The sequence below is a fragment of a genome, unplaced genomic scaffold (genome assembly GCF_019419815.1).
Source record: "Pyrus x bretschneideri cultivar Hongxiangsu unplaced genomic scaffold, Pyrus_bretschneideri_v1 Contig22, whole genome shotgun sequence".
In the NCBI taxonomy this organism is placed as follows: domain Eukaryota; kingdom Viridiplantae; phylum Streptophyta; class Magnoliopsida; order Rosales; family Rosaceae; genus Pyrus; species Pyrus x bretschneideri.
Window position 1 is genome coordinate 4046586 of NW_025999524.1, and position 139112 is coordinate 4185697.

Consider the following 139112-nt stretch of genomic DNA (forward strand, 5'->3'; position numbering starts at 1 on the left):
AGAATGAAGGACCTTCTAAGTAGTTGAGCTATTCCCTTATTACCAAATAGTATTATACTGTAACCTCAACTTTTCCAATGATATCAGAGCATTGCCCCAGCCAAACAACAACACTGCTTCACGTCATCCCTTGCAAGGCTTATAAGTAGTTAGACTACTTTTCATGTTGGCAATTAGTTTTACGAACCCTCAACTTTCTCCCAATTACATGATTAAGTTGTCATCGTTCATGATAATTCAAACCCAATATATAAGTCATGCCCTTCCTTTCCGATTTACGGTGGGATGCATTATATTATACAATACAGTGAGTCATCGTTGAATATTCAGCACCTTGATATCGACTTCGAATATGCAAGATTGGATTTGATTCCAGACACGTATTACCAAAATACAAAAAGAGCACTCCACCTCTTTCTATTATTTGCTGTACAGCTGCTACTTAAACGACGAACCAAACATAAAAAAATGGAAGAACAAACGACATACCACCTCCCCCCGCGCGTTTTCTGTGTTTGCTTCATTGACAGATCGAAGAACAAAAAGAAGTAGGTCAAACATCTTTTTAGAGAGAAAGTAGCCAAGTAGGCAACTCCTAGTCTTAGAAAGATCATATATAATGTGTATATAATTAACTCGCATGCTAAGCAGGATTGACTGGGAATGCGCCTGAAAAATCTTATATATCTACAAGTAGCAAAATTTGAAAAAGGATGTTCATCTGTAAAGCGCTTAATTATACAAAAACACGAGATTTTGAATTTTGATCTAACTAGTTGATTTCACGATTAGTTCAAACTCCTACCAAAGTTTATCTCCTTCGCAAGAGGAGTAAAACCTACCGACTTTTTTACATTGAGAAGGAGCAGAACTTGAGTGACGGTCCTTCGCATCATTCCTAAAACACCTCTCACAAAAATATAAACTCCATTATTTGCTCTCACTGTGTGTGTAAATTTTATTCTCGGTTTTCTTCGACTGTATGGTAAATCCTTGTGAAGGTAAAGGCTATCTAGGCACTGCCGACCATCACATTTTCTCGTCGATTATTATTACTACTATTTTTTTATTGTTTTTGTGTGGCTTTGTGGTCTTCGCTTATCTTTGTATTCATTATGGCTAATTTGGAAGATATTGCGACGGCGCACTGCAAATAAGATTCAAAACCATGCGTTCACACTGAATACTGCGACGGCGACCGTAAATTACTTGTCCTTCATCCATTATTTGTGTGCCATAGAATGTGTGGCCTTCCAGATGTTTTGTGACGATATTGGACCAAGACGGACCTCGACCGAAATTTATCTTGTTTTTCTTTCAGGATCAACGCCATAGATGCCATGTCACGGTCCATTTTTAATCGGCTATTTAGCAACCATTTTTACGGGGAGAAATACGTTGAACGGTAAAAAAATAAAATTAAAAGTAAAAACGCCTTACCATGTGACTAGTCAAGCCACTCTGACAACGTTTGATCCCACAAAACTACAATTCAAAATACCGGATCCCACTCTTTGTGAGCAAGGACGAATCCACCTTGGGAAATACCACGCCCCCCCCCCCCCCCCAAGCTCAGAAGTTCTTTATGGAAGAGATGGGTGTTACCAATTGAAAATTTGAGATGCTCATTGCCCTTAAAATCTACCCTCCAACTGCTCGACGAATTGCTATGAGCATGTGTCAAAAAGCTCACTCAATATATGTTTGACATCTGTCAACGTGCTCACTCGAAAGCTGTTGGCATTTGTCGACAAGTGAGCAATAAGACTTGACAAATGACTCAGGCCTATCAAGGCTCGATGAAATGCCATTTGCATGCTATTACGTCCAAAAACATTTGTGCTCTGGGCGCTTTATTCTTACTGACCCTCCCCATAATATTTCATGTATCCGCCACTGCTTGTGAGAGTGCCTAACCAATCACATGATCAGACTATCCTACTAAAAAATTTCTTGTCTTGCATAGATGGGAAAAAAGAAGAAACGAAGAGAGCAGATTTGCGAAGAAGTTATATTCTTGTGCATTACAGACAGACAACCCACATGATCCAAACTCCAAACTACGAAGGGTTAAATGTGAAGGGGAAAAAAAAGCAATAGATCTAGAAATGGAGGCCAGATGAGGGGTTCTTCAAATCTTTTTCATTTTTCAGATGACGGGTTGGACCGGACCGGTGATCTTCCATAGATTTTAGTCCTCAAATTCATGCATGTGGTCTAAGAGGTAGTTGGCGGCCAATTCTTCGTTCTTGTTGCAGGCAAAGAACACCTGCAATACAATTGCTCGAGCGAACCCCATTGCTTCAAGCTGGGCGAGAAAAGTAATTGTCAATGAGAACGAAAATTGTCTTCTTCTCAAAGAAGAGTAGGAAACAAATCATAAATTGTTAAACGAATATGACAACTCTTAAAACCGGAGAAATCATGAGTTCCTAACATCATTCAAAAGAGTGGATACAGTAGCCACAAGAAGAAAATTAAAACTTTTGAAACCATCAAGCCGATCAGGTAATGAATGTAGAAATGTTTCCAACAAAGCGCCACATGTTTCTAGGAAGATAGAACAAGACTGAAACACTTTCAAACCCTTGAGGTTAACGATTGGACATTCATCAAGTTCTGTAAGATCCCTACTTTCCTCGGAACGTGTATTTGCTTAAATGAAAATCAGCAACACACTTTACAATTGACGAATTTCAGTTAAGTTTGTTCAAATAGAGGTGACTACAAGGCTGTATGTTCTGTTTTCATCTTAGATATGTTCTATTGAAACACGTTCCAACTTGTTATTCAACATAATTATAGCTACATTCCTATGCACTGCATCTATTTAATTAACAGAGTAACAAAGAAAAGAAAGAACTTACACGTTCTATAGCTTCACGCTCCTCACGAGTGATAGTTATTGCCTGTGGCACTGCTGCATCCCCCAGTACATTCCTGAAACAAATTGAACAATGTGCACCACAAACGTGCGTAAATGTTAACAGACATGTAACAAACAAGACGCCTCTAAAGACTAAAATACTACATAGAAGGTAAGATAAGCTCCTTACCCTTCTCCACCTTCAGCAGGTTCGTTAATCAGGCGAAGGAAGTCAGCCTGATGCGCGCCAATTAGCCTCACTAGATTAGGGTTTTGTTTCCCCAACTCTTGAAGCATAGGCTGTGACCAGAATAATATAATGAGTGCCAAAAGAAGATGGTAAATACATCACATTTGGGTGGGAAAGAACCTGCAATATTTGTGGATTAGCCTGCACCATAGATCGCAAGGCTTGGAACTGAAACAAAAAACACCAAGTACGAAGTTATAAAACAGGTTTTTTAATAAAAAAATTTTAGAAAGGAAACCACAATGTTTAAGCATAGCTGCGTGCACAGATGTGCACACACACTCAAGCAACATATAGATATAGAGAGAGAGAAATGACCTGTTGGTTGTCACGAAGAAAATCAAGATTGCCTGCACCACCAGCACCCATGTTTGGAAGGCCCTGCTTCAACAAAATTCAAGTTACCTAAAGAAGATTCCCTACCATAATTTGTTAAGAGTTCTGCATAATAAGTACCTGCGGAAACAGGTTTAAAGGATCGGCATTAGGTCTGCTTGGAGGAGCGGATGCTGGTTGTGCTGACTGTGGAGGTTGTGCTGGAGGGTTTGCGACTTGCTCACTCACAGGAATAGGGACTGCAGGTGGAGCTTCAGGTTGCTCAGGGATACCCTTCAAGAAATACGAAATTGACATCAAAAGGAAAAGACATCAATAATCCAAGAGCAGGGATAGCTGCTGTTCTTTGGTTCTGAAAATCACTACTATCAACGTTTTTTATCAATAATACTACTCAACCTTCTTACCCTTGTTGAAAGCTTAGGACATAATTTGGAAGGTATATAACTAAAAGAGGTAGATCAACTTGTAAATTTGTCATTACAACATCTTCACTTACAGAATAAAGATAGTCAATAGCTCTTGCTGGGTTGTTGAATGCAGCACGGAGAGCACGTACAACAGTATCCCTGTCCCACGTCCCTCCACCCATATCTAGAATTTGCTGAATTGTTCCCTCCAAGTTAGTTCCAGCTACCAGATCAGATGCTGCTTGGCCATAAGAATCAGCTTGTGAACTGCTTCAACAATTACACTGAATTACTTTTAGACAAGAAAAGAATATGCAAAGCCAATGAGGAAGGGGTGGGGGAGAAGCAAACAGAGGTAAAACTAAATACATGAATATGAAACACATGAGGCTCCAAATTTCGAACAGAAAGCATCACCAGAAGGAATAATAATACTCACTTCGTGGTAGGCGAAGCGACAGGAGCAGGTGTGGTAACAGATGCAGGCCTGAGAAATTAAGATGATAACAAACAGAACATGTATAAAGAAAGATGAACAACATGCTGTTGCTACACCTAAAACTTATAAAAAATAACGGCATGAAAGATCTCTGACTCACAGTGCTGAGGCTGCTGCAGGGGCCGGAGTTGCCGTTAATGTCGCAGTTGGAGCACCAGTATGTGCACTTGGCTGTGGTGCCTGCACAGATTTTAAAACAAGCATCAGGTATATCTTCTCCCGAAGAGTAGAACGAGGGAGAGAAAATTTACAAAAGAGCATAGTTTCACACATAAAATTTGAGGCTTTCAACTTTTTAATATCAAATACCAGCATCCAAGTTAACCATGTCTTATCTATAAACATTACAACAATTGCATGTAAGCACTCAACACGAAAAGTACCCTAATTTGTCAGCCACTATAACATCTTCTAAAGAAAATCCTTATAAATTTTGTCACACTAGCAGGAGATTCCTATCTCAAGAAACAAATTTAAGCATCAGAATTTAAAAATTTAGCCTGCGAGCATTCGGAAACAATTATATGTTGCCGCACCATTCTCAGCCAGTCTGGGACTCTGGGTTACTGAACCAAGGTAAACAATGACAAGAGGATGAAACTCTTACCTCAGTTGTAGCCGCTGTTGATGCACCTGAACCTTCACCGCCAGTTGGGCTCTTACTCTAGCATTTTTAAGTAATATAAAGTCAACAACCATTAAACGTTGAGCATAATAACAACTTGTGTCCGTTCAACATTTTGGCTTTTTTTTTTTTTTTGGTCAGAAGCTTGTCACATTCTAAACAGACAAAGAAAAAAAGATCAAGCAACATTATAGAGACTAAGGTCTGAGCTGGTGGGAGAAGGAATTTCAACTAGACAAGTAGTTAGCATAAGAACCAGGGAATTCCGATGACATCACCAACTTCAAGGAACCAAATTTTACATTAAATTATTACTAGAGTTGCGCATAAATTATACGTGAAAGAAACACGGCAATCAAAAGACAAGAATACGACATCATCTCAAAACAGAAATTTCAAAACTAATTAGTGCCATAAAACATAATACCTCTCCATGAATGCTTCTTTACCAAGACATCAGCTATACTACAAGGATACGTACTGTCATTGCGTTATTTATTTTTACTTTCCAAGCTCACTGTCACTACTAACAGAATAATTCAAGTGAATACGGTCTCAACTGGCCAGTTTGAATTCCTATTTGTAACACCCATATGCTTGGTTTGATTCCTATTTCCTGAAGCTAAAACTTGTTATGACACAATCCAAAAGTACACATTATATATAGTTCACACTGTCGCAAACCCGCATGCTGCCTACACGTTTCAGGAAAATTTTATTTGAAGGAAATGTAGCACTTTAAATTACGGGTAATGCTAGGGAGACTAAATTTGGAGACAGTTTTGAAAACAAAAAGGACATGAAAGTTGATGATTTGTTGATTACTTAAACGTTGATAAACGTGCTTATTCCTATTGGTGACACATCATTTAGTTTGCAAATTTAATCTCCCAATTTAGTCTCCCGAGCATTACTCTTAAATTACTGAATAGAAAATGAAACCATTACCTTAGTCAACATTATCACAACAAAGCTATTTTCCGCAACTTTATTTCCGTCCAACGTTGTGTCATCTTTAAGCACTTTTCCTTGATGAATTAGCATCTGTTGTGAAGCAGGGTAAACATCTGAACCCTTACAAGGCTTCTATATGTTTCTTCACATCAGCAACCTAGAGAGAATATCAGTTAGTCATGATTATCGTATCTTCGATCAAGTAGTCAGCGATTACCGCGTAGCAGAAAGCAAAGTAAAATTATAATTTACAACACCAACAAACTACATTTCCTACAACTAGAAATCTCAATGCTAATCCAAAATCTCCCATACCGCAAAATTCATAAATTTCAAGAAAAACAACGATAAGAAATTGGTAAACAAAAAACAAAGATTAAATTAATAATGGAAACGTAAATTCACAGATTCCAATTCCACGATAAACTAATCAAAAACCTAAGTCCAATTAATCTCTTAATCAGAAAAATAATCTCTTAATGCTTACACGCTAATCCCTTACCAATTAACGAAACAAATGGATATTCGAAACAAAAAATCTAGAAAGCACTCCGATTACGATCACAATTGCGCATTATTTCATGCAAATTATGAAATTAACACGAAATTAAAAATTGAGAAACAAAATTTAATCAGAAGGATTGAGGCTAACCGTGTCCTCGGGCTTCACTTCGAGGTCGAAGTGCGTTCCCTTGAGAGTCTTGACGAAGATCTTCATCTTCTTCTCGACAGAATCGCCGCCGCCCGTACAGCCTCGGTGGCTGTGATCCGTAATGGGTTTCAGAGAAAGAAGCCGAATGCGCAAGTAAAGTGAAGTAGGAGCAGAAAATAGTCGACAAAAATCCCAAATTTTCTGGTTTATATACGGCGGACACTGGTGCTAATGCATACGCACTAAAGGCAGACTGTGAAACGCGTGCAGTTTAATGTACGTTGGATTTCAGGTGAGAAGGTGGCGATGGGCGCGTAGATTTAGAAATTATATAGAGGCGCGTTGCCTATTTTGGGTGACTGGTGAATATGGGCAGCTAGATTTTTGTGTCTGATATCACCGTTTGATCCTCGCAGGGTATTTTTGTCATTTGCAAACTAGCGCCTTAATCGCGTTTCTCCTTGAATAAATCTGGTAATCACATGTTTTAGCATTGCTAGATGTTAATAGCAAGTGTTAAAAGGCCTCACGACGAGTCCACTATTGTGTTTACCTTGAGTTGACTATGCACCTTTTTCTCATGATTGGTTCTATTTATTGCGGCGATTTTATATTACTTAAAATTTACGATAGCTGATAAAATCATGTCATGTAAAGAAAAAAAATTAAGAAAAAAAAGGATGAGCGGGATAGGAGGAGAGCGTGTCGCATGTGTAGCCGTGATTCTAGTGCAGTCATTGCCATGTATGGCCAAATATAATGAGTCTCAACAAGTTTCCTCACGTATGATGAATTTTTCAAACCTAACACGAGCACGTAGGACAACCTGCTTTAATACTGGAAAAAAAATTGAGGTTTCACCATAAGACTAATAGGCAATATTGAGAGTAACTCTAACTTATACACTCTTGTAAGGTCCCTCCTCTCTCTCATGTGAGATTCACTCTAATAATTGTTATAATATTGTTTAATGAAAATAAAAATTCATATTTGGAACATATTTTAACATTAGTGAGAGAACCGCAACATCAAAATTAAACGATTTATAATAGAAAATTTTAACGAAACACTATTGGTATTTTTCACTTTAACGAAAAATGATATTTTTACTCTAAAAAGTAGTTATTCTTTTTCTTAAAACACAATGTAAATGTTTTATTTGCCAAAAAAAAAAATATAAGTAAATTAAAGATTACTCAAACTTTTTTTTTTAAGTATTTTTTGGCAGAAAGATTAATTAATCACTCATATCAAATATCGATTCAACAGAAAACTTTTAATTGTTATTTAAACTGTCGATTGTTGGAGTTTTAATGGATAGTATACAATTTTTAGTACTTTTTTTTATCATAATAATAGTTAACCTTTAGAAAATATCGATTCGGAATATGCCACGTGTATAGGAAAAATTCAATACAATTCATGCACCAACTTTCATGACATTGTATAATGTATTTGGGCCTGTTTAAGTTGGGCCACTTAATTGACCAAAAATGAAGTTGAGCCCACTGCTGGAATCATGCTACATCATCCCATTGAATCCTCCATACAAGGCCGCCTTAGAAATCCCATCGTTTCATCGATAAACATCAACAAATTAAACATATAAACAATTTATTATCCTCCAAATCTATTCAAAGTGAGGTTTGTTGTGGCATATGTTCTACTACACATTGTGATTGTGTAAATCTTAAGTAAAAATAGATTAGGAATCCTTTAGAATCTAAGGGCCTGTTTGGTATTCTATTTGAAATTTTTTATCATTTCTTGAAAACAATTTTCTGTAAGATTCAAAAACTTGATTGGTTTGCAATTTTAAATGTTATGACTTAAATTAGACAAAGAGATTTAAAAAGAGGGGATCGTAGGAGAGGGAGAAAGAGGAGAGGAGGAAATAAAGTAAGAGATGATTAAAGGAAAAAGAAAGAAGAGAGAGGATCGGATGAGATAGAGAAGAAGATGAGCGAGAGAACGAAAAGAACGGATTGGAAGAGAGACGAAAAAGGTTAAACAAAAAAAAAAAAAAGGAGAGAAAGAAGAAAATAGAGAGAGAGAGAGAGAGAGAGATTTGGAGTGAGAGGGGATGAGGGAGAAAATAAATGAGTGAGTTTAAGTTTAAAAACTCTAAAAACTCACTTTTTATGTTTTTAGAGAATAAACAATATTTTTGAGTTAGTCTTGAGTTCAATTTTTTAAAATAGTCCTATCAAACAAGTAGAGTACCAAATAGGTCCTAAAAGACTCTTCCTAATAGATTTTGTATTACTTGAAGAGCAAGTTTATTTTCTCTTTATTACTATAAATAAAGACACAATGACTGAGGAATTAACACACAATTCCTTAAGTTCATTATCCACTCTCTTTCTCTCCATGTCGTACCCCTTAGTTAAATATAAGCCACAACAAGGTTTATATTATTATTTTTATATAATAATTCAATTGTTTCGAACTTATCATTTACAAAATTAGAATTTAAAATTTCTCACTTATAATTAAAATAAATATAGTTAAACCATATACTAAATAGTTCAAAATAAATAATTGTAACATCCCAAACAAATTATCATGCGGATGATTTAGGAATAATAAAAAAGTTAAACGTGTTAACCAGGTTTGAGGTTTGAACCCCTCACCAGGTCTCAAGTTTGAACCCCTTGTATTGTTGTCTTACGTAAAATTTAAAAACAAATAATGCTAGATCAAATTTCTGAATCAAATTTTACAAATCAAATGATATAAATATTAATAATTAAACTATTACTTTAAGTATTAGTATTTAACGACAAAAATTTTAGTTGTAAAAATTAAAAACTCATGTCCACATTTCCAGTTACGTAAAAGATCAAATTTGGTCGAGATAAATCTAGGAATTGGTGAAGCATCTGAATGAGATAATGGTAATTTCACATATATTCCCAATAATCTTGATTTAATTAAAATTAACCAAATTAATTTTGCTTAATCCTTTAACAAGAACATATTCCCAACCATTTCCATTTTCATTTTTTTCTTTTGGCGCCAACGAATTTCTTTGTGACTCTGTCATCTTCCATATCAGCCTAAACTCCCACTGTAACTGTCCTACATATTTCTTTTCACGATTCCCTTTTAAAAAAATTTAAAACCAACAAAAAAAAATTTACAGATCGGTCCGGCGTTATATTCCGACCAAGCGGCACCGTTTCGTTTCGAGCTACTGCGCCGGCAGTGTTTCGAAACGCCACGAAAACTCGCCGTAATCAGCCGAGTCAAAATACACGTCGTTGTTTCCGAACAGCCCGTCAAACGCATCGTATTCAGATCCGCTATCGTGAAAGTTTATTTTATCTTGACTTCCTAAAAACAACGAGTCGTAACTCGGAACGGGATCGTCGAACCGCCAAAGATCGTCGGCACCGGACAAGTCGGACGAAACTCGCACCAACTCGTTTTCTCCGCCCTTCGCCGCCTCGTCGCTGAAGTTCTCCGACGGAGGCAAGCCCAGCTCGTCGTCCGAAGCTTCTAGCAGGTATCCAAGGTCGGGATTTGACTCGCCGGACTCTGACGTCAGGTCAACCACCGGCACCGGAGCCTGGATCGGTCTCCGATGCTTGCTCCGTATCCGATGCCGGACGCGGCGACGACTGACAAGAATTTGTTGCGGCAGCTATCTCTTCCTCGAAGCTCTTCATGACGGAGTCGAGGTCCTGAATCGTGGGATCGGCGTCCGAGTCGTCGAGAAAACCCAGAAGGTCTTCCCTGAGCCGCTTCACCTCGGCCGAGTCGTCCGAGTTGTCTCGGACCCGCTTCTTGTTATTTGAGGTGTAGTCCTCCATGTGTGAAATAATACCAATCGCAAGAGAGAGGAGAGTTTTTCAGATGAAGCGTGGGGATGTGGTGGTGGTGGCAAAGCGAGGAGAGAAGGATTATATAGGGGGACAATGTAGAGAGAGAAAGTAGAGAGAGATAGGGAGAGTGTGTCTGGTGATGTGACGCAGGGCGCGTGGGATGGAATACCTAGTCCATCACGGACGCCTTGCCTTTCTTTTTCACATTTTCCTCCCTTTTTTATTTATTTGCTTTTTTATATGGTGGTTCCCCTGTTTCCAGATTTGTTTTCTATTAACTCGATTGAATTCCGGGTTGGAGTCCGGTCAGTTATGGGTCCTACCTGTACTGGTCAATCCCGGCGTCATTAGGTTCATATTTTCCGTCTGTTTGGCTCCGCTCAGCATAGGATTGTGGTTTTATTGGTTCCGGTGCGTTTGTTTTAAGATAGTGCTATTCATTAATTTTTGTAATTTTTAAACAATTTAATCTAACGATAAAAAATTTAAAAAATAAGAAGAAAAGTAAAAATGGATGTGTGTATAACAACGCTCTTATTTTATTGTTCTATGCTAATGTTATAACAGTAGTGTAAACTGTGCAAGGACAAAACGTCATAACCGTAGTGTAAGAAATGTTATAACAGTAGTGTAAGGACAAAACGTTATAACAGTAGTGTAAGACCAATATAACAATAGTGTCATACGAGTTGTTTTGGTTTGTTTGACAATAGGTGAGTGAAAGAGAAAGGAAAACTAATGAAAATAATTTGAAAATTTTGAGTTTTAATAAAAAAGACAAAAATGCGTTGTAAGTGAAAAGTATCAGAAGTGACTTTTTAGAGTAAAAATGTCATTTTCGTTAAAAGTGAACAGTAATATAAGTGTTTTGTTAAAATTCCCTGAAAGAGAACGAAAATATGGGCAAGTGCGAGGGTGCTTTGGGAAAAGTGGGTTGGGCGTTTTAGAATGGAATCGATGGGATTGGATTGGGGGTTAGATTAAGGTGGATTTAGATTTGGAATTGACCCGGGCCGGCGGGTGGGAAGAGACTTGACTTTATGGAAAAAGGGAACGGGGTGGTGTGGAGGAGAAAGTTGTAGGTAATTGATTGGGAATTCCAGTAAGAGCTTTATTGGGTGGTTGATTGCGTGGGTGATGATGTTGATGGGCACCAAAACCAAATGAATTAGCGGAAGTGCCGTGGTGTAGTACAGTAGTAGTACACCAAGGAACACTACCATATTGCCTTTTTTATCAAAAATTATTATTCGTATTTTAAAATTCTCTTTATACGCACTTTACATTTGTATTTTTTTAATTATAAAAAGTTCAAATCGAATGCTTAACATGTAAAATTCTTGATTCAGCCACCAAAATCGCACGTAATTCCTTTCCGCATGGATCAAGTTTTACCAAATTTTTCTATAATTCAACAATTGTAATTCATTTATGAAAAAATTAAGATAATAAACGGATTATAATTCACTCCGGAACTCACTTTCGGAGTTTAAGGATCAAGCAATCTGGACAACTCAAATTGAATTCAACTGTTCTTATTAACTCTATTCGCTGGTTCACTTGACACAAATCAAATGGTCTGATTTCTCTTTTACACAAACCAAATTCTTAAATTTCCAGGTTCTCAAGCTCCGAACCTAAGATCTAGAGCAGATCCGAATTCATAATAAACAATGAATGTGACCAAGTTATGTCCCGCACTAAGAAAAACAACAAAGTCAACATATCTTAAGGCGTCCGGAAAGATTTGAGAATCCACTGATCCTAATGGTCATATGGATCATGCGGGGGGAAAAAAATATTGTTTCATATAAAATTCAATATTTGAAAATTTATTTCCGTAGAATCCATCTTCTCGACGGAAGAGTCAACATATGTACCGAATAATTAACACCACTCATTATTTAATGTAGCATGATTCAATTGGCCTATTAGGGACATCTAAGGACAAAGTCCCAAGTTGCAATTTCTGGAATCAAACAACCGCGTCAACGAAGACATTCTTCATCCTTCGGGTTGTTTGGTATGAAAATTCAAAAAGTAGCCGCCGGGTGGGAGGACAACCTCATCCATATTTTCCTTTCCCTACTCTTTCAAATCGTCTGTCGGAGTTCAGACAAGGATTTTCTTTGTTCTTTTTTTCCTTCCTCCTTTTTACTATCTGGTTTGAACGATCACGATTTCATTTTTGTAAAGAGAAAAAGAAGAGGGAAATAATAATAATAACTGTGAAAGGAGGGGAGGGAAAAAAAAGAAGAAAAGAAAATCCACATTAATCTCTTTCTCGATCTCATGCTTCTTGCCTTGGGCCCCTTATAGTTTCCACGTGATATTATGTTATCGTTTGTTACATATTTCTAACACTGTCACATTAATGGTAGCAATTTCAAACACGACTCAACAATTGCACGATATTAAAGCTTATATATCTCTATTAATTAATAAAATACTCATTGTCAACCAAAATCCTATGAAATTATCAATTTAACCCTCTAATTAAAGCAAAACATGAATAAGAAATATGTGGCAGAAATGTAATTTCACACAACCAAATTTTGTTTTTTTCAAAACCTCACCTACATATAATCCTAACATATATCTAATTTAAAAAAAAAACAAAACTTATCACCCCCACATTCTCTATCACTCTCTTCCTCTCTCATTCTATTTCAAAAACAAAAAAAAAAAAAAAAATTTCTTACACACTTTGTGTGTACTCCTATGCTAATACCTAATTATAACGTTAATTATACCAACACTATTCAACAAGTATTACTTTGATAAAGTATACTTCTTGTTTACAAGACGAATACTATGAGTTGCGTATTGACTACTATTACATGGCACCATAAGTTAATAAGACCAGCATACGAATATAAATAGATAAATTGAGTTACATTTGGCATAAATATAAATAGATAAATTCAGTTACATTTGGCATAAATATAAATAGATAAATTCAGTTACATTTGGCATATACAACGCAAGTCAAGGCTGAAACAGCATTCCAACTCCATTTTAAAAGAGTTTTGCCGGTATTTAAGCGATACTCCACTTCTCATATTAGAAGGAAAATGTATAATTTTCTGTATCTTTACTTATTCGATTACACATGAAGTGGCCTTCAACATCGGACACATGGAAAATTTTCAATTTGCATAATAAAAACAAGGGTAACGTTGAGAAGATTAAATTTGTAGATTAAATTTTACAAACTAAATAACATGTAAGTTGAAAATTGTATTATAAGCGTTAATAAATGTGTTCATAATTATTTGTGACAAATAATTTAATTTGAAATTTTATTTATAAATTTAATCTTCGTAGCATTACTCAAAAAACGATAGTGAATGCAGTGTGAAGGTGGCTGCGTGACACGTCCGAGTCTAAACGTACGTACGTATGACAGCCGCTCCATTAATACATTACTGTTTCTTTGTTTTTTTGTTTGTCAACTTGCTGCTGTGACATCTGCCTCCACGTTTCCACGTGGCCCTAATTTCCATTATTTTATTTAATGATCTTTTGTCAACAATAGTAGAAGATGGGGAGATGGAGAAGGAGTGAAGCGTCGGGCAAACGGGGACCCGCGTGTTGCGATGGTGGGTTTTCAAAGCAATCACATGATGCGGGGCCAGAAGGTCTAATCTGACCCCAAACTCCGTTTATTTAGGTCGCGTTTTTCACGTGTTTTTCACGATTCACGGGATGACAAGTTTTGCCGTTTGGAGTTGGGTGCGTGTGTGGATCGTGCTGACGAGGACTCATAAGATACGGCAATTCCTAGTGCGCAAGCCCAAGTTTGTTTCCCCCAGTTCTACGCCGGTCATGATAAATGGTTACACTTTTAATTACACCGATGTTTTTGAGTTAAAACAAGAGAAATTATTATAAATATTTATTTAGGTATTTAACAAGTGTTTAATAATTTATTATAAAGATAAAATGAAATAAAAAATCATATATTTCTTGTTTGAATAGAGCCGCAATCTTGGTGGATTCAAACACTCGTCTAACCGGTGGCATCAAGCGGAAATTTTTGGAACAATGCTTTCAATCCACGAAGAGAAACATGTGAAGGGTGTGGAGATGGCTTTGCGGTTTGTGGCCATGCCACGGCTTTTGGTTGAGGACTTGGCTTCTCTGCCCTCCCACTTCCCATACATTTACATCATCTCCTATTTGTGCGGTCATAGTTAAGTCACGTCAACATTGTATATTACTATTGCTTTTTGCCTTATTATCTCTATAAAAAATCAATATAAAATGTTGATGTAATTTAACCATAACCGGACAAAATAAGAATGGATGAAAGTGTATAAGAAGTTGAAGGGCAGAGAAACTGGTCTTTGGTTGATACCTTCTCGTCAGGTGGCAGCACGCCCTCGCAGTATCAGATCTTGTCATCTCCCTTACTTTCTTTATGTATTTTATTAAAACTGGGTCAATACAATTAACTCAATTATTTTATTTGTTCAAATTAATTAATCTTAATGATCAATTTTAGTCGTGGCTTGCAACATTGGAGAGCCTACTTTTCCTCCTTTCTCTTTGTTTGAATGTTTTCGGGGCTTCCAGCATCTTCTTTCTTATAAAATTCCATTTGCACAAGTCTAATGTAATATTAAAATTATTTTAATCAAATTAGTTGAAGAATATTCAATTGGTTTTTTGAAAAATAGTTGTTCAACATTATCTTAAATAACTACACGTGTAAAGACAGTGATCAATCATCAAAATACATGGCCTGCCGCCTGTCTAATTATGTCATGCATGATAAAAATATTGAGGCATCGTCCCATGCATTGCGCAACAAGTAACAACTTATATGTATAAAAACTAAGTAAACAACAAAATGTGAGAGATTAGAGCATCTTAAAAAAAGATGTCAAATTTCAAATATAAAATTTAGATTTAATATGTGACGTTGTGATATTTTTTAAAATTTTACTTTTCACTTGATTTGTCAAATTAAACTATTATTTTATTACTTAAAACTATTATAATTAATGTTTAAAAAACAATAATAAAATTAATCAAATGCATTTAATAATCAGTTAAATTTTTTTTGAAGCTGCCGTCAACTTTGGCAGCAAGAGTGAAGGCTGCGAATCAATGTCATGCCACATCAGATTTGAATTTTCGATTAAAAAGTATTGTTACTGTTTATATTTTATTTTTATTATTATTGTAATGTTGATTTGGATATTTCGATATATTCTTTAAAAATGCTTTTAAACAGCTAACAATAAGTCAATATAGACCAATAGGCAATAGTAGAAAGAAAATGGAAAGGCCGGCGTGTGTATTTAGAATAATTTTTTCGTGTATCTATAACAAAATCACACTGCGTTATTGTTTTTGTTCATATTATAATATCTACGCTGTCATTTATTCTTATTATGACACGTGAAATAATATAACAAATACATAGCGTTTTTGATACCTATAACATTTTTTTCATGTATTGGAGTACTTTGCTTTCGCAAACGACATCAGATTCGGCTGACCGACCATACTGCTTGCGTTGGCCCATTAAATCCGTTCTTAAACCGCTATATTCTGCCCATTAGTATTTGGGAATACAGGATGATAAAAGCAAAAGAACAAAACGATGCTGTTTGCTGGCCTGTCGTTTTTAAACACTGTATGCTTTGGTAGTTTTGCAAAAACCAATACGCTAGATTTAGAGATTTACAAGGAACAAGTGGCTGCCTAAAACCAAGCTATACCAGAAGAGGTATTGTCAGTTTCTCTCCTTTCTTTGAAACTTGTAAGAACTTGTTAACTTCTATATTGCACTTTAATTTTAGTCGTTTACTTCCTAAACGTTTATAATGAGTTAAATTTTTTTCCTTAATTCTAATTTCAGCCTATTACTCTATGAATTTTTATGGTTGGCAAATTTTCCTCCTAAACTTTAATTCCCCCCACACCTAAACCATAAAATTCAATCAAAAAATGTGCAGAGTGATCTAGCGGAAGAGAAGAAGAAGAAAAAAAACAATATGTTATCCACATAAGGTATAAAATTACTTTTTTGCAATTGTCTCTACTAATCTCTACTAATTAATAAAGCACTCATTGTCAACCAAAATCATATGAAATCATCAGTTTAACCTTCTAATTAAAATAGAACATGAATAAGAAATATGAGGCAGAAATGTAATTTCACACAACCAAATTTTGTTTTTTTTTTTTTTCAAAACCTCATCTACATGTAATCCTAACATATCTCTAATTAAATAAATAATAATAATAATAATAATAATAATAATAATAAATAAATAATAACTATCTATACATAAGTTTTTATCGGGAGGCAGTTATTTAGACACATAAAATCAACACACTCGCTAATACATGTAAATTTCATGCACAAATGTGAATTACATGGAAGTATGTCAGTTAACTAGCGTGTTAATTTCTCGTGCACAGAATTGTTGTTCGTTTAATTGGGGGGACAATCTTTGTGGGTTTCTTGCTTTTTCCAACCTGCATAATGCTATCAGGGTGTTAGTCACATTTTCTGCATGATTAATTACTTTGGCTTTCAAGAAATTTGGAATCCTATCTAACACAAAAATGTAACGTGGTGGCCCATTCCTTACGTCTATAATGTTCTTCCCCTCTACAGAATTTATGAATCACGAAAATTCCTTGAAAGCAATTCATATCAGCATAATCTCCTTTTTCTTTCTTTATTTTATTTTATTTTATTATTTTCTGAGAAGTGGGCAAGGTACAAATTCCTACTTATCTTTCCAACTTTATTTCCATATTAATAGTTTAGTTTGCTTGACTCTAATCTTCCTAATTTTCTTCCTAGAGAAATGCTAACAGAACTCTCCTAAGTGAGATTATTCATGAATTCTTTGTCACCTCACAGTTTAACGCTTGTTCATGTGCCAACACAATAAAAGATTGTAAACAAAATATGAGGTGGCAAAGAATAGAGGCGGCAAATCAACCTATTGGGTTGTTAATGGTTTCCCATTTAGACCTACTTACCATCATCACCACTACCAATCTCATCTCTATATTATGATAATATCAAATTAAACGAGTCTTAACGAGTACGCATTAACCACTCAATAAGTTAATATACCACCTCTAGCACAAAGTTCATAAAACATTTCAATTTAAAAAAATTTCTTTAGCATTTCTCTTCTTCTTTTCTTTTGCTAAGAAACTTAATCTAAGCTTCCTACTTGCTAGTCCTAGAAGAAACGATTGCCTGAGGTCCCTACCTAACATGTTCTTTCTGTTCACCAAGCCAACACCCAAAAATTATGTTACAACTACTTTTATTACGACCTTTTTTTCTCGATGCAATTAGGCCCTACCATTGTGCTTTGCATAAAACTTAGTTTTCCTTCTCCTTTTGGCAATTCGAACTTCATTGAATAGATGACATGTAATAATTCTAAACTAGGTTTTTCACAACAAGAATGTCCTTATTTAAGAAAAAACAAGGACATTTTATGAGTTATTTTTTATGGAACAAAGCTTAGCTGCTTAAAAATAAGCAGAAGTTTTTTCTTTCACCCAATAACAACTTGACAAGTGTACAAGTTGTTGGTTCAAGTTTTAATTTTTCAATTTTTTTTTACACCTGTCAAGTTGTTGTTGGATGAGAGAAGGACCTCCTGCTTGTTTTTAAGCAGCTAAATTTTGTTCTTTTTTATGTGAGACTCAATGATCGACAACTAATTTATTTTATTATTTATTTCAAAGGGTTATACATACCAGAATCCATTAAACTACTAAATGTTCGGGGTTTTGTTATCCGTATTTCGTTTTAACTTTACGTAACGGACCTCTTTTTCATCACAGTTTTTAGATTATTGAACTGTTATGCATATGGATGTTATTTTTCAATTATGAATCACGAATGAGTAGCTAAAATATGTATGGTTTCAATCTTTGAAGTGCATTACAAGGTAATCCTAGAAATAAAAAGTGCATCGTAATAAGAATTTGAGTGTAAGGGTAAACACATTACTTTGACCAATTGACTAAACTAATATTTACGACAATTTAGACTCAGGTTGTTTCTCATATATACGTGTGTGTATATATTAAACAACTTTGATTCAAGAGTCTTTTCTCTCATGTCCACACCACCATTTACCCCCCTTTACATGCTAGTCACGGTTGACTTCTCATGTCAATTTTGACATTGTAGCAAAACTTAGCAGCCATCTCCAAGTTTTCAAAGCTGTCGGAAAGTCGAAAAAAAATTCTTAATTTGCATCGTCGTTCTCATCACTTTGTTCAACAACCCTCATAAACGTCACCAAAAAAAAAAAAAAAAAAAAAAAAAAGAGGAGATGGAAAGGGAGATAAAGTAAGAGGGGGAAAAATCTTCCTCCCCCTATCTCCCCCCTCCTCACTACCCCACCTACTCTTGGTTCGTGAAAACGTGTAGAAAATTAGAAATATTGGTTGAGGTCTGCATCAAGCTCTCAGAATCCCACTAGGAAAATAAATGGGAAACCTAAAAAAGCAGATCGCCCAACCCATTTAATCGATAATATAATGCAAACACGAACCACTCTCTACAAAGAAAAGATAGAAATTAGCTCGTGTAAGATAAGCATGCCTTGGGCATAAGGTCCCTACCCACGTGACATGCTGATGGACGGGCACAACAAAGTTAAGACTTGCACTGCTTAAGGCATTGTCGTTGTCAGGTACCTAAATCCGCAAGTTTAGCTGTACTTGTAGGGTGTGTGCACGTAATATTCTAATTATCTCATTGCTTAATTATTTAGATCACTTCCTAATCGTGCTTTTGTTTTAGGCTTTTTGGATTTGGCTTAAGCTATACCAACAAAGGGATATTGCTTATTTAGATCACTTCCTAATCGTGCTTTTGTTTTAGGCTTTTTGGATTTGGCTTAAGCTATACCAACAAAGGGATATTGCTTAAGGTTATATTAATTTGGTAGGTTAAGAGAAGCCGTATCTTACATGCTACATAGTTTTAGTAATAATTCTAATTGATGGAGTCGTCGTCATCGTCGTCCTTTAAGTGGGTATATGCTTAGCTGACATTACATTTCATTGACATGACAATACATAAACAAAGTGTTTCCAATACATGGTTTAATTTTGTCCATGATGCTTTACATGGTCCAAAATCTTGTTCCATTAATTTTGTATAAAACGTGCACGAATTGGAGAACGTATTCAACATGATTGTCCAACTACGACATGATATCATATTACTCGTATATGACGCACATACCTCTTTATTAATATTAGGCATTTTAACCAAAATAATTCATAAGTTTGTCCAAAATCAATCATTTTGGTAATTTCATGAAATATCTTTGATAAATAAAGATCAAAACAATAAAAATGCCCTTAATTTAATATTATATTTTTTAAAATTAAAAGAAAAGGTATACCTACCATGCAACTGTGTCAAACTGGCAAATGGACGGATCAATATTTTAAAAGATTTGTAGGTGTCTGAGAGAACAATGGATGCACGATCCAACTTTTACGTTAGATGTGGAGATTTTGTGGACATCCTAATTGCTAATTTACTAAAGTTTGTTTTTGTGGTAGCGTCTAAAGAAGCTTTTGTTGTAGTTGACTGGCGCCCTAATCTTTTTGCCTAGAAATAAACTGTGCGAGTCGGAGAATATATTTTGGCTTTGGACTACTTGACGTGGGGAATGAGAACGGCAGGCTAGATCCTTTCCTTCATTTGTGTCTAATTATATTTATACTCCCTAATTGTATTTGTTTGTTGGGAAAAGTTTTAGGGTCCCTTTAGTAATACTTCGCCAAAATGCACTTTTGCTTTGTAGTGCAGCGCTTTGAGTAGAAGCATATCGATATTTTCGAGGAAAATGTCGGTGATTATTATTAGTTTGGACTTGATGTGTTTTTTTTTTCAAATTTATTTTTACTGCGTTGTAAAAAATAAGCAGCTATAAAAACGAGCATTTTAGATTGTCAATATGCAAATTTTATTAATGGGTATTGTTTACCTGTCTCCAATGAAAAAAAAAGATTTTTTTGAGAAGCATGTGTAAAGCTGTTTCTGTTTTCTAATGTTCTACCGTTTTAGACCCAAATTGAAAAAATAAAAAAAAAACAGAAAACCAAACAACCAATTTTATTGCATTTACCAAACACAATTAAGGCTTCAACTTTTTTAAGAAGCTGCTTTTATAAAAACCTTAAGCAACCTCATATCAGCCTTAAAGAGTGTCAAAAACGTTTTTAGTATTCCTAAAGTGTTTTTAATTTACTAATTAGTGAGTAAAAGGATTGATCAGTGTGTCGTGTGTTCCAATGTGGATTGGTCTTTGATTGAATAAAGACGTGTGAGTAGGAAAGTTGGCCAATGCCACTGGCGAGCCGGTTTTATAGTCCGCCCGGTGTTTGGAAACTGGTGGTTGTGTGTGCTGGATTGAACTACCATAGCCCGAGGATATCTAGAAATTTTTAATTGTTACGGGAATATGGATGATACATTATGTGTTTTTATGTAAGTGATGAAAAATTTTAATTTTTAAGCTTTTAACCTTTTTACACACATATCCATTATTTATATAGAGACGTGTAGTGTACCGTCTCGTGTGACGGTCACATTTCTCAAGGATATGGTGTATGGTAGTGCCCATTGTGGGCCAGCTGGCAAAATGCAAAAGAACGGAAATACCTATTGCGTCAAGGAATTAACTTCCCCGCTGAACATTTCAACAGGAATTCCTACTTACACCCAATTCCGGATGGACACGTGTCCAAGTTTTGATTGTCCACCCGAAATTGGGTGTAAGTAGGACTTCCTGCTGAAATTTCAACAGCGAAGTCTTGTTCTTGCGTTCATGTTAGCCCACACAATAAATAATTATTATTTCTATTTATAAACTGCTGTTAGGTCACGCAATTTATGCCTGGTTCTATGCAAATGCTATTCAATTAGGGTTTTTGGCAAAAATATTCACACCCAAAAATTCTCAAATGAGCGAGGACCATTATACCCAGAAACTTCCGAATGGGTGAGGATCATTACACCTAGAAACTCCTAACCGTACTTTCTCCATTAAATTTATTGATAATAAATGAAAGTGAACAAAAAACATACAACAAGGACCACTCCAAGGCTTGCAAAGAAAAAATGATCAACGAAAACGATGATAATGACAAAACAAAAGGGACATTCTATTATCAAAACACTCGTAATATCAACAAGTCTTCCCCTTTCTCAGTCCTAAGACTCCATTCCCAGTTTTAATTTTTCAAAAACTCTCTCTCTCTCTCTCTCTCTCGCCTCCATCACTATTGCTTTATGAAAAATGTGTTAGAAATGCATCGACAATTTTCCTGAATCTAAAACCGTGTTCAAATATCTACAACATGTGCAGCATCAACGATCTTCATCCATATATTTTATATAAAATCGAACGATGGCCAAGTTGTTCTTATATTTGAACGCTAGTTGGCAAAGTTGGTTCGAAGTTCTTTTCATTTAATTTTCTTTTGATGGGCCCCAGATTTATTGGGTTGATATAAAGCCCAGTAGATTGGTTCTAGCGAAAACATTAGTCTGTCCGATACATAGATAGAAACAGGTCACCCTAGCGTTTTTAACACGATACCTCATATGCAAGTGCAACTAGTTTAATAGGAACAGGTAACCATAATTTAATAATTATAAATGCCACTTAATATTACAGTCTCGTAGTATTTTTCTTTACTAATAGATCTTAAGTTCGACTCTCACCAACAATAATTTAAACCACATTATTTTTAATCTATTGTGAGATTTTGTCTTCTCTTCCCGCCCTAGGTGTAGCTTTTTGTTTTATTATGTAATTGAATTGCAAGTAGTTCACATGCCATTACAGTCTTTGTCATAAATTCCACTGAAACAAAATTATTCTATTGATTGCGTCAAAAGCCACTAGCAGTGGTCGAATCTTTGCCCTTAAGTAGTTAAGTTACAAGAACCTCAGGATCAACAAGGGAAATTTATAAAAGGAAAACTAATAAAAATAATTTGAAAATTTTGAGTTTTAATAAAAAATATAAAAATGTGTTGTAAGTGAATAGTACTAGAAGTGACTTTTTAAAATAAAAACATCATTAACGTTAAAAGTGAACAACACTATAAGTGTTTCGTTAAAACTTCCATTTATAAAACTATATTATGAAGACTTACCCAATTACTCACATTTCTTTATAATATTATATGTAAGTTTAGTCATCAAAATTCAAAAGTGAGAAACTGACAGTCTCATTTGATGGGTTGGATGATAAGGGGTTTTAGGGATACAATTGGATTGGTCGAGATTAGTTAGGATTTGTAATACAAGAATTATAACTGTTAGATAACCTCACTTTATTGTAAATTCATAACTTATTCTATTAAGTCCTGTCTATCTCTTATTTTGACACAATAAACTGAACTCAAAACTATTTTAATTGGTTGCAATCTGGTACCGTTTGGTACGTGGGATGGGACGGAACAGAGTGGGACAAGGCGTTCCGTCCCATGTTTGGTGCGCCTAAAATGGGTGGAACGAGCTGATCCACGGGACAAGTTTTGAGTGAATTTTCGTTCCACCTCACCCCCTGGAACGACTCGTTCCACATCCGTGGAACACAAAATTATAACCTCTCTGTCTCCTTCTTCTTCCTCCTTGTTTCCATCCGAGGGCATCTTTGCTCCCGCTCCGTTCCGTTCCGTCCTGTCCCGTCCCATTCCGTTCCGTTTCGTCCCGTCGCGTCTGCATACCAAACGATACCTCTAGTACGACCGGCCCACCAAGGATTCTAGTCAAACCTGCAGTCTCCCGTTAGTTAGAAAATAAAATTACTACAAAATAATAACATATGAAATGAGGGACTTGGAAGGCTTTTCACTAAGGTTTGCATGGTAACTCAACTTTAGATTTAAGTTGAGGATTTTTATGATATAATAGATGCGAACGGAGAGATTCAAACTCGGGATCTCGAGTTTAAAGATCACTCTTCTTTTGGGTAAGGAATTAGGTTTGTGGTTTTATCTTATTCCATTAAGAATGTTTTGATCCAATTAAGCTACAAACATTTTACAGTATCAAAATTGAGATTAAAACTTAAAAATATGGCCTATCATATCAAATTTAAAGGTAATCTATGTTTACTCTGAACTCACATACACAGAACATATCAACAAAACGAAGTATTATTCGTTCCAATATTTCTTCGACTTAGATATAAAATGTTCTGGTAATAAACATCCCAACAAAATATAAAATGGAAAGCAAAAAAATTGAGACAATTCCTTTAGTTTCAGCCTTGTTTGGTGGATCATACGGGATGTGAGTTAAGATCCAAACCCGAATCCACCTTCGCTTCCGCCTCCGTTTGTTTCTCCTCCTTTTTTTGGTCTTTTATCATAAGGGACTCGTTATCTTCCTTAAAATCTTCAACTTGGAATGAGGGCCTCCATTCCATGGACGCCGCTCTGCCCAAGTGCTTGGCTGCCACATGTATCCGCCTGAGTATCGCAAAGAACTCCTCCACCTCCTCCTCCGTTACCATCTCGTGGCCTCCGTTACGTTCCCCCCCGTCCGCTCTCGCTCTATTCCCCTCTAATTCGCCTCTGTCATCGCGCTTCCGCTTATCCGCATTCATTGCCTGATAATCTAACAAGACGTTGCCGACAACATATACAGATCGAGATCTAGAGCGACGAGGTTGCTTGTGTATTATTGTTGTTGCTGTCTATATTTATAGAGCCTGATAGCTTTGACGTTTGATTAGTCTGTTCTTTTGGTGCTGAGTGATGCGAGTATCGTGAGAGACTTTGCGTCATCGGAGTGACGTGTTAAGTTTGAAACGTGAAACCGCAAGTCGGTGGAAGTCCATACGCAAAGGGCTTTTCTTTTGCCTTTTTTTTTTAAAGTTCCAAGTAAATTTGGGCACGCCGCACATGGCACATTATAAATTGAAGGAACGGGGACTTGGCTATTGAAGAACCAACAACTTAGACATGTATTTAGTCGTGATTGGTGATCAACAGGAGGTGCTGCTGATTCTTTTAGCAGCCAAGTTCTATCCTAATTGAACGGCTTTGGATTATATTGGTTTAACATAGGGGATTGGATTGCGATACTATTAAATTACTATTTGAAGTTAGATAAGTTTTTGTAAGAGAAACTTAAAAAATTTGATAACTACGAACCAATTAAAACATAACAACCGAATAATTTGAGGTGTTTGTATTTTCAAATGAACTCTTGAATGTGTATTTTACAACATTTTTAGTTGTTGAGTTTTTTTTTTTTTTTTTTGATTCTTCTAATACACTATTCTTTCACGAATTGTTGCAATACATAAACACTTGCAGTGGTGGATATGTTCAGAAAATATACATGTGAAGATCTTCTAAGGGCCTTTTGAATGTTTGATATATGTCTTTTTGTTAGTAGTATTTGATGTAATGTTTGCAAAGCATATTTCAGTAACACTCAGCAAGTTGCGTCAAGAGTACACGACAAATTCTCTCGATAATACTCATTATATTGCTTCGGCCTATGTCGACATCTATCGATATATATGTGCAACATTATTCGGCTAACGACAACAAAGCCACCAAATGTTCAACGAAATGCCTCAATGAGAAACTGAAATATTTAGCGCGTTTCACACTATGTTTTTATAAAAATCTTAAACCTTTAACACAAAGATCCCCAACATCCAAATCCTAGATCTGTTACTGCACATTTAGGCACAAATGTGAAGTTGATTACATCAACTTTGACCCTTTGACAAGGGAGATATTCCTTCTTAACTGCCATCACTAACACACACAAATCTTTATATATAAAGCTAGGAGGCCCTTTTGGGGTTGCCGGCTTCACAAAAAATGTTAGGACAAAAATGCCTCCCCCCAAAACAAAAAAGTTCAAAAATAATTCACAATAATGTGCCAAATAATGCAGGGGTATTTCGTCATATAAACAAAGTTTTTTAATAATTAATTGTTTTTGTACAGTTTTTTTTTTTTTTTTTTTAAATTAGTATCTCATAATAGGCTAGTAATAATATGATTCAATCAATTATTTATTAAATAATATTTTCTCTATTTTTAAACACGTTCAAAATATCTTAAGAGACATGTAGTGCCGGTTATAAAAAAAAAAAGTTTTTCTTACGTGCATAATAATACATTTAAAACGTGTAAGTCATGCGTAGCACGTTGTGATTCAAAAAATGCCTTCTGCATGTGCTCACCGATTATAAAAAAGGTCTTTCGCACGCGCACAATAATACATTTAAAACGTATAAGTCGTGCATAGCATACCGTGATTCAAAAAATACCTTCTACACGCGCGTTAGTGCATGGACGAATGCTAGTACTTCATTAAAGCAACAAAACGTAAAGTTTTTCCAGACGTCAAATTGTGATTTCTGAACAAAAGGGGAGTCTGCTCAAGTAAGGCGTCAAATAATTTCCAAACAAAATTTCATATTTGTAGGCAACTAAATGCACCAAATTAAGCATTAGTTTTGCAAATTACAATTTACAAAACAAAACGGGGCGCCTAATCATATATCCACAGTTGCACAAAGCCCATCAAGTTGGCCATCTAACTTGGATCACATTCCGGTTTCGGATCCTCATTCAAATCCAAGCCCAAATTCTCCTCCACCGTACAATTTTCCCTCTTGGGCCCCACTTGGACGCCGCTTGCTTCCTCCAACTCTCGAGCGTTGCCCTCAATCGGGATCCTCCGCCCGTTTCTTTACGGACGCCGCCGCCGTTAGCACTCTCGAAGTGCCTGACCGCCCCGCGTATCCGCCCGAGGATAGCGAAGAACTCCTCAACCTCTTCCTCCTTCACGGCCGTGACGTCTTCGTTACCATCCCGAGCCTTTTTATGTTTTTGCCTCCCTGAGACGTTGCCGTCGCCATCCGCCTGCTTTCTCTTCTCTGCCTCAGTTTCTTTTCCGTTAAGCATCGCCGCCACCTGGTTGCTTAAGAAACTAGAAAAGACGAGGCATATATCCGCGGTTTGTTAATTGGTCGGAACGTTACGTTGGTATAATGAACTGGAGAAATGTTGGGCAGGTTGGCCTGTTAAATTTTTGACCTAAAAATAAAAATCCTCTACTTGCGTGGCGACGCGTTGGGTGCACCTATCCACGTGTTGCAGCTGCTCCAGATTTTTTTTTTATTTTTTTATTTTTTCTGAAATACCTTTGTTCACTATGTTTATGTAATTATAATGCTCAGCATTTTATTTATTATTATTTTAAGAATTCTGTCTATTTATTACATAGATTTTGATATTGAATAATGAATATTACTATCACTTAAAAATGGTGAGTAAAAATAATCTTGAAAGAGTATGACGTCGACAAAAACAAGTATATGAGGTACGACGATGTTGAACCATAAAAAGGCCCAATGAAACAAGAAGACCAAAATGCAAAGCCGCCAGACTAACTGATTGGATTATTAGTCAACAAAATCCAACCAGCTTCGAAATTAGGGCATTAATCGGTTTGAACGGTTTGATTTCGATTATTGATCCATTCGTATTTAGCTCGCTCAATTCATAAGTGAACTGAGCTAAGATTGTGAATCGTATGATTTCATTATTTATATCAATGGTTTATTCTTACGTTTATTTTTATTAACGTTTATTGACACAAGCTAAAATGTTCAAATTTGATATACACAAGAGCCTCGTCGAGCCAAGCTTAAGCTTGAAAGAATCATTTGAAATAAGTTTGAGCATACGTTTACATGCTTTTTCCAAACTAGAGCAGAAATAACATAAATGAACCAAGTTTGAAACATTTTGGTACTCATCAAAACCCAACTGATTTGAACACTAAATCTCGAGTGATGATTAAATACTTCTAGCAATTTGAGCTACAAATTCCTTTCTATTTGCATTTGATTGAGCTGATAACTTTCGGTCATCGTTTTCGTGGCCAGGTTAACACAAGGTGTAGGGTTTTTTAATGGTATATTGGTAATGTAGGTATGGGACCATCGCGGTGTTTCATCAATATACGTACCTCTTTGTTGACATGCAATTTAGTTCAAATTGGAGGACATCGATCGGCAGTCGGCAGACTCGGCACCACTTGGAGTGCATGCGCAAGGACCAGGGGTGCTTTTCGGTGGGGGATAAGATTTCCATGACGTTAAGATGTTGGTTTGTTACATTTACAGGCACACCAATCTGCCTCAGCCTGAATCTTCTAAAAATATATGGGCTTGATATGACTAACATATGGTCCATTCCCCAACACAAAGCTCTAGCAATGTACTTGTTATCGGGGGATCCATTAATCACAATCGTTAATTGTACATCGTGCGATCAGAAATTATTTAAAATTTAAAATTAAATATAAATAGTATCTAATGAAAAATGACCGCACGATATACGATGAACGGTCTTGATTGATGGATCCCCACAAAGAGGATCCTTTTTATGATTTTGGTCTTCACGGGCCTACCATTCATGCCCCAATGTACTAGCATATTCTCACATACGAAGTTTTTGTGTGAACACTTTCTATTATTGTTTTTAAAGACGGAAATAAAGTGAAAGAGAACTCGAGTGGGGTTTTTTTTTTTTTTTTTTTTTTTATCCTTAAATTAGAGATGTTAAGGGTGATGTTTTAAAAAAAATAACAAAATTTGTGTTCTTGTAATTACTAATTTAAATGCGGGTGGTGTTTAAAATTACATGGGGGTGACTTTTGAAATTTGAATTGATGACAATTTGATAATAAAACCAAATTAAAGTCATGGCATTATTCGATTGGCAGAAACAAAATTTGTGATAGCCATAAGCAAGCAAGATTCCAAGTTCCTGCCGGCTTCGGGGAAAGAGTGATCCAAAAGCAAGCATCCAAAGTTTAGAACCTGCCTCCTTTCGTTTTCTTTTGGTAAATTTGGCTCACACTTTAAAGTCTCACCGTCAAAAATACATACGTTATTTATTTATTTTATGTTGTAATAATATCTATTATTGTAACTTGTTATTAGATGGTCGACCAATTCCTAAAAAAAAGAATTCCAACAAAAAATATCTTATACAACCACAAAACGTATGGTTTTACATGTAACGTCTAATTGAATTGTAAGTAAAATGGATTTTATTAGATTAAACATTAGATTAGTCACTGACAGGGTTTGAACCCATGCTGCCATGTAAGGGCTCGACACCTTTCCACCAATGTAATAAAAGACCACTTACGACGGACGAACAGAAGTTGGAAACACGTCAGGATTTTTTATTTTACATGAAATCAGACAAAATCTTACATGTTTTCCCACGAATTACATACTTGAGCTAAATCATCTGCGTCTGCATTTGTGCATATCTATCAGCAGCTGGGCGTGACCTATTACAAGACACTTGCTTGGTGTGTTTCTTGTAATTGGCGCACATTAATTTCACGACATTTGCTTTGTTTTGGTTAAATCATTATCTTCGGTTGGTTTTACCTACTTCTCCGTCGGTGTGGTTTTCTTTGCACCAACGCTTTTTAGCGGGAGATTTTTACGTGGTACCCAATCACATAAATGAAACAAAGTAGTCAAAATAAGTGTGAATCTGGCCATCATGTTCCGCTTTTTCACTCATTTATTTTTTAAAACTTTTTTATTTATATACCTTTGTTGTTTTTTTTTTTCCAGTACGTATATTAAATAAGATTAAGTGACATAGGCAAAAATCATTTAGCACTACAGTTTAGTGATATTTCTCTTTACTTATAAGTGAGAAGTCATATGTTCGATTATTGTCAAAGCAGAATTAGAACCACACTGTCATAGCTTCGATTTTCGAGCAAAGTAAAATTTGAACCATATTATTATTAGTCTAATGTTAAACAAAACTAATATATTCTTTTTAATATAGATAATATCGTTTGTTTAAAAAAAATAAAAAAAAATAAAAAAAGTTGATATAGGCAAAGAAATGAGAGGCAACAATCAAATGGAGCGAGTGAAAATCACTAGAGGGTAGAGTCTGTCGAGAGATTTCACAAGTTCACAACCGCACACGTGGGAGGAAAGATATGGGAGGGAAACCGCGCGAATCACGACTCCTGTCACTTTGCTGGCACAGATCAAATGCAACTTCATTTTGACCAGAAATTTTTCTATGTAATCGGCATCCAAAGTAGTACATCAAGAGGAAAACTAATGAAAATGGTTTGAAAACTTTGAATTTTAACGATAAGGACAAAATAAAGGGTAAAATGAATAGTACTAGAATTGACTTTTTACTGTAAAAATGTGGTTTTTCGTTAAAATGAACAATATTATGGGCTTTTCGTTAAAATTCCCTACAACATATGTCATTATATAAATAGTGGAATACATGTTTTAAAAATTTAATAATTTAAAAAATAAAATTTCTCACAACTTACATAAAAATACATAGTACTACTTGTGCTCCCTTCTCAATGAAAATTTTCTCCATTTTGAATCCGTTTTCTAAGTTTTGCCGCACCCTATTAAAATACTCCACCTGTCCAACCCCTCCCTCTTTCATCATTGATTCTGTATGCCACATTGCCACCGTTGATTAGAAGAGAAAAACCCTAAACCAGAAAGAATAAAAGAATAAAAGAATAAAAGAATAAAAAGAATAAAAAGAAGAAGAAGAAGAAGAAGAAGATAATAAGGGAAACAGAAAAACTAGATTGCCAAGTTTTTCACGTGAAATGGGTGTCAGACAAATACAAGGAATCACAACTGCACAGCTGACATGCTCTAATGAGTCCTGCAGTCTGCAACTGCAAACTCTCTTTGCTTTGCTCTATCTGATTAACTGGTTACCTTCTTTTGTCTCCTTACACGTTTTCTTAATTTCTTTCAACAAACTAAACGAACACAACAACTAAATATGTCATTTCGGTGTCCTACTCGAGTTGTCTACAACAGTGCGCTTATTACTTGTGAATTTGATTGAAATGCTTTTGAGAATTACCGCTTTCCTTGTTCCACACTTGAGCAATATGATAGATAATTTCCCCAATATGCACAAGTGTATAGTATATACCGAAGTTTCTAACTATTGAATCCTTATTTATGAATTCTAAAACGTACATCCAACGCTATGGTACTCCAATACATGTTGTATGCCAAAACATGGTAAAATTTTTGATTCATAACATTGTTACCGCAGGCCCACAGCAAGTACTGAAGTAATTTACCACCAGGATTAAAGGCAAAAATGAAAGAAGGGTCCACACAGTGCTGTGGTACCCAACGGCCCACACAGAATGATCAATCACATAGCGAAGATGTCTCATCCTCTTTCACCTCGCCTGCATCCAATCACTATCTATCTCTGTTTCGCTCTCACTCTCGAATCCTGAGTCTTCATCGCCCTTCTGTATTAAACCCCAACGAGTCCCAACAGTTTCTCACTTATCAACACACTCACTCTCTCACTCCTCCTCCAGTGGCAGGAGAGTAATTAACGAAGCAATGTCCTCCTCTTCCTCCCAATGTCTCTCTTCTCTTCTTCTACTTCTCCTGGTCCTCTGTTTCTCTGATGTGAGCTCCGCTGACACCGTTAACCCCACCATCAAGGGCAAAGGCTACCGTCTCATCTCCATCGACGATACCCCTGACGGCGGCCTTCTGGGTCTCCTCCAGCTCAAACAGGAGTCCAAAACCTACGGCCCCGATATCCCACTCTTGCAGCTATATGTCAAGTATGTTTTCCCTATCACACACATTACACCCTAAGGCCATGTTGGAAATTGCTTCTGTAATTAGTAAAAGCACTTGTGGACAGCTTTCGGTATTGAAATTTCAAAGTGCTTATGAGTACCAAAAGTAGTACGTGAATTTTTAGGGCAGGAAGTAGCATTTTCGACTACATTTTCAGAAAGAACTTCAATTTTTTTAACAAAAGCACTTTCTTTTGAAAAAAGTGCTTCTTACAAAAGCTGTCGCAAATGAGACCAAATGCAGCTCACTCACTGGAGGCGTTTGATTAAATTTGTGATTTTTACAGGCACGAGACGCAGGACCGGTTGAGGGTCCACATAACTGACGCGCAGAAACAGAGGTGGGAGGTTCCGTACAACCTCCTCCCCAGAGAGCAGCCGCCGTCGCTGAAACAAACCATCACGCCGTCAGGGAAGACGAAGAACCCCATCCAGCACTCAGAATACTCCGGCTCCGAGCTCATCTTCAGCTACATCTCCGACCCATTTGGGTTCGCCATCAAGAGGAAGTCTGACGGGCAGGTCCTCTTCAATTCGAGCTCCGATTCGAAAGATCCATATGGCGAATTGGTGTTTAAGGACCAGTACCTCGAGATTTCCACCAGTCTGCCGAAAGACGCCGCTTTGTACGGACTGGGGGAGAACTCGCAGCCGCACGGGATCAAGCTCTACCCGAACGATCCCTATACCCTCTTCACCACCGACATGTCGGCGATCAATCTCAACACTGATTTGTACGGCTCCCACCCGGTTTATATGGATCTCCGGAATGTGGGTGGCGAGGCGTACGCACACTCTGTTCTGCTGCTCAACAGCAATGGCATGGATGTGTTTTACAGAGGGACTTCTCTGACCTACAAGGTCATTGGGGGTGTTTTCGACTTTTACTTCTTTTCCGGGCCGACGCCGTTGGGCGTTGTCGACCAGTACACGGCGTTCGTAGGCAGACCGGCTCCGATGCCCTACTGGTCTCTTGGTATTTTCTGCTTTCTATCGGCCCTCTGCTTTGCTTTCATTAATTTAGTCACCTGTTCTTACTTCTGGCTTAGATTAAAATATAAGAAAATTAACGAAAAGTTAAAAAAAAAAATAGTTTTATTAAATGATAAATAAAGATGTTATGAATATTACCAGATAAAAGTAAAAATATGATTTTTTTGTTAAAAATCAACAGTACTTAAAGTGTTTAAATAAAACTTCATAAAATCGAAGGACGTGCATTATTTTAATTTTTAATTGAGCAATATACTATATTTAAAAGTAATGTTAAAGAGACAAAATTTGTAAGCCAAATTATGCGTCATCAATAAGAATGAACATGTTAATCAACGCTTAAAGTAATAATTCAATCAACTTTCATACAATTTAGTTTACAATATTTGTGTCTACAAATTTAGTGTCTCTAGTGTTACACATATTTAAAGTACGTAAAGTGAGATACGAACTTAGGTGCAGAGCATAACACTGTTTTCGTCAACTTGACGAAGCTCAGATTAACGGATGTGTATTTATTTAGAAAATAAATGTTTTTGTTAGTGTCCCAACACCCAAATCTTTGGTGAATGTTTTTGTTCTCGTTGTTGTGATTTTGTGAATGATTTTTAATGTTAGTGTATAATATATTTTTGGTTATTTCACCCAAGAAGAAATAATATATGTGGATGTTGTTTACCACAACTATGTTGTCTCTTGCGGGAGACCAATATACTAATGTAAACACAATCACGATCAAGGAACTAAACTATGACTAGTTGAGCATTATTATAGTATGTGGGAAAATTGCTGGATTGTAGGACAGAGATATTTTGTTCCTTTCATTTGTTTTAATCCAGGTTGGTGGGTTGGTCGGGTCCCCGTTTTGTTTTGATCTTTTCGTGCAGTTCTTTCTTTACAAAAATATCGCTGCGGATACAACTTTTCACGTTAAAGATATGATCTTTACATAAAGTTGAAGGCTCTAATCATCTCAACCAGTCAAAGATTTCTGCTTTTCTGCCACTTTTTACCAGCTTTTACACGTGTAGAGCTTGAGATACTGTAGCTTAATCCTGGAAGAGTATTATCTTCTGTGTGCGAGGTGGGGTTTAATTTTAAGAAAATTAATTAAAAAAGCTTGAAAGTTTTGAGTTTTAACGATAAGAATAAAATAAAAGGTAAAGTGATTAGTACCGGGATTGATTTTTCAGTGTAAAAATGTAATTTTTCGTTAAAATAAATAATATCAGAATTTTTTCCTTAAAGTTCTCCTTAATTGTCTGTTTCTGAACTACGTCGCAAGCTGTGATGTTTGCTAGTGGTCATGATTTGTGTAGGGGCCAATGCTCTGTATATCTTGCTGTCATGTCTGATGAGAGTGAGACCATCTTTGGTTGTAGGGCATTCTGCTTTGTGTAAATGTTGCCCGTCGTACATTTAGATATATTGCCCTCAGAGCAGATCTCACTTGTGACTTAGATTCTTGTTTCTATGTTGGACTTTTTGGGCCATTTGTGCAGTTCTACAGTTTCAAGGAACTGTTTATCTGGTGACTGTAATTTGGCATTGATGTATTTGGGGTGCTGCATTGAAATCAATGGTTATTACTTGAATATGACAGATCAGACAAAAAAACTCCCAAGTGAATGATAGCAGTCTAAATACATGTATTTTGTTGGAGAAAGGGTTTATATCTTAATGTGTTATGTTCATTACGCTTTCCAGTTTGGGACTCCATCGATGCAGATGAAATTTGGTTCATAACAAGTTGTCACCATGCTTTTACAGGATTCCACCAATGCAGATGGGGTTACCACAACTTATCAGTAGTTGAAGACGTTGTTGCAAACTACGAAAAGGCTCAAATCCCGCTAGATGTCATATGGAATGATGATGATCACATGGATGGACACAAAGACTTCACCCTCAACCCCAAGAACTACCCTCGCCCAAAGCTTTTGGCATTCCTAGACAAAATACATAAGATTGGCATGAAGTACATTGTCATTATTGATCCTGGAATTGGTGTTAATACCAGTTACGGCGTATACCAAAGAGGTTTAGCGAATGATGTTTTCATCAAATACGAGGGTGAACCCTACTTGGCCCAAGTTTGGCCAGGGGCTGTAAACTTCCCCGACTTCCTCAACCCCAAAACTGTTTCATGGTGGGGTGATGAGATCCGCCGTTTTCATGAACTTGTCCCTGTTGATGGCTTGTGGATTGACATGAACGAGGCTTCAAATTTCTGTTCTGGGAAGTGCAAAATTCCAAATAAGCAGTGTCCGACAGGTACAGGACCTGGCTGGGAATGTTGCTTGGATTGCAAGAACATTACAAAGACGAGATGGGATGATCCACCTTACAAGATAAACGCTTCAGGGTCGCAAGCCCCCGTTGGGTTCAAAACCATAGCCACTAGTGCATCTCATTACAATGGCGTTTTGGAGTACGATGCTCACAGTCTCTATGGCTTTTCCCAGTCCATTGCAACTCACAAAGCTCTTCAAGGACTTGAGGGCAAGAGACCGTTTATATTAACCCGGTCCACGTATGTTGGTTCAGGCAGGTATGCTGCACATTGGACAGGTGATAACAAGGGTACATGGGATGATTTGAAGATATCAATCACAACTGTGCTCAATTTTGGAATATTTGGAGTGCCGATGGTTGGTGCAGACATATGCGGGTTCTATCCAGCACCTACTGAAGAGCTTTGCAACCGTTGGATTGAAGTAGGGGCTTTCTATCCCTTTTCAAGGGATCACGCCAACTTCTATTCCCCAAGACAAGAGCTTTATCAATGGGAGTCGGTAGCTGAGTCTGCTCGAAATGCTCTAGGTATGAGGTATAAGCTCCTCCCCTATCTGTACACATTGAGCTACGAAGCTCATATCAGCGGAGCCCCAATTGCCAGGCCACTTTTCTTCTCATTCCCAGCATATACTGAAACGTATGGATTGAGTACTCAATTCTTGTTGGGGAGCAGCGTTATGATTTCACCGGTGCTTGAACAGGGCAAATCAGAAGTTAAAGCATTATTTCCCCCGGGAAGCTGGTACAGTTTATTTGATATGACGCAGATCATTAGCTCAACAAAGGGGGAGTATGTTACGCTTGATGCGCCTTTGCATGTTGTTAATGTGCATCTGTATCAGAATACCATTCTACCAATGCAGCAGGGTGGACTGATCTCTAAAGCAGCAAGAACAACCCCATTTAGCCTCGTTGTCGCGTTCCCAGCTGGGGCAAGCAATGCAACGGCCAAGGGGAACCTGTTCCTGGACAACGATGAGCTTCCCGAGATGAATCTTGGAAACGGTTACTCCACGTATGTTGACTTCTATGCAACTGTAAGTGAAGGAATTGTGAAAGTGTGGTCAGAAGTTCAGGATGGTGAGTTTGCTTTAAGTAAAGGCTGGATTGTTGGGAAGGTGAGTGTATTGGGACTGGATGGAAGCGGAGGAACATCTGCCCTCGAGATTGATGGAAACCAAGCGACAAGCATTTCAAACGTAGAGTTGATTGCTTCAGAACAGACGTATCTCAATCAGATAGAAAACGGAGAGAAGACCAAGAGCACAATTGTGGAGGTTCACGGTCTGTCCCTTCCTGTTGGGAAGAACTTTGCCATGTCCTGGAAAGTGGGGACCAATCCTTAATAGCTAGTTTAGGCCCCTCTAATTTACTTCTTGTGCAGCCATTCGGGCGGAAATAGTTATGTCTTTAGAGTTATTGTCGCGGTTGTTGATGGCGAGGAGATGAGCTGAGGATCTACTCATCCTTCTCCATGCAAACAAAGCCAAAAATGGTGAGGCTCTTCCATTGTTGCTTTATCTTGTACGCAATAAGGCAAAATTTCAAGTCTCTAAAAGTGAGAGTTTTAAAGGAAAGGGAAAAATCTTATGTAACATCCTTTTCTGCTTAGTGGTCAATACTTTTTCTCTGGTATGTTTGCTGCTTCAATCCTTTTATGGGCATTGACTTGGGTCGTCTAATAAATTTGTTCAAGTATCAAATTTCATCAAACATTTTGAAGATTTGAGTAAGCATTTGGTGATTGCTAAATTATTTAATGAGAATCAAAATTCAACGTCCTTATTCTATAGGTGACAAATCAACCCATTAAATTATTAATAGTTATCTACTAAAATTTATTTAATTTGAACGAACTTTGACGGGTACAAATTAATAACCTAATAACTTGATTTATCATCTGATCAGCTCATATAATAATAATAAACCAAAAAGTGAAAATTGATAGGTCCACTGTTGCAATTATTAAGAGCAGCAATGGACAATGGACAATGGACAATTATTTCAATACACCAGAATTTCTCTGCCATCAAAAATTCTAAAGTCCCTTCTCCTTCAATGTCCCACTGATAAAGCTAAAAGCTTAATTCAATAGGGTTGCAGAGACTTCATGGCACCACGTTCAAATGCGTGCTAGATATAATTACCGTTAGATGAGTTTGAATTTCGAGATTCGTGTAATGGATAAGCACAAATTTTAAAATTCAAACTCATATAACGGTGATAAATAAGATGGTGAGCATACACCATACTAAATGGTGATGAGCAAAAATGTACTCAAGTTTTTAAATTCTTATGTGCAAAACTTATTGGTGTTTAAAATATCGATATCAATAAAGAAATTTGAAGAAAAATTGTGGAATACATGGATATTGATTTCGGTTGTTTTTATAAAAATGTTAAAAAGAAAAATTTGATGAATGTTAAACACTAACTTTAAGAAAATATAGGATTTTTTTTAAATTTAATCGATATGTCAAGAGTAATAACGAAATCTATCGATTTTAGCTTAAATTTAATAGTGTAGTGGCCAAATTAATGGATTGGCTAATTGTTGTATGATGTTGAAAAAAAAAATATTAAGTAAGTTTACAAGATTGAAATGTTTAACATATTGAACAAGATTGCAATTGATCAGAAATTTGAGTGAGCAAAATATATTTTACCTATACTTTAAGCCTATGACATATAAAAAGTATCCTTCGACAGAGGTTAGTAAGACACACTCTTATTACTAAAACGGCAATGAATGGATTGAGATTCAGAAATTGTATAAATTAAATAAATGCTGGGGAGCCATATCCAAATTAGCCAAAACACAGGCCAAAAACAAAATGTTACAAATTTGCAAATAGGGGTCTACAGGAAAAGGTTGGCGATGCGCTGTTCCTTATGGAGGACCATATCATCATAGTATAAAGGATAACCCCAAGCGCGGGAAGACACTTGTCTCCGCCGCAGTACGCGTGGCAGCATCTCGTTCGGAGCAGACCGGGGGAACGGGTGTTTTCGCGGGAAAGAGATGAATTGTGGGCTCCCACGTCGGCAGTTTTGGCGGGAAACGGAGGCGGACCAGGCTTCGGTCCAATCACCGCAAACTGTGTAGCCCACTTGGCCTTCTCTGACATTCCCTTTTGGTCACCTTGCATGCGTCGTTTCCATGCATGTATGCATCATGGTGATCATCCCCATACCCACATGCCATCGTGTCCATCCATTGAAAGTTATCACTGCTTAACAAGAGAAAATCGTAACACTATAGATAACTGTGGGGAATATTTTTGCTCGTCAACGCTAAATGATAGTAATGTTCACCATCATATTTGTCATTATAAGATTAGTTTAAATTTTAAAATTTGTGTCCATCATAGATAACTGTGGGAAATATTTTTACTCGTCAACGCTAAGTGATAGTAATGCTCACCATCATATCTGTCATTATAAGATTAGTTTAAATTTTAAAATTTGCATAATAGATGGACACAAATTTTAAAATTTAAACTTATTTTATTGTGATAAATAAGGTGATGAACGTTACTATCACTTGATAATGGTGAACAAAATTGCAACCATAATTGTATTTAAAAGGTGGCTTTTTAGCCAAAATAGTCTATGAGATTTGCCTAACTCTTTACTTTGGTCTTTGAGATTTGAAATCAATAGAAGTGGTTTCTAAAATTGTCCACCATCAATCATTTAGATCATTCGGTGAAAAATTATGTTAAATAAGGATCAAAATGACAAAATTACCCTCAATATAATAAAAAGAGGCTAAAATGATTTGACAAATTTTGAGGGTATTTTTGTCATTTTATCCTTATTTTATGGCGATTTTTCATGGAATGATCAAAATGGTTGATTGGAGACAAACTCAATGACCAATTCTATCGATTTCAAATCTCAGAGACCAAAGTAAAAAATTATGCAAATCTCAATGACCATTTTTGTTAAAAAGCCTTAAAAGGTCAAGACTTACGGTAAAACATATTACTAATATGAAGAGTGGCTCAAATTTATAAGACGCTCTCATATTACTCAAATATCATAGTGTTTTTTCTTTTCTATATAATATCACATGATTGCTTTGAACTCCCACTACTTTGAATAAAATGGGTACACTAAAGACCAATCATCTAATTCCATGCGAGAGAGAATGAATTACTTGAGCTAATCAAACATCGAATTAGTCGTAATCATGTATTAAACTCGTCACTTCTATAAACATCACTCATAATAACACATAATAATTTGAACAAACTTTAACATTTTGGTTTCATGTAAGTCTCGTTTTCTTTGGGCGGGGCATGGACTATTGGTCTTAGAGTTGGCCTAGGTCATCTTGAATCAAGGGTTATAGGCCACATTTAGCTTTAATATTGATAAAATTGTTCGCCAATCAAAAAGCTAAAGAGAAATAGACTAAAAAAAAATTAGAATAAAGCCTAGTTTGGTATTGATTTTTTACAAAATTATGTTTCACTTTAAAGTTAAGTAGTAAAAAAGTGTTTGGTAAAAATAAAATATATTGCTTATTCTATTTTTAAAGTAATGACCTTCAAACAATAGCTTTTTAAAAGTAGCATATATGTTACTTTTAAAAGCTGCTTCAATGAAAAGAAGAGTTGAACTTTTAAAATGTTTTTAATTCCTGTAGTTAGCTCATTAATTTCAAACAATGACATTATTTATCTTTTTAGACACTGCTTTTACACTACTTTTTATACCCAAAACACTTTTAAAATATAATTAATCAAACGCTCAACTGCTTTATTTTATAGTTAATTATTCTTAAAGTACAACAAAAATAATTTATTAAAAAAACACAACAATCCTAAACTGGTTCTAAATTTGCCTCTAAGATAAGAAATATGTAGCCCCCAAAGTAACTAATTTGATGTTAAAAAATAATAAAATATGAGGAAGAATTGGAGAGGAAAAATCTAGCCTTTCTTAGTGGACTGTGCGTTTAGTATAATAGACTGTTACCTACCATTGCCAAAAGTTTATGGTTGCTTGGGGCGTGGCCGCCGCGTGGGACATAAAGGTACATGGCCATTTTTTTCGTGGCCAGGCAGCTTACGGACCGTTGGATCAACTTTTGCTCCTCTCGAAAATCGATCGGCACATGGTCACGTGCTTTGTGTGCTCTCTTCGCTGGGACCCACAGCTTGTACATCACGGGGTAGTGTTATGATGAGGTCGGTTTCATGATTTCTTCCCATCGAGGTTTTCCTATGATCGTGGAAGATGATCCAACAAAATAAAAAATGATTTAATATTTTTCATCATACTTATTCTTTTTGAGACGGGACATTTAAATTCTTGTTTATTGGGCCTATGTTACTCCTTCAACACAGCTTAGTCAACCGATATATATATTTTTTTAACAAGTTAACTGATAAATTATATGACCAAGAAAAAATGAACTTTATAATTAATTCAAATTAATCTTTTTTTTGTTGGAATTTTTATTAATTCTTTAGAATTTTTTATCTTCCAAACAAACGATATTATTTATTTTAAGAGATGAAGGAGAACGACCCAAATTTCACAATGAGCTGACAATAGCTTGGGTTCAAATTCGTCTTTGATGAGAATTGAACCTAAAATCTCTTATTTACAAGTGAGGAGGAATACCATTGTACCGTGATACTATGTGCAAATTCTTTAAACCCTTTAAAATTATCATCAAGTGTTGTACACCCATAAGTTAATTTTTTTTTTCTACACCCATACTAAAACATATGTGAATATATCCAAGGATAATCTAACAATTATTTTTCATGATAGAATGCATTAAATAAATATAAAAAAATCTAATTGTAACGGTGAGAATTTGTTCAATCAAGGTTTTTTTTATAAATGCATTTTTAAAATATAAATGATGATATAAACAAAATTTTAGCGTGACATTCCACGCCTTGATAATACAAGTAGTTGGATACTTAAAAAATAATAATTCAACCACTTAATAGAACCATCTTCTGAGCACACTAAAAATATCTCTCATCATATACTTACTCCCACAAAAAAGTTTGACCCCCAAATTAATAAAAAATTTGGTAGGTACAACTTACCATAAGATTATCAATTTACAAGGGAAAAGTCCATAGAAAATTTTATTTTGTGAAATCAGAATTATCAAGATCCAGATTTTCTCCCAAAGGTGGCCACAACAAAACAAATCAAGAAAAATGCAAAACCAACTTCATACCTAAATATACAAAAAAACAATAATCTAAAAGAAAGGGTAAATCTCGTAAAATGACAAAATATTGATTCTATTTTGTCACCTATATTCCCAAAATTACCTAAATAACTGTTTGACAACACAATTAATAGGCTTTTGCTGAAAGTAACGCTGTGTTTTCCTCAAAAAAATTAGCACAATCAACCATGCCTGGTCTGAAGCACTTGCCTTGAAATTCTCTCAAGAATTGAATCGAGCTTCTGCGTGGACTGACTCTCCCGCCTAACCCGCTCTGCAATGCCATTGAGAACCGTACGATTGGACAGTGTGGAACACAACTGGCAAGCGGGAGTGTGGCGAAGAACTCAAGGGTGATATGCGTAACAAGAGATTTTTTTCGTGTTTTTAGCACAATAAAAAGTCTAGCCCATGCCAGGTCATCATTTTAAATTAAATGTATTTGTTAATTTGCTAAATTGGTTTTTTTTCCTACATTTTATATATTTATTTTCACACGCTCGTTGTCTCTGCTTTTTTATCAATTTATATACCGCAAAGGAAAAACGCAACATGGCGAGAGTGTGAGAGAGAAGCAGAGAGAAAAGCACCACTGAATGTGAAACGCAGGCAGAGAGAGTGGGGAGAGAAAGAGAGACCTGAGGAGCAATAGAATATTGAGGAGCGAGAAAGCTACACAAAGGTAACTGCAAATTGTTTGAATACATTTTAATTTTGGTTTCTGTGATTTTTTTTATAATTTAATTTTAAATGTTTTCTACACAATTAGTATATGAGAAGTAAAACTTGGTGTTTTAATACCAATCATCCTTTTTAATTTGTGATAAGAATTAAAATTTTAATTGATTTATTTATAAATTTTCCGAAATTATAAAATTTTCATGTTAGTCTAACTAGTTTTTCATTCAATAAAGTCATGTTCTTGCACATAACTTGTATTTAGGTTGTTTCGAATCTTCAACGCCTCACTCCCTTCTAACAAGTTGCTTAGACAAAAATAATTTTAAGATTTTATAAAAAATTGAAATAAAAAGAACGATATGTGCTCACTTCTCTGTGTTTTGAAGTGAAGATAGCTCAAAAACATTGTCACTGGGAACTCAACCTATTGTAAATTTTGAGGCTATTATTTATGTTGAAATGTTGAAATAACTCTAAATTAGGGGGGCAACTCAAACAGGTTAGATGGGTTAAAAGGTCAACCCAACTCTAACCCAACTTTTACAATTCGGGTTCAGGTTCGGGTTGAGTCTTAATTGGGTTCATTTGGGTTCGAGTTTAATCGGGTTCAAAAGTCACTAGTGAATCCTCCACGAAAGTGCAAATGTCATTAAGAAGCAAGTTGCACAACTCAACCCAATCAATGAACGGGTTGAAATCAGGTTGGGTTTGGGCATGTTATAACTAAAAAAAACCCGCTTGTTCGGGTTTAAAGTCGGATAGAACATGGACAGGTTCGGATTGGCCCAACCTAAGTTACATCATTACTCCAAACATCAGTCATATGTTTCACATAACTTATTTTGAGTAAAAAATTACTAAAAAGAATGATATGACAAATTAATAATTCTACAGTCCGCTTTAAAATTTTATTTTATACAACAAATTAAAAAATATATATAATCTCATTTGATATTTTAAAATTTTTTATTTTATGGAGATTTGCGTTGTTGAATCTTTTAATTGAAGGTCAGTTTTTATATTTTAATTTTTTTTTCTTTCTGTTTCTGTAGAGTCGGTGTATTGTAAAAGTCGATGAAAACTATTTAACCACACTCTCTGATCTCTGTCACATAAAATCGTGGCCATAGATTCGTCATCCTCTCTAACCCTTTTGACCACCAAACCGTCTTGAGGCTTTAGGGGTTTTGCTGCGGCTATATCTAGCTATCACTCTGCCTCTTACAGTCTTCTTCTTTCGCTTTGGCTCTCTCTCTTATCTTTTCTCACGGATTTTCACAGAAGGTTTTGGAAAAAGGTTTTCTCTGAGGAACGGAGGAGAGCGAAAGAGGAGGCTGCTTGGAGAGATTTTATGTCGGCTAGCTTTGATTTGGTGGTGCTTGGGGCTCCGTCGAAGCTCTGGATTTTAACTGCTGCTTGCTCTGCCGTCTGCTTTATGCTTCTCTGCTTTTTCCGGCAGAGATTCAACCCGGTGATTCGACCTGTTTCGATGAATTTGAGACCAAAAGGGTATGTGGGTTTTTGTTTATATTCTCTAAATGTTTGTTAAACCCCTGTGGGTTTTTCAATTCTGGGTTGATTTTTTAGTTTTTTTAATTTGAATCTTACTAGTTGTTGAAATTTGCAGGATTTGTTCTGGATTGCAATATTTTGGGGCTTTTCATATAAAAAGATTTTCTTTCCTCTTCTTATTCCTGAGAGGGGATCTAACCTGATACCACTCACATCACAAACTCAAATCTCATATTTTTAATTTCGTTTTTTTTTTTCATTTTTTCTGGGTATTTTTGAGGGTTTTTGGGAGAAGATTTTAGGCATTTTTAGAAATTAGTTCAGAAAATGCCTGAGCCTCAGAGACAGCTGGTAAATCAGCGGAACAGTATGAGAAAGTCCAAGAGAGAACTATTTCCTGCTCAACAGTCCAAGATTACGAGGAAAGTTCGTATTATTTGTTACGATCCCGACGCCACTGATGACTCATCTTCGAGCGAAGATGAAGGAGGAAGAAAAAGAAGCTTTGCTAAAAACCCAAGACGCTTTGTTCGTGAAATTACTTTCTGTCAACCCAATGTTGCGCTCCCGCCGCCGAAGGCAGCCGCTGAGCCGGAGAGCTCAGGTCAAGACAGCAACTACGGTGGAGTTAAAACCCTGAAACCCAGCAACAAGAAGGTGAAATTCACTAAATCCCATCGGCAGTCCTCTTCTCCTTACAGAGGAGTGAGACAGCGCAAATGGGGGAAATGGGCAGCTGAGATTCGCGACCCTTTCAAGGGGGCTCGTATCTGGCTTGGTACTTTCAACACTGCAGAGGACGCTTCCAAGGCCTATGAGGCGAAGCGGCTTGAAATTGAAGAAATGGTGGCAGCTGCTCCGGCCGCCGTTTCAGCCTCTGATAAAAGCAACAACACCTCGGCCTCAGCTGTCGTTTCCAACAACTGTTCCTACAACAACGCTGAACCGTCTGAGGATTCCGACTGTGTCCTGTCTCAGAGGTCTCCTTCGTCAGTGCTTGATTTGGAGACATCTGCTTCTAATAACATTCAGAATGGTGCTGATTTGGAGAAGGAGATTGCCGATGATTCGACAAATCTTGGAGAGCTGCAAATACCCGATTTGGGTTTTCTTGATGATTCATTGGGCCCTCTTCATTTTGATCAAGACATAAACTTGGGACCGGAGCTCGATTCTCTTTACTTAGAGGATTTCGGGCAGTACTTCGACGATTACAGCAGCATTGAGGATATTCAGATTCCCGGATTTGAAAGCGATGAGCCGAGCAGTCTTCCCGACTGTGACTTTGAGGATCTTGGCAAGGATGACATTGCTTGCTGGTTGGATGAACCCCTCAACATTAGTATGCCAATAAGTTTTTGCAGCTAGGAGAGTATCTTAAGAGTTTAATCTCCGTTAGTATCGGTAATTATTAGTTATGGTTTTGCAGCAATTAGGTGAAACATCAAGAACTCTTAACCAACACATTGGGGGCTCTTGACTGAGAGTTTAATTTATTTGTTTGTTTAAAGAGAGATTAAGACGGTGATTAGCGGCTTAAGCATGGTAATGTTCAGTTTGAATCCTTGAGTTTTCTCGTGCTATCAGAGCCGTCCAAAGGGTTTTCGATCTCATTCGTTGTCGCAGAAGGGTTTAATGTTATATCTCTCTGTTTTCTCTGTGATGTGGTACTGGACTATGAAGTTTCTGCAATGAATTTTGCTTTACCTACTTTCTGATTTCTTTTTAAATGTTCATGGAGCCTTGGTGTGGCTTGCTATCCATTGAAGGAGCACAAAGCTCGTGTCCCTTTTATTGTCGGGTCTTCTCAGTAGTTATTACCAAAGTTCTTTGATCTCAAGGTAGATGGTGACTTATTTTACCAAACTCCAACCGAAACGGGGCCTAGTTCTCACTTGAAGACGTTTTTCGTGTCAAAACGGGCTATATTTTGGCCTACGACTCTTTAGCCGGGTCGGTTGGAAATGGCTTAACTGTTCCTCCCTATTCTGATAGGGCTGAAACATAAACCTATGTGGCGGTGTTCCAAATCTAAGACGCATTATTGTTGTGCGTTTTAACTTTTCGAATGGCGTTGAATAATTGGTTTTTGCCATCTAGAAATATTATCATGTCGTTGGATAATTGGTTCTCCGCCATGAAATGCTCAAGCTTCATCGGATAATTAGTTTGGAACACCGGTCACTTTATAATGCTAATTTGGCACCTTGGCTATATCTCATGAGGTAAAAATTCGCCATCTTGTAATCCTACCCTTCTTCGGATAACTGACTGGGACATTTCATATCTAGGAATGTCGCTATGGCATCTTAAATCAGTGATATATTTTCACAAAGGCTAATTTTTCATGGCAATACGTAATAGTTGCGCCGGAAAGGAGCGAGGAAGTCCCTCTGTTCTTCGTTGTTGTGAAAACGTAGTGAGGGTTGTGGGAGTGGACCTGAGTTGGTTTTCTTTTGCCAAACAAAGCATATCTAGTTGCTTCCAAAAAAAATCAAAGCATATCTTGAACTAGAGGCAGTAAAATCTTTGCAGGTCCTTTGAGCTAGCTGTAGTCCAATAAATCCAATTCGCTCTCCCTGCAGGTCCCTTAAACCAAACCAATGGGTGTTTGGTGACACACCTTCAATGCCTTTGCTTGGCACGTGTCCTGGTGAATATCCTCTAACATCACATGCCACTGCTTATAAAATTTGGAATGAGATTATCTCCGGATCTCTTCCTTCAAAGTTTATGAATCAAAATATTCGGATTCTTAAAATTTGATCAAACGGTAAAAAATTATTATAACTTTTAAAAGTTTTTACTAACTTCTATGTTTTTTACTAACTTCTCTGTTTTAAACAGATGAAACTGATTATAAAATTTGTTATTTAACAAAATAGCAATCATTTCGCATTACTTATGAATAATAAGTGAACGTCCCCTATGTTAACGGAAAGGCAAGCCACTAATCAGTTTCCTCTGGTCTTAACAAAGTGCTTATCATGTCGCTGCATAATTGTGTCACTAGTGTTACGGTGCCTTCAAGCTTCTTATTTACTTATAGGATTAATACTAAGGCTGTTTAAAATGTATTGTATTTACACCAAATAGTTATTATTTAGTTTAGAATGCGATATTTTGGTGGGAGATTCGTAAAAACTTAGAAGGGAACTAAGACCTTTATGTAAGTCTTCAAAATGACTAGAGCTACACTAACACTTTGAGTAAGATTCAAACTTATGTGTAAAATGACGGAAACAATGTTGTGCTTATTAGCTCCAAAAGCCTAAGGGCTCGTTTGGATATACTTTTGAAATGACTGAAAGCGTTTTTAAAGAAAATATTTTTTGGTTTCAAAAGCACTTAAAGTGCTTTTCTAGGATTTATTTGCATCTTTACTAATGATTGGTTCTAAAAACATATTCATCAAAAACGTTTTCAGTCATTTCAAAAGCACATTCAAACGAGCTCTAAATATATTTTTTTAAAATAAAATTTATGAGATTTTCCAGTCAAAAAACGCATTTAAGCTTTTGCACTTGAATTATAAAAAATGTGACTAAACAACGAAAAATAAAAAGAAACCGTAATTAACGTCTTGTCTTTCGATTGAAATCAAAGCGAGGAATGTCCCTTTCCTTTTGATTAATTGTTAACAATTCTGCATCACGACTTTTGTCACAGCTTTATTATCACATTCGATTCTGGTTTTTACAATGGATAAGAAAGTATTATCATTTTTTTTAATTCCTAATCTTCTCTTTGTAAACTAGCACATCTGAAAATTGAAAATAAAATATATTTCACAGTCAAAATCTGTAATTAAATACTTTACAATTAAAAATCAAATTAACTACGGGATTGGTTGATCTCATTTCAATTATTTTTTTCACTTATTCGATTCAAGATAGCATTACAAGTAAACATGCCTATTGTTTTTATTTTGGTAACAAAAAGTTTAGGGTGAGGGGAGTTTATCTCATCTCGAAATCAGAGCATACTACAAGTCTCTTTGAGAACTTACAAAGGGATCTTAGCTATTTTTTTTTTTACAGATCACCGGCCAAAAGGAATTGTTGACAGCAGAACTTGAACCTACACCTTAAGTTTAGCAAAGAAAACGATCATTACCAACTCAACTCACTATTTATATGTAATGTAAATATACTACTTTAGCCAAACTGGTAGATCCCTAGAATCAAACATTCTGTTAAAAGCTCTGTCCAAAACTTTGACGGTCAAAAGGCATAAGACACGCCAAAAATTGAATATTGAAAAAGGAAAAGAAGAAGATAACAAAACACAAATAATGATGGAGATCCTGCTTTAACACCCTTGCTCATTCCTCATCTACTACTATTGATTTGTTTTCCCTTTTGGACAAGTGGAGGGGAAAATCGAACTCAGGGCTTCGGGTGCAGGAGACGAATGCTAAGACTGTATCTTACAAAGAAAGTTGGAACGCACTCAAAGGCAACGCCTTGTGCGATTCGTTCATAGAAATCAGAAATCGTTTCTGTTGGAAACTAGTGATGCAGTCATCAAACGTTGTTTCAAGCGTTTTGAAAGGTGGACATACCAGTTGTGCTGTTTTACTGGTATCCATGCTACGTGGATTATTGTCTCCTTCCACGCTGCTACACCTACAATTTATGTTTAATTCCATGAATAATTTTTCATACTAAACCAAGAAAAACTTAAAAACACTAGAGATACTCACTTCACTTGTTTTCATATGGATAGGATGGATATTTGGCCCTCAACATCTCATTGATCTCCGACCAGTGCGCAACCGAGCTCGAACATATCAGCCTTCCCGACGCTTTGCTTTCCACCATTGCTAAAATGTGCGCAGCCACCACATCATCTATGTGCACAAATCCGACTGTCGTGTTCAGGAGCTCCCCTCTTGAACCAAACGGCATATTCAATATACGTATTCTCAAATTGGACAAATTATTGTTCGGTACTAGAATATTGTCACGTGGTTTAACCTGTCAGTATAGCAAGTATCATATATAGTGTGCTGGTTGGTTGTGGTGCTAGCAGAGGACCAACCATGATCGACGGATTCACCACCACGAGATCCATTCTGCTCTCCTCGGCAATTCTCCATGCCTCCTACTCTGCTGTAGTTTTTGCATAAGCATACCAAAGCTGTACACAAACAATAATTTACACATGAATATTGCATTTCGACTTCAATTCAACATCTATGTGTTATTTTTTATGATGAATGTGGTAGGCCAAATAAAAGCTAAGCAGACAAGAAGAAATCCTTTCCCTCAGACCGCATTAGCACTTGCCACCGGTTCAGGTACAAGATACTATCATTACCGCTTGGACAATCAGACATCCAACCCGTAATCACAACGACCCAATTGATCTGGAACTAAACATGGAGTGGAAGGGTTTGTAAGTGGTTACATTGTAGTGTTTGCAGTACTTAGGATCACTCCAATGTGATTCATTGAGTGGAGAGCCCTGCTGGGAATCGTAACAATATCTTATAGAAAAGCAAGAAGAGGTGAGCACAACCCGTTTCACGCGTGCTTTTGAGCACGAATTCAGAACATTTAGTGTGCCCTTTATACATGGATCAATCGAATTTGCCAACAATCAAATCAAAGTTTCGTTTTAGCTTGAATATTTTTCATGAATGCACCACATTTTAGCACTTTGCAGTTTTGAAAGCTCTCAAGTTTTCTCCCAATCAAGCAACAAGACAGCTAAAAGATCAAATGAAGAGCTTAACTAAGTTGCCTGAACATTGTCGTCTTATGGAACAAGTACGGGCGATAGAGTGTGGAAGACTCGATCGACGCCTCGTACAGCCTCATCAAAGCTTCCTTCCACAATCAAATCAGCTTTCCACAACTCGAGCCTTTCCTTGGCTCCATTCAACTCCCACAGATAACCCACCTTCCCCACATCCGCTGTCATCAAATAAACCAATTGTAAATTCTAGCTACAAGAACTGTAATCATATCTAAATACATAGATGGAATCGTGGGACAATCTAAAATTATAAATTATAAGTAGACTTGAGCGTAGTCATATTGGATAGAGCGTAATGCTACTTTATAGTTTAAACTTTGAATCTCATCCGGCTGATTATTTGAAGGTTTTGAATTTGTAGCAATATTATTTTTTTTTTAAATTAATCTTATTAGTAAGGAAGACTGGAAGAGAGGAAGTACATTTGAACTCAGCTGCATAAAGAGGAGTAAACTGCTCCAACTAATGTTGCTACGTTTGTGTGTGCACCTACAATCCTACTCATATTCCCTTAAATTTGATGGACTAGTTTGAGGTGGTGAAGTTGAGGGAAAAAGATAGGTTAGCAGCTGGTTTGTCCCAATGACGTGCTCATTTTAAGAAATTTCGTTATCTTTGGACTGTTATAGTTACGATCACAACAAAAGAATGGTCCCTTATGTACTTCATTCTTTCCGGGCCAGGTCCTAGTCCTAGATCAGATTATGCCGGCTGCTCTTCAGTGGATGTTACTAATTTTCCCTCAATTTATTTTTTATTTTTTATGTACTTTCAAAAGCTATAAGTGGGCCAAGGGACGCTACAAAATATTTGTTTTGGTCCAACAAGGAAGCTACAAAATGGGCCGCACCGTCGTCCTACAAGTTTAGATAATGGAGACTGGAGAGAGCACGCGCACGCAACGGCGATGCCGCCATTGAAGCGACCGTTAAATTTCTCTCAACTTTTTGTGACCGACCTACCCCATCCCTTCTTTCCAAACTACTCCTATTCGGATTTGGTCAATCCCCACGTAAATATTATCTCAACACATTATTTCTGTCAAATGTCAAACATCGCATTACTCTATTGAGTCAACACACTCGTCATTCTTCTCCTCCTCCTCCTCCCTCATAATCCCAGAAGATACTCCAAGTTTTCTGGGGTTAACATGAAACCATAATGAAACGAATCACTGAGTTATTTATGAAAGAAACTTACGTGCCATAGATCATTATTCTAACGTTCTATGTCTTAAATACATCGTTGTAAGAGAAAAATTTACACATATCGTTGCATTATTAGCATGAAACACCATAATAAAGATATATTTAATTGTGTCATGTATCTTCTCGTTGTTTAGGGTTTAGGATTATTGTTAGCTCCAACGTATACTCAACGGATGTGAATAATACGCCCAACTGTTTTTGCTGCATGAAATGCATTATTTCGAAAACAAATCAATTGGAGACTGGAAATTAATTTCTCTAACTATAATTTGGTGGACCTTCATTTTCAATTTTTTCCCAGGATATATATTTTGAAAAATGTTAAGGAAATTCTCTCAAAAGTATGACTCTCCATGGATTTTTTGCCACCTCATTTTCTTCCACAATGTTTTATGATGTTGACACAAAAATTAACGTTAAGGTGTAAGATGGCAGAGAGTTCATAGAGAGTCTCATTTTAAGAGAGTCTCCTTAGCATTTCTCATATATTTTTTAGGCGTTTAGTTTGAAATTAAATTTAGATATAACATCATTGTCATGTAGTTGAGAATATGCATCAAATTAAATTATGTTCAGTTTGTATACCTAAACAGTCCTTAATATGAAACTATACAACCAAAAATTTAGAGTATTATTGACACTCTAAAAGTTTCATTGTGTACTCCAAATTTTCTACATTTAAAAAGAAAAGTAGACTTTTGAGGAGCATCAATAACAGTACCCAAAATTTATCTCTTTTCGTTTTGTATGATCATGTTGATAAGTGAAGTAGATTACACGTGTGTATTATAATTAAGAAAGAGTATAGAAGATATATGGTGACTATATCTGATTAGAACAATTCCCACCTTAAGTGGAACGATATGGGGCCAATGTAACTAAAACACAACAGGTCTCATGCTATTATGAAACGAGTTGTACAACAACATGATCGGACAACTCAACTCAAATTTTTCTTAAAAGAAGGATCCACCGTATCCATCTACCGTTGAAATTAATTCAGGATCAACCCCAAACCAGTTAAGTTAAATGTTTGACAAATTGTAGAAAGGGAAGCTCATAATTGCTGGAACCAAAACAAAAGGAGCTATGTATGTTAGGGCATGGTTTTAGTTAGATGGGGAAAAATAAATGTTTGGGAAAAGTATAATTAATACCAAAGTTAAGTGAACGTTACAATTAGTACTACAATTTAGTAATATTCCTTTTCATCTATAAGTAAGAGGTTTTAGGTTCGATTCTCGTCAAAAGTGAATTTGAATCACATTATTTGACTAGCTCATTGTGAAGTTTACCCTAATCTCATACTCCTGTAGATAATATTGTTTATTCAAAAAAAAATAAAAAAAAGTGAGCGTTGAGTGTCGTGTAGTCCCCATTTAATCTCCTCATCTGCCTCCTTCATTGCCCCGGTCCTGTTGCCTTTAAATCCCCATCCTCCTTCCCCAACTAATACAACGCCCCCTCAACTCTCACCACCACCACTGCTCATCATCTCTTCTCATCTCTCTCCTTCTCTGCGGAACACCTAGCAGCCAACCATGCCTCCAATCTTGCAGGACTTCTCCAACTCCGTCAAGCTCAAGTATGTCAAGCTCGGCTACCAGTACCTCGTCAACCACATTCTCACCCTCACTCTCATCCCCATCATGGCCGGTATCCTCCTGGAGGTCCTCCGCCTCGGCCCCGACGAGCTTCTCAAGCTCTGGGACTCCCTCCACTTCAACCTCGTCCAAATCCTATGCTCCTCCTTCCTCATCATCTTCATCGCCACTGTCTACTTCATGTCCAAACCCCGCCCCATCTACCTTGTCGACTACGCCTGCTTCAAACCTCCGGTCACGTGCCGCGTTCCGTTCTCCACCTTCATGGAGCATTCCCGCCTCATCCTCAGCAACAACCCTAAGAGCGTCGAGTTCCAGATGAGGATCCTCGAGCGCTCGGGTCTCGGCGAGGAGACCTGCCTCCCTCCGGCAATCCACTACATTCCGCCCAACCCCACCATGGAGGACGCTAGGGGCGAGGCGGAGCTCGTCATCTTCTCCGCCATGGACTCTCTGTTCGAGAAAACGGGGCTTAAGCCCAAAGACATCGATATTCTTATCGTCAACTGCAGCCTCTTCTCGCCGACGCCTTCTCTCTCGGCGATGGTGATCAACAAATACAAACTGAGGAGCAACATCAAGAGCTTCAACCTCTCCGGTATGGGCTGCAGCGCCGGCCTCATCTCAATCGATTTGGCGCGCGACATCCTCCAGGTGCATCCCAACTCCAACGCGGTTGTCGTCAGCACCGAGATCATCACCCCGAACTATTACCAAGGCAATGAGAGGGCGATGCTCCTCCCCAACTGCCTCTTCCGGATGGGAGGCGCCGCCTTGCTTTTATCGAACAGGAGGTCCGAGCACCGCCGCGCCAAGTACCGATTGGTCCACGTAGTCCGGACGCACAAAGGAGCCGACGACAAGGCGTATAAGTGCGTGTTCGAAGAAGAGGACAAGGAGGGCAAAGTTGGAATTTCGCTCTCTAAAGATCTGATGGCAATTGCGGGGGAAGCGCTGAAATCGAACATCACGACGATCGGGCCGCTGGTGCTGCCAGCGTCGGAGCAGTTGCTGTTTCTCTTCACGCTCATCGGGCGGAAAATCTTGAACCCGAAATGGAAGCCCTACATTCCAGATTTCCGACTGGCGTTCGAGCACTTCTGCATCCACGCGGGCGGGAGAGCAGTGATCGACGAGCTGCAGAAGAATTTACAGCTGTCGGCGGAGCACTGCGAGGCGTCGAGGATGACGCTGCATAGGTTCGGTAATACGTCGTCGTCATCGCTGTGGTACGAGTTGGGGTACATCGAGGCGAAGGGTAGGATGAGAAAGGGTGATAGGGTCTGGCAGATTGCATTCGGGAGCGGGTTTAAGTGCAACAGTGCTGTTTGGAAGTGCAATCGAGCCATCAAAACGGCGTCGGATGGACCCTGGGTTGATTGCATCGATAGGTACCCGGTTCATATTCCTGAAGTGGTGAAGCTTTAGAGTTTGCAAACAAGAACACGAATGAAATGGTGAATGGTGATTGGTGGTGGCTTTTCTTTGATTAAAATCAAATATATATTTTAATCATATTTTGTACATTGCATGATATGACGGTTGATGATTGAAATCTTTCTTTATATCATAAAAAACAGAATCTAATCATCAGCCGTTACAACATGTAGTTTTTTAAATGGTAATGTTTTGGGGACTTAATTTTTAAATTTGGTTTTGCATTTAATGTTTCTTGCAACATCTAGTATTTTCTTTATGCAACTCTCGCTTTGTCTATGTGCCTTGATTTTCCTTTGATTCATTCAATTATAAGGCTAAAAACAAGTGGACAACCACCGCTGATATTGGTGCAAAACTAATACAGTTGTACAAGGTCCCGTTTGAGTGGAAGAAACATACTTCTGTAGAAAACAATTATACTTGCCCCGACCATAAATGAAATGCCTTGAGGCAGATGATGATATCTTCCATTCATGGAAATGTATTTTACGCATCCTTTTGTTCAGTTTACACAAGCTAAATAAGTAACTAACAAGGAATTTGAGGACCGCCAAATTAAAAAAGGGATATTAGCCCATCATAATTAAATTTTGTTGCACGGCCATCCAAAATGCAGCTAAAAGAAGAGGTCCTGGATTTAAGGCTATGAAGCTTCTGCCCAGGTGCATACGTAGTAGCTATGGTGTAATATACGTGTATTCTACGAGTCTACAGGTCCAAAATATGGAAAGAGATTTTCATACGAGGGGAAAGCTAAGTTCTGGGTTAGCTAACTCTAACTACACACGTAAACTAAGTGCGTGAATGCATTTGAAGCCTGAACTTTCTGGTAAGCAAAGAGAAATTAATAAATTAAAGTTATACATATACAGACACAAAGAGAAAGATCCATATATCGTGACTGGATTTATGAGCAAAATCCATGCCTGGAAGCAGCTAGCCCTAGGTTTTTTTACCATTTACAAGCTAGGGGTTAAGGTGGATATGCATGGTTAATTAAGCTTTCTTGTCCACTTAAGGCTGTAAGTTTTTAAAGCTTTGGTATTTAGTACTCTTGAAATGCAGTAGAAACTTGGCTAACATATATTGTACCTTACTTATTGCAAACAGATGATTATTTTCAGTTATAAGGGGATCATTGAAAATTAGGGCCGTTCTTCCCTAATGTGAAGAACTGAAAACGGTTCTCTCTTTAATTTCGTTATCTGGCCAATTGAAACGGCTGAGCAGTATGCCTATGTATGTATTGGTGAATGACTTCATGGTTGCGGTCCTTGTGGATGCAAGGGTGAAGAAATTAGTTAAACAAATATGCAGGGCTGCAGATGCCATTAATATTTCAAAGATTATACGATGGCTAGCCAGCACTGGCCATTGCAGATGAGACTGAAACCGGCATCCATGCCATGAACTGTCGTATAACGGTATAAGAAAGACTTAGCTAGTAAAACTGGTTTCTATTATCTTGGCATTCTAAACTACTAATGCACGGTTATGTGAAAAAAGTTTTGTATATAAAATATAACATTGTGTTAGACTGTTAGGAGTCCAAGAAATGATATTAATAGTGAACCCGTTCGGTACAAGTTGGTTAATTATTTTTTATTTTATAGAAAAACAGTTAATTTGGGTGTTTCATTACATGCAAAAATATCATCCACGCTACCTCTAAATCGACAAGTGTCTCGCAACCGTGATATGATTGTGATATATTTGTTTGCGCTCTGTACCCGTTGACCGCCAATAAAACTAACCAATTGATATGTCATCTGAGAAGAGAACATGTTGGAAGCCATCCCAGAGCATCTGTTAATTACTTTAATTATTCGGCCCCACATTTGGAAACAATTAAACAGAGTTGCTAGATCGTATTTTTCAACAGATAGAACTTTGTTGTTGATGACCAATTACGGTTAGATATGTGTTCAAGTTTTGATTAAAAAAATTAAAATTTGGACACGTGTTTAGCTGTAATTGGTCATCAACAGCAGCTGCTGATCCTTCAGCAGCCAAGTCCAACTCTTTTTCAACACATTGTTGTGAAGTGAAATTGTGAAGGAGACAATTAATTGGAATTTGGTAGTGATTAAAATTTGTTGGTCTTTCCACCTTGAGGTGATAGTTGTTCTAAGTCTATTAAGAATTATAGTCTCATAGAAGTAAAGTGTTTTCGCAAGTGGAATGGTTTTTCCAATTAGAGTGGTGTTCCTAATTGGAGTTGGTTTCATAATTAGAGAAGGATTCATAACTAGATTCCAATGATTAGTATTTTTTATTGAAGAAGAGCTTTATTATGTCTATATAAAGGTGCTATTACACTAGTTTTGAAGTGGAGCAAAACAATAAGTTGTATACCACTCAAGGAGTTAGAGCGATATAATAGTAAGGGCAAAGTGTGAGCGAGAGAAAAGGAACAAAATAAGAGTATTTTTTGTTCTTGTTCTTTTCAGGATTTCTCATGAAGTCTTAATCCTAGAGGCTTGACAAGATTAATCGTTGCACTTATTCTTGATAGTGAAAGCTTGACAAAATTAATCGTTGCACTTATTCTTGACAGTGAAAGCTTGACAAGATTAATGCACCCTGAAGTGGAGACTTACATCATTATCCTTAGGGTTTAGGAAATGTTTAACCTTAATTAGGAAAGGGTTACATACCAACTACTACCAAAGTTTACATACCAGCTCTAGCCTAATTGCCCAAACCAAAGTTTAATCTTGGGAAATGTTTTTTATGTCACCACATTCCAAAAGTGGTATAGCTTGATTTTTCGAAATGCATAATTTACTACCTCACTCTACCCATTTCCCATGGCTACTTTCTATATTTTAGTAAAAAACTTATTTTGGGGATCAAAACTTTGTTAAGTGGAGAAATTTATCAATGTGCCTAAAACATAGAATAGTACACCTCCTATTCCAAGCACATTAAAAAATTACTCTTTCAAGTGAGATCATGGAGATCTCTGTGATTTGATTTGTTCTCAATAACAAGTCAAAAAAATAAAAGTTAAAAATGTGTTATGTGCAACGCTTAATTTATTTTTTTAATAAAAAAATGTAATGATCTTAAAGTGAGGTGACAAATAATGAATTTTGAAAAGTTCAATTTTTCTTTAAGGTGACGGTGCTAGTGAGATAACAATAAATATATATATAATTTCTTGAAGATTTATTGAACAACAAAAAATTGCCATGAATATTGATTTAAAACCCTGTAGAATTAATTGATATTCTTATATTTTTGCTGTTAATTTAAAACAAAGCATGTTACTGTCCACAGCTAGCGGCATTCAAACGCGATGGAGACAGGGTCGTGAGTCATGGCATGTATATGGATCCAGCGGCAACGTTGCCGACCCTACTGGGCCGGTGGCTAAATAACAAATAACACTTCCAATTTCCAACTGCACATGCTGGCACGTGGCACCCAAACCTAGATCCAACGGTACGTTGGGCCTATTGGCCCGCCCCATCTTAAATACTAAACAGTCAAACCCACCGTCTTAAATAAAAGCGCATTTTACTTTGATTTTTTTATTTATACTTATATGGTATTTTATACATACATTACTCATATATATGGTACGTGATATTCTCTGTTAATAATATAATGACATGTGTAAGTGTTTTTGCACATAATTTAATACCATAAGACGTCATGGTATCAATGTACCCGTGTTATTGAAATTGCCCACTACATTTAGTAGATATTTCTTTACCGGAAACACCCCCACATTGTGTTATTATGCCAAAGTTATAATACGTGGATATTCATTTTTTTTTTATTAATACACCCTAGAAGCATAACACATCAAATATGTCGCCTACTCAAGTTATAAGAGGGACATAAGCGTTTTTGTCTAGAACTGCCCTTGTTACAAACACATTAAAATTTCTACTGTCAAACTATTTAAAAGTGTTTCTTCAATAAACATATGACAGTTTGCTTCTTCATAAAGTGCTTATAAGAGCAATAAGCACTTATATTTTACCGTCAAACTAGTTAAAAGCGTTTTTAATTGTCACATAAATCACTAAAAATTCCTTAAGCAATATAAGAAAAACCCTTAAAATGATTTTAATTTATCCATCTTGACTTCCAAAACGGGATCAGGATCCTCTCCTAATCTAAGGATGAGGATCCTCATGACCAAGGGATGTGGGCCGTTGGATGAAAATCCAATGGTTATAATTATTATAACTTTAAAGGAACCCTCATGTTTGTAGCCACATCACTTGGTCATGAGAATCTTCATCCTTAGATTAGGAGAGGATCCTGGTCCTCCAAAACGAACCCTAGGACACAAAATGACTTCTTCCAAACCCTAAATATTATAAGTTGTTTAGTCTTGGTTAGGGTTGGTAAGCAGAGCACATCATCGCCTGTTCATCACCAACCCCGCTTTCCCTCTCATACATTTTTCCTTCTTGCTTGCTTCTCCCATAGTTTCATTTCATTATCCATATTTTTATTTTTCATTATCCTATTGATCTTTTAAATTATTTTTTCTATCCAATCTTCAAAAAATTAAACATTCACTGAGGTCATTAATGTTTTTTTAATTAGGAAAAAAGGAGAACATGGCTTCACTATGGTAATTCATCATTCCTTGACTCGGGAAAACTTACAGAAGCATTTCAATCTCTCTCTGACTACTATCTTCTAATTTACCAGCACCAATAATCAAATTTTTAAAAGACTAATAATTATTTGAAATGATTTAAATCAATTTAGATACAAACATTAAAGATTGGATATTAATCTTGTACTTAATCCCAAAAATAATCAATCCTAAAAAGATTAGATACACACGAAACTGCTTATGATTCGAACGTGGATCCCGAGTGTCCGAGAAACTAGACACCGAAAACGTAGAAAAGGAGGGACTCCGCATTCCCCGATAAAAAGAGAAGAAACGCGAAGGAAACGTTGAACTTGGTCTGCCTTTCCGTCCTTATTCTTTCCGTCTACGTTCAAAACCACCACAGCAACCCTTTTTTTCCTCCATTTATTCCTTCCCCAACTTCTATCTCTTTCCGCATTACTCCGCAATCTCTGTTATTCTCTGCAGACTTACAGTAGCCAGAGAGAGATGGGATTGAAGAAGGCCATTACCTCGTCGTTGGAGGATGTAATAGAGAAAGCAGGGGGCTGTGCTGTGGTGGACGGAGGCTTCGCCACCCAGCTGGAGAGGCACGGCGCTGCCATCAACGACCCTCTCTGGAGCGCCGTCTGCCTCATCAAACAACCCGACCTCATCAAACGGGTGTGTGTGTGTGTGTCTCTCTCTATAACCATTTTCTTCACCGTTTGACTGGATCTCTCTATCTAATTGTTCTGATGAATGTTGGGTTTGGGTTGAAATTTTCAAATTCCTCAGGTACACTTGGACTATTTGGAAGCCGGCGCTGATATTCTCATCACTTCTTCTTACCAGGTTCATTTCTTTTCCTAATACACGTAACTATTACAAACAACTTGTTCTTCTCCTCTCTTTTTGGGGTTCTGCAAATTCGAACAATTAGGGCCTTTTGCGGATAACCCATCGGTAACATTCGAGGAAAAACACTTCAAACTCGATACTTTATAGAAGAAAATCCAACAACTTTTACTTTGTGAAATAGGCCACAATACCTGGATTTTTGTCCAGAGGACTCTCCATTGAACAAGGGGAGTTGTTGCTGAAGAAAAGTGTGAAACTGGCTGTCGAAGCCCGAAATAGTTTCTGGGATGCTCTGAAAGTGACACCCGATCATCGCTATAACCGAGCTTTGGTTGCTGCCTCCATTGGAAGCTATGGAGCTTATCTCGCTGACGGCTCAGAATATAGGTATGCATCTCCTTGACACCCTGTTTAGCCAGATGATCGTTGTAATGTACTTTGTTCGGATGTCTAATTTCGATGTGTTGGTCTTTTCAGCGGGTGTTATGGACCCCGTGTGGATGTTGATAAGCTGAAGGATTTCCACCGGCGCAGGTTGCAAGTTCTTGTCGAAGCAGGTCCTGATTTACTTGCATTTGAGACCATTCCTAATAAACTTGAAGCTCAGGTTTGTGCGCATCTACCAATTAGTATCTTGTTCTCCACAGTGTCATGGATTTTCAAAACTTGACGGTATCTTGGTTTTCTCGAACACAATTGCAGGCCTGCGTCGAGCTGCTGGAAGAACAGAACGTCCAGATTCCATCTTGGATATGTTTCAGCTCTGTGGATGGTGAAAATGCCCCATCTGGAGAGAGTTTTAAGGAATGCCTTGAGGTGATGAGCAAAAGTAACAAAATACATGCTGTGGGAATAAATTGCACACCTCCTCATTTGATTCAATCTCTCATCTGCAAGTTTAAGGAGGTAATTTCTAAATTAAAAAAATATCAGAAATCCGTGTGTCTGAAAAACTTGTGAATTAGATCTAATGCAGGCTGTTTCTTTCCTCCAGTTAACCAGTAAAGCAATTATTGTGTACCCTAATAGTGGTGAGATATGGGACGGCAAAGCTAAGAGATGGCTGGTGAGTCCAAGTTGTTTTTAGGTTCTCTCCCTCTAAACACAGTTTATGATGTGTATATCAACTAATCAATTGTGTATTGTCTTAAATGAACAGCCTGCCAAGTGTTTTGATGATGAAAACTTTGAATGCTTTGCAACAATCTGGCGCGATTCGGGTGCTAAACTCATCGGAGGATGTTGTCGGACAACGCCTTCCACTGTTCAAGCCATTTCCAAGGTTCTAAAAGGACAGTCCCAATGATCGAGCAACAATGACGGTTATATTTAGGACTTAGGACGAGTCCGAGCCAACAAGACTCCCTGCTTTGCGAGGGTTGACAAATGAAAATTGTTACAATGAACTTCTTTTTGAAAGGAATGAAGAATTTTTTACATGATTGTCGGAATGTCTATGATTTAACAAATGACCAACCTTTGGTTATTTGACTGCACTTTATGTTGGGTTGTATGTTAACTACAATTGTGTGTGACAATAAAAATCAAGCTACAAGAAAAATAAAACTTGCGCATACAACATGCAACACGCTGCTCAAGGCACCATCACTACAGGCGCAAATCATACAAAGGATAAAATGTTCAGAAATTTTACAAGGACTAAGGTTGTTTCGTTTCTGTGGCCTCATCCTCCGGAGTCCACTTTACTCTATAAGCAGCACTGGACCGCAGACATGGGTACCCAATTCCAGAGCAATTCCATATCTTCAGGACAACTTAATGTCGTGATCCACGCCTATCGTAGGGTCCCCAACCGGTGCTATAGCCATTGCGATATGGACCACCTGAATATCTCATATCGGGACTTCCATTCATCATTCCGTAACTCTTACCACCTATACATAAATATGAGAGGAGTCAAGACTCAAAACACCTTGCCTGCCGGCGGTTCAGTGCGTTAGAAACCCAAGACCACGAGGTCCATGAGCGCTAGAGTTCTGTGCGTTTGTGTGTGCATGGATGAGAAAGAGCGAGAGAGAGGTTCACCTAGTCCTCGTGCCCTCCTGTCTGCATTCAGCTGCTCTGCTCTTAGCTTCTCCATATCACGAGCCATGGAGACGAGATTCTTTTCCATTGCTTGCTTTTGCTCAACTTGTTCTTCATTGGCTTTCCTCTCAAATTCATAAGCTCTCCTAAAAAAGGTGTTGCATAGTCAATCCAAATATGCATACAAAAGAGCAGCAGCTAATGTAGTTGAAAATGCAGTATCATCCTAATGTGTGTCACCCATCTCCTAAAAAGGAAAAGAAGAGATAGTATTTTGGCTATAAAACTAAATAGAAATTCGTTGTCAAAACCTGGTCTCAACAAGCTCGTTTCGCATCACATCAATATCAGCCCTCATGGCAATTAGTTGCTGATTCTCCACTTGCAACCGAGTAACGTCCTGTGTCAAACCTTGGACTTGGGAAGACAGTTCCTGCCGTAAATTATTCAGTTTATGAACTTCAGCTCTTAACTGCATAACTTCCGCCTTTAAAGGCTCTGTAGCACGGAGATCAGCTTCTAGCTTCAATTCTCTCTCAATCAACTCCCTAGACTGCGCTTCTTTCTCAGCCCGGATTTTAGGTATGAGCTGCCCCAATCTATGAATTTCATCTCTTGCATCTGTCAATTGCCTTTGAAGAAGGGTATTATCATCAATTACAAACTGGTTCTCAGCAATAATTCGCTGCATTTCTCTACGCTGCACAGCAAGTTCTTCTTCCAGAGCTGCAGGGCGAATAGACAAGGGTCCTGGTCCTCGGTTCATAACAGGTCGCGGAACATCACGATAAACTCGATAACCATCAGAATGGCGAGACATATGGTTTCGCCCTGACATCACAAGGTCCTGCAGTATGGATGCCATCATCACACTATTTCTGTATGATCGAGACATAAATTAAGACAGAAGATGAAACATCATCCTTGGGCCAACCGTTCAATGAACAGAGCTGCCAAAACATGAGAATTGAATGGAAATAGATGTAATATCCTTGCTCTCTATTGATTCCATGCTTCCTTGATTGTTTTAATAACGGCATTTAAGATGTATGGAGTACCACAATGGCTTCCGTTTCCATCGGATCATGGATCAATACTTTAAAAGGTACTAAGTATCAAACACGTCAGCTAAACATGATCCTAAAATTTCCTATTTAAAAGGCCTATTAAATAACCTCAAATGATGAACTCTTATCTCTTTCTTTCAAAGAGAAATATAAACCTCATATATCGATCTCAAATTAGCTCCTCAAAGTAACTCAACACTAAGCACTAATTTACGCATCGAAGTAGAGAATATTACTTAATCATCCTTATTTTTTTTAACTTAGGAGCGTAATCAATAATCTGAAGAGAACTTTAACAAAAAGCTTCTGGTATTGTTCACTGTAACGAAAAACCACATTTTCCAAGAAAAAGTCAATCCTGGTACCATTCACTTTACCCTTTTTGTCCTTATCGTTAAAACTCAAAGTTTTCAAGTCCTTTTCATTAGTTTTCCTTAATTTGAATTGATCTTGCGAAATGCAAACAACACCTACAAAATAGTAATTCATAAACGTCCATCTTAAGTGCGATCGGTTCACTACTTGAAACGAACTAACTCTAATACATATATATAGAATCCCATCATATAATAGAAGAAGGGACTGTATATCCTCGAATTCCTCTTCATCAGAAAACCTATGGAACCATCTTCGGTGACTAAATGTGAACCCAAATTCCCTCTTTCGGGCAAAAACTGTAACGATTAAACTGCATGATTTACGCTTGCATAATTTATTCTGCATAATAACTTACTACCCCTTATAGTTTATACTGCATCAATGGTTTTGGTGTTTTCGATTCCATAAACTACATTTCTGCATTCCAATCTCTAAAACGTCCAAAACTTGCATCTCAAATAATCATTGAAAAGTATAATTATCAAAGCTGGAAACATGGTTTTGCTTAATTGCAGTTTGGAGTTCCATAATCAGATATAATTACCGGGCGAAAATCAAAATCGATACAAATTCCAATGGTAAAAGTTTGATTAAGTAGAATTAAAGCTGTATTCATAACTTGAACCGAAAAAATTAATGGCGAAGATAACATCTATCCATATATGCAGGTGAGCAAAATTACAGAGTGCGAAGAAAGTTGCAGAGCTTGCTGCACCGTTTCAAGCAAAAACTTACAAAGCTTGAGCCTTTAGACCGAGCGCGAGTCGGTGATCTTGGACGGGAACACTGGTTTGCCTCAGCAGCTCAGCAGAGTACCCAACCAATCAACCCTACACCCAACAAGGCAATCGGATTTCTCAATGACGAAATTGCCCTTGTTGCCGCTTCTGGCTTAACCTACTCATGTTTCAGTCACGATGCGCCTTTTGGGCCGAGCCTAAAATGTTTACCAGCACTGGGCCTGAGGCCCAGTGTTTACCATAACCATGTGTTTCAACAAAACTAAGCCCCCAGAATCCTTTTTGAGCAGATATTTTTGTTTAGAGACATTTTCAACTTTCACTTGAAAATATCATATTTAGAGATATTTTGAAATTCCACTTTAGTATTAAAAAAATAGTCACTTACTTAGTGTTACAATTTATTAGCATTTATATTAAATTTGAACTTTTATGATTGAAGAGCATTGTATCACTTTATTTTAGCTTGTTCATTGTGTGATCCTAATTCTATCAAAAAAACATTTTGATATTATCAAAAAAACATTTTGATGTAAATATATAGGTATCAAAAAAACATTTTGATATTATCTAGTTGATTAGTTACATACATCATTTGCCCTTTTTTTTTTCTTTTTTTTTTCCTCCTAATTCTATCAATCAATGGTTGGTGAGTCCTCTACGACTTCTCAAATTCATGAGGTGGGATTTTTTTTTTTTGAAATTCTTTTTTATAACTCAATACATTTCTCATTATTTTATTTTGTAACTTTCTCATAAGATATTATATAAGAAACATCAAAAGCAAATAAAGGGTTCATTTGATAATTATTTTGGTTTTTTGCTAGGTGGGAGAGAGAAAAAATTAATTACCTAACGGAAGGATAGAGCACGCAACGACGCACAAAATGAAAAATAAAGACTAAACACTAATAACAATTTTATTTATTTTTCGTTCTGATATATTATCCTCAATTTCTCCCTACTCCCACCTTGTAGTTAATTTGGTAAAACATATTCCCAAACCTTATCCCATACATACATGTTGTACAGTTGTGGAGTAGACAAACATACGCAAATGAGCCAGATTCTAAATTATTTTGGAGAGAGATGGAGAGGGATGGGCTATTAATGTTTAGGTCCTACACAGACAGATTACTACACATATGTCCTTTTCCACGTAACCAAAACAAGGAATAATATTCTTAGCTACTTAAAAAGAAATATGAATTCATATTCAAAATTATTCGTGTTTGAATCACAGAGTTTTGTACTTTTTTTTATATGATTTTTTGCAAAGACAATTTTATAGAGTGATTTATATTATGAACAGTCTAGTCATAAACATAAAGTTCTATTAATTGTAATATTATGTCGATATATATTTTTTAAGAAACTCATACTCATATTTTGACGAGCCAAGTATTATTCATAATATCATGTCAATTTTCTTCAAGAAAATTCGGCACTCTCGGTAATCTTATGCAATTGCAGAGACCTCCACATCAGCTTTATCTATACACAGTTAATACTTATCCTTTTATCTAATTAACTAGATAGGAGATATGTGTTAAGCAAGCTAATTTAAACCACTAATCATCACGACCTATATTTTCAAACATTTTTTGTATGTCAAGATCGTGCCCCAATCGGCTTTTCATATTCCTAGTCCAACCCATCTCTTTCTATTACTAGTCAAGAGTTACTTATGAGGGATGACTTCTTATCGATCGAGGTAGAAAAAATTTCGTCGACATCATTTCTACTTTCAATCAATTAGCTATAAAATCGATATCGCAAAACATATTTTCAAGCATACAACTCAAGTTCTATTCATTCGCCATGCTAGATACATATTTATATGAAGACGTCATTTGGTTTTGTTTACATGCAAAACTGTAAATCGAATCTAATGCATATGCAACCAATATCTCATCAAAATTACAAAAATAGAAGTGTCGATACAAATATCAAAATTTCATTCGTTTGTAAAAAAGAATAGCTACATAAATATCTTTCCTCAATGTACTTCGTTTTCTTGGTATCTAACCCCTCCATTTTTAACTTTCACTTATAACATCTCATTTTGCAAAATCTCCGCATTTTGTTCTTGTTATTTCATTGCTCTTGGTTCTGTAAATCATCAAAGGTTATAAAAAGAAGAGCTGAACGAGGAAAAGAAAGAGTTCGGAAATCACTTCTTTAAAACAAACTTAACTTCTAATCAAAATGGCGAAAGAGGCATAGAATTTGAAAGTTACATACGCAGCAATACTGGAAGTCACAGTTAGATCTGTGTTTATTATCTGAACGAGTTACCTCTCCAGGTCCGGGGTGAGAAGATGATCTTATGCATGTGGACTGATATTATTGGCTGATTGGTCCTATCACGCTCCGAAAAGGATTTTCGATGGATAAAATCCAAAGAATCCAAGACCTTTTGAGAGGACACGTCCCTATGGGGACCGCAATGCATGGAGGGAATGCAAGAGTCCGAAAGTTAAACAAGTAGTACCGATGGACTAACGGGGCAGGGTTGACAAACCAACAAAACGGTCCTTTTCAAATTCGGGTCGAGAAAAAATAAGCCAAGCGGAAAGTGAGAGGTGGGACCCGTATCCACTAACAAATGAGAAATCCGTCGATGGGGAGAGGTAGCCAATGGGAAGCCGGGGATTCGGATCGACTTTCTAAACTCGACCAATAAGGATACAGATAAGGCGTCGCCTGGGCCCGAAAGTACAATCCCCTCTCTCTCTCCTCCCCAAAAGTGCAAATCCAAGAGCTGCCTTCGCTGTTATATGCACTGTAAAAGCGCGGGCTGTGTAGCGCGCACACACACACCCCAATTATTTCTTGCGCTCTTCACCTAAATAAAAGTGCATTCATCAAACAGTTCTGTGCACATTCTCGACTTCGCACTATTTTAAACTTTCTCCAAAAAGATTTTTGGATTTCAAATCTGGGGTCAAATTTTCATGAATTCTAGCAAGAAAGTGGCACATGCCGTCGGCGGTAAAACTGCCCGAGCGTGTGACAGCTGCATAAAAAAGAGAGCTCGTTGGTACTGCGCTGCTGACGACGCTTTCTTATGCGAAGCCTGCGACTCCGACGTGCACTCCGCCAACCAATTGGCCCGTCGGCACGAAAGGGTTCTCTTGAAGACGGCGTCGTCTCTCAAACCTAGCAACAAAGATGATAGAACGACCGCTGTTTCGAAGACCTCGGCGGCACCGTCTTGGCACCGCGGGTTCACGCGGAAGCCGCGAACGCCGCGGGGCGGGAAGTCCATGACACATCATGGAAAATCCAAGGAAGGAATCCGGAACCTGTTTCCGCAGGTTCCGGAAGTTGGGGGAGACGATAATAACTCGTACGATGAAGAAAATGAGGAAGACCAGCAGCTGCTTTATAGGGTTCCGATATTCGATCCGTCTGTTGCGGAGCTGTGCAGTAACTCTGGTAACTCTAGTGAAGATGCAGCTGCGAATTACGAAGCTAACAATCTTAGTACTGTTTCTGATAATGTTGGAAGCCAATCCAAAGCAGTTTCGTCGTTGCCGAATTGTAACGGCCATGATGGGTTTCTGCTTCCGAGCGACATGGATCTTGCGGAGTTCGCGGCTGACGTGGATAGTTTGCTGGGGAGGGGCCTCAATGACGATCAGTGTATTGGGATGGAAGGGTTAGGGTTGAGGGATTGTAAAGAAAAGGAATCGAAAGGTAGAGTGAAGTTAGAGGAGGATGATGATCAAGATGGAATAGACGGTGTTGATTTTATGGGGTGCCAATTGGGGGAGAGTGAGATTGATATGATGAAGGAGCCTTTTGTTTTGAATTTTGAAGATTATGATGACTCGCCAGCATCGTGCGGTGAGCAGGATGACAAAATGATAGTGGGAATCGATAGTAATTGTACCGAAGATCATGAACATGAGGAGGCGGACGAAGATGCAATAGATAACAGCAAGAAGAGGAAGACGATTTTGAGGCTGGATTACGAGGCGGTGATTACAGCCTGGGATGGCTCCCCGTGGACCTCCGGTGACCGCCCGGATTTCGACTCCGAATGTTTGCCTGACTACATGGTTTGTACTTCTTGCCCGAAGTCTTCAATTCTTTTCCTTTGGTATAAACTACAAGTAATATGGAATGTATATAAATACAAATGAGGTCTTGCAATAATTTGTTGAAAGAAGTCTTAAGTTCAAATTCGTTAATTGATAAATAAATGCTTAATATAATTGATTATATATGTGGAGGGATACAATAAATAGAATTAACAGAGGACTATGTTTGTGAACCTTGCAGGGTGTATGTGGACCTGGACTTCATTACCCTTACGGAGATTTGAACGGAATCGGGGTACATCCGGCAATGGTGGACGGAGGGAGGGAGGCGAGGGTGTCAAGGTACAGAGAAAAGCGGAGAACAAGGCTGTTCTCGAAGAAAATAAGGTACGAAGTTCGAAAGCTGAATGCGGAGAAAAGGCCAAGAATGAAAGGGAGGTTTGTCAAGAGATCATCCTTTGCCGGATCTGCTTTTCCCGTGCTTGCCAAATGAACGTCCACCGGTGGCTCGGCCCATAAGTTTACCTTGTAGTAAACTTGAGTTTGTGTATACATGCACGCAGCGTGTAAATCCATTAATTAATAAAATAAATATTTTTGACTGAGTTCATGAATATATATATATATATATATATATATATATATATATGTAGGGTTTAGGTCTACATAATTTTACAGATGTGGGCTCTGCTTGTTTCGTTGTATAAATAATTAACAACTTTCGTACCCAATTTTCTGTTGGTAAAAAAGAAGCAATTATTTGCATCCAATTTGGATGCGAATTTACTCGATTTATATGTTCATACAAATCACTCCAGGTTAATTTCTCGGTCATTGAAAAATGTAGTCAATTAACACATTTGCATTTGTTTATTGTAAAATGATTAATTTATTAATCCATTTGTGCATCCAAAACAAGGTCTACGCAGGTTGCGGATTATTTTCAAAGATAATCGAGCAAAACTGAAAATGGAAATTCAGTGTTTTTACTTGGTATTGCAGCAGATTGAGTCACAACACAAGACATGAAGTATCCTGCGTTGGCATCTCTGATAAAATTATTTCCGTGTCCTCCATGCAAGCGTCTTTTCTTAGTCTTTTTGTTCATATGACTCGGAACCCACAAACACGTTACCCGTCACTTGTTTCTTTAGATTCGACAACTAGTCTTGTGAGACGAACGAAGGGACTGATATGTGACTTGCGATTTATTAGACCTAGAAATGCATGTGTTCCTTTTGTGACCAAAAGATCATGAGAACAAATTAAAAAAAAAAAAAAAAAAAAAAAAAGTAAGGTTTTGTACAATAAACATTTCCTCGGATCCTCACAAAGCGAGAAGTTCCCAAATTTATTGTGGATGTTTCTTTAGTATCTGGGGTTGCTTCTCTCCAATTGTTCTCTAGGCTTGATAGAACTTTGGTTCCGTGTCAGCTTTGCGCGTAGTTCGACTTGCCTAATCCTCAAGTTCTTCGAAGATTCCTAGTCTTTTTCAGGATGGTGATGTTGTATTCGTAATGTTATATTCAATTTAATTATTCAAAATAAAAAGGAAAACAATTCACACTTTCGGTGAAGAACTGGTACATTAACGATCATGACTGAAATTTACATATATGAATCGCCAAATGCCAAATCTAAAGTAAATTTTTTGCTTGCGCATATATGTATACATATGTCTTAATTCTCTTACACCAAAACAGAACTCCACTCAAAATTTTAGCTGACACAGATTTTCTAAGCGAAAAAGTAACACAAACAGGAACAGCGGTAAAAACACAAGCAACTCAGAACCCTTCCCGCATTGCATGAAGCACATTTGTGCTTACTCCTCGTAACTTTTCTTTCCACTTGTCACTCCCTCAAACATCCACATCACAAACTTAATAACTAATTAATTAATTAAGATGGGTTAGAGGAGGTAACCCAAGACCAAGAGTCAGCTCCAACCCTATCTCTCCATCTTGATCATCAGCAGCTTGTTGATCTCCGCTAGACCCGTTTCCTTGCGGAATCGGGTACAAGTCATCCGGGTCTGGAACATTACAGAGTTGTGCCAAACTCTTGGTGTTTGACCCGGTTGCAAAGTCTGGTTGGATTTTGGGCCGGTTCATGGATCTCTTGAGCTTGTTCCGGGTTGTAGCTTTGTTATGAGAGGAACTGCCCGAGGTTGTGTCCCTGGACACGTGGCGTATGTCCCCGGATTTGTGAGGAGGATCCAGGTTCGGATTCGTGTTCCGCTTCAGCACATCCGCATCAATTCCCATGATGGGCGATCCTTCAAGAACTGCATCAACGGCAGCCTGGCATTGGTCCCAACCCCCGGACCACATCAACCCCACCGAGCCGTACGTCGGGTTCACGATCCGTCCACACGCCTCGTACAATAACGACTTGAAAATAGCTAATAGAAAATCACAAACAATTTTAGAAAATTCAAAATTGTAATTTGAAGAAGAAAAAGAGAACAAATTATTATCATTTTTTAAAAGAAAACCTTATAAATTAATTGAATATGGGCGATATTAATTTTTTTAGAAATGATTTTCTAACATCTGTTTGTTTTTTCTTTTCAAATTGCACAGTCTACACATTCCTAGTTAATTCTGTTTTTTAATTTATTCAACTCGAGATTAGAAACAAACAGAATGGTGCGACTGACTTAGCTCATATGTGCATACAATATTGAAATGAGTTTGGATTAATTTTTCACTTACCGGGGCGGAGGGCTGGGGAGCCAGCATTGATGAGATTGAGGAGGCCAGCGCGGCCATAGAATTTGGCAAGAAAAAGTGTGGCGTTGGCTTGGGACTCGGAGGATTTGATCCACTCAATGCAGGGTCTGATCTCGCATTCGTCGCTGCACCCTTTGCGAAGCACCCTGCATCCGTTGCAGCTCATTCTCATTCTCACCAAACTACAATGTGAATGGAGGAGATTGGAGGTGTATTTAACAGAGTTGGTGAGGGGCATTTCCGGCATTTCTGGGGTGGTGCGCAGTGGTTTTTGGAGGATTGCGAGGCGAAAACCGGAGGTTTGTGTGCCACCTTCCAGTTTAGGTTAAAAAGTGCTCAGGGAAAAGTAGATAACCAGCTGACTGTTTTTGTGCTTTCCTCTTTTAATACAACCCTGCATGCAGACTTATATTACGAACCGACCATGGTAATAAATATAAAGCTTATCCACTTTTATATGTTTGCAAGGCAATAGGTTAGATTTGGTAATACAATCTGACTCATACACACGCTGGATTCCAGGGGTTTTAGGTGTTTAACACTTTGGGAAGCAAATTAAAGTCAAATTATTAGAATTAACCATCAGAAATTACAAAGAGCTAGGCTATGTTAAAGGAGAAATTTTGTGTGTACTCGGAACAAAATGTGATACTTTATGTTGTATAATATAAGTGACGACAATGTTAATGTACCACTTTAAAGTATAGCTCTCAATGTCTCTCTACTTATAATATGATATTGTACCATCTTGTGGATTTGTTGAGAATGTAGCCTTGTGTACTACCTTTCACAATTTTGGTAGGTTTGGGTTGCACATGGATTACAGTAGATTTCAATGGGTTTTTATTGTTATTTCTGCGGATTTTGTCTGCTTTAGTTTAGCTGTATTTACGTTAAAGTTTTTGCAGTTATTTTAACGTTTGTGAGTTTGGTCAGTTTCTTTTGTTATTAATGCGGATTTTGTTCGCTTTAGTTTAGTTGTATTTACGTTATGTTTTTCCATTTGAGAAATGTTTAGGAGACTCTTTCAAAGTGAACTCTCCATAGACCCTTGCCACATCACAATAACGTCATTTCCGTGCCAAAGTTATAAAATATTATGACGAAAACATGACGTGTTAGAGAGTCTATAAATAGTCTGACTTTTGAGAGTGTCCTTAGCATTTCTCTTTGCATTTATATTAAATTTGTGTCTTATATACCCATTTAATGTATTGTTAAGGTTTGTTTGAAATTTTATTCTCATTCTATTTTATTTTTTTGATTTACTATTGGGCATCATTTTATTTTCCAAGAAAAATGCAGACTTGTAATTTAGAGATAACACAGGGGCAGAATGTGTAAAAGCAAAGAAGAAGACAAGAGATCATTATTATTATTATTATTATTTTTTAACAAACGATATTATCTACACTAAGGGGAATGGGTGAGCTTAGCCTTACTATGAGCTAGCTATAATGTATTTTAAATTTACTTTTGACAAAAATCGAATATAAGACATTTCACTTACAAGTGAAGATAAATTAGGACAAGTTGGCAACAACAGATGAAATTAGGACGTGATGGACGGGACAAATGATTACCTGGCACGTGACACTCAGGTGGCACACGAGCTCCAGACCGCCTCACAGAAGCACGCTCCAGATTGCTAGGAATCCGGAACCAAGTTTTGATGTACGGATTCTCTGGGTTTAATTCCTGAATTGGACATGGTGAGTGGCCCATTATATTGGGCCAGTGTTTTTGCAAGTTCCGATGACCCACTCCATGTTAACTAATTTAACTAAGTACATTATTGTGTCACTAATTAATTTCATATTGGTAAAAAAATAATAATAATAATTTCCATCTTGGCTCGATTGCTACACTGAGTATAATCGCTATGTTTAATTGGTGCGGTAATTGCTTAATCTGTGCATCAGACACTGAATTCAAAAGGAGTTGAGTTCTTAATCTGTATGGTAATTTTCTACTAATTTGTGTCTTGTGATGATTTTTGTTGAACGGATAAAAGAGTATCAAAATTACGGTGGAATTAGACCAAATATTTAATATTTTAAACAATTCTTATATGCCTAAAAGAAATGTGAGCCGGACTTTTGGTTAAATCGCGAGAAAGATTCCGGGAGTCCTTAACCGACAACCCCAAAGGTTTTCTTGGATGGGGCATGCAAGAACAACTTTACAAGTTAAGCCTGACTTTGAGTTTGATACATCACACATCACATAATGCTTGTGCGAGCATCTGAATGTTCTTGTAGTGTTACGAAGTACTCTTCTTGCGGGTTATGACTCATGAGAAATTGTGTTTCTCAACACTTCGTCATAAAAAAAGACTTGCGCGAAAGAGAACAAATTTACTGTTATCATAACGTTTCAAATTAATAAGTAAAAACCTGTGCTCTTCTATCCCTCAACCATATAATAATTCAGTTTGACCCATCCATGATTTTCATTTTGGTTCCAAGAAATAAAAAAAGACTAAACAAAGGACAGAGAAAAAAAGAAAAGAAAAGGAAGAGTAAAATATAAATAGTAGTGGCAATGAATATTGCATCGAGAAGCTAAATTGTGTTGATGAACAAATGATGATGATGATGGTGGAGGGTCAAAATATATATATATATATATATATATATATATAAATTATGAGAAGTGTTATTGACATTTCAAAAATCTCATTCTATACTCCTCACAAATATATTTTTTTTTCAAATATAAAAAAAAATTTAGAGTATAAAATGAAATTTTTAGAGTGCCAATAACAATTCCCTAAATTTTATTCCACATCCAAAAGCTAGCAGACAAACGAATCTAAAGTTTTACCGTCCTACGCCGCATAAGTCGTGGCGTTTCTCACATCGGTTTCTCTGTCGCCCTTACTCTCTCTCAGAGTTTCAGTCTCCTCCTCCACCCTCCTCCTCCTAAAACAACCAAAATACCAGAATACGAGGGCTCTTTTGTTTTGCTTGTTAACTTGATCATATCCATATCCAAACAACATGCACCATAAAATCGAAGAATTAATATCATCAAAATTAGTACTCTGCATAATGTTTGTCTGCATGCACTTCTTGTGAAACCAGACAAAAGTACTTTACAAGAAAATCACAAACTTTCTTTGTTACGCTACTTCACAAACGCTAAAGTCCATCCAACATTACTATACCCCTTTTTTTCACAGTTTAATGATCATTTGAATATACATCTCTCCTGTTTTGTGTTTTTCTCATGTCTGCAAATCCCACTCAAAACCCTATTTAATTAACTGATCAAAAGCACTTCTCCACCCTGGCTTTCAACCTCGAAAAACCGCTTACTGAAAAAGCTAAAAAGCGATGGCGAGATGTGATGTAGAAAGCCGGACTTGTTGGGTTTTTGAGTCTAAATAAATCATTTTTATTGTTAAAAAGACAAGTAAAAAAGAGTCAACGGCTCAGGCCCTCGATGGCCTTAAAATATTTAGCCAGGTCCAGCACCTTGATTAGAAAGTGAGACCGATGTTACGATTTAAAGGTTTATTGCTGGTTAAATAGCTTTAAGCTTTCTGAAAGAGGAGAGGATAGTGATGGAAGAATCAAACTTCTTTACCAATTTAAGAAATAAGACGGGAACGAAACCCTATACAGGATAGCGGAGGAAGACCTTACCAGATACGCCAAACCCAGAGACTTACATTTATTTATGGTTTTCATCAGAAAAGGCAAATAAACTCACAGACTCATTCAACAATGTCAGAATAATAATATACTGATCGATCGATCGATCGATCGAGATTTACCTGAGCTAAAAGCTTTCACCAAAAAAGACCATTCACTTTCTTTCCGACAGAAAAAACAGACCATTCAATTCACGTTAGATCATTAGTCAAAGATACAACAAGGAAGATCTAATGGTTAAGAAATTCACAGTTTTTGTTATGCTTCTTAGAACTCGACTCTAATCTAACCGTGACAGTGGCTGGACTCTTCTGGGGGAGGGAGATGAGGTGGCATATAGGAAGACATGTGGGAAACAAGTCATCGAGTTAGTGGGCTCCGCTCATGCCACGTAGGAGGTTTAACAGACTTATTGACCGAATCATGGAAAGCGAAGCAAAAATCAAGTTTCAGGGAAATAAGTGGTGGTAAGAAACTAGAGTTGTAGTAAAAAAATTCCTTGCAAATGTTGAAAAAACAAGAGAGTAGAAAATGCGTTTGTATTGTTGTGTTGGAAAGCAAAGAATCTCTCTGTTTTGTAATTTTGCAAAAATATTTATGGTCTGCCAACACTCTTTCTCTGATGATGATATATATTCGATCTTCTGAATATCTCAAAAGCAAAGCTAAAAGATCAAAAGATGTTTGGGATCTTGAAAAACTAGTACAAACGTACGGAGATTCTATCACATCACTATCTAGCAAAGAAATGCTCGTACAAATTTCTCAACTTTTCTGTACAAATCTTGATTCATGATCCATTAATCTCAACAAATTATAAAACTAGATTAATTAAGCACTAATCCAAAATACCCCCGGTTTTCTCACTTCGTGAATTACCAAAATATAATGAATAGAACTTGACAAACGATATGAGAAAAACGTGGGTATTTTGGTTTTAATTCAAGAAATATTTCCTAAGAAAAAAGGAAATTTGAATAATTTGACTAGTTGTGGAGTTTATCTGGGCAACTGGGCACTCTTCTTTTGGATTCTTCATATCCTTTTTCTGTTTTGTTGAAGTTGGAACTGGAAGTGCTTCCGCCGAAGTACTTTTGGAACAGGGCTTCTGTGCTTGTCTTGCTCTTCTTCTCCATCATGTTCCTCTCCGCTTCCACCTGCACCTTTGATATGACATTATCTGTATTTCCTGGGAATACCCGTATTGCCCCTGCCCTGCAATCGCAGCAGACCCAAATCTGTAACGCCGAAACGACCAGAATAACCAGCAGGGAAGAATGCAGAAGCCTCCAGCAACCGGCGGACGACATTGCCGGAATATATGTCCAGCTACATAAATCACCAAAGGTCTCTCTTCCTCTCTCCTCCTTCTGTCTTGATGAGCTGTTTAAGCTAATGTCTGACCGTTAAAATGCTAAGTTCTGAATTTTATCTCTCTCTCTCTTTCTCTCACTGTCTGTCTCTCTGTCTCTCGAGGCTGTGACTTATGAGCAACGGATTGACGGCTATTCTATGTAGAACAGAGAGAGAAGGAGAGAGAGGAGAGAGACAGGACTGAGGGGAGAGAGAGAGGGGCAGAGAGAAATGGAGCCTAGTATACGCCCACAGTGGTCCACGTGAAGAGAAAATAGCAGCAGTCCATGTCTCAGCTCTCTGTATTTTACTTTTTAACTCTATTTTTTTAAATTTAAGAAAAACTAACGGAAAATTAAAAAAAAAAAATTACTTTTAATGAAAAATGACAAATAAATGTGTAGTGAATAGAATCATGAAAAATAAAAATATGATTTTTCGTTAAAAGTGAACAATATCGGACGTGTTTTGTTAAAACTTCCTTTATTTTATCCTTAAAAAAAAAGAAAAAAGGATCTACTACTAATCATCATGATTCATGGATGCTATCTTTTACGGAGTATGATTCTCTTTTCTCTTTAATTTCCTTAATCTTTTTCCTCTCCTCTCACACTTTTTTTTGTGTCTCTTTATAAAAAAAGTCAACACACAATGTTGATATAGCTTAATTTTAACCGTTCAAACAGGAGGAGATTGAAGGAAAAAGAGATTAAGAGATGAGAAAATTCTAGTCCATTTTTTTATTAAATCACTTGCACAGTTCAATAATTTATGATTTTTTTTTACAAAATGATATATAATTAATAGTAAAAAGTACCCTTCAACCTGCATTTTGTCGGAATACTAGCCGTCACGCACACATGAAGCGCACGTGCCTGGTGCAAAAAAATTATAACATGAATGGCGTCAACCTAACGTCACATGGCCCCAGGCGCAATGTCGGGCTATTACTGCCCGACTCCTTAGTCTGGTGGGCTTGGGCCCACCTGTGGCACGATTGATGCCTTGGGCGGATTAAACCCTGACAAATCTAATCCGCTTTGATATCAAACAAGAGTAGATTAACATTGACACTATTCTGAATTTAATAACGTGCATAATCTAGCATATGTGACATTCTATACATAGACTTCGATTAGTAGTGAAACTACTCAGTATATGTTATGTTGTATTTGAGTCCGTTAGTGTTGGACGTAAAAATACTCGCAATAGTACATTATACGACAGGTGTTTCATATAAACTGTAAATAAGGGCTTTGTCACTAATTTGGCCATCGTTAGGGTGAAGAAAGTTAATTACTGATGCGCTGCTCCTGCACTTGCTGCAAATATATGCGCAGGTATATGATTACCGATGCATCACGCTAGAAATCAGCATGTCGGTGACGCTGTGAGAGTCAAAGCAAAACAAATTAAAAGTGAAAACAAGGGCCACACGCGCTTTGTAGAGCGTCTCTGTTATTATGCAAACAAATCCCAGGGAGGGATTGCGAGCCAAGTACCACACTAGAGCATGAGAGAGAGAGAGAGAGAGAGAGAGAGAGAGAGAGAGGGGCAAATTCTGAGTTTTTACCACGCGGGGAGGTGAACGGTGAACTACAATCTCCAATTATATAGTAAATAATAAACTGTAAAGAATATGTATGTAATGTGTGAGATGGAATTTGGGGGATTAAATATGGAAACGTGTATGGGATTGCGGAGGAGAAGACCGGCCGGGAATCCCGCGGCGGTGCTGGAGACCAATATTTGGTTGTAAAAGTAATAACTTTCTCGTACCGTCGTACGTATGTCCTAATTAATTGTTAATTAGTACTGTAATTTACTAAATTAGGTGCCAAATTTGATGCCATCTTGTGAGCTTCTTGAAGACACAATTGTCCTCATAAATCACTTGGGGCTTGTGATGAGAATGTGACAATGTTTATTCATAAAAATAAAAAAATAGAAAATAAAAAAACAAATGTGACAATGTTTTAGTTGGGGTATATCCACTGTTCAGCCCTGAACGGCTGCCCACCATCCCAATTAATTTTTAAACATTTGAAAATTATAAAAATGCTCCTAGACCTGTTTGCGCGTCCACCTTACTCACATGGGTAGCGACTCTCACTTAAAATAGAAAATATATAACTTTCATTTTACATTTTATTTTATTTAATAAATTGTAACAGACTTATTTTATGTATCCCAATTCAATTATTTATTTTTTAAGTATAAATAGTCATTTATTTATACTCTACAATATATATGTCAATCGATCATAATTGAATGGTAGGTGGTCATTTAGTTTTTGTTGTATTTCTTCCCGACCATTTTTGGATTAATACTGAACTATGTGTGACTACAATTTTCTTTGAAAATGAGATCTAGGAGAATCAAACTCATACTAGATTAATTATGCCATTATTAACTCATTGCCAATTGAAGAAAGCAAGAGCTCTGTCTTTTGGGCATCGACCAAAGTTAATGGGGTCCTTTTGAAAAGAAAGGAAAGGAAAACAAGAAATGGATTAGATAAAAACACTACCAAACTGTTGAATAAAACTGGTTAAGGACCCATGAAAACTGGAAAAGAAAAGAGATAGATGGATGAAGACACAGATTGCCTAACCCGCCAAGTTCCATGCATTACTCTATTATTAAACAAAACTTAATCAATGCTTTTCAAATGTAGACAATTATTTAAACATACGATTAATTGCAAAGAACTTGGATTATGCATTACGAAAGGAAAATAATAACAGTACGTATTTTTCTCATTTTACTTTTTTCTTCTTATTTTTCACTATCAAATTGAATAAGTCAACGACAACAAATAAAAATTAAAAGAGTTTGCGATTATTATGCCGGATTTTCGAAGATATTGCTCGATTGATCGTCTAATCACAGTGGTAATGGAAATGCTGTTCTTTTACCAACAATCATTGTCTTGGGTGCATTGATAGGAAAGGCTTCACTTCTATGTTAGAAATTCAGATGGGACTTTGAGGTAGCAAGTATCATTTAAAACTTTTCAATGGTACTTGGTACGGTTACAACTGAATTATTAGTCATGGTCAAATAACTTTGCAGGGCCGTATTGGTAAATTTAATTTCAGAGCACGGTTTAAACTCAACTATTCTTTTGGTGAAGATTAAAACTGAACTTTTGACATTCTATGCGCATAATATGCACCCGCAGATAACAAAATTTTACCCCAACGTATTTCAAAATTGAAGATAAGTGGTTTTGTTTTGTGGTTTTAGTGTGTCTGAAATACTGATTGATATATCATCCTTTATCATCCTGTGTTTCGAACAGACCATAAAATTTCTCATAACGGACCACTTCATCTGCATGCATTAAAGTTACAAATTGAGCTTGTCGTTTGGACTTTTGTCATCCTCTTCTACTTATTTTTGCCATTTTCTTATCCCCTCTTTTATTGCATTTGCCATATTCTTCTTGGCCTCAACTCTCAAGCCACCTACTAATTATTTCCTCCTCCCCCCCTCTCGCTTTCTCTAACACAAACATTGAATTTCAACCAAAATTTCTCTGCAGGTCAATAGAGGTGGGTACGATTCTGTTCGGTTTGCTTCACTCTCTAAACCAAACGAATAATACAGCCACATTGATTCAGGTTTGGGTCGGAATGGAGAATGGATGGACTCATGTGCAACCGGTTTGTACAATTTGTGAGATGTCTAAAAAGAAAGAGAGAGAAGCGGCAAAACCAAGGGCTGAACCGATCTAACCTTGAGCCAAATCACACGTGCAACCGGTTCATTCCGACCTAGTTCACTGGTTCAAGTCTATTTAGTAAAGGACAATACTAGAGTACTCACTCGTGAATACTAAAATTTACTTACCTCTGACAGGTCCAATAACAAGAAGATGTGTATTGGGATAAAGTTATGAAATACACAATCGATTTAGTAAAGGACAATAATACTAGAGTACTCGCTTGTGAATACTAAAATTTACTTACCTCTGACAGGTCCAATAACAAGAAGATGTGTATTGGGATAAAGTTATGAAATACACAGTCGATTTAGTAAAGGACAATAATACTAGGGTACTCACTCGTGAATGCTAAAATTTACTTACCTCTGACAGGTCCAATAACAAGAAGACGTGTATTGGTATAAACTTATGAAATACACAGTCGATTTAGTAAAGGACAATAATACTAGGGTACTCACTCGTGAATACTAAAATTTACTTACCTCTGACAGGTCCAATAACAAGAAGACGTGTATTGGGATAAAGTTATGAAATACACAGTCGATTTAGTAAACGACAATAATACTAGAGTACTCACTCATGAATACTAAAATTTACTTACCTCTGACAGGTCCAATAACAAGAAGACGTGTATTGGGATAAAGTTATGAAATACACAGTCGATTTAGTAAAGGACAATAATACTAGAGTACTCACTCATGAATACTAAAATTTACTTACCTCTGACAGGTCCAATAACAAGAAGACGTGTATTGGGATAAAGTTTTGAAATACACAGTCGATTTAGTAAAGGACAATACTAGAGTACTCACTTGTGAATACTAAAATTCACTTACCTCTGACAGCTCCAATAACAAGAAGACACGTGTATCGGGATAAAGCTTTGAAATACACATGTTATAATACCATGGGGCCACATTAGAGGTGATTCAAATTAGTAAATGGGAAAAAAAATTTGCAACCTCATTTTTCTCCTTGAACACCCATAAACATTTTCAGCTTTTGAATTGAATAAATTAAACGAGAAAGGACAAATATTAACACTGTGTAGAAAGTGAAAAGAAGTGTGGAAATAATTTCCCCTTGCTAAAACAGTATGATCCAAAAATTAAAAGCAAAATAACATAGCAGATTTGAAATTTTAATATTGAAAGTGAGTCGTCAACCACCAAAACTTAATAATTCTGCAACTTGCATTTGCAAGTATTCATACAGGCACTTGTATATATAAATATTCACCAGATAAAACCAATGTAATTGACACACTGAAAAGTATGATATAACAGAGGCATCCCATACTCAAAACATCAATATGCAAAACTTTGAAGCTAACTAGTACTACGAATTGATTCTATGCATACCCAGTCATCCCAACAGTTGAGCTCGAACGATTTGCTTTATGAGTTGCCTGAGCAGCAGTTGCCTTGGTGAAGTACATGTAGTAATACACGTTGAGAATCATAGTCGCAACCACAAATACTGCTCCAGAAATGAAAACACCTTTTCGCAATGCTTCACAGGAGAAGTTCTGAGCATATATCATCCCCCGGTACTTGGTGTGATAGGCATTTTTTGTAGCACCAGCAATTAGACAAGCTTCTGCAACCAGAAAAGTTGCCCTGCAGATACACAAAATGCAGCAAATTATAAAGGTAGAGTTCAAATACATGGATTAATTGAAGAATAACATCTTCAATCAATTTGTCCCAAGGCCAAATGAAGGAGACTAAACATTCAACTAAACATTCATACAGAAATGTTTACCAAACTTTTTAAGTAAAAGAAAACAAATGAAATTGGAGCAAAAATGACGGGCAAGTTAAAGCAATCTGGAGGTTGATGTTGCATTGTTCAAGATGGGGTTCCTTAATTAAGGAACATAGGACTGCTCACCATGATGAAACAAAATATATAATGGACCAAGCTCGATTTCCACCAGGGGCCAAGGGTCTGCCAAAACACATGCACTTCGTGACACCCATGAGGAGTGATTCGCCTGAGAGAAGAAACAAGAAACCGCCTACTCCATAACCAGTTGCGACATCTGAATTATACACACAGTACGTTTGATTCGTTTGAACATCTGTACGTATTTCGCCCTGCCAGGAAATGAAGTTGCTTTATAAATTGATGTTACAAAATATGGACCGAGATTCCACCATGCCAATTGGTAACTCAGACAGTAAGCAAACATTCAAAGGATAGAAATGGAACTATCATGCTACCAATAAAACACACCTATATTGATATCTTAGTAATGGAATGGAGTCAAACCCACTTCCTTTCCATTTTTGTAATCAACATCCATTACTTTTTCGCATTAAGTTATACCAGATGAAAGAAAAAAGGAACCAATCGGTAGAAACCTCTTCTGTCTAAAACCTCATCACCAATCCTATCAGAAATAAGTTTTAGACGAGAAAATGCCGAAAAGCTAAAAATCAACAAGTTGACTATAATACTTAAACAAGAATCAAACCTTGCAATATCAAAGGTTGCACAACCTTTAAACTTTCTCTAGTTCACACTTTTTAATTTGAAATTCATCATGACACACGAATATGCAGACTAAAAAAGTCTAATCCAACTGATGCATGAATCGCCTCTTCATATACGCCCACACGAGAATGCATAATTCTTCATAAACAAATTCATCCCTTTAAAATAAAGAACGCATTGAGTGGTACAAATGGAGAAACAAAATCCAATGACCAAGAAAGCATGGTACATTAACTTCTCAAAAGAGAATGTTCAAAAGGATAAGTACTAGTCTAACAGCTGTGAGAAAATCAAATTTTCTGCGGGCAGCCCTGAAACTCGTTATTGTGCAATTCAGAATGACAGATCACCTATTCAGTTGTATTTTCACTACTCTACAGATCAAGCGACTACATACTGCCAGCAACTTTTACACAGTTTCAAATATAGATACACATTATGAATGAGCTGGGAAATGGTCATTCTTATTGTAAAAGTTTCATAAAATAGTCTCTTGCGTTCGCCAGGATCACACATTGACAATGGCAACAATTTAACCCCGAAATTGAGAAGAGTCGACTCCAACAACAGGCATTACAAAGCAACAATGTTCATTCTTGTGGTAGCAATTCAGCAAAAAATTATGAAAATTAAATCATATAGTAAATGAACTAAATCACATATGGAAATCGCCACCCTCAGAATCTTCGAGAATTTAAAAAAAAGGGTAATTAAGAAAAAGAACCATCAAAATTTCGTATCCTTTTTGGCACTGTTTTGGTAATTGAGTGAAATTCAGAATCCTCATTTGTGGAGATCCTAGAAAACCCCAAAACCGGAAAAACAGTCTCACCATCAACAAATCTACCCCAAAAAATTGTAACAAACCCACTTTTCCAATGCACTAATTACAAATTCGACAACATCCTTAAAAACCCTAACCTTTTACATAGCACAAACAGTACGGAACAAAGCACCAAAACACACAACACAGAATCATGAAAAGTAAGCACAAAAAAACAGATCAAGATGCAAAACAAAGACTTTGGGAAATGCCACATTCAAAAATCCAAGTTTAATTACATTTCAAACTGTAAAATTAGAAGAAAAAGAAAAGAGGGGTTACCACACTTCTTTGTCTCTCAGCAGCAATGGCGAACCCAAAGGCCACTAAGCTCAGAACTACCACAAGCAGGTGCACCAGAGTCGAGCCCTTGCCTTCTCCCATGGCTTCCTTCCTTCCTCTCGCACCTCCCTCCTCTCTCTCTCTCTCTCTCTCTCTCTCTCTCTCTCTCTCTCTGTGCGCCTGTGTGTACACTGTGTAGGAAAGTTGAGTACGAAAAAGAGTGAGACTGAACAAAAAGCGACAACTTTCTTTGCAACGCACTGTAAGCTGTTTAACTAAAAGAACCCTTTCAGACCCACGCGATCATTTAAGAGCGTCAGAGACACGCCCCAGTCAAAGAGTCAAACTATCGTTGGATCTAGCCTCTAGGGGAAATGTTTTTCGCAGGTCAAGCGATTGCAATGGAATCCGAGGAGGCGGGTTTGTGTTTAAAGGACTTCGAGATGCTTTTCAGGAGAGGAGAGAGCGTTCCCACTTTATATTAATCGGGATTATTTTCTGCAAATTCTCGAATAGTATATTAGGTCGTCAAATTACAATATTACGTAAACTTAATTGACAAATAAATCGCACTCGTAGAAGTGAAAGTTTTCTCAGAACTTATAAACTCGTACTTCTTGTAGTATGAATTTCGTGAGGGAGATCGGCCCGAAAGAAGAGAAGGGAGTTATTTATACTAATAACGAGAGATATATTTTCAAATAATACAATTACAACTAGTAACTTATCTAAATAATAAGTAATAACTTTAAGAAGGTTATTACGGTATAGTCATTGATTTAGTTATTCTTAATGAAATTCTTAAATAGGATTTCTTAGGTGCCAAGTATGTTATCTCTTGCATATATATCCTTTCTTTAATTGTACTCAGCGACTTTGTTCCTTGATGTCCAAGGCCATGTTGTGCAAAAGGATGTTGAATGCCTTTCCTTTTTTCTCTATCAAATCAGCCATGCCACTCAAGATCAACATGAAAAATCAGTTAACTAAAAATATTCGTGTTAGTTGTGAAAAAAGAAAGCATCAAACTCCAATTGAAAGCAAACGAGACAAAAACACATCTTTCAACTTGTAGACACCAAACGAGACCAAAATGCACCATTCGATCCAAAGTGTAATTACTCATCAGTCCTAGGTTTCCCATGGCAAGTAGCCCAAACGGGTGGAGTTCCATAAGCATTGAATCCACAGAATATCCGCCCATTTATCAATCGAAGCGGAACAAATAAGCCCAATAGTTGAAGGTCTCAGGTGGTCCAGCATGATAGGTGAATTAGGTCAAAAATATGGCATAAATTCAAGGATGGAGTTACAGTAGATTCTGTCACGGTCCAGGTTTTGGACGACGCGAAGATTAGGAGTAAATAATTTTACAAAAATCTAAGGCTCACAGACGGCGGGAGGAAAAAATCAAGCGCTGAGAAATAACGTTACACAGCATCATTCAAATAATTCAACTAGTGATTCAGATAAGATATGGGTGTTTGCCACCTGTCACAACCTATGGAGTGCATAACGATAAGGCAAATATTTTCAGAAATATCAATTTTACACCACTAGATTTTTAGGCTATGGTAACACAGGCTAAATTCAGCAGCGACGTTATTTTCTATATATACATGCGTGAAGCAACTCTGTCAAGTCCTCTTAAGCTGATCAAATCTACCTAGTTGTGGTAAATTAAAGAAGAAGGAGAGGAACAATGGCTTCCTCTTTGGTTTCGTCCGCCGCTGTTAGCTCCGTCCACCGCACCAGCTCCCCGGCTCAGGCGAGCATGGTGGCACCCTTCACCGGTCTCAAGTCCTTCTCAGCCTTCCCCGTGACCCGCAAGGCCAACGATATTACCTCCATTGCCAGCAACGGTGGAAGAGTCCAGTGCATGCAGGTAACCCTAGCTAATTAATTTACCTGTATATGTTACTTTAGGGTTATTTTAATTTCTTAAGTTTAATTAAAGTTAGCTTAGAAAGAAAGCTAATTGATCCGACTACGGCTTTGACGTAAAAATTGCAGGTGTGGCCACCAACTGGACTGAAGAAGTTTGAGACTCTCTCTTACCTTCCTCCCCTGTCTCCGGAGTCATTGGCCAAGGAAGTTGACTACCTTCTCCGCAAAAACTGGGTTCCCACCTTGGAATTCGAGTTGGAGGTAAATAACATGCACTCTTTAGTTCGTCTAAAAGCAACAAAAAATTGTAAAAGCGAAAACACATAATTTAAAATAATAATAATAAATTTACCCAAAAAAAATAAAAAAAATAATCTTTATTTTTTGTTCTTCCCCCAAGATTAGGTCTTGAAAAATAAGGTATTTTAATGTAATTTTGATAAAATATGGGATTTTTTTGCAATACACGACTAAATTTTGTAAATTAAATAATATGAAAGTTGGTGTTTGGATTATTACTTAATCGTTGATAAACGTGCTCATTTTTTATTGGTGACACCTCATTTAGTTTGCTAATTTAGTCTACAAATTTAGTTTCTTTAACATTAATCTTACAAGTTTATCACGACTTATTTTTTATATACGTTAAGCAGTTTTTTTTTTTTTTAATAAAAATAAAAATTGAACACTTCATCACTAGTTCTTAGTCGAGGATGCTTCTCGTTTCAACGTTGAGTTGACGTTTTTAATATGTTTCGATGAAAAAATGCAGCGCCCGTTCGTCTACCGAGAGCACAACAGCTCCCCAGGGTACTATGACGGACGCTACTGGACAATGTGGAAGCTTCCCCTCTTCGGATGCACTGATTCTTCCCAAGTTCTCAAGGAGCTCGAGGAGGCCAAGACCGCCTACCCCAACTCCTTCATCAGGATCATCGGATTCGACAACGTCCGCCAAACACAGTGCATCAGTTTCATCGCTTACCAGCCCCCAAGCTATTAAGTTCTTCAAAAACTACGCCGTCGCAACGGTGCCCAACCGGCTATAGTTACTTCCCTTCAACAATTTGAATTTCAAATTGACATGTCGGCAGTTTCTGTTTGCACCATTCGTTCTGTGGCTCCAAAAAAAATTTCTTTCTGTAATTTCTCTCCTTGTAATTCTCCGTTTACTCTGTGATATTTGAATTCTCTATCTAAATAGAGTTTGTGTTCGTCAACTTTGCATATGCATGTTAAGTGGTTTTCGCGCATCCTGACAGCGGCAATGATAGAGAAGAAAACAACGGCAGAAAATGACTATTTTGTTGTTGCTACAAAAATCTTATACATAAACTGAACAATGTAAATACAAATCTTCTCTCCGTCTTTTTGCACGGATTTGGGACTCTTTTGTGGTTCTCAATCCCCAAATGTCATCGTCCCAAATCACATCACTGAACAATCCGTAATGCGATTCTTCCATAAACTCCACATCCCAAGTGGCAACCAAACGGACCCCCACGACATTTGCTCATCCACCGCAACAACAACACCCAAATTCCCCCAGTAATTCTCATCCCCGACCATCAGATTCTGATCATCCGCCACCAAACCCAAAAGTGCTGATCATCTCCGCCGTCGATCCTCGCCTCTTCTTTCCCGTCCTTGTCAATCGCTTTCTTCGCCTTCTTGTTTGCAACCGCCACTGTTTTTGCCGTCGTAACTTCAATTCTTGGAGCTTGAACAATGGCAGCACCGCCTCCTCCGCCGCCGCCACTACGTCTCTCCCTCTTCATTTATCCCGGCAAATTTGATCTCTCCGGAAAACAAAAACTGGGTTGTAACATATAAGCCGAACTAAAAACCTATAAAAAAAATGCAAATTATGAGGAATTCGCGGATGAGACGGCAAGAAGATATTGATCTTGGGTTGTTTTTATATAGGCAGTTGGTTTGGAATTTTAATTTGGAGGGCTCGTAGTAGTTACATGGGCGCAGCTATGAATTTCTGTGTTCACGTAACCTTACCCTGTTGTTTTCGAAGCGTTGCCCTCTCCTTTTTGTTTTTCCTACTTCTGAACTCCCCGTAGGGCAATTGGGCAACCTACACGACAATTGGCTCAGTAAAAAAAAATGTAAACAACAGCCCTATAAAACAAAAATAAAAGATTTTAAATTTAATACTTTTTAAACTATGAATCTACTTGATAGCGATCGTGAGTAAAATTTAATTTTAACCAACCTATTTCTAAACATGAGAAATAAATAACGATGATTTGCCGTCCATTAGTTCCTTTTAATGGAAAAGGGCAAGTGGGCAAGCAGATTGACACGAACGCAGTTACCTTATTTGGATAGGACCAATTTTATTATTATATTTTTTTTCCGGATATATGTGTGGCCGCTGTTCAATGAAATTCCAGTGGCAAAGGCAAGGGACACATGTCACGCATTGGTAACAATAAAGATCTTAAAATTCCATTTAAAAAAAAAAAACTGGTATATTTCGGTGAAACAGGAGCAGCCGACTATAAGTTTGGTTTCTGCACTCGTAGGGAGGAGAGATAATTCGTTGCGACTGTCTTGAATTATTATAAAGTTGATAAGATTAAGAATTTGTTTATGATTGTTATTATAAAGTTGGTAAGGCTAAATATTCGCGTTGATAAAAAATTCGTAAGTGCTTCTTTGCCATAAGATTATTTTCTCAAAAAACATCTGGTATATGATTCTGCGGATGCATTTTTAAGTACTTTTGAATTTGTGATGAAAAATTCGATATTTTCCTAATGAAATTATCGAAAAAAATACATTCCAAACAACTTTAATAAAATATGTTTTTGATGTAAAGAGTGTCGAAGAAAATGAACTTATGAGTGTTGGAAATACTCTAATTAGCCGATACTCTGAAAGCACAACCGAAGAGCACACTTACTAAAATATTTCTCAACGGGAAAATGAGTTGGGATTTCAAAAGATATGTTCGAGTATATGTGTTTTGGTCAGTAAGATCTTTTAGTAGTTTGGGCAGGCAATGATCCATGGGAATAAAAATGTGGCCTGTGATAATGTATGCAATCACTGGTTCTGCAGCAAACCAAAAAGCTTGAGTTGCTGGAAGACAAAAAAAGGGAGGGAGGGAAGTAACAAAACGTTCCACTTTGAGTTGTAAATTGACTGGTTGGAAGCCCTCTGTGTCGGAGAGTGGTGGCTGTCTACCTGACCGACTAGTCCCTTGGCCCGACCTAAACCTGCAAGTTGGGTACCAAACAATCGAAACAACACGTACGCTTTGGGTTAAACTGGTCTCTGTCTTTCTGTTTGTGACAGTGAAAGCCATCTTATCCTGGTGGCGGCTTACATTACGTATTCTATCACTGCCGTCACAGCCATGGCATCCACTTATCCTTAACATTGGAGAGGATGGAGGGGTTGAGAATAGTTTGAACATTTAGAATCCGCCCTTTCTTCTGTAGCCAAATGATTGTTTCTGCAGTCAACGGGTGTGGGCTATAAGGTTAATTATACAGTTTTATAACCGTCTAAGCAGTCAGTCCTAACCGGCCATACCTAAACTCTTCGAAATAAGCCATTTTGTTTATAAATAAAAAGAAATATCATTAAACCGTAGTATTAAGTGGTAATCAAATCTTATTTCAAAACTCATGTCAATATTTCTTCCATTTACTAATCAACCCGTAAAGTTATATTGGACAATGATTCATCTCTTTGTTTCACGATCTTCTAGTTTAATGCGAATAACGGATGCTAATATAATTCAGTCTATTTAACGTTTCAGAATGGCTTCGAAAATTCACAAAATATCCAATAAATGAGAACAAAGTGTATTTGATTACAAAGACAATTCTTTCACTGAGTGAAATCAAAATAGAGTTTAATACTTTTTGCAAGAGATTCCCTATCCGACCACCCTTACGCAAGTCTGTTCGAGTGATGATATTTGTGATGTATAAGATTGGTAGATATTTTATGAGCCATCAGCCATGCTACTTTTTTGTTGGAACTTGGAAGGTGCAGTCGATATTTGAAAGTTGGTTGCTTAGTTTGGAGGAGAAAATATAGAAAGAAAACGAATAAAGAAAGAGAAAGCATGGTCAATCACAACCATACCAGAGATAACGAGATATGGGATATCTTTTCAGAATATGGGTTGCCGATACACGTAGAGGACATCCGTCCACCGCCACACTGTCAATAAGATTGCAGGTTTGTTTGATTATTTCTTTAGTATTTAGTTGGATCGTGTGAAAGATATACACGTCCTATATATATAAATATCTTGGGATAAAATTAGCATATATATAGTTGTTTGCTGAATGCTGGTGATGGATGCGTATGTGCTGCACTATTGTAATGAATTTGGAACATGAGATAATGAAAAATTACCTAGAATTATTTAGGTAAAGAATGAATGGCCTAAACATGAGAGATTTTACGTGTCTAGAGCATAGGACAAAACATTACATAGTATTATATCTCGTGTTCTTCTGATCACCCTAAAAAATTTATCTCAAAACAGGGTGAAGGCGGAGGACTGAGGAGGGTTTCAAATTTAAATCTTGGTACTTGAGTTTAGTGGTAATTGGCCAGTCAAATATTTCTGCTCAAAAAGCCTCTTTGAGACGTATTTAAAAGGCAACCAACGTATATAATGGTACATCTTTTAGACTTACAAATTTTATATTCATCCCATTTGATATTTTTGTTTTTGCTTTTAATAAAAAGGATATTTGTTTTATTTTACAACAACACTACTATATAAGTTTTTATAATCAATTAACTGTAATTAGATATTAAATTCGTGAAATATTAGAACATAATTACATATTAAATTCGTCAAATATTGGAAGTACACTTTTAGAGAAATACCACATTCTATAAACATGTTGATATTCTTTAACAACGTTTGACGATCTCTTTTTATTTTATTTTATTATTTTAACGTTTGATTATCTTAAATGTTTATTTCTTGAACCATCATCAAAAATTTATGTGTTATATTCCAGATCATGCCGAACCAGCATCTAACGTTTTTTAAAATTTTAATTTTACGTACCATTGTAACAAATATCAGAATAAATAATTTAACGGGCATTAACACTAACGTTTTAAGGAGGAGATTTGTTTGACAATGGTACTTGGTGCACCATGTGCATTTACATTTTACAGTGACGATGTTAAAGTAGGTTCCACGTAGCTCCTTGGGAATCAGTGGATCATGTGGACCCCCCCCCCTCTCCCCTCTCCCTGGATCCGGGTCCCCCTCAACCAACCAACATCTTTAGATTTATTATTAATATAATATTTGTATTTTATTTTTTAAATATAATATCCCCTGTTTCTGGAGACGGGTCCCCCTTCTTGTAACGAATTCAAGCACACTCAATGTGCACTTTCTTTCTTCTTGTATAACAAAATCTTTGTGTTGATTTTGTTTTGTGAGACTCGTTCAGTTTTTGTGTTAAACTATCATCATCAATGACTTAATGGAAGATTTAAACCGGTTAAATTAGTAAATGGTTATCATAATCGCACCGCTAAACGTCGTTTTAAACCCAAATTTTCTTATGCAACAAGAAGTAAGAAAACCCTGATTTCTTATAGATCAATCGGCTTCAACACAATTTGCACTTTTGACTGAATCTTGTTTCATAATTTTATTACGTTGCTTTCTTCTTGTTTAATAATAACCCTTAAAGACGTGATAGTCATCTGTTGGACGAGGACGGAAGATACCAATTGACTACGTCTTAATTGTAAAGAGAGAATTTCTTCATCAAAAGCCCAACTGGCTTCGACAGACTTTCGGAAAACAGGTCCACTCTGCATCTTCTTCATCCACACAAAAGGGTTCCATCAAGATAACGATGCTCACCATTTCGAATAAAGTTGCGCGGATCATAAGCTGAACGATTCTTTCAAGCTGTTTTTTCTTCTTTTTCTTTGAAGAAAGCATCATCGATCAATTCGGAGTGAAATGAGAAAATCGGAAAGTAGAAACACAGAGCAGATAGTGGACAGCAGAAGATAACAGAAACACAAATGGTATATTTACACTGTAAATGACTGTTCGGATCGACCCAACAGCAACTTCAACTTGTACAGATTCGCTTCATAAGCCGCTCGCTGAAACTCCGAAACACCTAAATGGAGACACAATGAAAACTTTTCCACAATGGGCTCTCAATTTTTACAATACAAGGGGTGGTGTTGTAGAAAACACAAACAGAATCTGTTCTCTACTCAATGCCACACCCCCTCTGAGCCCTCTCCTAAATAAGACATCCGAACCCCGCTCGTTATTTACTTACACAACACATTTCATTTACACAAATCCCTCGAACATATGTACACTAGACAGAAGGATCTACTTCCTTCACTCTCCGAGAATTTCAAAATTTCCTCTCAATGCTATCAAGTATAGAAAACTTAAGCTCGATTTTCTCCTATGTACCTTCGTTGATTGAATCGGGCTCTTTATGCCAGGGTAGGGATGCTGCAGTTCCTCCGATCCCTGTCCCGGCAATCAAACCCCTCAACTCTCACTGCCGGTTTGCTCCCAAAATTGGTCCGAACACAGCCTCCTTTCCTCGCGGACGAGGAAGGAGACGATGATTGACCTGACGGGACAGGTTGTGGCGACAGCGATGAGGACGAGATGAGCTGCTCATCCCCAAATCGAGCGTCCTGAATTAATGGGTTAGCTACTCTGCTTGGCGGCGACCCGCTATAAAATGGGTGCTGCGAGGCCATTTCTGTACACGAAAATTGTTCAACACCAAAAGAACCCTACAAAAACCAAACATCAGCAAATGGATTAAAAACCATACACATTGGTTCTTTCAAGGCACAATGAATCTGATTAAATTACCGTAATTGCCTAATTAGCATTGAGTTAATTGAACAGATTAAATCTTAACTAATCTAACTGCAGATCTGGAAGTACCTTAGTGAGAATATTGTCTAAAATGTCAGACCCAGCTTTTGAATCACAGAACTCCGCCTGGTGGCTGAAATCAAATGGTACAAAATTAATACAAAACCAACAAAATTTCATAATTCGAATTTCGAAACCCTAAAAAAAGCAAAAATAAACTTTCACAAAACAGAGAGAAATTCGATAATTCGAAATACCCGAAATGCCACCGGAAAGATCTGACGGGATCGTTGAGGAGGCCGAGGCGGCGAGGTTTGGGGCAGACGACGGAGTCTCTGGAGCAAGACCTCATGTCTTCGCATGCTGAGAGAGCACTGCCCTGCTGCATCGCACAGTGATTCATTTTCTCCTCGGTTTAAAACGACGACGTAAAACCTGGTCAAGCAAATAAATTAAAGGAAATAAAAAACTCGAGGGACGATAAATCCAAAAAAAGGAGCATAGTAGATGTAAACTGAACAGATCTGATCTGGAAAAACTGTAACGGAAAATGGATTTTTAACTCGTCCGTAAAATTTGAGGAAGGAGATCTTGAGAAGTCGGACTCCGATTTTCAAAAACGAAGAAAACAAAGAGATTCGAAAACGCCAGATCCGAACACAGAAATCGGAATTACGGAATACTTTGATGGAAACAAGGAAAACCCATTAACTAAAAATAAAAAATAAAAAATCATGGGAGCTTACCTTCTGAGTCTGAGTGAAGAAGTTAGCTGCTGGTTGGAAAAATGGAAGGGAAAATTAGGGGGGAGAGGGAAAGTGTTTGGTTCGTTGGAAAGAAGGTTGACGAGGAAGGGTCTCCATCCAATTTATAGAGCCAAAGGCTCATGAGAAAAAAGAGAGTGAACAAAGAATCGCGTGTTAAATTAATATAAAAATTGAGGAGAGAGGAGAGATTTTGGAAATGGGCTTGGGCAACTGGGAGAGAGAGAGAGAGAGGTGGAAAAGACAAGCGAGGAATATGAGATGGGTAGGGAGTAAATAACTTACATAATACAATACCGTTATACGAATGATGTGACATTCTGTGTTAATAATATTATTTGAGTCGTTTTAAATTCTGTATGGTTTGTGACATTGTTGAAACTGACACGGTTGAGTTTACACTAATTGACAGTATATCTATGACATGTAAGTCCTCAACTCGAGAAACTTTTGAAGTCTGAGTGTACTGAAAGTTGGGTTTAAAAAAATTATGAAAGTACTTAAGACTAACAAAATTATAAAAGTACTTAAATAAAGACAATACTTACGTTCTTGCTAGTTTATAGTGAGCTTAGCCTATTTCTCCACTCTAATAGTGTATATAATATTGCTTTTTTATTAAGGCAATACTTGCATTATGAAAATTTAAGCGTTTGATTATGAAATTTGTGTGGTTAAAATAAGTTTGTCGCAAATGGCGGATAACGTGTTACACTCTATAGGCGGATGAGAGTAGCTTATAAGAAAAAAATTCTCTAAACAAAACTGATTCAATTGCTATAACTTATTATATTCCATCCACGTAATTATCAACAAATTTGATCTAATGGGTTGATGAATTATTACAAATCAGAAGGGTTGAACCAGAACCAGTAGTACCTCTGCTGAAAGGAGTCCGAATAAAGGACTGGCTTCTCTGCCCTCCCAGTTTTTATACTCTCATTCTCTCCTATTTGTATGATTATGGTTAAATCATGTCAACATTTTATATCATTATTTTTTTTTTTTATCTTATTATCTTTATTAAAAATCAATATAAAATATTGATATAATTTACCTGTGATTGTACAAAAATAAGAAGAAATAAGAGTATAAGAACTAGAAGGACAGAAAAGCCGGTCCCCTAATAAATCTCCCTTTTCATTCGTTAAAACAAGTGCGAAGTGCCATGTGCCTCGATTGGCCCTTCGCCAGCTTTGTCAGTGGTTACTGGATGTACTAAAAATCAAGCCTAATCATTTTCCTTCGTATAAAAAATCCAAAGGATTCTTACCCTTCCCGCAGTACAAATTCAACCCAAGGTGAATTTTGTCTTAACCTATCAAATAGGATTACCCTGAGAGGGACTTGAACTTAAATCTTGAACTAGCAAAACACACGATTGTTATCAACTCAATCAATTCTCGTTGGTCAATCTTAAGCTGAATTGACGAAAATATTACATTACCATAAAACGATTACTGCAACCATGAATCAAGGAAGATGATGAAACAATGAGTATTCAAAATAATTAGGGGCTGTTGGTTATCCTCTAGGATCTAGTTTCATTTTTAATGACGAATGTAGCTAAATTACGTAGTTTCCATCTAGTTTAAGAGACAAAAAATTCGATTTGAAAATGGTATATCGTATTTTTAACTTTTGTGTGGTGTGGCCTTGGGACAAAACCTAGGAAGCGATCTGCACCTTGTTCGTTGCGAAAACCTCAATGCCACCGTTACATCCCGGACAACTAGCAGGATGCCATGAAGAGAAGTTGAAACAACTGACATCACTCTATTTGTCCAGGGAGAGGATTTTTTCCCTCCCCTTCCCTCCGCTCCGACCTTCCCCTCCGACCAACGTTATTCCAAAGCAAAACATATAGATGCTTGCCATTCCGAATAAAAGTTTGAAGGAAAGCAGATCAAACCGAACCCACATCCCATCGCTTAGGCATGACGCTATGCGATGGGATGTGGGTTACACAAGATAAACTAAAACCAAATCAAGAAAGGGATATGCAAAGCAATTAATTGTAGCTCATACACAGGCAGAAGATGAACTAAAACACAAATGATTTATTTACACTGTAAACAACAGTTTAGATCGACTAAACAGAATCTTCAATACATACAGATTCGCTTCATAAGCCGCTAGTTTAAACTCCGATACACATACATGGAAACACAATGAAAATTTTCCCACAACAGACTCTACTTTTTACAATACAAGAGGGTGTTGTGAACTTGTGATAGACCACACCACCCCCTTGTAACAACTATTATTTGGTTAACATTCTCATTTACATAATCGACACTGACACATTTCATTTACACAAATCCCTCGCACATATTTACACAATGCAGAAGGATCGTTGAAGTTCTAGCGCTGAAAATTTCAAAATTTCCTCACATGCTATCAAAGTATTGTGGTTGTCTATTCAAACTTTAAGCTCAGTCTTTTTTGCTATGTACCTTCATCGGTTGAATTGGGATCTCATGCCAGGGTAGGGATGCTGCAATTACGTCGATCCCTGTCCAGGCAATCAAACCCCTCGACCCTCACCGCTGGCTTGTTCCCGAAACTGGCCCGAACAAAGCCTCCTTTCCTCGCTGATGATGAAGGAGACGACAAAAGGTCCAATGGGGGAGCGGTTGGCGACAGTGGGGACAATGGGGTGGGTTTCTCATCACCAAATCTAGCATCCTGAATTAATGGGTTAGCTACTCTGCTCGGCGGTGACCCGCAGAAAAATGGGTGCGGCGAGGCTATTTCTGTACATGAAAACGGTTCAACACCAAAAGATCCCTGCAGAAAATCCAAAATGAACAAAATCATTAAGAACCGGATGCTCATCACTTCCCAATTAACCTATTTGAGCATAATTCTTAAATTTAATTATTTTTGTTCAAATAGCAACTCCAGATCCAGAAATTTTTATATACCTTTGGGAGGAGGATGTCCAAAATATCAGACCCTGCTTTCGAATCATAGAGCTCCGCTTGGTGGCTGAAATTCATTCAAATAAAGAATCAAAACCGATACTTCAAACTTGGCATAATTTAAAACCCTAAACAGATACAAATTCGGCGAATTACCCGAGATGCCATCGGAGAGATCTGACGGGATCGTTGTGAGTGACGCTAAGGAGGCCAAAACGGCGAGGTTTGGGACAAACAACCGAGTCTCTTGAACAAGCCCTCATGTCATCGCAAGCTGATAGGGCGTTTCCTTGCTGAATCGCACAGTGATTCATCTCTTCCTCGCTTGGAAACGACGCCGTAAAACCTAATCAAACAAATCGTTAATACGAATTAATATATCCAAAACGTTCTTGATTAGGTCTGAAGTGAACAGATCTGATCTGAAATCAAATAATTTCTCTATAAAATTGCGAATCGCATCGTTTTTGAACAATCAGAAGCAACAAAAAATAAAAAAATAAAATAAAATCAGCAAAAATAAAGAAAAAGACGTAAATACCTGAAGTTGGAGTGAGGAGGTGAGCTGCTTGGCTGCCTGTGTAAGGAAACCCTAATTGTTACAGAGATATCATAACAGAAAGGGAAAGAGGAAGCAAATATTAGGTGAGAGGTAGAAGACGGACGGGAAAGGAAACAAGATCAACAAAAGAGAGCGTCCACCCAATTTATAGAGAAAGAAAGAATCATAAAAAAATAAATATTAAATTCGAATTAAATCGGAGAGAGAAAGAAAGAGGAGGAGAGAGAAAGGGGAAAAGGCCAGAGGCGTGGAGTGGGGCGTGCTAGAAAATAAATTTTTTGTTGTGACGAGAATATAGTTAAAAAATTCTGAATTACCTTAAGTGTTTTTATGTAATTTGTAGAAAATTTTAAGTTATTAATTTTTTAATGAATATATCTCATCATTTATATAATGATACAGTAATGTACCATTCTTATGATGATCACATCGAAAAATCCTCCGTGCCAGAGGAGTGCGAAGACCGACAGAGCCTCTCAGATTTTTATCTTTTCAATTATTCAACGTGGGATTAAATACTATTTCTTTTATTTAAATTCTTTATTACAAATAAAATATCTTTCTTGGGTTGGGGTTGTCAAGTTGTTATTGGTTATTTGGTTTCACGCTGGCGGTGCCTCCCGCGATAATGTGTTCGAGTCCGCTGTGCCCTATTTCCCTTTGCCCACCCCATGACATGCGAACATGATGACACGTGTCCACACGCCTGACATATTTTATTGATATTTTCGTGTAGATAATCTTACAAGTGATTTATAATACGAAAAAATTTAATTATGAACACAATATTCATTGAATCGGTAACAAAAAATCTTAAAGACCAACTCCTCCTTGAGTGAGAAGCCAAGTTCACTCGATTGACAAAATACGAAATTTCAATTTTATCACATTCCATTCCGAAGTTTTAAAATATATATTTTTTAATTGTTTGACTATTTTATGCATCGTTAATTGGTGACGTGGTAAGTAGTGGACTATCTTTTACTCGACTCAAAAGCCACACCTACATCTCATAAACTAATCATACAACTTCGACTTTCACGTAATTTGAAACATGTCTACATCTGTTACGTCATAAACTAAGATCATACAAGTAAACATCCAAAAAAGATAAACTGATGCCATTTTTTTTATATTTTGGTAAAACAACTGATAGGATTTTAATATCTATTGTTCCCTAATTTAGTTACCATACCAATAAAATAGAAGTTGGACTTCGTATTTTGTGACGAACATGATAAGGTGACATTTCCCAATCTTGGTTTAAGACAAAGTAGTGATGGCCATGATTTGCCCACCTTTTGTATCTGACATTGCAATTGGGCGGTAAAATAGCCTCAAATCTAACATCGTTCCCGCCATAAATCCCCAATCCAACTGGTGTCTTTGCCCGCGTTAAAAAAAAAAAACAGCCAAAAGCAAGACTGAATGCCACAAGCAGACAAACTTAACCAAATTTTGAGAACGAGAATGGAAATAATGAAGAATTAGACATTTAAGGTAAAGCAGGGGTAAACGAAATTGAAGATAAAATGAGAGAAAATTAGTTAAGGTGTTTTGAACACGTCAACCAAATACCTATAGATGATCCAGTTAAAATATGCGATTATGAGACAGAGGTTTAGGATAAAAGCGGTAGAAGAAGACTTGAAAATACTTGGTACAAAATCGAGCGCGATAATATTTTATAATTCATACAACCAACCACATTTAATAAAATAAAGCTTTATTGTTGTCGTTGTTCATGCATTGATGAAATACCAAGGAACTGTTGCAGCTTGAATCAAAATTTCAAATTGTCGCATATTCTGAATTGTCGCGGATCATGATCCACGATGTGTATTTGAAAATTGGTTTTTGCACGTTTGGACTTGTTGATGGAACTAAACTCTAATCCTATATATGATACGTGGTAACCATGTGATCAATAGTGTAGCCACACCAAAGGCTACGGTGGGCTGTAGTTCAAAAAGAGTTTGTGGCATATCTGTATATATATTTTAGTGCATAATCTAATATAATAGACAAATGAACTGCAAGAAGAATTATTTTTTAATGAAATTAGCCTGGCGAGTATTTAGCACAACTAGAAATATAAAACTTATCATGGAAATTGTGATGTCATTTTATTCAAGATTAGTCTGCTTTGATTTAGTGGGCTTTATATTTGTTTGAATCAATTTTTTTAAGATTGCCCTTGCATCTACTTTCATTGTTTTGATTTGTGCTAGTTGTGTGATTGTAATTGAGATGTCAAGTTTTTTATCTTCTTCTTGTGTTTGCATCTAAATATATGGAAATTTGATGATTCATTGTAATTTTTGCGGTTTGCAAATGCGAAGATTGTTGAGTTCATGCCAAGTAAACTTAAAGTATACAAATACAGAGTTAATGTGACATCCCACATCGCTCAGGGGAGTGATCCTTATATGTATATTCTCATCCCTACCTAGCATGAGGCATTTTGGGAGCTCACTGGCTTCGGATTCCATTGGAACTCTGAAGTTAAGCGAGTAGCAGCGCGAGAGCATTCCCATGATGGATGACCCATCTGGAAGTTCTCAGTGTGAGTTCTCATAAACAAAACCGTGAGGGCATGGTCGGAGCCCAAAGCGGACAATATCGTGCTACGATGGTGGAATGGGCTCAAGAAGTGATCCACCCCGGGTGGGGATGTGACAATTTGGTATCAAAGCCTAACCCTAGTCGTGGTGTGCCGACAAGGACGTTGGGCCCCTAAGAGGGGTGGATTGTGACATCCCACATCGCTCAGGGAGTGATCCTTATATGTATATTCTCATCTCTACCTAGCACAAGGCATTTTGGGAGCTCATTGGCTTCGGGTTCCATTGGAACTATGAAGTTAAGCGAGTAGCAGCAAGAGCATTCCCAGGATGGGTGACCCATCGAGAAGTTCTCGTGTGAGTTCCCAGAAACAAAACCGTGAGGGCGTGGTTGGAGCTCAAAGCGGACAATATCGTGCTACGGTGGTGGAGCGGGGCCAGGAAGTGATCCACCCTGGGCGAGATGTGACAATTTGGTATCAGAGCCTAACCCTAGTCGTGGTGTGCCGACGAGGACGTCGGGCCCCTAAGGGGGGTGGATTGTGACATCTCACATCGCTCAAGGGAGTGATCATTATATATATATTCTCATCTCTACCTAGCATGAGGCATTTTGGGAGCTCATTGGTTTCGGGTTCCGCTGGAACTATGAAGTTAAGCGAGTAGCGCGTAAGAGCATTCTCAGGATGGGTGACCCATCGGGAAGTTCTCGTGTGAGTTCCTAGAAACAAAACTGTGAGGGCGTGGTTGGAGCCCAAAACGGACAATATCGTGCTACGGTGATGGAGCGGGGGCGAGAAGTGATCCGTCCCGGACCAGGATGTGACACTTAAACTTAAATTTTGCATACAATATGTATGTAGTCGGGAAAAAAAATCATTTGATTTTTAGGTAATTTTTTTTAACTAGCCTACCCATAATAAAAATTTATGACTCCGCAATTGCATGTGATGTGTTTCCTACCGAGGTTACAATGCACGAACGCTCTGTCGACAATTGGCCAACCTAAATTAGTACATGCCATATTCTTCCCTCTCTCCGTTTCTTTTTTTTCTTTTTCGAAGTAGAACAACCCAAATAAAGGTGGAAGTGAGCTGAAGCTTATGACTTTAAGCTACTAATCAAGAGGGGCAAAAGAGGTTGGAGGAGAGGCAGGTGAAAACCAAAATACAAGTAAATAAATAATTATGTGCACGTGATGTGACAATTATGTCATATGGTCATATAAACCCAAATTTCTTTGACTCACCATAACTTTCTTTGTTTGGGTTGGAAATATTTAGGTTTTTTAGCTAAAATAGTCTATGTGATTTGTATAACTCCTCACTTTAGTCTTTGAGATTTGAAATCAATAGAAATGTTCTCTGAGATTGTCCACTATCAATCATTTTGATTCTTAGGTGAAAAATTATGTTAAATATGAATCAAAAGACAAAATTACGCTCAATTTAATAAACAATAGGCCAAAATGATTTGACCAAAATTGAGAGTATTTTTGTCATTTTATTCTTATTTTATGGAGATTTTTCATGCAATGACCAAAACGTTTGATTCTAGACAAACTCAAGAACCAATTCTATTTATTTCAAATCTCAGAGACCAAAATAAGGAGTTATGCAAATCTCAATGATCATCGGCTAAAAAGCCAAATATTTATGGCTTGATTGTGCTTTTACGTTTCTATTTTACCTGTCCACATAGGTTGTGTAAGATGTAGGGTTAGTTCATCGTCAATATATCATAAGTTATTCGATGACTTCACATCACCAGCTTTTACCCAAATTAAACCAAAACTCATAAATATTTACAGCCGTAGGCAATTTTTGAGACTGAAAATAACGCAATTGGCCCCGTTTCTAAAGTGAAACATGAACACAGATGGGTAATGTAGCAGTTGCGACATTGCCTTAATGGGACCACCTTGTAAGGTCGGAATTGCGGAACCTGGGAGGCGGAGCAATTTGACAACTTCCTAATCATGTTATGGAATAGCAATTGGACACGCTATCAATTTCCTAAGATTTTGATCGTGATGCATTTCGATCTCCGGGACCAGAGATTAGAGAGAGAATCATCCATCACATTTTTCTGAATAGCAAATGCTGGTGCGCATTGACATTCGACAGCCATGATTTCCCATGCGGTGTCCAAACTCATGACCCAAATTATTTAATCACTTAAACTTTGGTCGGCATCACCATCATTTTGCCTTAGGTCCCTGCCCTTGCTTTTTAGAGGAAAAATCCAAATCATTTGACAAACTAACGGAAAATTACTCGCATCACGCTCATTTCTCATCATTTGCCAAAGTCAGGCATGACGTATATCTAAATGTTGAGTGAGAGTTGTTTGTACCATGCTTGACCACTCTCAAAATTATCAAGTACTGGTCAACTTCATACCTTGAAGGACTCACTAAAAGGTTCATGCTGAAGCACCTTTGCTGAAGCACGAGAGTTTCCTTCCACACAGGAGGTCAATCATAATATGACGCATGTCAACGTCAAAATAAAGCTCCTAGAGTCCCACATCGAACGCGAACGAAAGTTGAAGACTCTCCTCAACTATAAAACACTATTAATAAGAACTCCTCTACTCCGTGGATGTAGCCAAACATAAGGTGAACCACGTATATCTTGTGTTTGCTTCTCTATCTCTATCCCTTTACATATTATCCTAATCAGATGACCGGAGCAATCGAATGAAGGTCACAAACTTGACACCTTACGTTATTCCAAAGTCTCGCTGATTTTGTGCATCAACAAGAGCAATGCATCACTCAATAATGTCACTAAAGGAGCAAATGAGTTGTATCACAGGCAAATCAAACGCGACGCTGATCAATTTTATTGACTCACAAATAATTTCCTAGCAAGGATGCCAACAAAAGACCTATAGATCACTATGTCACGGCCAATTCAAGGATTGACAAATATTACTTCTCACGTTGTATAACAATAGCCAAACGTTACGCTATAATTCCACATAAGGTAAAATGATAATAACAGGAAAGAAGATTAACATGCCTAAAAAATTGTTACCATGCACTACTTCACCTACAGTCTCGTACAGGCTGACTATGAAGTGGTCTATGCAGATACAGATTCGGTTGCAGCAGCTGCAGCAGCAGCAGCTCGTTTCTTGGCGAAGTATTCATCAGCACGTGCAAGGTTCTTGGCAACTGATGGCTTTACCCACTTCTTCCTACCAGGCAATACAGTGAGGTTGCAGCCAGCAGCCTCAAGTTTCTCCTTCGCTGCTGCTGAGAAGGCACGAGCCTTTATATCCAGCTTCACACTCAGCTCCCCATCACCAAGAATCTAGAAAAAAGAGAGCGGGCAACTTTATTCTTCCACTATGCAAAGATGATTAATGAGCATAGCAAACTGATAATTGCCTAAGTTTTGTGACGTCCGTGTCAAGCTTAGCAATTATCGGGCCACATGAAGCTTGTAGTGGCCCTAATGCTTGTACTACATTTCTGTTATTCTATAGTTTTGCCATTAACTATATCATCCAGATACTTTAATAGTAAAAGACGTATTACAGCTGCTGAATAAGGTAAAAAATAAAAATAAAAAAAACCCTTTTCTACTCAATTTTTACAAATTTACACAGAAAAAACTAACATTTATCAATTGCGCAACTGCCGTATCATACATGTGGATTTGCCAAGTTTTGGCCAGAATGCACGCAGTATGGGAGCCTCTAACCAAAACACAAATTCCAGGAACTAGAAACCAACGAATCAAAAACTGATTCAATATATCACGCAAGCTGATCCAATACTTCTATAATAAAGAATTACGTTTGTTTTTACATTAAGTAACAATTAGATCAACTATATGAAGCAAGATAAACTGTTTCATAATTCCTTTGAGAGAAAACTGTCCAGGCTGAAAGTTCTATACTATCTCTACCAGATACCAAACTACCATTACAAACAAAAGAAACAACAATCTGAAGGAGGAATTTTCGGCTAGAGATTATAACTCTTATGATTTTCCCAAGGCTCACTGTCACATTTAGCTTAGCGCAGCGGCACAACAGAGGCACAGAGGCCAGATTTACAGGGTTTAGGCATGAGAAACAGGCGACATCAGTACGTTAACAACATAAGTTCATCCTCCTCCTAGCCAGAAAAGATGACTAAAAACTAACACTAGGTTAAAGACTCAAGCTTTGTATTATTCATCCATACTTTTATCATATTTGAGCATTCGAACATTAACAAACGGTATGACATCAATCTGATCTTAATCAATAACCACTACATTGTGAAGAGCAGACAATTTAAAGTATTTACCTTCAAAGGGAGTTTCCGCTCTCTTCCGGATGGGTTGATCAAGCCCTTGTTCTTCAAAGTTTGCAACGACACTTCTTCGCCTTCTTGAAACCCCGCGGCTTCTATGTCTTTCAAGTTAACAGGGACATACTTGGGCAGCCCAGCACTCATACCTTGTCAAGAAAACAAAACAAGGTTTGAGCATTGCACGAACAAAAGCCACTGATGCATTTTTTTCACAAACACATGGCGTGCATTCATATGTCAAGAAATAACAGATAAGTTAATGCAATTACCTCCAGCAATTCCCTTCAGTTTGGGAAGTCGACGGTAAAGCGGCATCTGACCGCCTTCAAATCCGGGGCGGACGCCGGGTCCGGACCGAGACTTCTGTCCCCGCATACCGAACCCGCAGCTGTTCCCTTGCCCGGCTGCTATACCTCTTCCCTTTCTCTTGCCCTTTTTTCTGGACCCGGGTTGAGGGCCCAAATTATCCAGCCTGAACCGTACATTGCCGACCGAAGCCCCGACCGTGGACGACGCCGCCTTGTTCACAATCACCAGTGGTCTTCTTTCTGTAGCTCCGGTCACCCTGACGGAGGGAATGCTACACAGTTTTTGCCCCAAGTTTCTCGCATTTCCCTGTAAGATTGAAATTATTAGCAGCTGATTTAGCAAATCCTATCAATAATTAGAGAGAGAGAACCTTGAAAGAAGAAGAAGGGAAGCTGAGAGGTGGGGTTGGTGGAAGAAAGAGCAGGGACGACGCCATGGATAAAACAGGGAGGGAGCTAGCTGGCTGGCAGTTGTTTCACAAACCGATAGGATAAGCTTCTTTTGCATCTTCTTCCTTCTTCTTCTTTTTTTGGATAAAATTGCGCAAATGCCACTAGAGTTTTTGTCTAATTACGGCGTGAACTATTTTTATCTACAAATAATCCCTAAACTCCATGTGTTGTGTTGCAATCTGGTACTCAAATTTCTTAGAGGCCCTCTTTAAGGACATATTCGTCACGTACAAAGTCTCACGAGCTAATAGCTATAGCCAGTATTTAAAATATTGATATAGATGGAAATAGCGATATGTACATATTGATATCGATATGAATTATTTTTGACGAAAATTATGGAAGTTTGCAATGGGGTGGGTATATCAACTCATTTAAATTTAGAGAAAAATTTCTCAAAAAAATTCAAAAGTTCGAAATCTGGAATGGATTTCTGGAAAATTTCTATAATGAATTGATAAATATCGTCGATATTCATTGATTTTCCTATCTTGCTGATATAAGGTGAAGTTTACATTTTACCCCCTTACCATATTGACCTTTGATTTTTCTGAGATTTGGAAGAAAATATCGATAATTTCATAGATATTTTAAACACTGGCTAGAGCATGGTGATCTATTTGAAAAAACTTAAATTACTATTAATATTAAGCTTACCTTTTTTATTGATACGGTTTTTTTCCCCAACGAAGGCCAAAATTTTCTTTCCATTTTCTCTAGAACACTTGTTACGTCAGAACCATGATGGGGTAAAATTATGAGAATGACCTTAAAAAAGATACAATGTGCTTGTCATGTGACATTATTTGACGAAATAAGTAATGTCTTGGGCCTACTATTTCACCTATTGGGCTAAAGGTATCCAACGGGCTGGTATGGGCCTCCGGGTGACGAGATCCCTTCCCGAAATCAGAACGAATGAATTAAAACCCAGAAGCAGTTTTCCATGTTGACTTTCACACTTTGTGGCAAAAAAATCAATTGGCGGCAACCGACATGCAAAGTCGTGCACCACAAAATCTGGAAAATTACATTATTAATCAAAATAACTCAACAAGTCTGCTACAAATACAGTTTACCTAACTTTTTAAAACAAACTGCTTAATTTCCTTTATTTTTGTTTTTCAACTTAATGATTTGGTTTTTGATGGTCAGTATTCATCGTGTTCAGGCCACCAGCCCAAATAAATGAATTAAAAAGCAAGGGAAACGCTTAGGGGACTGTCTTAAATTGAGATTCCCACAGACTTTCTGTCATCTCACAGTTTAACGTCAATTTCTCTGCTAACATTGTAAATTATTGTACCATAAACATAAGCAGGAGCTGCAGATACCCCCCTCTGAAATTGTTGGTGCATGTGCTGTTCCTTTGAGTATGTGTGACTGGACGTCTGGAAATCATGATGAATATACGATTTTCCACTAAATACTGTTAGAAAGTGATAGAGGATGTTTGATACTTTGGCAGAGTAGCGAGTGCATGCAGGACCACCTTATTTGAATTATACAGTTTTGCGGTATTTGGATGCACGGCCGATGCATGCTTGCATGGCCGGACATTGCAAATTTGTATTACCAGTCCAAATGATCGATCTAGACCTATACGTACATAGTGTGGTCCAGGAACCCAACTGACCTGAGTATATAAAACCCACAGAAATTAACCACCGTAGATAACGGTTTTTATCTTCTTTCTTTCCAACTACCATAAATAAGATTAAATTATAGCAAAAAATAATTAAGGGCAACGATCTTCATCCTCCTCTTTTAGTTATCTACAGTTCAAATTGTGTTGTACTTTATGTGCATTACCAGGAGGCGTGCAAGAATTTTCGAAAAGGAGTACTGAAATCATTAGGCTATACTAATTAAAAAGGTTAAAACTTGATTAGATTATACATTCTCATTAAGCACATCTCCTCTTGATCATCGTTTGGTTTGTTAGACTGCGTGCATGCATCTAAGTGGATCTAGTTCGATTTTAGTTAGTTTTTAACTAGACCATTTGTCTAGTGGAAAATGAAGATGATCAACCAAACTAGATACTCCTAAAGACTAAAACAAGACATTGGGTGGAGTTGTGCCCATGCATCCCTACTTGGATCATAAAAATACTAACAATCAAACATTTTCTGTTAGATTTTACCTAATACCCGACATGAATTAGCTTTTATTATCGTTTTTAAGAATGACACTAATGAGTAGTTTCATAGTAGTGTACAAAGATATATATATATATATATATATATAACTACAATATCTAATCTAAACTATATATTAATAGAATCTTCTTTGTTAACCAAAAGATAGTGAAAATATAATTTAATTTTCTACCACAAAACAAAATCATGGCCAGTAAAGTAATTTCACACAAACTAAATTTTACAATTTTTTTAAAGCTTCACCCAAAAGTGATATTAACATCCTCTAATTTTAAAAAATAAAAAATAAAATAAAAACTTCTCTCTTCAATTACACGTTCCTAAACAAAAATAAAAAATATTTTCACACAAAGTGTGAGGCATGTGCTAGTTTATGATTACGTTAAATTAAATGGTCTTCTTTTTTTTTTTTTTGTTGGTAAATAAAGTAAAATGGTCTTGGTATTGTGGTTTTCTAGAGAACATCATTTGTTATATGAGGACAAAATAGTAGAAATTATAACACCCACAAAGGAAGAGAGCATTTGATAATTATTTTGTTTTAAATTTTTTTATCTATGTTTACACTCTTTTTTTTTTAAATTGAAAATCTTCTTTGATAACTTCTTTCAATTTAAAAAAAATGAAAACTTCTCAAAAATCGCTTTCAAGTTTCACAAAATAAAAACGCATTGTCCCCTAAGTCTACAACTAGCAAGAAATGTCTACTACTACTGCATCTAAATAAGACACACTGGCATAGACTAGTGAATAATTTAGAATATTCCCTTGAATAATTGAGTTTTCTTTTTAAAGCATGTTATAAAAGTAGTAGCATAGAGTAGTGAATAATTCGGGTTATGGTATTTTTGAAGAAGATATATCTATATATCTAGAAAAATAAAATATTGAGTTGCCACTCATGTGTTTCTTATATGGAACTCGCCTCTTTCCTAACTTAAGAGCCACGTCCCTCGTCTCAACCAAGCCAAATGACACTTGCACAATACCTAAAGCCTAAAGCCTAAAGCCCTGTCTTCCCTACATTCCGCCACACCACCTCCCCTTTTTAAAGTCACGAGATCAGCTAGCTTTGTTCTTTCATTTTTGTTAATAATTTTATTGTGAGAGAGAGAGAGAGAGAGAGAGAGAAATGAGTCCAAAGGGGTATGGCAGAGAAACTGATAGAGAATTTTCAAAGCTCCTTTTCTTCCACCATCACTCAACTAGCCTCTGAAAAAAAATTGTAATTTCCTAAGATCCGTCTTCCCGTCTGAGAGAAGAGAGAGATACTTCGCCTCACTTTCACAATTTTATTTCTCTCTTTCTCTGTCGGTACCATGTAGGTCTTCCCCCGCACTTTTCTCACCTGCTGCTTGCTTCTCTTCCTCTTCTCTTTAATTTCTCTCCTGCCCTTTTTTAATACCACTTTGTGTGTGTATAGGTCTTCTTTTTTATAAGTTCAACACCAGTACTATTATTACCTGGTTTTTTTTATAAGTCTTATTTATTTTTATTTCTTTTTTTTGGATTTTGAACTTGTATTATTTACTTGTTGTTTTTTATTGCAGGCGACCTGATGAAGGAAACCCACTAGACCTCAACAACTTGCCTGAGGATCATTACGGCAGAGATGGCCAACAATATGCCGACGTCAGCTCCTCCGGTACTACTCAAATATCTGATATCCTACCACCATTCCCCAAACTAAAAAACCGCAAAACCAAATACCCTTAAATTTGCATTATCGATCAACGGGTGCATTTTTCTTGTTTTGTTTTTCTCTTCAAGTCCCCCCCCCCCCCCCTTTTCTTTTTTTTTTTATTTACTTTTAATTCAATAAAAAGGCCATAAATGAAAGGAGATTGGAAGTTTGAATAAATTGATGAGCTTAAAATTTATTCATGATGATTTTTGGTTAGTTAATAAATTAAGTAGGGTTTGAGGTGATTAGGTTGTGTCTTATCGAAGTTGGTTTTTTTTTTATGATTGGGGGGTTTCACATAGTTGCAGGCAGCTACAGAAAAAAGAAAAACGGCGCAAAAGATGGAAATGACGAGAGTGGGAAGGTCTACGAGTGTAGGTTTTGCTCCCTCAAGTTCTGCAAATCCCAGGCCCTCGGGGGACACATGAACCGCCACCGTCAAGGTACTCTCTCCTCATTTCTCTCCTATTCAATTTTAACAAGAAATTCAAAAGCAGCTTTTCAGCAAAGCATAATTTTACATCGTCATCCATGATTCCAGCCATGAAGTGTCCTCGGTCATTTCAGTGTCTTGAGGAAAAGAAAGTTTTTAATTTGATTTGATTGGTTGTTTTCTTTTGCTGAAATTCTTGTTTTGTCAATTAAGGTTCATGTGCTTATTTATTTATTTTTGGTTCTGAATTCCTAGTTATTTATATATTATTATGTGTGATTTGATTTGTGTGTTGGAATGGCCATCAGAAAGGGAGACAGAACAACTAAACCGGGCTCGTCAGTTGGTTTTCAATAACGATAACCTAGCCGCCCCTCCTCCTCACCTTGGGTATGTAATTTTATGCTTTAATTTCTCTTCCTTTTCTTTTAATAAATTAGTTGGTAATGCAATGCAGTGTCCTCTTCTTCTGCAATTAAGATCGAATCTTCTTAATCGTGGTCAAGATGATATGTTTTTGTATAAAAACAAATAAAATAGTTGGTATTTATTTAGTGTGATTTGATTTGTGTGCTGGGTTTGATATTTTATAGATGCTGCCATCCGATTCCGCCAGGAGGGTATCATCATCCGGCTGCTGCAGGTAACAACATTGGTGGTGCTGATCCAACATTACCTCTCAGATTCCCACCAAGAATGTTTTCTGCCTCTTCATCAAACACCCTTATACCACCGCCACTGCCACCGCAGGGAGGTGTACAAGTACAACCCCCTCAACCCTACTTATATCCGTCTCCGTCACGGTCCAGGCCCTTCCCTACTTCTTCGCACTACCCTCATCATCAAGTCAATGACTATTATGTTGGACATGTTCTTATCAACAACACTACTCGCACTCCTTCATACGGGCATCCAAATATGAACTACGGAGTGGCACCGGCGGAGTCCACCAACTACACTTGCATTGGAGCGCCTGTGGGACCAGGAGGCGGTGGAGGTGGAGGTGGAGGTGGTGGTGGTGGTAGTGGTGGTGGTAGAGACGGATCGCTGCACGTGAATCAAGAAGAAGCATTGAATTGGAACAGGAGCTACGCAGGGACTCCTCCTTCGATCAATCGATTTCAACATGGCTCCTAATATTAATTAAAACACTTTCTTTTTTTTGTTTCTTTTTTTGGGTTTTTGTTGAGCGAGTGATAGTCTGAAGCATTATTATTAGGGTCTCTGCCTTGACACGCCACCCAGAACGGACAGATAGAAAGAGAGAGAACTAACAAGAAGACAAATGGGATCATGAGAAAGAGAAAGGAGATGACTGAGCTTTTTTTGGTATTTTTCTACAGGGGGACTGGGGCAGCTTTTGAACTCATCGACACTCTCAGCAACTTTGGCTCCGAGTTGAAATTAAAATGTTGTTGTAACTTATGGGAGGATTTCAACATAGAAATCCGAGTGTGTAATCCACACCAAAAGTCTGAACAGGGGAACTAAAAAAAGGGATTGTGGGACAAGTTAGATTTGAACTGAAAATTCCAACCCCTTTTTAACATTTCGTGTTCGTTTTGCATGCCAATCAATTTTCTTTTATTTTGCTTTCTGTTTCTATTGCTTCCTTCCATTGCCTTTTCCTAGATCATTTAATTTTATATGGTTTCAGCGTTTTGACCACTGGAAAATAGGGTGGGTGTTTCTCTCTCTAGATTTCCTGGTGCAGTGCGTAGTCTCTGATCCACCCCAAAAATTAGGGTCTTCAGATCTCTGGGTCATATATGGTCACAGTGTCACACCATGCTTGGAGTCTAGGGGGCAATGGCCTGTTGAGGAACTCGCAATTCCATCTTGTTTCTGGCTGCAACTTCCCTCACCAGAAACAATTACATTTCTTGTCTGTTCAACTGTACCCCTTCAAACTCCAAAGCATAATCCAGATCCCTGATCCCCGTCATTAACATATATCAAATGGAACTATATATACGCATGAGTGATCAGTTGGTTGCATGTAATCGAAGAAACATTGGTCATGTTTATTGAAATTTTCCCCAATCTTATAAATTATTAGTTGTTTTTCTTAAGAGAAAGTGCTGCTATAACAGCTCACGTTTCTAAGTGAATGCCATTGGAAATACTCCTAAATCGAAATATAGAAATATAGTTCAGAAGCGTGTTAAAAAAAATATAGTAATAGTTGAAATTACTCACTATGCATAAAGTGATCAACATTGCTACCAGAATGGTTAGAGACAATGGAAGAAAAAAATCAGGTAAAGAATCCCCAAAATGGCGACGAAATGGGTGAGGCTATTGAACAATCTACCATTTAGAGCCCTTAGATCCACAATTCACAGACAAAGAAAGTTAATCGAATAGGTTTAACTTTCAATTTAGAAAGTGATATAAGACTAATGGTGAAATCTTTTTTTTTTTTCTTTTCAATTTTAGTTATTTTGCAAAACTTTCAATTTACAAAGTGATAATATTTTTTACTTCAGTATGAGTTTTAGATATGTTACTCATGAAACAAAGTACCAGTTCTCATCTTTTCTTATGTAAGTTTATGTGGCTTCGCTATTCAACGATAATGGTGTAGTTATCAATTCAGATTCGTTGCATATATCGTGTTTTGTGATAGATTTGTATTCATGTCATTTGAAATTTTGTGCATGTGATAGCTATTTAGAACTTTCGGCCCACTACACTAATTTCTTGGTCACTACCCAGTGTTATGTACCCAACTGGCATGTTTTGTTCAAATATTTACTAATTTCATATATACAATTGGTCCGTAATAATTTGAATGGCTTTAGGATAATCGACTTTAAGAGAAAAACAAATAAGAATGATAAATATAGGACTGGATGCATATGCAATCTGAGACATGGACTAATGACTTCAGAAGAAATCTGAACCTGAAACCAATTAAATAATCATGGCGGGTACCTATTATCTCTTAAATTCTGTGTTGATTGAGATTTGCCATGAGGAACACAGAACACTTTACTGCAGCGCTAACCCTAGCTCTGGAGGAAGAAGCAGCTGGCTTAAATATATGGGTGGACCAACCTATTTTTGGGCCAATTGCTGCGGCAGAAGATTTAAGGCGATTAGGGGTTCAGGTGCTTAAAAGTGCAACTTGAAGTGACTGATGAAGATTGGTAGGGAGGAGGCGGGGCACCAGGAGCTACACAAGAGACAGATAGTTGAAGATAGAAGACACCAGAGAAACCAACCCTACCCCTAGCTATATATATAGCTAACCCTAGCTTGTTGCAGGCTCAACTTGCGCGCGCACACACACGTATATATACATATATATATATATATATATGTTATATTTATGTAATAGGTTAAGCTGGACTGCAACCATCTACAGTACTACAGCTAGTTGTTTTTGCCGATAAGAAATCAGATTGTTAACTAATGGAACTACATCTGAGCCCATACTGGGGGGAAAAGGATACTCGCCGGATCATTTTTTTGGAATTCTAAAGATTTTGCGATTGTGACCGTTCATCATACATTGTACGTTTTCGTTAGGTATTATTTATATTTAATTATAAATTATAAATTTTAAAAATGATTTCTAACCGCATAATATACGATGAACGATCACGATGTGATCTCTAGAATTTCAAGGAAAATCTGACGAGGATCCTTTTTCCCATACTGGGTACTCCTAGCAAGCTAGTGTTTAACCCGATTTAGTTCGCAGCTAAAACCTAGCTAGCTGGACCCACAAGCACATATTTATATAACTGAAGATCCTTCAAATTAATTATTTACTTTTTGTTATTTCATTAATTCTATTGCAAGGTTCTGGATCCTAATTAATTAGTTTGATTGTAAATAATCCATCTTCCTTAGCATTTTTTTTTTTAAGTTTACAATAGATAGAGATTAATTTGAAAATGGATATTTAAACATTTGGTATAGTATAATCGTACTTATAATCATTTTCATTTTTCAACTGTTGTTTCTATTTTTTTGAAATTTAAAAACTGAAATCTTGTTTGTAATTACTATTCAATTCACAAATGAAAATTGAAAACTACTTTCTTAAGTTTTCAAATTTTGGTTTTCTGTTTTTATTTATTAATTTTAAAAACAGGTTTCTATTTTCAGTTTTAAAAATATAAATATTGAAAACCAAAAACTAAAAACTAAAAACCGAAATACTTATCAAACGAGGCATTCACTTTGTAGAACAAATCACAAACTAGAGCATAGCTATAACTAGGTCAGACTGGATGATCAAGCACATTCAAATAGTGATCATAAGTAGAGAGACTGGCGCCCTACCACAAATGTTACAAACAAAGATGTACAAAGCTAAGTAACATTTGGTTTCTAATTTGTACGTATCTTTCATTGCATTTGGTATTTATTTTAAATAATTTAGTCAATTAACTGCTAGATATGCAGGAGCAGCAGTTATATATATCAACTATAAACGACAAATGATAAAAAACAAACCTATATTTCTTTTCTTATCAAGAACATAAAATACAAGATATAATTACGAAAACAAAAGAACAAAAATTAGAATAAAAATCACTCAATACAAAATTAGAAATAAAAATCAATCAATCAACTGTACTATATATAAATGCAGTTTCTGAACACAGTTTAGGGTTGCCCTAGTGGTAAGCATACTGATGCTTTTTAATTTAGCCTAAGAAGTGTACTCCTTTGTTATATTTCACTCTTATAAGATGATAATGAAATTGTAATCATCCTTCTAAAAGCATGACTAACTCAATTAATTGTCATAAAAAAATATTCTGGGAAGTGTACTCTCTCTTTCTCAATATTGGTGCGATCCCAAGATATAAATATCTTATGAAGAAAGGTATGAGACTGTATAGCTAGGTTGACAAAGATCCGGGTACGGAGAGAGAAAGAGATGAATCACGGATAATAATTATGAATTTTTGTAAACATATGTAGAAGGCCAATAATTAAGAGAGCAATTTACATGGTGTGTGTATATCATAAAGACGGCGTCGTGTATCAATGAAACAATGACGTTTGAAGAAAAATTACACATGTTTTTATGAAATTTACACGGAAGCTAAAGTAATAGAGTACTCATGGCATGAAAGTTATTTCGACAATAAACTACTCCTAAAAGTTGCATATAAAATTAATAATAGTTACTGTAATAACTTAATACTCGAGAGAGATCAGATTCAGAGGCTGAAACTGAAATACGGGGAGAGAGGTGGAGCGCGCATGCATAAACTACAAAATATATATAGCCTCAGCAAAAGTAGACGGGCTCATTGGATATAGACCCAGCTTTGCTTAATATTTGATCAGCTTTTTACAGTGAATTATTTTGATGTCTCTGTAAGCTAACTGATCCATCACTCGATCAGTTGCTGTATCTTTGTTATCTCCTTTCATTTATTTGGTTTGCTAACAGTCTCTGATCACTTGATCTGATATGATCTGAGATATCTCCCTCTCTTTGTGTATGCGTGTGAGTTCTGTGTACTGTGTGAGCGAAAGAAAGAAAGAAAGAAAGTAAGTAGCTAGCTAGGTTTTTTTTCTCTTTCTTTCAACTACCAAAATACTTTTAACTCGACATACATACCGCTGCCATCAGTTTTTACAAAGAAAGCCGCCTTTAATTAATAGGCAAACGAATTGGACCATTGGTAATTTCTCTTGTTTTTTCTTCTTCAACAATTCTATTGTTAGTTAATACAATTGTCATGATTAGTCACTTTAGCTAATTCTATTTAGCATAATTAAGCTTGTAATTAATCAATTTTAGTTGAATGAGAAAATAGAGTGATCTCCGCAAACTTTAGCTTTTTTTCTCTTCAATTCATGTGAAAGATTTGGATTGTGGTATGAAAAACTCTTTACTACATAGCATGTTAACCACCATAGAAATCTTGCTATTTATAAGAAGTTGTGTTACTCATCCTCATCAGTTGGTTTTGAAGTGAAACTTCCTTTAGTTTCCACTTGAAATTTGTGCTCAATGCATTCTCTCCTTCATGTCACCCTCCTCTCAACCATATCCTTCATTCATTTTCTCACGAATGTAATGTTCCTCTCTCTATAGTGCAAAAAGTTTAAAGTAAAATTTAAAGATGATAATCTAATTATAGTCCAAAGTGAATAGCTGCAACGCAACCATCAAACAGTTTCCACTTGTTTGGTTACTTCGCAATCATCAAGCATCTTGCCCTTGTTATTCCACACGTACCTTCCTAAGGGCATAGGACAGTTGTATGTCGTACTTTTGCATGTGTTGTGTTTAACCATATATTTCAATTTTAGCTCGTTATAACATGAATTAGGATTGGGAGAGACACGTTTTTTATCCCCACTTTGTGATGTATTTCAACGATTCGAACCGTCTATATTTTAGTACATTATTCATAAATCATTTTTATAAAAAATTACACAAATCTAAAATTATTAAGACATCATTTGTAATAAATAAAATGGTTGAATACAATTTGGCAAGAAAAATTAAATTTAATCCAATAATCATATGATTTTTAGATGATCTTTGGTAGATATAATATTTGAGAAAAAATATAAAAGATAAATTGTTGGATCATTAAAATATGTTACGGATGAGTTAGCTGCATCAAAACGTAAGTGAAAATATGTATAAAAATATGCGTCCCCATATCCAACCCTAATATTGACGGATGGGTGCCACCACATTTTTCACACAAGAATTTGACACAAGTTCTGGGCCATTAAATTCGTACGATTTTGTTGAGGTCGAAAGTTATTCATTAACCTTATTTATTTATTTAAATAGTTAAATAAAACTTTTAATTATAAATTTTATTTTCTCTCTTATCTCATTAGTTGTGCGTTACTAATTTTCTCCCCTTACTTATTCCACTCTTTCTTCTCCAATTCCCCTTGTATACGTCGTTCTGCATTTTTTTTTTCATGGATCCACTTAATATAGTCTTGACACTTGGGATTTTAAATTGTAAGATGAAAACGGTTAATATGTCTTCAATCATATCCGGCATCATGAACCAGGATAATCAAGTAGAGTTATTGGCTATATTATTCATATTCAGTTAGGGGTCTGCAATCAACTATTGGCCATAGTCTGCAGAACATAATTTCATTCTTTGCCTTTAATCAATTGTAGTCATAGGCGCTATAGCTGCAAGGCACAAAAGGTTGCTTGGTGAATTAAGATATGACCATAAAGATGTGGAAAAATAAAAAAATAAAATAGAAAAAAAAACTCTGAAAACAAGATAGAAGGGGAGGACGATGGAGAGAAGAATGAATAGTGGTCAAGGTATCTTGTCTCCCTACTCGGATGCTTTTACCAGTTGCCTTAGCATCTGCAGCGTGGTATATTAAATAGAATAGTAAATAGGCCTTCATATGAGCACAAAGGAAGGACGATGAAGAGGATAAGGGAAAAGAAATAATCAAGCAGGAAAAGGGAGGAGAATTATAAATTTTAATTACAAGGTTTTTAGAATTTTGTTCCCTGATACATAATTATTTAAAGAAAGATAATTAATTGGATTAATCAGATTGCATCTCAACCGTTAAAATTGTATAAATCTAATTATTTAGAACTTGTGTATTTTCTTTGGTGTCACAAATCTGCCCAACACACATATATTTGATGAGAAGTATACTAGAAGGTGCAGCTGGGAGGTCTGAAGCAAGCGACCAATGGAAAATGAGGATTTTAAAACGAAGTTCAAGACGAAAACGACTGCTCAGTTCAACAATATCAATGTGGGTTGTTGGTGAAGGTCACGCGGTTGAGCACGGAGGAGGATTCTCTCCCTTCCTAATATTTCTTTCCTTCTCTCTCCTTTTATTTGAACGGTTATGGTTTAGCCACGTCAACATATATCTTATATTAATATTTTTTTAAAACAATAAGACAAAAATCAATATGTGGGAGGAGGGGAGGGAAGGAGAAGGAAATAGGAGGAGAGAGAATCTTACTCCGTTGAGCACCACCACCACCTCTTATGGCATTTTATGATTCAAACTAGGTTTTCATTTTTGGTGTGATATATACACCTCATATACATATAAAGCTGTCTAATTATAAATCTCTCTCTCTCTCTCTCTCCTTCTCTCTCTCTCTCTCTCTCTCTCTCTCTCCTTCTCTCTCTCTCTCTCTCTCTCTCTCTAGCCCTGCATGCTGCTAAAATGCTAAACCAACAATGTTACATCTTTGTCACGACACGGACACAGACACAGTGAATAAAAACGCACTGCTAATTGTTGTAAGTGTGCCTTTCAGAAGTGTTTGCTGAAGTTTCCTGCAAGCATACTTAGAGAGTACTTTTGTCTTTTGAGAAACCGACGTGGGTTTCGTGTTTGCACGAGAGAAGCTGTCGTTGAGAAGTGTGATTCTATCTATGTTCAACTATACCCACCATCAGGTCTTGTAAACTTGTCTCTCCTTGCCACTGCACCGTCATATTTATCATAAGCCCTAGCTGCTTTGCTAGGTTAAATGTACATATACATACACTTTATATATATATATATATATGCAATAGTGCAGCCTTATATTATTAGGTCTAGCCCTCTAGGCTCTAGGTATCTAGGGCAATAGGGCTCTCAGATCGAGGCTCATCAGGCTGTGGCAGCAGCTGTGATAGATATATGGCAGTGTCGTTGTAGGTCGGATCGGACTCTCTTGGGGAGCAAACAAGAATGTTTTGGTTTGTTCTGATCATCTATGTCAAACTTTAAAGTCATGTTACTGTGGTTCTCCTCATACATATATACGGTTCCAGCTTCGGAAAAGTTAAAGTAAATTACCAGACGAGTTTCTGGTGTAATAAGAAATCTATGCTTACCTTAAAGAGATTATACAAAGATTACATGATTAATTAAACGAACAATGGTTGGGTCCTGACTTGGACTTTCTCATCTTTACATTTTCGCATGGACCAAATATTTTGAACATCGATCCAACCACATCCGTTCTCTTCTTCCGTCATTAAATCCTTAAACTAGTCCGGACACCTAGCATATATATAATTACAAACCATATAACTATGGAAATGATTCATGAAATGAAATTAGTTAGTCATGTAAATGAAGAAAAGAAAAGTGGAACCTTACTGGCACAGCAAACTAATACATAGCATCCGGTGTTGTTGGAAGACATGAAATTCCGATTCAAAATTTCATGTGTGCATATTGTGAGTCCATGCCTACTGGTCATAGAGGATAATACATAATTATCAAGGACAATATCTGAATATGATTGGTCTATATTATCCAACATTTTCAACAACAAGAAATATCCACACAACTGACTTAATGATGGCATGTAATTAGATGGCTTTTACTCTTCCATCTCGCTAATGAAAATATGCAAATCACAATCACAACTAATGCCTCATTGGCTCATAGACGAAATATGTCGGGAATCGGTGTGAAAGCCAGAGCAGTTGCCCTCCAATCAGTCACGACACAAGATCTGTTGTAGAAAAAGTGATTGCAATAACAACAATTTGCGAATGATAAGAGAAACATATGAGTTCTGGACGTCATAAGATAAGATACAAATATACAAATCGTATTCACAAGTACGGTTGAATCCTCAGCACTTTCTTTACAAACTATTGGAAACTGTATTACCTAGAGTAGTAACGTATGTTTTATTTTGTGCTGTTCCTCCTGTGCAACTTGGTCCAAATGATTTACTTGAGCACTATAAGGACTTAACCAGCTCTGCAGCCCGACGGGCAGCAGCAGATGCACGCTCAGCAGAGGCAATGGCAGCTCGAGCTCTGTCCAAGATATCAGATGATTGTGGTCTTGTCTCCCCTTTGGTTTCGCTAACTGGTCTTGCTTTATCATCATTCCTGATGGTTGAATCTCACTACTGAACGATGGTGTCTTGATTAAAGATCTTGGAGCATGAAGGTATTGAGGTTCTTGTTTAATATCCGCAGGCACAATAGTATGTGCCCCATTAGAAGGTGGGGAACTAAAAGTTACTCGTTTTGCGGGAGCTTGAGAAGGTGCAGCAGCACCACTTACGTGCTTCGATCCACCCTACAAATAATGAGAAAAAAGGCCACAACTTCTGTAATCAATGTGTAAATAACATTAAAATCTCCTAATAAATTCAAACATATGGTTTCAAGATGCGAGTCCAATTTCAAATGTTGTTCGAAATCAATCCACTTTAATATCCAATTCCCTATCAAGCTACTGAATCCATATCGAATAATAAAAGGGTTACTGTTGACAAAAATGACAATTGAAACCAAAAAATCATGTATCATGAATATGCTTGTGAAGTTGCACCCATTATCGAATAATAAAAGGGTTACTGTTGACAAAAATGACAATTGAAACCAGCACACACAAGAAATTCCTGATCATGAGAAGTTGCACCCATTGACGACTACAAAACTAAACCATGACACAAATGATGTTTGAAGATTAAGCTACAACTAATCACTTTTAAAAACGGAAAAGAACTTAGTTTGGAAAAGTACCAGCAGATCGTCATGCTTTTTACTGAATTCCGCTTCAGTGTCAGAAGAATCCCAATTCAGCTTGTACTCTTGTGCAATTTCCTTCAATACCTTAAGCCTTGCCTCTCCAGAAGGAGCACTAACTGAAAGCTTTTCAATTATCTGCCAAAATTTTACAAAACCAATTGAAAAGTGGTATCAGTTTTATCTTACAAATATGATGCTGTTTTTCAAAGACTCACAGTTGCATAAGCAATAAAACCGCTTAACTGTTCTGTTGACACCAGAATCAGGACGAAGCTCAGACACAGCCGATACAAATTCCTTCCCATATTTTGCTGTAAACAAATTTGTGATCTGCATTAAATCTGGAACATCTGAGCATCTTGGGGCAGCAAAAATTATGCTCGATATAGCTTCTCGTAATTCCGTTGGACACTCCCTATAATTAGGGAAAAATTGGTCAAGAAATTGAGTGGCATAAATAAATTATATTTACATAACATACATGTGTGCAAAAGTAACACAGTTCCAATATGCCTGCTGGTTAAAACAAACCGCAATGCTCAAAGTTTTTCCAACTTGCATTAGTATTTTGTGTCTTCATGTCCTACTGCTTTAAACAAACAACAATGATAGACTCCAAAGTACATATTTAGAGTAATGCAACTAGTCTGTACATGTTCATATATGACAAGGGAAGCCAAGTGTCGGAAGTTATCTAAAGCCGAAACTTACCTCTGATTTTCAATAATGGGAACGCGTGCAAGTACAAATTCACAGAACAGCTCCAATATCTCATAAGCAGCCCAAATGTTTTGCTCTCGTATAACATGCTCCACCTGACCATTATCAAATGTTCACCACAATTATCTATAACAATTCAAACAAGAAACAGATACCAATCAAATAGGCATAGACATTATTTTGTTACAATTTTGGAAGTTGTACCCGAATTCGAGCTATTGCTTCTTGGCCAGCCTGCAAAAACTGCGCAATCTCCTTGCGCATATGTTTGAGCTGCACATCTCTCTTGTTTTGCAGCAATTTAATGCGTGAAATACCCAAATTCAAACATGTTTTGCTACAAAACAAACCCGCCAAGGTTAAGGATTTAGAACCCCTTATTACAACAGCAATGAAAAAGTTTAGAAATTTGCCTCCAAGTCTCCAAATTTCACACCCGGGAGAGTTCACAAACAACCAATTTACTGAAAACAATGAACATTTAGCGCCAACAGCTCAGAAATGCCGATCAAAGTATTTCCACAAGTATAGTAATGACATAATCAAAGAAACCCAGATGGTAACATGCATTGACAAATATTGGGTACCTCCCAAAATCAAGAATTTCGACAACGTATTGAGCATTTATTAAACTAAAATTTCACGAAAACAAGAAATTCTGGATAACTAATTACAAAATTAAATCATGATAAGCAAAGAACAAGGAGACCCAGATGATTAATACGACTAATGAAACAAACAAGTAAAAGGATGTGATTCACCAACCATTTTGTGCCGAAAACGCCTCTGTTGAAGAGCTGGTTTAACAGAGACATGGATGCCTAACGAGGACAACGAGCCTCTTGTGGAATGCCGATCGCTTAATAAAAATCTTTAAAGGCCTGCGATGTTTAGAGTTTGTGAGGGACGATCGCAGAAAATCAACTACTTGTTTTCAACTTCTGGGTCAACCTCTGATCAGTGGTTCCTTACCGACCTTATTATTTTGCTAATTTTCTCTTTTAAAAATAATAAAAAATAATAATAATAAAAAAGATTTGAAAACTTTGAATTTTAACGATAAGTATAAAATAAAAAATAAAATGAATAGTATTAGAATTGAACGATAAGCACAAAATAAAAAGTAAAGTGAATATATCAAAATTGACTTTTTAACGTAAAAATATAGTTTTTCGTTAAAATGAACAGTACCGCGAATTTTTCGTTAAAACTCTCAATTAAAAAAGCATTAGGGAGCTTCACCAAAATAATAAAATAAATTCATTGACCATTAAGGTACCGTTTGGTACGTGGGACGGGACGGAACGGAGTGGGACAAGGCGTTCCGTCCCACGTTTGGTACGCCTAAAACGGGTGGAACGAGTTGTTCCACAGGACGAGTTTTGGGTGAATTTTCGTTCCACCTCACCCCCTGGAATGACTCGTTCCACATCCGTGAAACACAAAATTATAACCTCTCCGTCTCCTTCTTCTTCCTCCTTGTTTCCATCCTAGGGCATCTTTGCTCCCGTTCCGTTCCGTTCCGTCCTGTCCCATCCCATTCCGTTCCGTCCCGTCCTGTCCCGTTCCATTCCATTCCGTCCCGTCTGCATACCAAACGATAAACGTCTAAATAATGGATCACATTCAATTATTGTAGCTAGTACCAAAATATCGTCCCGGGTTTTGTATTTCCTGTTTATCAAAAAAAAAAAAATCGTTAAAAAGATCGAAAAATATAGTTAGGCAAAAAACTTAGCTCAAATATTTAGAGGTAATCACCATGGTTAAAAGAACAAGAAGTAACTACAATTATGAAGGGATATGAAGTGAATAAAAAAAATTCACTTTTCAACAATTTTATTTTTAGAAGAAAATAAAAAAATCACCTGAGTGCCCGTGATAGAAAATCTCTTGCAAGTCACACTTATGGAGAGATTAGTCACAGCATTTTGATTTTATTGGGGGATAAAATGAGAGTTACTATGTTAAGTTTTTTTTTTTTGGTCAATTAAAGTTGATTTTCTTTAAAGAGAGCTAGTACAAGGTAAGAACATCCTAAAAATTCAGTCCAAAATAGCCAAGCAAAACTTCAACTCCACGTAAAAAATTCCAATAAAATAGGCCGCAAGAGGCAGCCATATACAAAAAAACCCTAAAACTAGAAAAGGAAAGCAACCACAACCACCAAGTCAGCCACACCACCAGCGCAAAGACGCTACCACTTTGAAGAAGAACCAACGAAACAAGTGGATGAAAGTAAAATAGGAGTAGCCAAGCTATCCGAGCTCTGAGCGCTCCTATATTCCTACCAAATAGTGCAAATCGAACATAAAAAGCTACAAACGACTAAAGTGTGCTGCCGGATGAGACCCCTCGAGGAGGCACCCGATGGGCTGAGTAGCAGACTTATGTCGGTGAGAACTCGCGGTGAGGACGAATTTTGGTGATGGAAAAGGTATAAATTCCAGATTTGAGACAAGCTTAGAGCAAACTGAGACAAAGCTCAGAAGGCACTGAGACATAAGCTCAGAGAAACAGCAACCAAAAGTAAAAACCAAATAAAGAAAGAAAGAAGGGGCTAGAGAAAGAGAAAAGCATGCTGAAATATTTTGGTTGTCACCGATCCCACCCCAACCAAAGGGAGGGGTCGGCGATTGGGGAAGGAAAGGGTTTTGGGTTGTTATCTAAGAGAGAGAGAGAGAGAGAGAGGGAATCTTTTCAAACCCCAGCATGGTAAGGTTCAACACGCTGAATGTTCTATTTCAAACAATTTGAGACAACTTGCATAGATGATGAATCTGTGATACAACGAATGAACTTACGATCATGTAACGTTTAAATTTAGATAACTTAAGGTATGCAGTTTCTTCACCAGAATGCGTAAAAAGAAAAAACAAAAGCAATAGATCAAATGGTAGAGTACATAAATTCAGAGAGAAAAGCTATGAAGGGGAACGCGGGAATCAAGCCAAGTGACAATATCGTCAAGGACGGTAAGAATTCTGTCATCGGGTTCTCCTTCGAGAATGGAATGATAACCTTCCGGGTAGAGTTTTAGGGTTTTATCCTTGCTAGAGGCCTTCTCATAAAGAAACTGGCTCACCCGAGGATCAGTCACCTTGTCTGCAGCTCCATGAAGAACTAGGAGTGGCGCTGATACCTGACACATCTCCAATTTTGTTAGTCCGGGACATAACATTAAACGTGTGCAGTGGCAATATGTAAGAATGGATGCACATCAGACACAATATACTGCTGAAACTGACCTTCTCGAGTTGCATCTCAATATCCTTAGTAGCTTGTAGCAGTTCCACAGCAGTCTTCAACCGCACATTGTCGTTGTAGCATATCACATTGTAGACAGCCTGATAAGGGATGAGCAAATACTGTCTCAGTTACCTCCATTTGATACTTTAAATTTGTATCCTCTTAAAGCAGATAAAGATATTTCGCTATTGTAATAAATCATGTCCATCACATTTTTCATACACGTGCATTCCTGTGGGTAGAGAAAATGAAAGACAAACCATTTCCCGTTTCCGAAGGTCTCTGAAGGCCAGCTCCGCTAAATCTTTCTGTGGGACAAGCTTTGCTTTCGGCATAACTTTTGACATGAGAGTTAATATCTTCAGAGCTGCCGCTGGAGGAGTTACGTCTTCTGCAATCTTTCATCAACTCAAGGTCAGCAAAACTTTCAGGAAGGAAAAATAACGATGGAATTAAACTTATTAAGAAAGTCTGCACGCGAGAAACTATATTTGAAGAAGTGTAATATTCAGGGTCTTGTTGAAATAGTGTCCTCTAATTTTCATTTTTCCCCACAAATAGCATGGAGGTCCTTGATTCCTCAAGACAGTTCCATGCCTGCAAACCAAAAGAGGATTTGTGCAAATTCCTGATGAGGTCTCTAGTAAATGCTCAATTTGTAAAAACAGTCATCGCAAGGAAATTCTTAACAACGAGACTCAAACTTTTTCTCGACACATGGAAACCTTTAAATTCCACCGAACTACAAGAGACATACTTTACACATTGGTGCCACAAGAACTACTCCATCCCATGCATATGGTTCCTTTAGGTGCACTTTGAGAGTAACGGCACCACCCATGGACTGCCCCAATATAAAGTGGGGCAACCCTTTCAGCTCCGGTCTTTCTGTCAAACATAATTCAGAAGAATTAATCAGTCTAAGATCCCTGAAAATACTTATTTCCTGTCAAAATATGTAAAGCAACACCTTTTCAATTAATTACGCTAAAAGATAATAAGGCAAGGTTGCAGTATCTGATGATCAAGATGCTAATCAGTGCAACACCTTTAATCTTGGTGTACTGTTCGATCACATCATCAGCTAATTGATCAAAGCTTGGGACGTAACCATGCAATCCTTCTGAAAGACCAAAACCCGGATAGTCCATGGCATATACAGCGTACCCGGCTGCAGCAATTCGCCTGGCAATACCTGAAAAATCCGAACTTTGACCGATATCATGTGTTCTAAAACCTTAAAATTCGTCTCAACTATACAACAATATACCAAAATCAAGAACACACTGGCTACTTAATACTTGAAAGGAATGACACAAACCTTCAAAGAAGAAAACGCAAGTATCACCATATCCGTGACAAAAACATAAAACACCTTTAATTCGAACACCTTGTTTCGGCATCCAGCTTTTACAGAAAATCTCCACCCCCCTCGAATTCCTTTCGTACCACTACAAACCCAATTAACAGTAAAAAATACTAGGGATACAATATCACCACGAAAAGTGATTTCCGCACGCCTCCTTTCTTCCCCGTACACTCAACATAAATAAACAGGGTGCATAACCAGAGAACTGGTGTGCGGAAATCATTTAAGTATCATTAACCAGCCCTACTTATATTTTCTCAGAAACCAAACAGAACATAATAGTTTGAGATGAGCAAAATTAAAACTTTACCTCCTCTGTTCTGATCCCAGTTGGAAACTGCCCACCAAACCAAAAGTACGAACAATTAGATGATTGACGATGAAAAGAAACAAAAATGTTAATCGTAAGTAAAATCGAAAGAAACCAACCTTAAACAAGACATGATCGAGCTGTTCCTGAACTTCAACGAAAGCGGATCGAACCTGCCGGCGAGTGCGGGCAAAGTCGAGGTTCCGCCTGGCGATCGAGTTCAGCTCCTCGCTCAAACCTTCAATGGGTGGCCTTCTCAAGGCTGAAACAATCCGGCCGCGAGCTCCTCCGGGGACCGAGAATGTGGGGTTTTGGTGGAGGTGGTCGATTGGGGTTTGGAATCTGAGAGGAAACTCGAGAGTTTGGAGTCTGAGGGAGCGAGAAAAGTCCATTGGAGTTAAGGGGGAGCTCAATGAGGAAAACGTCAAGGGGAGACAGAGCTTGATGTTTCTCCAGAGGTCTTTCAGATTGATTAAGTTAAGGAATACTCGGACTTCATTTTCTGGGTTTTTGTTTTGTCCACGGAAAGTGCACGTCGCTGTTTCCAACAGGATGCGCATGGACCATGTGCCAAATATATTTTACTTTTTTTTAGCAAGACTGATCGATTATAATTATTAGTTTAATCAGTGTTTTTGTTGTTTAATGACATTTAGAACAGAAAATCAAATCGATTAACCATTTGGAGGACAGAATTAAAGTTTAACTTTGAACGGTAAATGAGATAAAAATTAAAGAAAATTTGATAAACGCATCATGACCAAAGAATAATTGTATATGCTTTCTTTTTGTGAGTCATTCAGAGTCTATTCTCATCAGATTGTCGGAAATTTCTTGTTAAATGAGATTAAAATTAAAGAAATTTTGATAAATGCGTCATGACTAAGAATAATTGTATATACTTCCTTTTCGTGAGTGAATCAGAGAGTATTTGTAAACACGAGAAATTCCTGAAACAAGCGACAAGAATACGTGTACAAAATAATATTTTGTATTAATGATTTTGGGGTTACAATCTCTTTGTAATTTGGTCCTCTGATTCTATCTTCGTAGGGTGTGGGTTTGTGGATGAGTTATTGATCCAAAGGGCCGTCGGGGCTTGATCTAAGGATGCACAGCTGATGAATGGATCTTCAAGGGGCGTTGGGCTTGATCTTGAAGGTTGATGGATGAACGGATCTTCAAGGGCTTTTGGGCTTAATCTTGAAGGATGAACGGATGTGTGGATTTGTTGAGGTTGTTGATCCAAAGGGGCCGTTGGGGCTTGATCTTAGGATGAACGGATCTTCAAGGGCTTCTGGGCTTAATCTTGAAGGATGAACGGATGTATGGATTTGTTGAGGTTGTTGATCCAAAGGGGCCGTTGGGGCTTGATCTTAGGATGAACGGATGATGAGCGATGAACACTTTCTTCAAGGGCCGTCGGGGCTTGATCTTGAGTTGGTGGAAGTTCTTCAAGGGCGTTGGGGCTTGATCTTGAAGGATGAACGGATGATGAACGGTGAACACTTTCTTCAAGGGGCCGTCGGGGCTTGATCTTGAGTTGGTGGAAGTTCTTCAAGGGCGTTGGGGCTTGATCTTGAATGATGAACGGATGATGAATGAATCTTCAAGGGCCGTTGGGGCTTGATCTTGAAGGTTGAACGGATGATGAACGATGAACGGATGTGTGGATTTGTTGATCCAAAGGGGCCGTTGGGGCTTGATCTTAGGATGAACGGATCTTCAAGGGCTTTTGGGCTTAATCTTGAAGGATGAACGGATGTGTGGATGATGAACACTTTCCTCAAGGGCCGTCGGGGCTTGATCTTGAGTTGGTGGAAGTTCTTCAAGGGCCGTCGGGGCTTGATCTTGAAGGTTGGATTTGACGAAGAACGAAGATTGCTTTCTTGATCCTTCGGGATTTGCTTGAGAGCTTTAGAGTTTCAAGGCTTCTTTCTTTCTTCCTTCCTTCTTTTCTTCTTTTCCTTTCTCCTTCTCCTTCCTTCTTCCCCCTCCAAAATGAATGCCTTGGCCTCCTATTTATAGAATTCCAAAACTTGATTTTTGGATTTAAATAATCAGATGAAATAAATCATTTCTGCCAGGTATTGACACGTGTCACACTTGATGACTTTTCCAATTTATTTCGATTTTTCGTTGAATCACACGCTACATGTAAAATTTATGTGACACATGAACGTTGAAATTTTAATTATTGGTCAACATTTATTTCACCGAAATTTTGATGTCTACAAATGCCCCCACTTCAAGGCGCGTCGTAGGCATGTGCTTGTCACGTGTAGAAGATGCGTTTTGAAGTTCTTTAATGTAGATGTCAACCCAAGGGCCGTCGAGGCTTGATCTTGAATTGGGCTGGAAATTTCTTCAAGGGCCATCGAGGCTTGATCTTGAGCTTGACTGGAAGATTTTCTGGTTTCCTCCAATCGTTGATTTTCCGCAGGCTTAATCTTGAACTGGGCTGGAGGATTCTTTTGGTCTCCTCCGAAGGTCTGAACTTACTCCTTTTATCTGGAGTTGAATTTGATTCAAGGGTGGTGAACACTTGATTTTGAATCGGACTTGTGATTTCTTCAAGGGCCATCGAGGCTTGATCTTGAACTGGGCTGGAGGATTCTTTTGGTCTCCCCCTACCGTTGATTTTCCTTTGTGCTACTCTTGAATTGGGTAGCAGGATTCAGACACATGGCAGGCAAGCAGGAGGTGGAAGTGATGACCTGTTTCTTTGTTCAATCTTTCCCCAATTCGTATTGAAGAGGGTAGATCGGAAAACTGACTCCAAGTGCCGTCTGATTGCTCTTTTCACTTTGCCATGCGAGTAATAACAAGGACAAAGGAAAGGACATGGAGAAAGCATGATATAAGATACCTTTGCTTTTGAAGAAGCAGCGAATGAATCAGCACATATATTTGTTGTGCTTGTCTCCACATGCTTTGATGTATCATTTTCACTTGTCTTACTTGCTCCCTTTGCAGAAGTGGTATTTCCTTATGCAGGTTTGGCATCTTCTCGTGTAGTATTTGTCCTCTGATGCAGGAATGGAATGCAACCTTTGCATTTAAATGGTGCTTCAAAACATTACTTCTCCGCGACGATGAGTACTCGAGAGCAATGCAAGGTAAGCAACCAGGCAAAGGTTCCAGGCAATCAGTTCCAGGTCGGAAGTTTGATTTCAGGTTCCGACTGATAACTCTATTTCCCCTTCTCCTGCATGTAAGAGCAAGGACAAAGAAAAGGACAGGGAAAAAGCATGATATGAGATACCTTTGCTTTCGCCCTTGATGATATGAGATACTTTTGCTTTTGAAGAAGCGGTGAATGAATCAGCACATGCTTCCATCTACCGTTTCCTCCTGGGTCATCTGGTATCACCTTCGGGGAAGACGAAAAAATTGAGTATTTTGAGATGTTTTGCTGGGAGTGTACTCTCGGAGGTGAGGAAGAGTTGGGCATTTTTTTTTTTTCCCGCAGGTCTGCCTTGCCATAAAAGATGAAGGTCGACATATATAGGGATTTCCCAATAGCAAGTGGTGGTACTGTTCTTTTACCCTTGTCGACAAACGTTTTGATCCCGCAAATTCGGCTTTTTGAAATAGTGACGACTCTTCGATCTTTGAATACGCCTCTTTGATTTCTGAACGACGCCTCTTCGATTTCTGAACAAGCGTCTCTTTTGACAAAGTGGCACGCGTTTTCTGAAAAGCAGAGAAAGCGTCGCCGAACTTTGCGCTCGTCAGCTAAAGACGTGTAGCTGCGATGATGACCTCCACGTGATCTTTTGACAAAGTGGCACCCGTGCTTTGAAAAGCCGCGAAAGCGTCGCCAGTCTCCACGTGTTTTCAACTTTGTCGGAGATCTTTTGACAAAGTTGAACGCGTTTTCTGGAAAGCCGAGAAAGCGTCGCCTAACTTACGCCGGAAAATCCAGCTTTTGAGATTTGCAGAGCGATGTCTCTTCTCTTTTGAATAAGCGGCCCTCCAACGCCTCTTTGATTTCTGAGCAAGCGCCTCTTCCTTTTTATAGAGGTATTGATCACCTGTAACATGCATACTTTGAAGGTTGCTCATTCCTGAAAATCATCTCCGGCCTTTTGAGTTTTAACTTCATCCACCCATCTCTTTTAATACCTTTGAAAAATGGCTAACCCATCGAACCTTAGCTTAGAATTGAGTCTCAGCAGTGATCCGGTTGCGCCGCTTCAAGGTAATGTATGGTGCCCTTCTTTCTTATCTTCTAACGGTCCTCTTACAGGTGAAGACTCTGTGATGCAGGACGCCACAACAGCTACAATAGTAGCTAGGAACCTCCTCACACCAAAAGATAGTAGGCTGCTTTCAGGACGGTCCGATGAGTTGGCCGTTCAAGAGTCCCTTGCTCTTAGTGTTCAGTGTGCGGGCTCTGTGTCCAACATGGGCCAACGACTGCTTGCTCGGTCCCGTCAAGTGGAATCATTGATGGCAGAGGTGGAAGATCTTAAGCAGGAGATTAAACAGCTTAAGTACGAGAATAGAAGTTTGCATGTGCTTGCAAATAACTATTCGTCGGGCATGAAGAGGAAGCTTGATGAGATGCAAGAATCTCAAGGTCGAATTCAAAGCGACCGTCAAAGGCTTGCGTCTTTCTTCCAGAGGCACATTTTTCCGGCGTCATTAAGCGTTCCACCAAATATTGGGGCCTCGAATGATCTATCTTCGGTGCTTCCCGCTCCTGGAGTTTGGCCGAGTAGTGGAGCTTCACGTGAACGACCTTTGTGAAAGCTCCATCTTTTTTTTTTTTTTTTTTTTTTTTTTTTTTTTTTTGTACAAACTTGTAATTTCTGGAAAATCAATGAACATGCTTTGTTTTATTTAGTGTATTGTGCTAAATACAGAGAAAACATGTACATCACCGTCCATCATCATTTTTTTATTCTTTCCTTTGCTTTCGGTGGCGCTGATCCACCGTTCATTTATATATATATATTTCAGATGGTGCCAGAAGCACCACCATTGTTTTTTCTTTCTTTTTATTATATATATATATATTTTTTTTTTCTTTTTGCACATGGCTCCAGAAGCACCATCATTTTTTCTTTTTAATTTTTTTTTTTATTATTCTTTTAAAAGATGCTTCCCAGCATCATAATTACTACCTTTTTTTTTTTTTTTTTTTTTTTTTTTTTTTTAATTTTTTCTTTTGAAATATGCTTCCCGGCATAATCATTGCTACTTTTTTTTTTTTTTTTTTTTTTTTTCTTTATAAGGCCATCTGCAAGGCTGAGTTTCGTGGGTGAAAACCCAGGCCGAGTTCGAGAGAAGACGGAGGAGATCTTTGGGTGTGAGTTGACAAACTTTGATTTTGTTGATCACATTCAAAGGCAGCAGTCATGGCGGAGGTGCAGAAGCAACCAGAGCTTGAAGTAGTGCAAAACGTCGAGCTTCACGATCGGCTAGTCGTTTGACAGCGGTCACTGAAGTTCTTCGCTGATTTTGACAACGGTGGCCAGAGTGAAGCTGAGGGTCTTGCAGGCGAGGAGCTGCATGGATGGAGAGGAAGAAGTGCCTTGTCGTGTTCTGTTACTTTCTCTGACTTCATGTTCTTTTGTTGCAGAAAAAGGGGAACAGAGCTCTTGGATTTGATTGGAAATTCACAGGGTGGTGAACGCAGGAGGTCTCACGGCGCCGGTGGTCATCGTCTTCATCAACCTCCATTACACAACACTCAAGTCCAACATCTTCATTTGTTGGCGGTTTAATGGTCTCCTTCGTGTTTGTTGGGCACAGACTAAAGCAGCTGCCATGGCCGCTCCCTGAGAAAATCCCAACAGTCCGTCAAAGGGGCCCTCCTCAGCCTACACTGTTTTTATATATGCTAATGATTCATCAAACCCGGCTGTTTGCTGCTGGTACTGAAGAGGATCAAATGGACTCTCTTCCATTTTCCATTCCCCCCCTTCATTCCTTTCTATGAAATCAGGTGCTACAAACCATGCAAATTTTTTCTTGCAATGCTCCAAGGGCGGTGGTGGACGACTTTGTTGTAGTAGTGATGAAGTTGGTGAATTACAATTGTGAAGTGACTTTGCGAAGGTTGAGGATTGGTATCGGAAGAGACAGTTTCAATCTCAATTTGTTGTGGAGTTGAACTTAATCTTCCATTTTCGGAGGAAGAAATCAACCGAACACCCTTGTGATGATTCTGGCAAAGCTCACATACATATACAGAGCCCTTCCTCTGGCAACTCTCACAAACTAAGACAAGCATTCTACAATAACTGCAACGGAGGGCGTGAAGAATAATCATCAAACGACAAGCCACAGAGAAGGCAGGTGCCCAGAATATTTGCATCTGAACTCCCAACGGAAATCCGATAATCGAAAACAAAGTTCCTTCCTTTGAAAAAAAAAAACCACCATCTGGAAATTGTTCCAAGTAACGCTGTATTCCACCATATAACTGAAACACGTTCTCAAATCCAGCACCTTTTGACCTAATATAGGCCGATGCCATTTCACACCTGATTCCTCCAGTACAATACATGAGGACAGATTTCCCTTGCAATTGATCAGAGTTATCATCTATCCACGACGGCAGATCACTGTACTGCCTAATGCCTGGATCCAAAGTTGCCACATTGGGTGTGCTTAAAAGGGTCGATTCCGCAGTAGACAGCCACCAAAAGGAACAGAGCCGCCAGTACTCTGCTGGGCTTCATCGTCTCCCACCTCCGGTAGCAGCTAGAGAGAGAAAGAGAGAGAGAGAGAGCTTGTGAGATGCAGGTTCTGGTCGCGTTGGAAGCCTTTATTGCAGATCTCACACACGAAACGGTTCGTTGCGAGGAGAGTCGTTGGCGACAGCGCGATCACCTCCGCTTCGAGGTCCGGCATTCCGGGAAGGTTTCGCTTTTTCTTTTGCGGCGGCTCCGGATGAGTCATGGCTTCGTGAGCGGAGGACGTTGAACTGGCTTCGCCGCCGGAAGCCGTTGAAACCGTCAGTAACGGCGATGAGGAATTATCCAGCTCCCCCATGTTTGCTTCCGAATTTTTAAATCTCTGAGCTCAAAGCCTCTCTGCACAGCCTTCTTGGCATAATCGACGGACAGCATCGGCTTAATGTGGTCGGGCAATTCCTTCACCTTCAACCCCTTGATCTCGTTGTAGAATCTCCTCATCGCCATTTGTGGTGATGCACTCGACAGAGAGTGAATTGGAAAACCCTAACCCTACAAATTGAGGAAGACTTGAGAGAAGAAAGATGGGATTTGAGGAGGGAGACAGAGAGGTAGCCGGTCTTGGGAGCGAGCGAACTGGCGGCGCCTACCTCGCCTCCGGTGACTCGGACGTAGACATCGACGACCTGAGAGGGGTCGAATTTGGGAGGCATGGCTTCTTCGGAGGCGCTCTGGGTTTGGACGAAGCGCCGCTGTGGTTGGCCGTGCGGTCGTACTCGTCGATCATGTTGTCGAAGTCCTCGTTGATGGTGAGGGAGATTAAGGAGTCGAGGTCCTCGCTGGGGAGCTGGTACTTGAGGGTGAAGGGTCGGATCTGGAGATCTGAGAGGGACTCTGTGATTTTTGGTTTAGGGAAGGAGAGGAGGTTGATTTGAGTGATGGGTGGGCTGGAGCAGTTGGGTCGGTTTGAATTTTGGAGCCAGGAGAGGTTGAAACCGGAGACTGACTTGAAACCCTTGGAGACCTGGGCTTGGTCTGTGCTGTTGCAGGTGGATTCTGCTACAACTGCTTATCAAAGCTGCCTCGACCCAACAGCTGGCCCAGTTGGTAATTGCCGAGGAGGGTTGGAGTTGTGTGTTCACTGGGCTCGTTGAGATAGAGCCAAACTTGCTGTCAACCACTCAATGAAGGCTGTTTACATATATATATATATATATATATAAGTATCTTTTTTTTTTTTTTTTTTTTTTTTTTTTTTGAATAGAGAATATATATTTTTTTTTTCTAATACATAGTAACATATGTATTTTTTTTTTGCTTTTCTTTTGTAATAAAATTGACTTTCTTTAATCAAACATTTATTTATTTATTTTGATGTGACTGTACTTGAAGTTTTGAAGTTTCAAGTTGCCTACGTACTCTTCCAGAGAAGAGATCAAGTCGTAACGTAGTTCAAATGAGTGATGGTTTTGATGATGATTTTGATGGTGATTTTGATGGTGATTTTGCCGTACACAGTTTATGCTCTTGCGGGCCAGGAGCGTTTGTTGTCGCCTTTTATGCTCGTGTCGACAAGGAGCTTTGGTTGTCGCCTTTTAGGCTCGTGCGAACGAGGAGCTTTTGTGAATTTGTCAAATGATCTTAGAGGGGCATTCCTTGCAATCTTCATAGCAAGGAGTCTTGACTGAGTGATTGAAGAAGTCTTTGGGGAAGAAATCGCGCATTGTGATGGCAACGGACGATCTTTGTGTCATAACTTCATCATCCTCAACACTTTTATGTAGCTTTGAAGGTTGACGGTAGCTGCTTTGCCCCCTTTCCGATTGGTGAACTTGTGGAGGAGACCTATGTTTCTTGTGCATTTTCTTTGGAGTGACATAAGTCCATCCTTCAACTTCACTTGACTTGACTGACATGGTTTTGGAGCATGCCCCCAGCGGTTGAGGTGAAGATTTTGAGTTCAAAGAGCCAGAAGTGACGGTGGTATAGTTTGACTTCACCACATCATTAAGATCTAGCTCGATGATCCCTTTCTGAGCCAACTTCATGATGAGATCTTTTAGCACAAAGCACTTTTCCGTCGGATGACTAATGAAGCGGTGGAATTTGCAGTACCTTGGACTGTCAGTACGGTTTATATCTTCTGGCCGTTTGCACTCAGGTAGGTCGATCACCTTTTTGTCAAGCAAGTCTTTCAACATGGCAACCACGTCAGAGTCGGGGAATGGATAAGTCTTCTCCTCAAGCTCCTTCAAAGTGCGTCTACGTATCTCTTGATCACGAAAAGCTTCGGTTTGAATCGCCTTGCTTCGTGTAGGGATTTTGACTGGAGTCGTGTTGACCGTCATTGCTTCCTTGGTGGGTTTCCACGTAGCCTTATCCACCTTTAGCCCCAAAACTTTGTCATTCTTGTAGTCGGCGATCTGTTCTTTCTTCCCATGACGGGTGATGCTTAACTCCATATCATGGGCGCGGGTGGCTAACTCCTCAAATGTTCGTGGTTTGATGCCTTGAAGGATGTAGTGTAGTCCCCACTGCATGCCTTGAACGCACATCTCAATGGCAGAGGTTTCAGAAAGCCGATCTTTGCAATCCAGACTTAAAGAACGCCATCTATTTATGTAGTTGACGACAGGTTCATCTTTCCATTGTTTCGTGCTGGTCAGCTCTAGCATGCTTACAGTACGACGAGTGCTGTAGAAACGGTTGAGGAATTCCCTTTCTAGCTGGTCCCAACTGTTGATAGACTCAGGTTCGAGGTCAGTGTACCAGTCAAAAGCGTTACTTTTCAGTGAACGCACGAACTGTTTGACGAGGTAGTCTCCCTCTGTCCCAGCATTGTTGCAAGTTTCAATGAAATGGGCGACATGTTGCTTTGGGTTGCCTTTTCCATCGAACTGCATGAATTTTGGGGGCTGATAACCCCTTGGCATCTTCAAAGCATCAATCTTCTTGGAGTAAGGCTTTGAGTACAGTACGGAGTCATGCGAGCTTCCTTCGTACTGTGTCTTGATAGTGCTTGCAATCATCTCCTGTAGCTCCTGGATAGAGAGAGATCCCATGGATGTCGTTGCTTGGTCTAGCTTCGGCTTCTCTTCGACTTTCTCCACTGGTGGCTCCTCTTCTTCGTCGCCTTCTTTCTTTAATAGGCCAACAATTGGGTCGACTTTCACGTCGGGCAGCGCATCTAGTTGGTTGACAAGTGCGGCAATCTGCAAGTCCTTCTCTTCCACAGTTCGTGTGAGCTTTGCGATTGCTTCATTCATCTGAGCTAGCTGCTCCTCGATTGAAGTTGCTCCCGTGGTCATGACTTGCATGGTTGTACTGCCGCTCGAATCAGCGTCGGAGAGTAGGGACTCTGAGTATTTCCTTGGGCTCTCCCCTTTTGATGCCCTTAGCGAGGCTAGGGTGATCACAGGCTCGTACCTCAGGTGCTCTTGTTCCTTTGACAGAGTTAATGCAGGGGCGGAGGCCGCGGCAAAAAGATCTCTTGCCTTACTTCGGGTTATGATGCCCGAAATATCACCACTTGCGGCGATGATGTTCTTGTTCTTTGCTTTGATTGCAGGAACAGCTTGATCCTTTCTTGATGCCATTTGCGTTTTTCGATGATTTGAGGATAGAGATGAGAGGTAGAGATTGGTCCCACCGGGCGTGCCAAATTTGTAAACACGAGAAATTCCTGAAACAAGCGACAAGAATACGTGTACAAAATAATATTTTGTATTAATGATTTTGGGGTTACAATCTCTTTGTAATTTGGTCCTCTGATTCTATCTTCGTAGGGTGTGGGTTTGTGGATGAGTTATTGATCCAAAGGGCCGTCGGGGCTTGATCTAAGGATGCACAGCTGATGAATGGATCTTCAAGGGGCGTTGGGCTTGATCTTGAAGGTTGATGGATGAACGGATCTTCAAGGGCTTTTGGGCTTAATCTTGAAGGATGAACGGATGTGTGGATTTGTTGAGGTTGTTGATCCAAAGGGGCCGTTGGGGCTTGATCTTAGGATGAACGGATCTTCAAGGGCTTCTGGGCTTAATCTTGAAGGATGAACGGATGTATGGATTTGTTGAGGTTGTTGATCCAAAGGGGCCGTTGGGGCTTGATCTTAGGATGAACGGATGATGAGCGATGAACACTTTCTTCAAGGGCCGTCGGGGCTTGATCTTGAGTTGGTGGAAGTTCTTCAAGGGCGTTGGGGCTTGATCTTGAAGGATGAACGGATGATGAACGGTGAACACTTTCTTCAAGGGGCCGTCGGGGCTTGATCTTGAGTTGGTGGAAGTTCTTCAAGGGCGTTGGGGCTTGATCTTGAATGATGAACGGATGATGAATGAATCTTCAAGGGCCGTTGGGGCTTGATCTTGAAGGTTGAACGGATGATGAACGATGAACGGATGTGTGGATTTGTTGATCCAAAGGGGCCGTTGGGGCTTGATCTTAGGATGAACGGATCTTCAAGGGCTTTTGGGCTTAATCTTGAAGGATGAACGGATGTGTGGATGATGAACACTTTCCTCAAGGGCCGTCGGGGCTTGATCTTGAGTTGGTGGAAGTTCTTCAAGGGCCGTCGGGACTTGATCTTGAAGGTTGGATTTGACGAAGAACGAAGATTGCTTTCTTGATCCTTCGGGATTTGCTTGAGAGCTTTAGAGTTTCAAGGCTTCTTTCTTTCTTCCTTCCTTCTTTTCTTCTTTTCCTTTCTCCTTCTCCTTCCTTCTTCCCCCTCCAAAATGAATGCCTTGGCCTCCTATTTATAGAATTCCAAAACTTGATTTTTGGATTTAAATAATCAGATGAAATAAATCATTTCTGCCAGGTATTGACACGTGTCACACTTGATGACTTTTCCAATTTATTTCGATTTTTCGTTGAATCACACGCTACATGTAAAATTTATGTGACACATGAACGTTGAAATTTTAATTATTGGTCAACATTTATTTCACCGAAATTTTGATGTCTACAGTATTCTCATCAGATTGTCGATAATTTCTCGTTAAAAGAACGTGACAATTTTATGCGTTGCTTTTAAGTGCATCACATTTACCACGTTCAACTGAGAGTAAAAGATTTTAATTGGGGGAGCAACGGGAATCAAGCCATGTTACAATGTCATCAAGAACAGTGAAAATTCTGTCATCGGGCTCCCCTTGAAGAATGCAGTGAAAACCATCCGGATAGAGCTTCAAAGTTTTATCCTTGCCAGATGCCTTCTCGTAAAGCAACCGGCTCACCAAAGGATCCGTCACCTTATCTTCTGCTCCATGAAGAATTAGAACCGGGCCCGAAACCTGCAAATGTGTTCCAACGTCACAAAAGGAAAAGCACTTTGCAGAGCAGCAGAAATGGCAAGTTGGCAACTGACCTTATGCAACTGCGTTTCGATATCACTTGTGGCCTTCAGAAGTTCCACAGCTGTTCTTGATCGCATGTTGTCGTTGTAAGAAATCACATTGTAACCGGCCTACGGAGAGAAATTTAGTATCACAGTTTAATATTGTTACAGCGTTAAATGATGAACCGATTGTCGCAACCATGCGAATAATGTAGCACAAAAGATTAACCTCGAACAACATGTGTACAGAGTCCAATTAAATTGCAAAGTGCACAAGGGACTAACCGTTTTTCTGTTCTTCGGATCTCTGTAGCTTAGCTCGGATGTATCTTTCTGCGGGAAGAGTTTCGCCTCAGGCAAAACTTCAGACATCAGGGCTAATAGCTTCAGTACTATTGCCGGAGGCATCACGTCTTCCGCTATCTTCACAACTCAGAGTCGACGAAGGAATTTTAGTTGGTGATTATAGAATGCAATAGTCTAATATAAAACTACATAGCTAGGAATTATGGTCATAAGCGCCGTTCCTAGAAGCGGTTTCATCAGAAACCCGTAGAAGTTTTGTTCAAAATTCAAGTGGTTCCTGAAAAAAATAAAATTCTTGAAGCGATTCTTGAATGAGCACCTACTAGGTGGTGATCCAGAAAGCGTTTATACGAAACCATAAGCGCTTTCAAGTATTTCTTTTACCCATCCGAAACAGTCCCAAACAGATCAGTTAAAAAACCAAATTACAGAAAAGAAGCTTACTTTGCACATTGGAGCTACAAGGATTACACCATCCCATTTGTCCGGCTCCTTAAGATGAATCTTGAGACTCACGGCTCCTCCCATGGATTCTCCCATTACAAAGAATGGCAGACCTTTCACATCAGATCTTCCTGGAGTGGCAATCAATTCAAAGAAATTAGCAAAGCCTATATTGTGAACAATGTCACTGGAATCTAAATTAAGCAATTTCATACCTTTGACATTAGTAAACTGTTCGATTACATCGCCGACCAATTCATCAAAGTTTGGGATGTAGCCATGTAATCCTTCAGAAAGACCGAAACCCGGATAGTCCACGGCGTATATAGCGTATCCAGATGCAGCAATTCGCTTGGCGATACCTGACAGTCCAAAATTTTGAAGCATGCCATGTGTGGAACTTCTTAGGTTTAAGCAATGCATTGGCAAAATATTTGAACTTGGGGTTACATATAAAACAGGGGAAGGAGCAGAGATGCCAACCTTCAAAGAAAAATGTGCAAGTACTACCATAGCCATGGCAGAAGCATAAAGCACCTTTGATTCGATCACCAGCTTTTGGCAACCAGCTTTTGCAGAAAATCTCCATACCCCTTGAATTCCTTCCATACCACTAAATTGCCCATGTCAAATTCTAACACAGTCATTATTAAAGAATCAATGAAACTAGACAATTTGTTACAGACGTGAGCGTAACAAAATTGGCTAGAGTGAACACGCTCCTCTATCCATCCAAGTTCGAATCCCCCGCTCATAGAGTTTAAATGGTTTAAAGAAAAATATCACTCGCGTAAAATAGATATAAAATAATAACATAAACAGTTTGCTTGTTACCTCCTCTGTTCTGATGCCACCATGATCCATCTAAAAAAAAACCAACAGATTATGAGCGAGTCCATAACTACCATGAAATTGAAACTTGTATTGAATTGAACGAACCTTGAACAGGCAATGATCAAGTTGCTGATGCACGTCGATGAATGCGGACCGGACTCGTCTTCGAGCCGGCGCATGGTCCAGATTCTGCGAAGCTATGGCGCACATCTCTCGACTTAACCCTTCCATTGGCAACCGTTTCCCGGCCGTAACTCTGAAGTGAGTTTTTGGGGTTTTCGGATACGATTTTGATGGGAGGAAAGAGGGTAGGTGCTTTTTTTGTGGATGTTTGCTCGGAGAGCTTGATTTCCGGTGAAACGGAGGAGGGGTTCGTAGTCGGAAAGTCGGAGTAGGTGACAGGATCATGGTTGTAAAGATTGGACTGGCTTTTGGAAAGTCAAGTGGATTCAACGTTTGATGTTCAAAAGTTCTTTGCTTTTTGGTAAACTCAAAGAAAACGTGTAGATTTATAATCGCCTTAATTATTGATTTATCCTCTAAAATTTAATATTTTTTTTTCTAATTTGTCAATTAGTTGACCGGAGACTTGATTATTGGTATGGGAATGGCAGCTATATTTTATATTTGTCTTTCCTTATCTATTTTTCTCACTCACAAACAAGTGATAAGTTACATAGTACCAAGTGATGAATGAAAAAAAATAGATAGGGAAGGGCAAATAAGGAAAGTAGCTAACATACGCCGTATTGGTCTAACTTCCTCAATTTCAATTTGGTAGGTAGTCCAAAGGTCGAAATAGACTTTAGTGAGCAATCAAAGACGATCTTGGCAATACCCGTGGACAAAGGAGCTACTTTCAACAAATCAATATATGGGCGAATCTTCTTTAACCCACATGTAACTCAATTTTGTATTTTGTTTCTCGCTTTGATTTATTCTATTAATTTTGCTCTAATCCTTGAATGAAAGGTATCATGAGACTAAAAAGCATATGAAGTTTTAAAGGAGTTGACGAAAATGTTAAAATCATCTAAATATGTACTGTACTTTCTAGAGATTGAGCATGGAGCCAATGTAAAAACCAAAAAAAATATTGTATAAAATTGTATAACTATAGCGTTTCTCACGTTGATGTGGCATAACATGAGACCACAATACAGAGGAATTTCATATTTTTATGAAAAATGTCCTAAATATTACTTAATCTATCGTCTCAACACAAGTTTTTATCTTGAGAATGAGGATAAAGGAAACATTACTCTAGTTTCATTTACTTAATATCATATTCCTTTTAACAAGGGAAAAATGGAAATTGGAGCTCTATTTCATTAATCTATTGGTGTTGGATACAAGAATTTAAATCTTCAAACTATTTGTGGAGATCACCTTGGGTCCATGCTAGTTTGCCTTTCAGCCTAAATGGGTCAGTATGGGATCCAACTCCAATGACATGGGTCCGTGGCAGCATATTGGGCTGAAAGGCTAAAGCCCAATTTTCCCTCTTATTGGTGTCGTTGACACTTAAAATGTGTTATCGGGCTCATTTGGAAATACATTTAAAATAACTGAAAGTGTTTATAATAAAAGTATTTTAGAACTAATTATTAGAAAAAATACAAGTGAATCTTAAAAAAATATTTGTAATGCCTTCTGCAAAACACACATAAGTGGTGCTTCTTGCAGGAAGCAATTCAAGTGTTTTTGGAACAAAAAAAATATTTTCTCTATAAATATTTTCAATCATTTTAAAAGCACTTATAAACAAGCTATCATGCGCTTCTTATACAAATTTTACGTTGTGTTTGTATAAAACTAAAGTGCACAACTACGTTCTTAGAGAGCCGTTTACAAATCTCTCCTTGTTATCATTTTTTTATGTAATTGTGATTAAAAATCTTAATCGGTCCACAGAAATAGAGGCACTCTACAAACAATTGAAAAGCCGTATTCCATTTGACGTTTTGTGGTTCCATTCAACAGCTCTTGAACTGAAAACCTAGGTTGTCCCCAAATATTTAAATATTAACATTAAACCAAACCCCTCTTCCAAATTTCATAAACTAACCTTAAATTCTTTGTTTGTATTATGTTCATCTTTAAAAAATGATTTAATTATCTAATCTTCTCTTAAAAGAAAAACTAAAAACAACACTTCATCATGATAAGTGAGTCTAGATGACCAACAAATGCAGTGTCATATTAAGCCAAGTGGACAAAAAATAATCTAACCAAGTTTGTTTAATTAAAAAAAACATAATCCATGTCGTTCACCAAAAAAAAAAGTACAAATTGTGTCATTTTTTGTTTTTGTTTCTATAGCTTTTATCATGTAATCTAGTTTATGTGTCTCTTTCATCTTGCATTTGGATTTATTACTTGCATTAATTTAAGGGGTGTGATTAGGAGTTGATGAACATATGTCCAATAAGTGGGTCAAGTCTCACAGTGGGTCAATCATTATAATGTAATTCAAATTCGTCTTGACGAGAATTAAACCTAAGACCTCTCACTTACAAGTGAAAAGGCATACCACAATACTGTAGTACTAAGTGGTGATGAACAAATGTTTTTAGTACTTGTCAACTTGTCCCTCGCAAGACTATTCTATGTATCTTTAATTTTTGTGTATAGTCATCTCGCGTGTGTTATCGATTGTACACAACTATATCTCATGAGGTTACAATATATAAAATTACATCAAGGCTTAATTAGGATAAAATAAATGACATATCAATTTACATTAAGTGCTATAGTTTAGGGATCGTAGAATCCTCATTTGTCATTGACTTTGAATTGGC

The 139112-nt window shown here is 37.7% G+C and overlaps 19 protein-coding genes and 1 pseudogene across 26 annotated transcripts; 7 read left to right on the plus strand and 13 right to left on the minus strand.

The window, feature by feature from the left end:
- Positions 1–1942: 1942 nt before the first annotated feature.
- LOC103947490 (ubiquitin receptor RAD23c) lies at positions 1943–6777 on the minus strand. The gene is given in 13 exon segments (XM_009358401.3): positions 1943–2308; positions 2868–2940; positions 3057–3166; positions 3237–3284; positions 3435–3497; positions 3573–3725; positions 3952–4129; positions 4302–4349; positions 4462–4541; positions 4969–5025; positions 5935–6063; positions 6065–6097; positions 6593–6777. Coding segments are annotated over 13 exon segments (1155 nt in total). The 5' UTR covers positions 6659–6777; the 3' UTR covers positions 1943–2191.
- Positions 6778–9479: 2702 nt separating this feature from the next.
- On the minus strand, positions 9480–10463 carry LOC103947496. The gene has a single exon (XM_009358413.3). The coding sequence runs from the start codon at positions 10405–10407 to the stop codon at positions 10144–10146; it is 264 nt and encodes an 87-aa protein (XP_009356688.2). The 5' UTR covers positions 10408–10463; the 3' UTR covers positions 9480–10143.
- A 20145-nt stretch (positions 10464–30608) lies between these two features.
- Positions 30609–36074, plus strand: LOC103947505 (alpha-xylosidase 1). Its single transcript, XM_009358425.3, has 3 exons — positions 30609–31130; positions 31436–32124; positions 33912–36074. The coding sequence occupies exons 1-3, from the start codon at positions 30901–30903 to the stop codon at positions 35783–35785; spliced, it is 2793 nt and encodes a 930-aa protein (XP_009356700.2). The 5' UTR covers positions 30609–30900; the 3' UTR covers positions 35786–36074.
- Positions 36075–43112: 7038 nt separating this feature from the next.
- On the plus strand, positions 43113–44550 carry LOC103947514 (ethylene-responsive transcription factor ERF118). The gene has a single exon (XM_009358428.3). It carries the CDS (start codon positions 43168–43170, stop codon positions 44206–44208), a length of 1041 nt encoding a protein of 346 aa, XP_009356703.2. The 5' UTR covers positions 43113–43167; the 3' UTR covers positions 44209–44550.
- Positions 44551–47222: 2672 nt separating this feature from the next.
- Positions 47223–48768, minus strand: LOC103949352 (annotated as a pseudogene).
- Positions 48769–51254: 2486 nt separating this feature from the next.
- LOC103947523 (3-ketoacyl-CoA synthase 6) lies at positions 51255–53131 on the plus strand. Its single transcript, XM_009358435.2, has one exon. It carries the CDS (start codon positions 51353–51355, stop codon positions 52841–52843), a length of 1491 nt encoding a protein of 496 aa, XP_009356710.2. The 5' UTR covers positions 51255–51352; the 3' UTR covers positions 52844–53131.
- Positions 53132–57867: 4736 nt separating this feature from the next.
- On the plus strand, positions 57868–59744 carry LOC103947531 (homocysteine S-methyltransferase 1). The gene is made up of 7 exons (XM_009358442.3): positions 57868–58124; positions 58239–58295; positions 58483–58688; positions 58779–58908; positions 59004–59207; positions 59296–59367; positions 59461–59744. The coding sequence occupies exons 1-7, from the start codon at positions 57951–57953 to the stop codon at positions 59605–59607; spliced, it is 990 nt and encodes a 329-aa protein (XP_009356717.2). The 5' UTR covers positions 57868–57950; the 3' UTR covers positions 59608–59744.
- Positions 59745–59851: 107 nt separating this feature from the next.
- On the minus strand, positions 59852–62685 carry LOC103947541 (protein FLX-like 3). Of its 2 annotated transcripts, none has more exons than XM_009358461.3 (4): positions 62528–62685; positions 60659–61194; positions 60348–60493; positions 59852–60196 (listed from the first exon to the last, which is right to left on the minus strand). In XM_009358461.3, the coding sequence occupies exons 2-4, from the start codon at positions 61183–61185 to the stop codon at positions 60078–60080; spliced, it is 792 nt and encodes a 263-aa protein (XP_009356736.2). In that variant the 5' UTR covers positions 61186–61194; positions 62528–62685; the 3' UTR covers positions 59852–60077. The 2 variants fall into 2 exon arrangements, with proteins under 2 accessions (XP_009356736.2, XP_009356728.2); XM_009358453.3 differs by having other exon boundaries at positions 60659–61225; positions 62528–62683.
- Positions 62686–65324: 2639 nt separating this feature from the next.
- On the plus strand, positions 65325–67186 carry LOC103947556 (zinc finger protein CONSTANS-LIKE 6-like). The gene is made up of 2 exons (XM_009358472.3): positions 65325–66599; positions 66823–67186. Exons 1-2 carry the CDS (start codon positions 65490–65492, stop codon positions 67072–67074), a joined length of 1362 nt encoding a protein of 453 aa, XP_009356747.1. The 5' UTR covers positions 65325–65489; the 3' UTR covers positions 67075–67186.
- Positions 67187–68133: 947 nt separating this feature from the next.
- On the minus strand, positions 68134–69516 carry LOC103947565 (LOB domain-containing protein 42). The gene is made up of 2 exons (XM_009358483.3): positions 69299–69516; positions 68134–68985 (listed from the first exon to the last, which is right to left on the minus strand). Exons 1-2 carry the CDS (start codon positions 69486–69488, stop codon positions 68480–68482), a joined length of 696 nt encoding a protein of 231 aa, XP_009356758.1. The 5' UTR covers positions 69489–69516; the 3' UTR covers positions 68134–68479.
- A 4445-nt stretch (positions 69517–73961) lies between these two features.
- Positions 73962–74285, minus strand: LOC125477747 (CLAVATA3/ESR (CLE)-related protein 27). The gene has a single exon (XM_048585165.1). It carries the CDS (start codon positions 74283–74285, stop codon positions 73962–73964), a length of 324 nt encoding a protein of 107 aa, XP_048441122.1.
- A 4927-nt stretch (positions 74286–79212) lies between these two features.
- LOC103947586 lies at positions 79213–81881 on the minus strand. Its single transcript, XM_009358504.3, has 3 exons — positions 81663–81881; positions 79952–80157; positions 79213–79677 (listed from the first exon to the last, which is right to left on the minus strand). Exons 1-3 carry the CDS (start codon positions 81762–81764, stop codon positions 79410–79412), a joined length of 576 nt encoding a protein of 191 aa, XP_009356779.1. The 5' UTR covers positions 81765–81881; the 3' UTR covers positions 79213–79409.
- A 1405-nt stretch (positions 81882–83286) lies between these two features.
- LOC103947596 (ribulose bisphosphate carboxylase small subunit, chloroplastic) lies at positions 83287–84769 on the plus strand. Its single transcript, XM_009358515.3, has 3 exons — positions 83287–83547; positions 83676–83810; positions 84322–84769. The coding sequence occupies exons 1-3, from the start codon at positions 83365–83367 to the stop codon at positions 84550–84552; spliced, it is 549 nt and encodes a 182-aa protein (XP_009356790.1). The 5' UTR covers positions 83287–83364; the 3' UTR covers positions 84553–84769.
- A 4811-nt stretch (positions 84770–89580) lies between these two features.
- On the minus strand, positions 89581–91332 carry LOC103947606. The gene is made up of 4 exons (XM_009358526.2): positions 91176–91332; positions 90687–90864; positions 90499–90562; positions 89581–90341 (listed from the first exon to the last, which is right to left on the minus strand). Exons 2-4 carry the CDS (start codon positions 90830–90832, stop codon positions 90030–90032), a joined length of 522 nt encoding a protein of 173 aa, XP_009356801.2. The 5' UTR covers positions 90833–90864; positions 91176–91332; the 3' UTR covers positions 89581–90029.
- On the plus strand, positions 91296–108144 carry LOC103949371 (zinc finger protein JAGGED-like). 4 transcript variants are annotated; one of them, XM_048584870.1, is made up of 6 exons: positions 91296–91427; positions 105587–105703; positions 106029–106123; positions 106465–106605; positions 106904–106985; positions 107189–108144. In XM_048584870.1, exons 2-6 carry the CDS (start codon positions 105627–105629, stop codon positions 107730–107732), a joined length of 939 nt encoding a protein of 312 aa, XP_048440827.1. In that variant the 5' UTR covers positions 91296–91427; positions 105587–105626; the 3' UTR covers positions 107733–108144. The 4 variants fall into 4 exon arrangements, with proteins under 4 accessions (XP_048440827.1, XP_048440828.1, XP_048440829.1 ...); XM_048584871.1 differs by having other exon boundaries at positions 106471–106605; XM_048584872.1 differs by lacking the exon at positions 91296–91427 and having other exon boundaries at positions 105587–105799.
- LOC103947614 lies at positions 93234–94883 on the minus strand. The gene is made up of 4 exons (XM_009358539.2): positions 94659–94883; positions 94274–94463; positions 94121–94184; positions 93234–93983 (listed from the first exon to the last, which is right to left on the minus strand). The coding sequence occupies exons 2-4, from the start codon at positions 94429–94431 to the stop codon at positions 93672–93674; spliced, it is 534 nt and encodes a 177-aa protein (XP_009356814.1). The 5' UTR covers positions 94432–94463; positions 94659–94883; the 3' UTR covers positions 93234–93671.
- LOC103947621 (50S ribosomal protein L15, chloroplastic) lies at positions 100151–102395 on the minus strand. Its single transcript, XM_009358547.3, has 4 exons — positions 102235–102395; positions 101825–102170; positions 101550–101701; positions 100151–100563 (listed from the first exon to the last, which is right to left on the minus strand). The coding sequence occupies exons 1-4, from the start codon at positions 102298–102300 to the stop codon at positions 100333–100335; spliced, it is 795 nt and encodes a 264-aa protein (XP_009356822.3). The 5' UTR covers positions 102301–102395; the 3' UTR covers positions 100151–100332.
- A 7912-nt stretch (positions 108145–116056) lies between the features above and the next one.
- LOC103947631 (IST1 homolog) lies at positions 116057–118831 on the minus strand. Of its 3 annotated transcripts, XM_048584668.1 has the most exons (7): positions 118577–118821; positions 118225–118275; positions 118016–118148; positions 117803–117906; positions 117335–117506; positions 117086–117226; positions 116057–116636 (listed from the first exon to the last, which is right to left on the minus strand). In XM_048584668.1, exons 3-7 carry the CDS (start codon positions 118073–118075, stop codon positions 116217–116219), a joined length of 897 nt encoding a protein of 298 aa, XP_048440625.1. In that variant the 5' UTR covers positions 118076–118148; positions 118225–118275; positions 118577–118821; the 3' UTR covers positions 116057–116216. The 3 variants fall into 3 exon arrangements, with proteins under 3 accessions (XP_048440625.1, XP_048440623.1, XP_048440624.1); XM_048584666.1 differs by lacking the exon at positions 118225–118275 and having other exon boundaries at positions 118016–118187; positions 118577–118831; XM_048584667.1 differs by lacking the exon at positions 118225–118275 and having other exon boundaries at positions 118577–118820.
- Positions 118832–120548: 1717 nt separating this feature from the next.
- On the minus strand, positions 120549–123314 carry LOC103947637 (caffeoylshikimate esterase). Its single transcript, XM_009358569.3, has 8 exons — positions 122859–123314; positions 122740–122766; positions 122382–122511; positions 122109–122255; positions 121818–121948; positions 121321–121458; positions 121060–121158; positions 120549–120953 (listed from the first exon to the last, which is right to left on the minus strand). The coding sequence occupies exons 1-8, from the start codon at positions 123297–123299 to the stop codon at positions 120723–120725; spliced, it is 1344 nt and encodes a 447-aa protein (XP_009356844.2). The 5' UTR covers positions 123300–123314; the 3' UTR covers positions 120549–120722.
- A 304-nt stretch (positions 123315–123618) lies between these two features.
- LOC103947644 (caffeoylshikimate esterase) lies at positions 123619–136811 on the minus strand. 2 transcript variants are annotated; one of them, XR_007258674.1, is made up of 9 exons: positions 136417–136811; positions 136312–136341; positions 135961–136090; positions 135693–135839; positions 135478–135608; positions 135013–135150; positions 134758–134856; positions 134362–134683; positions 123619–123670 (listed from the first exon to the last, which is right to left on the minus strand). XR_007258674.1 is itself a non-coding variant. In XM_009358578.3 (8 exons), the coding sequence occupies exons 1-8, from the start codon at positions 136717–136719 to the stop codon at positions 134465–134467; spliced, it is 1197 nt and encodes a 398-aa protein (XP_009356853.1). In that variant the 5' UTR covers positions 136720–136811; the 3' UTR covers positions 134359–134464. The 2 variants fall into 2 exon arrangements, 1 of the variants encoding a protein (XP_009356853.1); XM_009358578.3 differs by lacking the exon at positions 123619–123670 and having other exon boundaries at positions 134359–134683.
- Between the last annotated feature and the right edge of the window lie 2301 nt (positions 136812–139112).

Bases quoted from the DNA above. Each gene is read 5' to 3' on its own strand.
- LOC103947496 (XM_009358413.3), bottom strand. From the start codon at position 10,407: ATGGAGGACTACACCTCAAATAACAAGAAGCGGGTCCGAGACAACTCG.
- LOC103947505 (XM_009358425.3), top strand. From the start codon at position 30,901: ATGTCCTCCTCTTCCTCCCAATGTCTCTCTTCTCTTCTTCTACTTCTC. The intron at 31,131-31,435 runs GTATGTTTTCCC...TGATTTTTACAG, and splicing joins CTCTTGCAGCTATATGTCAA to GCACGAGACGCAGGACCGGT. The intron at 32,125-33,911 runs GTATTTTCTGCT...ATGCTTTTACAG, and splicing joins GATGCCCTACTGGTCTCTTG to GATTCCACCAATGCAGATGG.
- LOC103947514 (XM_009358428.3), top strand. From the start codon at position 43,168: ATGCCTGAGCCTCAGAGACAGCTGGTAAATCAGCGGAACAGTATGAGA.
- LOC103947523 (XM_009358435.2), top strand. From the start codon at position 51,353: ATGCCTCCAATCTTGCAGGACTTCTCCAACTCCGTCAAGCTCAAGTAT.
- LOC103947531 (XM_009358442.3), top strand. From the start codon at position 57,951: ATGGGATTGAAGAAGGCCATTACCTCGTCGTTGGAGGATGTAATAGAG. The intron at 58,689-58,778 runs GTATGCATCTCC...TGGTCTTTTCAG, and splicing joins GCTGACGGCTCAGAATATAG to CGGGTGTTATGGACCCCGTG. The intron at 59,208-59,295 runs GTAATTTCTAAA...TCTTTCCTCCAG, and splicing joins TCATCTGCAAGTTTAAGGAG to TTAACCAGTAAAGCAATTAT.
- LOC103947541 (XM_009358453.3), bottom strand. From the start codon at position 61,215: ATGATGGCATCCATACTGCAGGACCTTGTGATGTCAGGGCGAAACCAT. The intron at 60,494-60,658 runs GTTTTGACAACG...CACCTTTTTTAG, and splicing joins AACGAGCTTGTTGAGACCAG to GAGAGCTTATGAATTTGAGA. The intron at 60,197-60,347 runs GTGAACCTCTCT...ATTTATGTATAG, and splicing joins CAGGAGGGCACGAGGACTAG to GTGGTAAGAGTTACGGAATG.
- LOC103947556 (XM_009358472.3), top strand. From the start codon at position 65,490: ATGAATTCTAGCAAGAAAGTGGCACATGCCGTCGGCGGTAAAACTGCC. The intron at 66,600-66,822 runs GTTTGTACTTCT...TGAACCTTGCAG, and splicing joins AATGTTTGCCTGACTACATG to GGTGTATGTGGACCTGGACT.
- LOC103947565 (XM_009358483.3), bottom strand. From the start codon at position 69,488: ATGAGAATGAGCTGCAACGGATGCAGGGTGCTTCGCAAAGGGTGCAGC. The intron at 68,986-69,298 runs GTAAGTGAAAAA...ATTTTCTATTAG, and splicing joins CTCCCCAGCCCTCCGCCCCG to CTATTTTCAAGTCGTTATTG.
- LOC125477747 (XM_048585165.1), bottom strand. From the start codon at position 74,285: ATGTCGTCCGCCGGTTGCTGGAGGCTTCTGCATTCTTCCCTGCTGGTT.
- LOC103947586 (XM_009358504.3), bottom strand. From the start codon at position 81,764: ATGGGAGAAGGCAAGGGCTCGACTCTGGTGCACCTGCTTGTGGTAGTT. The intron at 80,158-81,662 runs GTAACCCCTCTT...ATTTCCTGGCAG, and splicing joins CTGAGAGACAAAGAAGTGTG to GGCGAAATACGTACAGATGT. The intron at 79,678-79,951 runs GTGAGCAGTCCT...GTGTATCTGCAG, and splicing joins ATATATTTTGTTTCATCATG to GGCAACTTTTCTGGTTGCAG.
- LOC103947596 (XM_009358515.3), top strand. From the start codon at position 83,365: ATGGCTTCCTCTTTGGTTTCGTCCGCCGCTGTTAGCTCCGTCCACCGC. The intron at 83,548-83,675 runs GTAACCCTAGCT...TAAAAATTGCAG, and splicing joins GAAGAGTCCAGTGCATGCAG to GTGTGGCCACCAACTGGACT. The intron at 83,811-84,321 runs GTAAATAACATG...GAAAAAATGCAG, and splicing joins CCTTGGAATTCGAGTTGGAG to CGCCCGTTCGTCTACCGAGA.
- LOC103947606 (XM_009358526.2), bottom strand. From the start codon at position 90,832: ATGAATCACTGTGCGATGCAGCAGGGCAGTGCTCTCTCAGCATGCGAA. The intron at 90,563-90,686 runs GTATTTCGAATT...ATTTGATTTCAG, and splicing joins TCTTTCCGGTGGCATTTCGG to CCACCAGGCGGAGTTCTGTG. The intron at 90,342-90,498 runs GTACTTCCAGAT...TGGTTTTTGTAG, and splicing joins TAGACAATATTCTCACTAAG to GGTTCTTTTGGTGTTGAACA.
- LOC103947614 (XM_009358539.2), bottom strand. From the start codon at position 94,431: ATGAATCACTGTGCGATTCAGCAAGGAAACGCCCTATCAGCTTGCGAT. The intron at 94,185-94,273 runs GTAATTCGCCGA...AATGAATTTCAG, and splicing joins TCTCTCCGATGGCATCTCGG to CCACCAAGCGGAGCTCTATG. The intron at 93,984-94,120 runs GTATATAAAAAT...GATTTTCTGCAG, and splicing joins TGGACATCCTCCTCCCAAAG to GGATCTTTTGGTGTTGAACC.
- LOC103947621 (XM_009358547.3), bottom strand. From the start codon at position 102,300: ATGGCGTCGTCCCTGCTCTTTCTTCCACCAACCCCACCTCTCAGCTTC. The intron at 102,171-102,234 runs GTTCTCTCTCTC...TCAATCTTACAG, and splicing joins TCCCTTCTTCTTCTTTCAAG to GGAAATGCGAGAAACTTGGG. The intron at 100,564-101,549 runs GTAAATACTTTA...TCTTTTTTCTAG, and splicing joins AGCGGAAACTCCCTTTGAAG to ATTCTTGGTGATGGGGAGCT.
- LOC103949371 (XM_048584870.1), top strand. From the start codon at position 105,627: ATGGCAGAGAAACTGATAGAGAATTTTCAAAGCTCCTTTTCTTCCACC. The intron at 106,124-106,464 runs GTACTACTCAAA...GGTTTCACATAG, and splicing joins TGCCGACGTCAGCTCCTCCG to TTGCAGGCAGCTACAGAAAA. The intron at 106,606-106,903 runs GTACTCTCTCCT...AATGGCCATCAG, and splicing joins CATGAACCGCCACCGTCAAG to AAAGGGAGACAGAACAACTA.
- LOC103947631 (XM_048584666.1), bottom strand. From the start codon at position 118,626: ATGTCTCTGTTAAACCAGCTCTTCAACAGAGGCGTTTTCGGCACAAAA. The intron at 118,188-118,576 runs GTTGGTGAATCA...TGTTGTAATAAG, and splicing joins GGCGTTTTCGGCACAAAATG to GGGTTCTAAATCCTTAACCT. The intron at 116,637-117,085 runs GTACTTTTCCAA...CATTATTTGTAG, and splicing joins AAAAGCATGACGATCTGCTG to GGTGGATCGAAGCACGTAAG.
- LOC103947637 (XM_009358569.3), bottom strand. From the start codon at position 123,299: ATGCGCATCCTGTTGGAAACAGCGACGTGCACTTTCCGTGGACAAAAC. The intron at 122,767-122,858 runs GTTGGTTTCTTT...TTTGGTGGGCAG, and splicing joins TCGATCATGTCTTGTTTAAG to TTTCCAACTGGGATCAGAAC. The intron at 122,256-122,381 runs GTTTGTGTCATT...CGGATTTTTCAG, and splicing joins TTGCGTTTTCTTCTTTGAAG to GTATTGCCAGGCGAATTGCT.
- LOC103947644 (XM_009358578.3), bottom strand. From the start codon at position 136,719: ATGATCCTGTCACCTACTCCGACTTTCCGACTACGAACCCCTCCTCCG. The intron at 135,609-135,692 runs GTATGAAATTGC...TTGCCACTCCAG, and splicing joins ACAGTTTACTAATGTCAAAG to GAAGATCTGATGTGAAAGGT. The intron at 135,151-135,477 runs GTAAGCTTCTTT...TGAGTTGTGAAG, and splicing joins TTGTAGCTCCAATGTGCAAA to ATAGCGGAAGACGTGATGCC.